Genomic DNA, 124,451 nt, shown 5'->3' with positions numbered 1-124,451 from the left:
GATTCTCAAAGAGAGGACGATGACACCATTCTCTCTCAACCACAATTCTCCCAACCTTATTTCAACCATTTCTCTCATTTACCATTTCCTATGCCCTCTCATGGTTTTACGGCCATGTTGAATTCTCCATCTCCAACCTCTCCTTTCATGATGCGCCCTTCCAACCAACCACCATATCCCTCACCTCCTCTAAGTGGCTCAAGCCCTAATTCTCCTATGCTACCACAAGCTAGTCCGAGCACTCCTCCCATTCTAATTCCGAACCATATACCTCCCCCCCCCTCCCCCCTCTCAACCTTCCAAAGGCCGTTCAAAAGCATCCAAGAAGAGATCAACCAATAATGAGGAGGTAGCCCAAGGGAGCCAAGTGCCATCGAAGAAGCCAAAGACAACCAAAAAGAAGGTTGTTGTTGACTTGGGGGACGATGATGACAACGACAACAAAGGGAAGGGCAAGTGGAGGGACTTTTGGGTTGACCAATTGGTTCACATTCGGGGAGGGATGAATGAGGAATTCAACAATCCTCAAAAGCAAGGAGTCAACTTGTGGGCCAAGGTGGCCACTCAATTGGCCGGCACTTATCCTGAGTTTGATAAAGATAGAGAAAGCTTTTGTAAAAAATTTCAAGCTGTGGTAGCTCAATACAGGATAGATAAAGTCCATAATAACATTTCTGGCAATGACAGGAAGAGGACTTGCAAATGGTATGATGTGGTAGATGAATACTACCATGATAGAGCTTCGGTCACACCTCTTAGTCATTCTTCCTCAACCACCCAAGATCCTACTGCTCTTGGAGGTGACAATAGCGCTTTTTCAGAGGCAAAGATGTCGGAGCCCGAGAAGGCTCAAGCCTCCACCACTTCAACACGTCGCCTAACTCCAAAGTACGAGGAGTCATTGGCCCAAATGGCCAACACAGGGAACCTACTTTTGGAGCATCTTAAAGACTCCTCTAAAGAACAACATGCCTTGGAGAGAGAGCGAATCTCCATTTTGGCTGGAATGCATGCCACCTTGAATGGATATCTTGACCTAGCTAGGAGTGCTGACAAGTAGAGAAACTCGAAGTCTTCGGCACTTATGCTCTATTTTTGGCTATGCTCTATTTTTGGCTATGCACACATAGAAATGTTTTTTTGCAAGGATATCTAGGCTTTATGCTGTTGTAACCCATTTTATCATGATGATTAGTGTACTTTGTTTCCATGAAATGTCTATTTGAACACAAATACACACATGACAAATACAAATAATAATAGTACTAAGAATTCTCTATTTCTCACAATGTATTGCAGGAAGAAGATGGTTCTCTCCAACGACTTAGCACTCCATTGTGCTTGGTTGTGTTGCTTGGCAATTAATGAGTTGCTTAAGGAATCACACATGCGCAACGAGGAGGCTTTAGTTCAATCCTGGCTCCATGTGACACAATGCATGGCACGTTCTGTTGATTATAAGAAGACTGCAAATCGAAGGAGAGGGCATGAGCTTAGAAAAGCTTGGGCCTACCCTAGGCCACAACATTTTCTAAACGGCTATTTGTTGGGTGCATATTCGGCACGCATGTTTAAGCGGCGTCTACGGGTGAGCAAAGAAACTTTCCATTACCTCTGTGGTAAGCTTGCTCCTTTCTTGAAGAAGCAAACCACAAACATGAGGGAGGCCATAAGTGTTGAAAGTAGAGTGGCCACGGCTCTCAATAGGCTTGCTACAGGAACAAACCTTGATCCCTTAGGTGATCTCCATGGGTGTGCTAAAAGCACAGTGTGTAAAATTGTCCATGAATTTTCTAGGGCAATTGTGACATCAGGCCTTAGGGATCTCTATATTAGATGGCCTTCAAACTCACGTTTTGCCACACTGGCAAGTGAGTTTGAGGCAATACGACACATTCCCTTTGTAGTTGGTGCCATAGATGGTTCTCACATTCCCATAATTGCTCCAAGGGACAACCATGTAGATTACTTCAATCGCAAAGGGTTTCATTCAATCCTGCTACAGTTAACCGTGGCCCCAAATTGTTCAATATGGAATTATGATGTGGGGTGGGCTGGGTCAGTCCATGACTCCTTAAACTTCACTAGAAGCGAGCTAGGGCAACGATGTACAAAAGGTGACTTGGGCAATTATTGTTTGGTGGGCGATTGCGCTTACCCAGCACAACCTTATATGCTAGTGCCCTTCAAAGGATGCAAAGAAGGATTGTCACATGCAAAGTACTATTGGAATTTCATCCAATCAAGCACTAGGATGCCAGTTGAGAGAGCCTTTGGCATGTTGAAGGCAAGGTTTCGTATATTGCTGAAAAGATGTGACATGAATCTAAAATATGTGCCAGATGTTGTTGCTGCTTGCCTTGTGCTCCACAACATTTGCATTTGCCACGGAGAAAGTTTTGACATGGAATGGGTACGAGAAGCTGAAGCAGACTTGGCACTTATGGAGGATCGGAGAACAGCTGCCTGCTCCTTGAGGGAGCTATGTGCTACTAGGCCAATACAAACAGAGGACGCAATGGAACGTGCTCAAGGAGGCGATGAAGGTTATGACTTTGGTTCAGGTTCAGAGCGGCGAGACAATCTCGCTAGGACAATGTATAGAGAGCATGCAAGGGCCAATGTACAAGAATTCTTTGGCAATGATGCCTTGGCAGAGATGGATTCATCATCAATGGAAGCATCATCATCATTAGCTTCTTCCTCTTCTACGTAGAGCTTTGCAACGAAACCTTTCATTGTAGAACTGGCATGCTTATTATGTTTATGTCCTCTTTCAGCTTGTATCTCATGAGATTCCTTTAATACATCTTCAATGTAGCTTCTCTATATGTGTTTTTTCTAAAGGTTTTTATGTTAATCAAATTTCTCTTCCGCCACCCTGTGTGAATGCATGGTGCGGCGGAAGATATGTTGGTTCTCTATTTCCACCTCCCGTGTGAACTGATGGATGGCGGAAGAGTTGGAAATGAAGCTCTTCCACCTGGAAAAGGGTCTTTTTCTTTGCTATTTCCGCCGCCCTCTTGTGAACCCAGCCTTATTCGACGCCCACTAGTTTAGCTGCTGCTAAGACCTGAGCTTTCCGCAGACAGGTAGCAGGTACCTGGAGATGATGGAGCCTGATCGATCGAAGTGGGTGATCATTTATCCTGTTTACTTAGACTCCAAGAAGACGCTGGCGGAGGGACGTCGAATTGCTGTCAGCCATTCTTGCGAGAACCCAACCGCCTCTGAAATTGGAGAAAGCTGCAGTTTTCTCAGCCTTGCTTATGTGCTGGAGGTAGGCAACACTATCTTCTGTGATTTTACCTTTCTCTCTCGTTTTTAGGGACATTCTCATCGTGCAAGTCCAGTGGAAAGGTATCTAACACTTTCTAATCGACAATCTTTCCAAGTATGAGACGAGGAGAGGAACGGAGTGGCTTATGACATTTTGTATACTAGTACGGCCGGCGGCCTCTCTCTCTCTCTTTCTCTCTCTCAGTTTTGGAGTTTAGCCTTCATGTCGCAGATTTCGACACATGTAAAGGGCTCCCCCTTCCGCCGTATTATGTTAGTTTAGATGATTAACGTTAGGAAACAATCCACAATCATGGGATGAGGAGGTCGAGAAAGAAGATCATGGGATGAGGAGGTCGAGAAAGAAGAGCTTGAGAGAATTGCGATCGCGACAAGTTGCTGTTTTTCTTTGTTTCCAACTTTTAGATTTCGTAGACGGGGCTGATCTAGGAGAAGGATCCTTAGAACACACCTTTACAGTGTGTAGGATTGGAGGAGAAGGTTCCCTCTACAGAGTTGTCTGCTGGGAATACGCTCTGCGAGTTCCAAGTCTTGACAGGTGATGCTTTCATGTTTAGATTGTTTGGCCTATGATTGTTTTGGTTGCAGGTGTTCTCTCTCGTGAGGAGTAGGGGAAGGGGAGAGCCTCTGCTCAAGAAAAGTGCTATAAGGAACAAAGCGAGATCAGCCCAAAGGGTTCCATACCCCGAGATTGGGAGGAGGTTCGTACATATGAGAGTTGTAGACTCTCGAGTTCATATCTAGAAACAGAGATTTCCAAGGAGTAACTTCATGTCCAAGACAAAAGCGTAGAGGCTATGGTTCTTTGCAATAGAGGACTCTAATTAGGCATGGAGTCGCAATAGAATTATAGGGTTGCCATGCCGTGAGATTGAGAGCATTGGTTTTTAAGGATTTAAAGAAAGGAATAAAGGTTCCCGAGATTAGGGCATTGTTTTCTAGAGTTTGAGAGCATTGGTTTTTAAGGATTTAAAGAAAGGAATAAAGGTTCCCGAGATTAGGTTTTTGCCTTGATAATTAAGAAGCAAAGCCTTCCAAGACCATTGAGATGAGATATTAGAACGGAGTGTGCAAATCGTGCCCATTTTGTTCATGTGCTTGTATAGACTTTTCTCCCTAATAATTAAACTTACTTTGTGGGGCATCGTGCTCATCAATTGTAATGTGCAGCGGAATGATTGTTTGCGCTTTGCTCAAGATGAGTGCTCCGAACTGTGCTCAAGGTTCCTTTTAGTTCTTATGGAAGGGAGAGTCTTCCGTTCTTAATGGAAAGTGCTATGATCACAAATAAAGTGAATGAACACTTGTCACTGTGCGTGCAAGTGTATGAGACTGAGAGATAGAGAGAGAAGAGAGATACGACACTAGAGACGTTGTCAAACCCTCCTCTGAAGGCCCCACTCGTCGGGGAGAGTAGTCTACTTATGATTGCACAAAGTGGTACAATGCGGATGCAATGGACTGATGCAACTTGGGACTATGCCGATGACGACGACGGGGATGACCATGACGACTTTAGGGCTGAAATCTGCTGTCTTCTAACTGCTGTCCAAAAACGCTAGGGCTGAAATCTGGGACTGTTTTCGGTGGCTGAAAATGATTGTCTTGGTTGCATTTTTGAAGGCTGGAAATGGGTTACTTCTGCAAACATCTAGGACGGAATCGGCGGCTGTGTTGAATGCTGAAAACGCTAAACCATCTGCAACAGATGAGGCTGAAAATGGAAACGTTGGCAGATCTGGTATGTTGAATGCTGAAAATCAAAAACGTTGGGACTGATCTGTAGCGTTAGTAAAACGCTAGGGGTCTGTGAAAGGCTGGCGATGATGGCAACTGGAAACGCCAGGTTTAGGGCTTGCGGTAGGAATCTGCTAGGGCAATGAGAAAACGCCAAGGAGAGGGAAATTGCCATAGCTTAAAGGTCTTTATGGTTCCTACTGAGAAGGTGCCTGTTGAGCGGGGAGCTCCTTCGGCCTCTTCTGCCATTTAGTGCTAACTTGGGTTTGCTTATATATTTTCTTAGCAAAATTGTCCTACCTACTTTTGTTGGAAAGTCACTTAAATTAATAAGTGAAAATTGTCAAAAATAGGGAATATAGGATAAATGCACTGGAAAATTCCCCTAACTGATTCTAATGGATTCTGATGGGAATTCTGATGATCATGCTGTGTGCAACTAGAGGATATGCATCTGTACTAAGTGACTGGGCATGCACGGTCTACGAATAGACTCAGAAAAGTGTCATATCACTTCTAATCTAGACTTGACTGGACTAACTGAACCCTGATCATGCTGTAGCTTGTCCACGGACACATAGGGTTGGGATGTGTCACGTGACATCCCCTCCTTTTCAAAGTGAGGTATTGGTACCGAACTGTATGGCGTCGAGGGAGATCGCCAATAGCATCCGGAATCCTGGAAGGGACTCTTCGTCGGCCCACTCTGATGTGTGGGTCGTACTATACTTGAACTTCATAAAGGTCTGCAACGCTTGCTTCTTTGGGCCGCGCCGAAAGCGACACAAAGTCCTTTGTGGCTCCTTCGATGCTTCAACTTCGTATAGAGTCGTGCTTCTTTCTTCTTCAAGAATCTCCATGGCTGAAAATTCTTGAAACCACTTCCAACACAAAAACATGAACATACCCATTTTATGTAAAGTGAATGGAAAAAATCTCTTCTTCCTCAAAGACTGTGCATGCAATGTAGATGAAAATAGATATGGAGTGACAACCCGTTCATCAAACACATGCAAACAATGAGATTGAATCTTTCTTTGATGATCTAGAGCAATCAACTGTGGCAAAACACAATGGAAATGCCCACGCTTGGTGCTCATACTTTCATGTGCTCTTTCTACGAATGTGTCATGCCAAGGAAGAGACATGGAATGTGACTTCCTTACATACATACTTTTCAGCTTTTCATGAAAAATCCGCATACATTCGTGCTCATCCATGAGAGAAACGTGCTCAACATACAATATGTCATGCCTAGGAAAAGGGATCACATAACGATGCTGACTAAAATACAGGAAACGATCACGAATGAAGCATTCGAACAATGCGTGCGTATCAATCATGCGAACACATAATACTTCCTGTGAGGGTTCTTTGGACCTAAGCTCGAGAGCCAAGATGGGTTCTTCCTGAATGATCGAATCGTCCTGTGCGGGTTCTTTGGACCTCGACTCGAAAGCCAAGATCGGTTCTTCGTGAGGGATTGAATCTACGACGAGGTTAGCTTCGCGAGAAAAAGCATCCACTAACACATCATCCTTGTGAACAATCACATCATCTTCATGCAACTCATCATGCTTGTGAGAAATCACATCTTGATCATGCAAATCATCATGCTTGTCTTTATCAATCAAATCATCATGCTGATCACAATCATGCAAATCCTGTGTGGCATGCTTGGGAGAAGAAGAGACTGAGAGAGTCTCCTTTTCCTGAATCCTTTCAATCTTGTCTTGCATATTAGCAATGAGAGATGGAGAATGAACTTATCACGAAACCATTGAATGCCCAAAATCATATCACATCCTGAGAGAGGAGAAACCACAAATCTTCTAGTGAAGGCAGCTTGTTGAATTCCGAAAAACACATCAAGGAACTCTTCCGTGATGAGAGCGTCCATATCGGGAAGAAAGCCAGAGACCTCCATAGGAGATCTTGGACTAACTTCGAGGTGGGCTCTCTCAACAAGAGAGGGCTGATCACATCATGCATACTACCTGGGTCAAACAATATGACAAAACACTGCTCCGACATACGACCATAACATTTAATGAGAGAATCATCAATGGGAGGGTCATGAGAAACTTGGGGCACACTCGCGTTATCATTAATTGCATTGATAGAGGAAGTGGGTTTTGTGGAGTCTTTATATTCATTCGATTCAAGCTTAGGACATGTTCTTTTTATGTGACCCTTAATGTGACAATGAAAACAACGACCTTCCTTAGAATAAGTTCTTTGCTCTTCCGACGTGATGTATCCTCTTACAATTCCTTGTGCTACCTTTTCATCTGGAGTAAGCTTAGGTTTAGCAATTGTGTTAGCCTTACCCTTAGATTCATTGGAAGAATTCTATTCTGAGAGACTGTTGGAAGATTGGTTAGAAGAGTTACCATTCTTACCATTCATACCGTTTTGAGGGTTCTGAGAAGTCTGCGAGTTGCAGGTGGAAGTCTTGTTCTCCTTAAGCTTTCCCTTGTTGTGCTTCATCTCCTGTGCGAGAGCAATCGCTACCGCCTTGTTGAGATCGATTGGATCTAAGACTTCCACATCAAACTTGATATAGTCGTCTAACCCAAAAAGGAATGCCTCTTTGCGTCCATCATCCGATTTGCGTAATTGGGTACCTAGCTGCAAAACACGATAAGAAAAAGACATAACCGGCATACCATTTTGCTTGAGAGCACGCCAATCGTTCTTCAATCGTGCAACGTATTGAGGTGGCATAAACCGCGCCTTGAGATTGTCTTGGAAATCAGCCCAATAAGGGGGGTGAATTCGTCGGCTTCCTCTAGGTGCGCGGCTAGCTGTGTCTCTTGCCATGCGTGGTACCAATTGATGGCATCACCGGCAAGGTACATAGCTGCCGTCAAAACCTTGCTATTTCTTGTCTTCTTAGTTGTCGCAAAATAAGCATTAAATTGATGCAACCAAGAATGAATAACCGTAGCATCCATCTTACCGTTATACTTCCTGAAAGTCAACTTCTTTGGGATTGGATGGTTGGAATCCGCGTCGTGGCTTCCGCCACTTGATGAACTCCCACGATCTTTGGGTGGTTCGGTCTTCGAGGCAAGTACATGTCGAACCAATTCTTGAGTTCGTAGTTCTCTTTGAGCCTCTTGCTCGATCTCCAAGGCCGCGCTTCGTACTGCCTCTTCCGCCTTTCTTTGTTATTTTCTTTCTTTGCGTGCGTCGCGCTCGCGTTCTAAACCAAGGCGATTGTCTTCTTGTTGTGCGGCAAGTCTTGCGTTTCTTTCGTCGCGCTCACGGTCCTTAGCTGCTTGCTCACGGTTCTTAGCTTCTTGTTGTTCTGCTTTGCTTGCGAGTTGTGCCAACGCAACTCGATTCGTTTCTTGTTGTTGTGCCATCATGTCCAACATCGACTTGACCATCATCTCCGTAGGAGCTAGTACAACTCGTGGCGTAGATGGCGAAGGGGGAGGGTCGAAAAAATCTCTTGGTGGGGAAAAATCTTCGCCGCCTATGTCACCAGCGTGTGACTACTATCTATCCTTTTTGTTGATTTCTTTCTTATTATCTATTTACTTTCACTTTTTGGAAACACCCCTCGCGAAATCTAACTGCCCTGCATTGCATAGCTAGTGTGGAACTGTCCAGAGGGAGTCCAGGCCTGAGGGCAAGAGAGCACTAAGGTTGGACAAGGACTATGGTTAGCCAAGTGGGGTCATTGACTAGCCAAAGTGGAATCCTTTGCTACAGAAGCTACATTTCAGTTTTGGATGTGGCCGCAGTGTACAAAGAGGGTCGGATGACCTAGAAAGATACAATGGCAGCATCTCCTAAAATTTAGGGAACTGCTATTTTGGGACCTGAAAATGTGTTGACGTCATTACCTCCGGAATGACAAGGGGAACATTTTTTTACTCTGCCGTGAAGTCAACTGGGCAACCGGTTGGGATATTTTTAGACGGCAACCCCGAAACGGGAAAATGCTTATAAATGTGCCAAGTGGCACATTCTGGTGCAGTTTCTAATGCAAGAGAGAGTTGGCGCTGAATTTGAAGAGAGGAGAGCCTCATTTTCAAAATTGTCACAGGTTAAGAGCTATGGAGTGCTTGCTTTCCCTCCTATGTACAGTGCGGTGCCAGGAGTGATGCCCTGCACGCTACGCACTGCCCTCTCTCTCCCCTTTGGCAGTATGTTATGTCCCACTAGTGGGCTGTTCATTTGACCAATGTACAGTTGTGTGGGTTCATGCGCGATTGCCGAGGCAAGAGCCTCTTGCACAGGTACTGGATTAGCTAGCGGCTAATCCCCTCGCACGTACAGGTGAATTCGGAGAGGTTTCACGCCAGAAATCTCGTCCGATTCAAAGGGCAAGTAGCCCTACAGATGCGGGAGCTCGAGGACTTGCTACGGATGCGACCGGCACGCGAAACGGAGCCCAAAACAGTAAATTACAGCCTGCTGTGTATTTTTGCAGGTTTAGGGTTTTGGCCCTAAACGGACCCTAATACCCCCAGGAGGTTCGGGGACGCATGGGGACCGCTGTACTGGCGATCTGGCGCATTTTCAGGGCTGAAAACAGAGCATTCAGCGTGCTGCAGATTCTCGCTTGGTTTTGCAAAGTGCCTGTATGCGTTGGGAAAGTCAGTCAATGCGTGGGAATACTGACTGTGAAGGGTTCTAGTACAGTTATGTTGCCGAAATCGGGTTGGAACAGTGGAAATTCAGCCGAGTTTGTGCGGGGCAGCTTGTAGGGAACCACAACGTTTATTCCCTCTTTTGAACAATAAAGAAATACCGAAAGGGGCGCCTAAGTTAGGGGCCAATCTGGTGTCCGTCTACTCATACAGGTGCAATCTAGCAGCCTGTATCCCTCTCCCCTTTGTTGTGTCTTGAAAGTACAGGTAAAATAGACGACTAATAATGGGTGAAAGCTAAATCAAGGTTTAAAGTAAAGTCTACCGCCCTTTTTGGATTGTACAGGCCGGATACATGGTTCCATCGACGGGATTAAATCACTTTTTCCCATAGAAGTGAGCCTTGGTCAGTTTTGGGCTTGGACACAGGGGATCATAGACCAGACACAGGGAATTGCAATTATGGCTGACAGACCATATGATGTGACCGAAGAGGTTTCCTCTTCACAGGGTCAACAGACACATGAAGTGGGTGAGTCCTCAAGACCACCACAGACAGATGACGATATATTCAGGACCCAGTTGGCTACTGCTGTGGCTAGTTCACACAAGTAATGCAGAACCCGAGGTTTTTAGCCTTTCTGCAACCTCTTGTTCCGTCCCGGTAAGTTGGGTCACTGGATCATATTCAAAAGCCTGTTAAGGCTCGAGCACAGGTGATTCATACCGCACAGTCAATGGAAACACCTGTACACTTGACGGAGAACATGCAGTCTCCACAACTTATGCCTAAGGTGCAAGAACAGGTGGCTGAGATGCCAGTCTTTCAAGCTGTACCAGTTCAGCCCGCCACCTTTCAATAGCCTATAGGTGGTTCTAATGGGCAAGGAAGCAACCTACAGGCTATGCAACAGGTCTTCCCACCACCTTCAGTACACCCTGGCTATTTTGGAGGTGGATGGGTATTCCAGAGCATGGCTGGTCATGCACCTGGAAATCAGTTTTACACGCCAGGAACAGTGTTCGGGGGTGCTCAAACGATGATGCCTAACCCCATGTATGGTGTCACGGGCATGCTACCAGGTTTTCAGAGCACTCAGGGCCAATTTGGGATGCCACAAGCAAATTTTGGTATGGCTGGAATTACAAATCAGCAGCCAAATATGGCGTTTCCAGGTCAACTTAATTGCGGTCAGGGAACACAAATGAACCCTAACAGTGTTCCCATGTTTCAGTCACTTCCATATGACAATTTGACGCCGCTGGAGAGGCCAACTCCGTACAAAGAAGGTGGCAAAGGTGTGTCATTCACGACCTTTACAGGGTTTGATGACAGGAAGAAGGCTCTCTCATTCCTCCAGCAGTTTGACAAGGCCTATGCAGGGGGAAACTTTACAGAGGCTTCAAAGGTCCGCAAGGCAGCCACTTTCTTGACAGGGAATGCGGGACAATGGTGGACAACTTTATTGCTTCAAGGGCAAGCTCCGTCCACATGGATTTACTTCAAGCAGATTTTTGCAGCAGCATGGTTATCTGATGACTTTGAAGCAGATGTCATGACAGAATGGCACCAGCTAAATGCTGCCACTTGCAGAAATCTGGATGATTACAATCGAAAGTTTTGGAAAGCTCTACTTCCAGTAACTTCCTATAGGTTTGTGCCATTGACAGAACAGATTGAAAAATACTGTTGTGGCCTACCCAAAGGATTGAGAAAATACTGCACGAAGACAAAAGTCACTACTTTGACGCAGCTCATCGAGGTAGCAAACACTGGCAATGGTTTGCTCAAGGGAGAAGATTGTGAATGTAACATTGGCGTCAAGGCAGGATCAGGCAAGAAAAATTCAGCCAAGAAGCACGTTCCCAATGAGGCTCCTAAAGGGACTCAGGAGTAAGCCAAACGCAGGGAAAGACAAAGCTACGGTTGAATCAGAAAAAGGACCAGCAAAGAAATGGAAAAGACGTTTTCCTCGCAAGTCAGAAGAGCAAAAGAAGGTCCTGAGGACAGAGAACAAATGCTTTATATGTGAGCAACCTGGCCACATTGCTTACAATTGTCCTACAAAGAAAAGGCCAGTTGATTCTGATGACAAGGAAGACAAGAAAGGAAAGAAGCCCATGGCTGGTCTAGTGCCAGATATGGTGGGCGACAAGCCAAATTCAGATGCAAGTGAGCTTTGCAGAGTATGGGGAAAGGTCAGGGATCAAACAATGCTTATCTTCTTTGATCCAGGTGCCAAAGCCAACTTCATTTCCCCAGAATTGGCTTCAAAGTTGGGAATCAGACCTGAAGAGATGGGGTATACAGCAGAGGCAGGTTTGGCATGTCCTGGCCATACAGAGGCTGTGACACCCATCATTGGAAAGTTGCGTCTACATATCCAGTCCTATGTAGATGCTGAAGAATTTTACATCATGCCACTGGACGGATGTGATGTGTTGTTAGGTATTCCTTGGTTGTTTCGTGTACAGGGAATCATGGATGCCTACAACAAAAAGATCATTGTACAGAGCAGGGGAAAGACTCACATTCTGGATGTAAAGCTTAAAGGGGAGTCTATTCCCACTGTATCAGCTTCTGCTATTACTTCTGTAATGAAAAAGCATATTTCTGCGTACTTGGTTTTTGCACGTGAAGTGTCAGATTGTGATGAATCAAATTTATCTGTGCTAGATAAAGAAAGGTCAATGTTTTTATAACAGTATAGTGACTGTTTTTCCGATTCATTACCGTCTCAATTACCGCCAGAGAGACCTGAGGACCATGCGATAGATTTGGTGCCAGGCAGTAGCCTACCAAATAAGCCTCCGTACAGGGTTAGTGCGGCTCAACAGAAAGAGATAATGGGCCAAGTACAGGAGTTGTTAGAAAAGGGGCTGATTCAGCCGAGTTCATCTCCATTCTGTTCTCCAGTGTTGTTGGTGTAGAAAAAGGATGGCTCATGGCGTATGTGCATCGACTACCATGCACTGAACAAGAATACCATCAAGAATACCGTGCACTGAACAAGAATACCATCAAGAATAGGTTCCCTATACCTAGAATTGATGATATTATGGACAAATTAGAAGGATCAACTATGTTTAGCAGGATAGATCTAAAGAGTGGGTACCATCAGATCCGCATTAGATCAGAGGATGTGCACAAGACTGCTTTTAGAACGACGTTTGGTCTTTACGAATTTTTAGTGATGCCCTTTGGTCTCACAAATGCTCCTGCTACGTTCAATAGGATGATGGACAGAATTTTCCGTCCACTCCAGCAGTTTGTTGGTACATTCTTTGATGACATGATAGTCTACTCAAAGAATGAAGAGGAGCATAGGCATCACTTGGCCATTGTGTTCAAAGAGCTACGCGGTCATAGGTTGCTCATCAATGCAAAGAAAAGTGAGTTTTTTCAAGAAGAGATTCACTTTCTGGGACACATTGTCTCAAAGGATGGTGTCAGAATGGATCATGGCCAAATTTGAAGACGGTGCATGATGTCCGAAGCTTTTTGGGACTATGCTCCTATTACAGAAGGTTTGTCCGAAATTTCGCTGAGATTGCTTCACCTTTACATGCTCTTCAAAAGAAGGCAGTCACCTTTAGATGGACACAAAAAGAGATTTCAGCTTTTAATCTCTTAAAGGAAAAGATGACTTCAGATCTAGTCATTGTGTTGCCAGATCTTAGGAAGTCATTTGTGGTCCAGTGTGATGCCTACGGCAGTAGCATTGGTGCAGTGCTAATGCAAGATGGCAGGGTAGTAGCCTATGAGAGCAGAATTTTGCAAGGGCCAGAGATGACCATGCAAGTCTATGAGAAAGAGTTACTGGCTGTGATTCATGCGCTCTTAAGTTGGAAACACTACCTGCTAGGTGCAGATTTCGTTGTCCAAACGGATCATCAGACCTTGCGATACTTCTTGACACAAACAAAGTTATCTGAGAAGCATATGCGATGGGCAAATATCTTGTCCATGTTCCATTTTCAGATTGTGCATGTGGAAGGCAAGAACGTTGTGGCTGATGCCTTGTCTAGGAAGCCACAAATTTCAGCTGTGTCAATTCCTTATCATCATGAACTTGATGATATGAGAGAACAGTATGAAAATGATGAAGATTTTGCAAGGGTCTTCGAGCAGCTAATGCAAGGACAACGTCATGAACACTATCTTCTCAAAGATGGGTTCATGATGATGCATGGTAGATTGTGTGTCACAAAGCCACTGCGACGCAAAGTGATGGAAGAGAGTCATGTCCCACCGTATGCAGGGCATCGTGGTATCGATGCTACAGTTAAAGCGGTTGAGACATTCTTCTATTGGCCTACATTGAGAAGGGATGTGGATGCCTTTGTGCGAGAATGCCTAATATGCCAAAAGGTCAAGTTTGACTGGCAAAAGGCACCAGGGTTATTGCAACCACTACCTATTCCAGATAAACCATGGGAAAGTATTGCTATGGAGAATATGGGCACCGCGCTCAAATTCTCTTCGTCATTTCATCCTCAAACAGATGGGCAGTCAGAAGAGGCAAATTCTACTGTCCTAGATCTGCTGAAGTGCTATGTGTCAGAGCATAAAGGAAAGTGGGAGCAGTATTTGCCATTGGTGGAGTATGCATACAATAATACCGTGCATTCATCAACTGGCAAGGCACCCTTTGAGATAGTTGAAGGTGGCAAGAAAGTTCCTTCCATACTGCATACAAAGGACAAGATATTTGAAGCAGATAAGTATGTTCAGGACATGGATGAAATGTACAAGAAGGTCAAAGTGGCCTTAGAAAGGACTCAGGCAAAGCAAAAGAAAGCAGTTGATCATCATCGTCGGGAAGTGGTATATTCACTTGGTGATTGGGTGCTTTTACGCTTTGAAAAGGCAAGGTTAAAGAAGATGAAGGGCAAGGAAAGACTGTTTCCAAAGCTAAGCATGCGTTACTATGGGCCTTTTCAAGTGTGCGACATAATCAGTGATGTTGCATATAGGCTGAAATTGCCTAACAGTTGGAAGATTCACAATGCGTTTCATGTGAGTCTTCTCAGACCCTATGTGGGTGATGTGCCAGAAGATATGCTAGCTGAAGATCAGCCGGAAGTCGAGGAACTTGACGAGATCTTGGTCCCTGAACAGATTTTGGCACACAAAGAAAGGAAAGTGAAAGGCAAGGTTGCTAGGCGTTACTTGGTAAAGTTCAGAAACTATCCACCAATGGATGCTAAGTGGATGGAAGAAGGTGAACTTGCAGAGTCACCAACTGTGTTATCACTTTACCTGGAAGCCTTCGATTTGCAACCTACCTTGACCCCTTGAGTTTCAAAGCTAAATGGATTGTCAGTGTGACAATGGCTTCTGAAACAAATGATGTACATGGTATTTAAAGTGAGCTCAAATCAAATACCTGTTACATGAATGTTAGAGCTCTACAGATTGTCAGTTTGGCAATTGCTCTTATGGAATGTCCAAAAGTTTGGTTAGTGCTATAGAAGTGAGTATTTCTTGTCAGTTTGTCAAGGATACAGTGATTGCTTCTATTGAAGAGTACATGTGTAACTGCATTCTTAAACTGTTGGTTTGGGTATGCTCGAAAGTGTTACGGGATCCAACATGTACTATAAGACAGTGGCAAAATGTGCAGCTACCATTTTGTCATTGGAAAGTTAATGACTCAAAGCAATGGCAGAGTGCGAAGCTACCACTATGTCATTGGGACAGGGTTCACACGCAAGCAATACATGAGTCGACGAGGTGTTGAATACACCAGGGTTGACAATGAGCATGTATGTGTCGTATATGTGTCGACAGGTGTTGAATACATCAGTGTTGACTAGGAGCATGAACGACATAGATGCAAACGAGGACGTCTGAGATTTCAAGAGGGGGGTATGTCACCAGCGTGTGACTACTATCTATCCTTTTTGTTGATTTCTTTCTTATTATCTATTTACTTTCACTTTTTGGAAACACCCCTCGGGAAATCTAGCTGCCCTGCATTGCATAGCTAGTGTGGAACTGTCCAGAGGGAGTCCAGGCTTGAGGGCAAGAGAGCACTAAGGTTGGACAAGGACTATGGTTAGCCAAGTGGGGTCATTGACTAGCCAAAGTGGAATCCTTTGCTACGGAGGCTACATTTCAGTTTTGGATGTGGCCGCAGTGTACAAAGAGGGTCGGATGACCTAGAAAGATACAATGGCAGCATCTCCTAAAATTTAGGGAACTGCTATTTTGGGACCTGAAAATGTGTTGACGTCATTACCTCCGGAATGACAAGGGGAACATTTTTTTACTCTGCCGTGAAGTCAACTGGGCAACCGGTTGGGATATTTTTAGACGGCAACCCCGAAACGGGAAAATGCTTATAAATGTGCCAAGTGGCACATTCTGGTGTAGTTTCTAATGCAAGAGAGAGTTGGCGCTGAATTTGAAGAGAGGAGAGTCTCATTTTCAAAATTGTCACAGGTTAAGAGCTATGGAGTGCTTGCTTTCCCTCCTATGTACAGTGCGGTGCCAGGAGTGATGCCCTGCACGCTACGCAGTGCCCTCTCTCTCCCCTTTGGCAGTATGTTATGCCCCACTAGTGGGCTGTTCATTTGACCAATGTACAGTTGTGTGGGTTCATGCGCGATTGCCGAGGCAAGAGCCTCTTGCACAGGTACTGAATTAGCTAGCGGCTCATCCCCCCCGCAGGTACAGGTGAATTCGGAGAGGTTTCACGCCAGAAATCTCGTCCGATTCAAAGGGCAAGTAGCCCTACAGGTGCGGGAGCTCGAGGACTTGCTACGGATGCGACCGACACGCGAAACGGAGCCCAAAACAGTAAATTACAGCCTGCTGTGTATTTTTGCAGGTTTAGGGTTTTGGCCCTAAACGGACCCTAATACCCCCAGGAGGTTCGGGGATGCAAGGGGACCGTTGTACAGGCGATCTGGCGCATTTTCAGGGTTGAAAACAGAGAATTCAGCGTGCTGCAGATTCTCGCCAGGTTTTGCAAAGTGCCCGTATGCGTCGGGAAAGTCAATCAATGCGTGGGAATATTGACTGTGAAGGGTTCTAGTACAGTTTTGTTGCCGAAATTGGGCTGGAACAGTGGAAATTCAGCCAAGTTTGTGCGGGGCAGCTTGTAGGGAACCACAACGTTTATTCCCTCTTTTGAACAATAAAGAAATACCGAAAGGGGCGCCTAAGTTAGGGGCCAATCTGGTGTCCGTCTACTCATACAGGTGCAATCTAGCAGCCTGTATCCCTCTCCCCTTTGTTGTGTCTTGAAAGTACAGGTAAAATAGACGACTAATAATGGGTGAAAGCTAAATCAAGGTTTAAAGTAAAGTCTACCGCCCTTTTTGGATTGTACAAGCCGGATACAGCCTCTCTCATGCTCGTCACCTGTATGCGAAGTATCCATTCCGCTTCGGGTGACGACCATGCACTATGATCTCTGGTTCTTAAGTTCACGAGGAACTTGGGTTCTTGAGGATCTTGAAAGTCTTGAGGTTTTCTTTCGCTTGCAAATCGCGTTTGAGAAGGATCTTCTCTTCACTCGAGTTCTACTCTTTTCCGTGGGTGCACCCCTTGGCGGCCTTGCGCTCACACCAAGGTTGCTTTTTTCCACCTCACATTGATTGGCCGGCCGCTAAGTGCACGGTCCGCTCTCAATGAGTGAAAAGAGACACAAGGGGAGGCTGGACAAGCCCTTCTTTGTTGGGATTCTTGTCACTCTTCAAAAAACACGACTAGGAATCGGCACACCCAAGCGAACTTGGGTTCGTGCGACCTCAACTGTCACGAGGACGTGGCAGTTATTAACCATGTCACGAAGATGTGGCAACTGCTTACCTTGGTTGTTGGTTTTTTTCCAATGGGGTTTATTTTATTTGTTTTGAGACACTCTTTTTGAAGTAGCAAACGGTCGGACATTGTATGGCCAATGTGAACGGTAGTTTCACCCGCAGACGGGAAGTGGTGGGCACTGGAATTCGTATGGTAAGAGGATGTCTAGGCTCATAGCAAGATCATATAGGTCCCCCCGTCGCACTTAGTAAGTTGGTGGATACTAGGAAGTGAACTCAATTAAGGCGTAAAGTCAAGGTGGGATCACCAACAAAAAGTATCCGACAGTTGGGCCACATTGCACTTTTGGATGAGGATAGATGGTCAGAAGACCAGTGGGAGCCCAACGGAAGCATCTCCTAAAATTTAGGGAACTGCTATTTTGGGCCGTGAAATGTGTTCGCGTCATTACCTCCGGTATGACTAGGGGAACATTTTATAACTCTACCGCGAAGTCAACTGACGCGTCGGTTGGGATATTTTAAGCGGCGAACTCGAAACGGGCAAATGCTTGAAAATGCGTCAAGTGTCATTTTCTCATGCACTTACCTCTTCAGGAAGAAGTGGCGCTGAATTTTTAAGCTGGGAAGGCCTTCATTTGCAATTTGTCACAGGTTAAGAGCTATGGAGTGCTTCCTTTCCCTCTTATGTACAGTGTGGTGCTAGGAGTGATGCCCTGCACACTACACACTGCTCTCTCTCCCCCCTACGTGCAGTTATGTGATGCCCCACAAGAGGGCTCCTCATTTGACTGATGTACAACTGTGTGGGTTCATGCTTTTGTGCTGAGGCAAGAGCCTCCTCGAGCAGGAACAGGGGTAGCTAGCTGCTACTCCAAAGCAGGCACTGGTGAGGGTCATAACCTCACCATACAGGTGCAAATGAGTGCTGTGTATGCGCTGTAATTTACTGTTTTTCAGCCATACGGACGCCAGAACCTTTGGGAATCGTGTCCCATTGGCAGAGGATAGTTAGGGGACTGTTTGGGGCTGAAAACAGGGCAAAAACCAGTAAATACAGTGTGCTGAATTTACTGTTTTTGGGCAGGAATCAGAGGGTATACGCCAGTAGAAGCGAGTTGCAGCAGGGGAATTGGTTTCGCGCAAGTTTAGGGGTTGTTATGCTGCTGAAATTTGGCCAAACAGGCGGTATCTAGTGGGATACAGTCAAAGGATTCCCAGGACTCTTCTTTGTACTTTACCCTCCTAAAGAATAAAGAAATACCGAAAGGGGCGCCAATTTTGGGGCCTATAGGTTGTCGGTGTCTCGTCGGAGCATTCTAGCTTCTGAGCCGTGTGTGTGATTAAGTGTTAATTCCCGTTACAGGTTTCCTTTGCAAAGTACTCTGTGTGTGCGTTTAAAGTAAAGAATTTCGGGTGAAAGCCAACGCCTACCGCCCTACGGGCCGGTTTCATGGTTCCGTTGCCGGGACATCAATCACTTTTTCCTGAAAGAGTGAGCCTGGATTGTTTTGGGTAAAGACAGAGTGTGCAGGAACGCGGGGATTACACTATGGCCGACAAGGGGAAGGGAATTATGGAAGAGGGTTCCTCTTCAAAGGACAGGAAGGAGATTCCTATGGTTTTTGAGATTGGCGAGAGCTCACGGCCACGTCAGTCTGTACCTCCTGTCAACGTGAATGTCCCTCCTACGTGCAGTTATGTGATGCCCCACAAGAGGGCTCCTCATTTGACTGATGTACAACTGTGTGGGTTCATGCTTTTGTGCTGAGGCAAGAGCCTCCTCGAGCAGGAACAGGGGTAGCTAGCTGCTACTCCAAAGCAGGCACTGGTGAGGGTCATAACCTCACCATACAGGTGCAAATGAGTGCTGTGTATGCGCTGTAATTTACTGTTTTTCAGCCATACGGACGCCAGAACCTTTGGAATCGTGTCCCATTGGCAGAGGATAGTTAGGGGACTGTTTGGGGCTGAAAACAGGGCAAAAACCAGTAAATACAGTGTGCTGAATTTACTGTTTTTGGGCAGGAATCAGAGGGTATACGCCAGTAGAAGCGAGTTGCAGCAGGGGAATTGGTTTCGCGCAAGTTTAGGGGTTGTTATGGCTGCTGAAATTTGGCCAAACAGGCGGTATCTAGTGGGATACAGTCAAAGGATTCCCAGGACTCTTCTTTGTACTTTACCCTCCTAAAGAATAAAGAAATACCGAAAGGGGCGCCAATTTTGGGGCCTATAGGTTGTCGGTGTCTCGTCGGAGCATTCTAGCTTCTGAGCCGTGTGTGTGATTAAGTGTTAATTCCCGTTACAGGTTTCCTTTGCAAAGTACTCTGTGTGTGCGTTTAAAGTAAAGAATTTCGGGTGAAAGCCAACGCCTACCGCCCTACGGGCCGGTTTCATGGTTCCGTTGCCGGGACATCAATCACTTTTTCCTGAAAGAGTGAGCCTGGATTGTTTTGGGTAAAGACAGAGTGTGCAGGAACGCGGGGATTACACTATGGCCGACAAGGGGAAGGGAATTATGGAAGAGGGTTCCTCTTCAAAGGACAGGAAGGAGATTCCTATGGTTTTTGAGATTGGCGAGAGCTCACGGCCACGTCAGTCTGTACCTCCTGTCAACGTGAATGTCCCTCCAGTAGTACAGGGCTTTATGACTGGGCAACTTGAGGATGATGCGTTCAAGACTCAGTTAGTTGCCGCGGTGAATGTCTTTTCGCAGCTGGTGCAGAATCCGAGGTTTATGGAATTCTTGCAAGCACCACCAATGCAACAACAAATAGGCAACCTACGCCGCGTACGGAGCTTGTTGATGCTCAAGCCCAGATACTTCATGTGGCGCAGGAGGAAAGGGAACACTCGCATGTTGCGGAGTCGGGGGCTCCAAAGCAGGTTCCTCCCGTGCTTGAACAGGTGGCTAGAACGCCTATTCCACAGATTATGCCAGTTCAGCCCGCCACCTTTCAGAGCCAGCATGCTGTCTTGAATGGACAGGGAGCTGGATACTAGGCTATGCACTGAATTTTTCGACCACCCACGATACATCCCGGGTATTTCGGGGGTGGATCAGTGTTCCAAAGTATGGCTGGTTATGCGCCTGGAAGTCAATCGTACATGCTAGGAACAGTGTTCGGGGGTATGCAAGGCATCATGCCAAACCCCATGTATGGTAGTATCGGCATGCAGCAAGGTTTTCACTGCAACCAGGGCTTGTTTGGGGTGCCACAGGGTCATTTTGGCATGGCTGGTTTTTCTGGACAGCAGCCAGATATCGCACCTCTGACTCACAATGTGAATGGCCAACACGTGCCGATCATGCCTACTACAGTGCCCATGTTGCAGACCATTCCGTATGACAACTTGGGGGCACTAGAGAAGCCGAAGGCTTATAAAGAAGGTGGTGGAGCAGTAAAGTTCAGTACCTTCAGTGGTTTCGAGGATGAGACAAAGGCACTCAGTTTCCTCGAGCAGTTTGATATAGCTTATGCAAGAGGGACTTTTACAGAGGCCTCGAAGGTCAGGAAAGCTGCCACTTTCTTAAAGGACAATGCGCTTACATGGTGGACGACATTGTTAATGCAAGGACAGGCACCCGCCACTTGGGTTTACTTCAAGCAAATGTTTGCATGTGCTTGGCTATCAAATGAATTTGAAGTCGACGTCCTGACAGATTGGCACCAGCTTACTTCAGCTTCGTGCAAGAGCTTGCTGGAGTACAATAGGAGGTTTTGTAAAGCATTACTCTCAGTGACCTCCTACAGATTTGTGCCACTGACAGAGCAGATAGAGAAGTACTGTTGTGGGCTGCCTAAAGGGCTTCGCGATTACTGTACAAAGAATAGAGTGGCTACCCTTACTTAGCTTATGGAAGTTGCTAACACTGGACTTGCCTTGTTGAAAGGAGAGGACAGTGGATTTCCGAGCAGTGACAAAGGAGGGCAGCAAAAGAAAAATTCAGCGAAGAAGCCCTTTGTGAAAACGGCTCCTGATGCGTCACAAGGGTCAGAAAAGGCCACCAAAGACAAGGATTCAGCCGGGACTTCTGGAGCGCAGGCAAAGAAACAGAAAAGGAAGCCTTTTGTGCGCAAGTCGCTCGAGGAAAAGAAGGTCCTAATGGCTGAGAACAAATGCTTTATATGCGAGCAGCCTGGTCACTTTTCTATCAATTGTCCACAAAGGAAAAGGCCAGCTGACTCAGAGGATAAAGAAGACCAGAAAGGCAAGAAGCCAAAACCCACGGCAGGTTTAGTGCCAGACATGGTGGGTGACAGGCCCCGCACAGATGCTAGTGAATTATGCAGGGCATGGGGTAAAGTTAGGGATCAGACGGCACTCATCTTCTTTGATCCAGGTGCCAAAGCCAACTTTATCTCACCAGAGTTAGCTATGAAGCTGGGCATCAGAGCTGAAGAGATGGGGTACACAGCAGAGGCAGGGTTGGCATGTGTTGGGTACTCAAAGTGTGTTACTCCCATCATTGGAAAGATGCGTCTGCATATTCAGTCGTATGTGGACACAGAAGAGTTTTACATCATGCCGCTGGAAGGTTGTGACGCCTTGTTGGGGATTCCGTGGATGTTCGGAGTGCATGGAGTCTTGGATGCCTACAACAAAAAGATCACTGTACAACATAGGGGCAAAACTCACATCTTGGATGTAAAGCTTAAAGGAGAGTCAGTCCCTATTGTATCTGCTTCTGCTATCACTTCTGTAATAAAGAATCATCTTTCTGTGTACTTGATTTTTTCACGTGATGTCTCAGATAGTGATCAGTCAAATTTATCTGTGTTAGATAAAGAAAGGTCAGCATTTTTGCAAAAGTTTAGTGATTGTTTTTCTGATTCATTACCGTTGCAATTGCCGCCAGAGAGACCTGAGGACCATCGGATAGATTTGGTTCCAGGGTGTAGCCCACCAAATAGACCTCCCTACAGGGTTAGTGCGGCGCAGCAGAAAGAGATTATGGGCCTGGTTGAGGAGTTATTAGAGAAAGGGCTGATGCAGCCTAGTTCTTCACCCTTTTGCTCCCCAGTGCTCCTAGTGCAGAAGAAGGATGGCTCATGGCGCATGTGTATTGATTACTGTGCGTTGAATAAGAATACCATCAAGAATAGGTTCCCTATTCCTAGAATTGATGATATTCTCGATCGTTTAGAGGGTGCTGCAATTTTCAGCAGGATAGACCTTAAGAGTGGGTATCATCAGATTCGTATAAGGCCAGAGGATGTGCATAAGACTGCGTTTAGAACGACATTTGGTCTTTATGAGTTTCTAGTGATGCCGTTTGGGCTAACAAATGCTCTTGCCACGTTCAACAGAATGATGGACCGGATTTTCCGCTCGCATCAACAATTTGTTGGAACGTTCTTCGATGACATGATAGTGTATTCGAAGAATGAAGAGGAGCGTAGGCGTCACTCGATCATTGTGTTCGAAGAGCTGCGCAGTCACAGGTTACTTGTCAATCCTAAGAAAAGTGAATTCTTCCTTGAAGAGATCCACTTTCTGGGCCACATAGTCTCAAAGGATGGTGTTAGAATGGATCCCGCAAAGGTCGAAGCTATCAAGACATGGCCAGACTTGAAGACTGTGCACGATGTCAGAAGCTTCTTGGGATTGTGTTCCTACTATAGAAGGTTTATGAGAAATTTTGCAGAGATAGCATCGCCTCTTCACGCATTGCAAAAGAAAGAGGTCACTTTCAGATGGACCCAAAAAGAGATTTCAGCTTTTAGTCTCTTAAAGGAAAAGTTGACTTCAGATCCAGTTATTGTTTTACCAGATCTCAGGAAGTCATTTGTGGTCTAGTGTGACGCGTGTGGTTGTAGCATTGGAGCAGTGCTAATGCAAGATGGACGGGTAGTAGCTTATGAAAGCCGAATTTTGCAAGGGCCAGAGAGGACTATGCAAGTCTATGAGAAAGAGCTCTTGGCCGTGATTCATGCGCTTTCTAGCTGGAAGCACTACCTCTTAGGTGCTGATTTTGTTGTCCAAACAGATCACCAGACCTTGCGATACTTCTTGACACAGTCAAAGTTATCCGAAAAGCATATGCGATGGGCAAACATTCTTTCCATGTTCCACTTCCAGATTATGCATGTGGAAGGCAAGAAGAATGTTGTAGCTGATGCGTTATCAAGAAAGCCGCAAATTTCGGCTGTGTCAATTCCTTATCATCATGAGTTAGATGACATGAAGGAACAGTATACTGTTGATGAAGATTTTGCAAGGATCTTTGAACAGTTACAAGAGGGGCAACATCACGAGCACTACCTCCTCAGAGATGGTTTTATGATGATGCATGGCAGACTTTGTGTCACTAGGCCACTGCGACATAAGGTCATGGAAGAGAGTTATGTCCCACCGTATGCAAGACATCGTGGCATTGATGCAACAGTTAAAGCGGTAGAGACATTCTTCTATTGGCCTACCTTGAGGAGAGATGTGGATGCCTTTGTGCGAGCATGCATAGTTTGCCAAAAGGTCAAGTTTGACAGGCAAAAGGCACCAGGGTTGTTACAACCACTGCCGATTCCGGATAAGCCATGGGAAAGCATTGCTATGGACTTTATCTTTGATCTTCCAAGGACGCCAACATGGAGTGATGGTATATGGACCATTATCTGCAGGTTCAGCAAGCAGGCCCATTTTATCCTTGTCAGGAAGAAGATAAAATCTGATCAGATGGCACGCTTGTTCATGTACAATGTGTTTAAGTACCATGGTATGCCACAATCGATTATCAGTGATCGTTATCCTTGCATGACCAGTTTGTTCTGGAGAGGATTGTTTGAGAACACGGGTACTATGCTCAAGTTCTCTTCTTCGTTTCATCCACAAACTGACGGACAGTCAGAAGAGGCTAATTCTACTGTCTTAGATCTGCTGAAATGCTATGTGTCAGATAATAAGAGCAAGTGGGAACAGTATTTGCCTATGCTTGAGTATGCGTACAATAATACGGTGCATTCGTCTACTGGCAAAGCACCTTTTGAGATTGTTGAAGGCGGCAAAAAGGTTCCTCCCATTTTGCATACAAAGGACAAGATCTTTGAGGCAGATCGATATGTTGAGAACATGGATGAGATGTATAAGAAGATTAAAGTTGCCTTGGAGAAGACTCAAGCAAAGCAGAAAAAGGCTGCTGATCGTCACCGTCGTGAATTGCTACTATCACTTGGTGATTGGGTTCTATTAAGGTTCGAAAAGGCAAGGTTAAAGAAGATGAAGGCCAAGGAACGGCTGTTTCCTAAGCTCAGCATGCGTTACTATGGGCCTTTTCAAGTGCTTGACAAGATCAGCGATGTGGCTTACATGCTGAAATTGCCTGATGCGTGGAAGATTCATAATGCGTTTCACGTGAGTCTTCTAAGACCCTTCGTGGGTGATGTGCCAGAAGATATGCTAGATGAGGATCAACCAGAAGTTGAGGAACTTGATGAGATCCTGGTACCTGAGCAAGTTTTGGTACATAAGGACAGAAAAGTTAAAGGACAAGTTGCAAGACGCTATTTGGTGAAGTTCAAGAACTATCTGCCTATGGATGCAAAGTGGATGGAAGAGCATGAACTGTCAGAGTCACCAAATGTATTGCAGCTTTATCTTGAAGCCTTTGGGTTACAGCCTACTTATGCCCCAACCCAACGTGTGCAAAGGAGGGGTAATGATAGAGCTAGTACATCAAATGTACATATGAATTTTGTGCCATAGATGAAAATGGCAAAAGTATGAAGGTCTCATTAAGTCATTTGTATCTATGTATGTTACGACCTTTCTTGCGGATACATGCGATGATAAAAGAGTGTTAATAGCACAAGATCATCAGTGGCGTGTATTTATGGTATGCAATCGAGGACGCTTGCGATTTCAAGAGGGGGGTATGTCACGAGGACGTGGCAGTTATTAACCATGTCACAAAGATGTGGCAACTGCTTACCTTGGTTGTTGGTTTCTTTCCAATGGGGTTTATTTTATTTGTTTTGAGACCCTCTTTTTGAAGTAGCAAACGGTCGGACATTGTATGGCCAATGTGAACGGTAGTTTCACCCGCAGACGGGAAGTGGTGGGCACTAGAATTCGTATGGTAAGAGGATGTCTAGGCTCAGAGCAAGATCATATAGGTCCCCCCGTCGCACTTAGTAAGTTGGTGGATACTAGGAAGTGAACTCAATTAAGGCGTAAAGTCAAGGTGGGATCACCAACAAAAAGTATCCGACAGTTGGGCCACATTGCACTTTTGGATGAGGATAGATGGTCAGAAGACCAGTGGGAGCCCAACGGAAGCATCTCCTAAAATTTAGGGAACTGCTATTTTGGGCCGTGAAATGTGTTCGCGTCATTACCTCCGGTATGACTAGAACATTTTATAACTCTACTCGCGAAGTCAACTGACGCGTCGGTTGGGATATTTTAAGCGGCGAACCCGAAACGGGCAAATGCTTGAAAATGCGTCAAGTGTCATTTTCTCATGCACTTACCTCTTCAGGAAGAAGTGGCGCTGAATTTTTAAGCTGGGAAGGACTTCATTTGCAATTTGTCACAGGTTAAGAGCTATGGAGTGCTTTCTTTCCCTCTTATGTACAGTGTGGTGCTAGGAGTGATGCCCTGCACACTACACACTGCTCTCTCTCCCCCCTACGTGCAGTTATGTGATGCCCCACAAGAGGGCTCCTCATTTGACTGATGTACAGCTGTGTGGGTTCATGCTTTTGTGCTGAGGCAAGAGCCTCCTCGAGCAGGAACAGGGGTAGCTAGCTGCTACTCCAAAGCAGGCATTGGTGAGGGTCATAACCTCACCATACAGGTGCAAAATCAGCGCTGTGTATGTGCTGTAATTTTACTGTTTTTCAGCCATACGGACACCAGAACCTTTGGGAATCGTGTCCCACTGGCAGAGGACAATTAGGGGATTGTTTGGGGCTGAAAACAGGGCAAAAACTAGTAAATACAGTGTGCTGAATTTACTGTTTTTGGGCAGGAATCAGAGGGTATACGCCAGTAGAAGCGAGTTCCAGCAGGGGAATTGGTTTCGCGCAAGTTTATGGGCTGTTATGCTGCTGAAATTTGGCCAAATAAGCGGTATCTAGTGGGATACAGTCAAAGGATTCCCAGGACTTTTCTTTGTACTTTACCCTCCTAAAGAATAAAGAAATACCGAAAGGGGCGCCAATTTTGGGGTCTACAGGTTGTCGGCGTTTGCTCGGAGCATTCTAGCTTCCGAGCCATGTGTGTGCTTAAGTGTTAATTCCCGTTACGAGTCTCCTTTGCAATGTGCTTTGTGTGTGCGTTTAAAGTAAAGAATTTCGGGTGAAAGCCAACGCCTACCGTGCTACGGGCCGGTTTCATCAACAAGCCAAATTTTTTTTTCTGTGGTTCTTGTGGTTCTTTCCTTGAGTGATACAGAACACTGCCAAAGCTCTGATAGCAATGTAATGTGCAGCAGAATGATTGTTTGCGCTTTGCTCAAGATGAGTGCTCCGAACTGTGCTCAAGGTTCCTTTTAGTTCTTATGGAAGGGAGAGCCTTCCTTTCTTAATGGAAAGTGCTATGATCACAAACAAAGTGAATGGACACTGTGTGTGCAAGTGTATGAGACTGAGAGAGAGAGAGAGAGAAGAGAGATATGGCACCTGACGTTGTCAAACCCTCCTCCGAAGGCCCCACTCTCGTCGGCGAGAGTGGTCTACTTATGATTGCACAAAGTGGTACAATGCGGATGCAATGGACTGATGCAACTTGGGACTATGCCGACGACGACGACAACGACTTTAGGGCTGAAATCTGCGGTCTTCTAACTGCTGTCCAAAAACGCTAGGGCTGAAATCTGGGACTGTTTTCGGTGGTGGAAATGACTGTTTTGGCTGCGTTTTACTTCTACAAACATCTAGGGCGGAATCGGCGGCTCTGTTGAATGCTGAAAACGCTGAACAAACTGCAGCAGATGAGGCTGAAAATGGAAACACTGGCAGATATGGTATGCTGAATGCCGAAAATAAAAAACGCTGGGACTGTTCTGTAGCGTTAGTAAAACGCTAGGGGTCTGTGAAAGGCTGGCGATGATGGCAACTGGAAACGCCAGGGCTAGGGCTTGCGGTAGGAATCTGCTAGAACAGAAAACGCTAGGGCAACGAGAAAACGCCAAGGAGAGGGAAATCGCCAAGGCTTGAGGTCTTTATGGTTCCTGCTGAGAAGGTGCCTGTTGAGCGGGGAGCTTCTGCTGCCTCTTCTGCCATTAGTGCTAACTTGGGTTTGCTTATATATTTTCTTAGCAAAATTGCCCTACCTACTTTTGTTGGAAAGTCACTTAAATTAATAAGTGAAAAATGTCAAAAATAGGGAAAATAGTATAAATGCACTGGAAAATTCCCCTAACTCATTTTAATGGATTTTGATGGGAATTTTGATGATCATGCTGTGTGCAACCAGAGGATATGCATCTATACTAAGTGACTGGGCATGCACGGTCTACGAATAGACTCACAAAAGTGCCAGATCACTTGACTGGACTGACTGAACCCTGATCATGCTGTAGCTTGTCCACGGACACATAGGGTCGGGATGTGTCACGTGACATCAATCACCATAGTTTTGTTAAACTTATGGCATCTCAAGTGAATTTCCCAATGTGATCCATTATTTATTTTGGCTTAGGTATTTATCTTACTTATTTGTCAAAGTCTGGGTAGGGCATGTAACAGACTTGGACACTCCAAGTCAAGAATCAACCGTGACAACACCAAATAACCACTTCAAAACAATTCACAGATCACAATAGATTTGCACTGACCCGGCGGAGTTCCGTGCCTAGAGATATTGGCCCCAAAGACTGGCGCCCCTTTCAGTATTTCTTGTTGGATTAATCAATCATCAAAGTACAAGAGAGCGGTTAGGGTTTCACTCTTAGACTCTGCGTCCAGATGCTCTGAGAAGTGAAGCCCTCACCACTAATTTAAAGGTTACAAGGGATGCCCAAGAGCAGAGCCCCAAAAGCTTTTAAAATAAAAAGCATGAGTTCTCTCTCTCTCTCTCTCTCTCTCTCTCTCTCTCTCTCTCTCTTAGAGAGTCTTTTCTCTTTTTTTATAAAAAAAAAAGCAAAATTCGCGTCGCTCATCATTTTTCAAAAAAATTTTTTTTACAGCATTCGCGATTTTCGAAAATTAGGGTTTTTGGCAGAAATTAGGGTTTGCAGGAATTTTAGGGTTTTTGGCAGAAATTAGGGTTTCTGCTGTCCGCCACGTCATCACTTTGTGACATACCCCCCGCTTGAAAGCATTGTAATCGACCCAAGAAGCTTCTAACTTCATGGACATTCCTCAAATCGGGCCAATCACGGATAGTCTCTGTCTTGGCCGGGTCCATTTGCACTCCTGCTGCTGACACAATGTGTCCCAAAAAGTGTATCTCTGGTAGGAAAAATTCACTTTTCTTTGCATTAATCACTAACGTGTGATCTCGTAATGCCTGAAAGACTTGAAGCAGATGATCTCTGTGTTCTGCCTCATTCTTGGAGAAAACAATGATGTCGTCAAAGAAAGTGCCAACAAATAGCCTGTACTCTCGAAAAATCCTGTCCATCATCCGGTTAAATGTCGCAGGAGCATTGGTTTAAGCCAAAAGGCATCACCAAAAACTCAAATAACCCAAAAGTCGTCCGAAAAGTTGTCTTGTAGACGTCGCCCGACGCGATCCTGATCTGATGATATCCACTCTTTAGATCAATCCTGCTAAAGCACGAGGATCCCTGTAACCTGTCGAGTATATCATCTATCCTAGGAATCGGAAATCTGTTCTTGATGGTGATTTCGTTGAGAGTTGTATAATCCATGCACATTCTCCAAGACCTGTCTTTCTTCAAAACCAACAACACTGGAGAGCAATACGGTGAAGTACTAGGCTGGACAAGACCCTTTTCGAAGAGGTCTTTCACTGGGTTCATAATCTTTTCATTCTGTACTCGGCTCACACGGTAAGGTGGCCGATTCGGTGGCGTGCTTCCAGGTATCAGATCAATGGTTTGATCTTCGGGCCCTCTGAAAAGCAATCGGCATGAGTGTGGAGAAAAATCTTGGTGTTCTTTTGATCAGGTCAAAACATATTCAACCTTTATCCAGCGTTCAGTTCTCTCCCAAAAGAATGAGTAAGAAACTGAAGTTCATCAAGTACAATCTCTAAGCCCTTCATTTATCAAAGTTTCTTTCTCGGCCCGGTAGTCAACCACGGCGTAGTTCTTGTGGTACCAAGGGATACTTAGTAGAACGTCACTCGTGTGCCCTGAACACCCCTATCATTGCAAACAAAGTTTGCCAATGCTCGGTGTAATGGCAACATCCCATCCGGGTGCCAGTCGAACTACCTCTGCCTGTGGCGTCAGTCTGTCGGGCGTAATTCCAAATCGAGCCGCCAATTCCAAGTGAAAAGAAGTTGGCCTTGGCTCCTTCAAAAGAGCTTCCCGATCCTTCACTTTGCCCCAAAAGCGGCAAAGTTTGTACTTTCATTCATTAGATTCGGTACAGGTCCCACGCCATGTGGTACCAGTTCTGCTTTTCTATTTGCCTTTTCTGCCACATTCCTCAGCTGCTCTCGAACTCTCAGACCTGTCGTCGTCTTTATCATTCTGTTCTTTCTGTGCCTTTTTAGAACACTTCGCGGAGATATGTCCATGTTCCCCGCATCCAAAGCACTTCCCCTCTCTGATGAAGCGAGCTCTCTCCTCAGGAGTAAGCTTGGGTCGTGCATCCTTTTTCTCTGGGTTGCTCTTTTTCTTTCTACTTTCATTCCCAAAAGTCTGTTCGGCTCGTTGTGTCCTGGCCTCATCTGTGGGGTAGGTCAGATGCCAGAGTGAATGGCAAAGCCCCGCTTCGCATGACTCATCAACTCTTGAATAGAAGCTGACTTCTGTTCCAAGCAGTGATCTCGGATCTCTGTAGGTAGACCCAAGGTAAACCGCTCAATCTGTTCTTTGAACGAGATCTTCTTGAATGAAGAGGCGGGTAGAAAAGAGCTCCAGAATCTTTCACAATAAGAATTCACTGTATCGCTCTTGGTCATCCGGAGATGGTTCCAAGCAGCTCGTATATCTCGCTCAAACTCTTGAGTCAACCAAGAAGAAATAAAAAGCCTCTTGAATTTCAGCCATGTAACTGACACAGTCTTGCTTAATAGAAACGTGGACCACCAAGTACGAGTTTCCCTTATAGGAAGAGGCAGCTCTCCGAATCTTGGAGTGCTCTGAATAGCGTCCTCCCGCGAAAGCGATGTCAAACTGCTGTATAAAAGACAAAGCCTTCGAAGCATCTGAGTATCCTGAAAAGTATCAAACTTGATCGAGTGGCCACCTTCCTTAAACTCTCGGACTTTCTCGCTTTTATCTTCGAGAAAGTCATACTGGTTGGCTTTGTAAAAATTCTTCTTGTTCGCATAAAACTTTCCGTCATCGGAACCTGAGCTGTCTGTAGACGAGTCCTCATTAGAACTGTCAGTCTTTGGGCAAGATGTAGCCTTCTTTGGCTTTTTCTTGCCCTTTCCGGTATCAGATCAATGGTTTGATCTTCGGGCCCTCTGAAAAGCAATCGGCATGAGTGTGGAGAAAAATCTTGGTGTTCTTTTGATCAGGTCAAAACATATTCAACCTTTATCCAGCGTTCAGGTTCTCTCCCAAAAGAATGAGTAAGAAACTGAAGTTCATCAAGTACATCTCTAAGCCCTTCATTTATCAAAGTTTCTTTCTCGGCCCGGTAGTCAACCACGGCGTAGTTCTTGTGGTACCAAGGGATACTTAGTAGAACGTCACTCGTGTGCCCTGAACACCCCTATCATTGCAAACAAAGTTTGCCAATGCTCGGGTGTAATGGCAACATCCCATCCGGGTGCCAGTCGAACTACCTCTGCCTGTGGCGTCAGTCTGTCGGGCGTAATTCCAAATCGAGCCGCCAATTCCAAGTGAAAAGAAGTTGGCCTTGGCTCCTTCAAAAGAGCTTCCCGATCCTTCACTTTGCCCAAAAGCGGCAAAGTTTGTACTTTCATTCATTAGATTCGGTACAGGTCCCACGCCATGTGGTACCAGTTCTGCTTTTCTATTTGCCTTTTCTGCCACATTCCTCAGCTGCTCTCGAACTCTCAGACCTGTCGTCGTCTTTATCATTCTGTTCTTTCTGTGCCTTTTTTAGAACACTTCGCGGAGATATGTCCATGTTCCCCGCATCCAAAGCACTTCCCTCTCTGATGAAGCGAGCTCTCTCCTCAGGAGTAAGCTTGGGTCGTGCATCCTTTTTCTCTGGGTTGCTCTTTTTCTTTCTACTTTCATTCCCAAAAGTCTGTTCGGCTCGTTGTGTCCTGGCCTCATCTGTGGGGTAGGTCAGATGCCAGAGTGAATGGCAAAGCCCCGCTTCGCATGACTCATCAACTCTTGAATAGAAGCTGACTTCTGTTCCAAGCAGTGATCTCGGATCTCTGTAGGTAGACCCAAGGTAAACCGCTCAATCTGTTCTTTGAACGAGATCTTCTTGAATGAAGAGGCGGGTAGAAAAGAGCTCCAGAATCTTTCACAATAAGAATTCACTGTATCGCTCTTGGTCATCCGGAGATGGTTCCAAGCAGCTCGTATATCTCGCTCAAACTCTTGAGTCAACCAAGAAGAAATAAAAAGCCTCTTGAATTTCAGCCATGTAACTGACACAGTCTTGCTTAATAGAAACGTGGACCACCAAGTACGAGTTTCCCTTATAGGAAGAGGCAGCTCTCCGAATCTTGGAGTGCTCTGAATAGCGTCCTCCCGCGAAAGCGATGTCAAACTGCTGTATAAAAGACAAAGCCTTCGAAGCATCTGAGTATCCTGAAAAGTATCAAACTTGATCGAGTGGCCACCTTCCTTAAACTCTCGGACTTTCTCGCTTTTATCTTCGAGAAAGTCATACTGGTTGGCTTTGTAAAAATTCTTCTTGTTCGCATAAAACTTTCCGTCATCGGAACCTGAGCTGTCTGTAGACGAGTCCTCATTAGAACTGTCAGTCTTTGGGCAAGATGTAGCCTTCTTTGGCTTTTTCTTGCCCTTTCCGAAGCTTTGTTTCTTGCTTCACTTTTTGCTTTTTCTGTCTTCTTCGCTCGAATCCGAGGAGCCAGAAGAACTGTCAGAAGAAGAAGAAGAAGAACTGGGTACTCCTTCAAATCGAACACGCTTCTCCTGTTTCTTTGCCTTGTCAAAAGTCTACTGACGACCCAAATAAACTGGAAAGTCGATGCTTTTCTTCTGCTTTTTTGCCGTGCTTTTTGGCTTTCTTTTGCGCGTCAAAAAGCCGAGCAATCCGTGCATCAACCACGTTCTCCAGTTCCTTCTCCGTATGTTTCTTGGAGGCAGAAGGTTTCTTGAGAGTGGGTTTCGGGAGTGTTGTGGTTCTCTGCCACTCCGTCTGTACCTCTTCCAAAGAGGTCTGGTTCATATATTTTGCCATCTTTGGGTCCTTGGCAAAATTGAGCATCATCTTTGTTGCATCGCCGATCAACTGGCGACGCTCTATCTCTCGTCGCTCAGCCTAAGTAGGCCAAGGCGGGCCATACACTCTGCCGGAATCTTCGTTGTGATCCCTACCCGCATCTCCAGATGCAGAGGGAGTCGACTGATCAATCAGGCTCCCCATCATGGGGCACATCGCCTTTAAAAGGCTTCAAGAGACTCACATGAAAAGCATTGTGAATCCTCCAAGTATTGGGCGGCGAGGTCTTCCTGCTTCATCCACTTCACATTCAATGCAGGATAGTTCTTGAATTTAACCAAGAACCGCCTTATCACTTTACTTTTTACCTTTCTTTCCTTATGTGCCAAAATCTGTTCTGGAACGAGTATCTCCTTGTTTTCCTCCACTTTGGGTTGCTCATTAGGCTCCCCATCATGGGGCACATCGCCTTTAAAAGGCTTCAAGAGACTCACATGAAAAGCATTGTGAATCCTCCAAGTATCGGGCAGCTTCAGTCGAAAGGAGACATCATGTATCTTTTCGGAAATCTGGAAAGGTCCATAGTATCTCATGCTAAGCTTTGGAAAAAGCCGCTCTTTTCCTTTTTTCTTTCTTAGGCGTGCCTTCTCAAAATGTAAGAGCACCCAATAATTCTCCTTTAATTTCAAATCGCGATGATGTCGATCGGCTGCCTTTTTGTGTCTTTCTTGAGATTTCTGCAAAGCCTCCGGGACCTTGGCAAAAGCCGTGTCCAAGTCCCGCGTGTACTCGTCGGCTTCAAAAATCTTATCTTTCGTGCTTAGGAAGGGTGGAACCTTCGTAGCACCTTCAATAATCTCAAATGGCGCCTTCCCCGTCGAAGAGTGTATCGTGTTATTGTAGGCAAATTCAACCAAAGGTAAATACTTTTTCCATTGAGTCTTCTGATCCGAGATGTAAGACTTCAATAAATCTAGTACCATTGAATTTGTAAGGTGTAGCGGAATGAATGTTGTATTTTCTCAAGATTAGTGATCTATATTTGCTCAAGGTTCCTTTTAGTTCCTATGGAAGGAGAGAGCCTTCCGTCTTTATGGAGAGTGCTATGATCACGAACAAAGTGAGTGGATATTGTGCGTGCAAGTGTATGAGACTGAGAGAAAGAGAGAAGAGAGATACGACACCGAGAGGTTGTAAAACCCTCCTCCGAAGGCCCCACTCTCGTCGGCGAGAGTGGTCTACTTGTTGATTGCACAAAGTGGTACAATGACGATGCAATGGACTGATGCAAATTGGGACTATGCCGATGACGACGACGGCGATGACTTAGGTGCTGAAATCTGTGAGAACTGGGGGCTGAAATTTGCAAACTTTGGGGCTGTTTTCATATGGCTGAAAAACGCAGACGTTGCTGTGTTTTTAGGGCTGAATTCCGTACTGAAAACGCTGTGGACTGCAGGGGTTTTAGGCTGCGCTGCTGTACCTGCTGTAAAATGTTGTCTGGCTGCGTTTTTGAATGCTGAAAAGGCTGAGGTAAAAGTGCTGAATTCTGCAGCTTGGCTGGCGATCCAAAACGCTAATGGTTGGGGCTGCTGAAGGGGTGTAAAAAACGGCAAGGTGCTGGCCTCTTAGGGGATGGTTGCTTGTGGAAACGCCAAGTGGGGAGAAGTATGGCAAGAGCAAAACGCTAGGGGCTGATGGGGGTGGACTCACCAAGGATGGCTTGGAGAGGATCTTGTTGAGAGAGGGAGGGAGTACGTGTTGCTTGAAAGCCTGTTGTGCTCCTTGCTCATCTGCCCAATTGTGCTAACTTGGGTTTGCTTATATATTAACTTACCCAATTTGCCCTACTTAGTTCCCAACAAAAGTCACTTAATAAATAAGTGAAAAATGTCAAAAATAGGGAAAAATAAGATAGTCACTGGAAAAATCCCCAAGCTGACTCTGATGGAATCTGATGGAAATGCTTATGCTTATGCTTATGCGGTGTGCAACCAGAGCATATGCATCTACACTAAGTGACTGGGCATGCATGGTCTACGAATAGACTCACAAAAGTGCCAGATCACTTCTAATCTAGACTGACTGGACTGACGGGAACCCTGTTATGGTGTAGCTTGTCCACGGACACACAGGGTTGGATGTGTCATGTGACATCCCCTCCTTTTTAAAGTGAGGTACTAGTACCGAGTTGCATGGCTTCCTTGTAGTCTGCCAACAACTCTGGGTAATCTTTGAAGAACTCTTCGTCTACCCACACCGCTTCATGGGTTCCTCTATCTTTGAACTTCAAAAAATATTGGCGTACTTGTTTCTTCGAACCATGGCGAAACTGATGCAACAACACTTGCTCCGGCTCCATGACTTCAGCTTCATCAATGATTTCTGGTTCCTCTTCTTCCGAAACGTCCTTTGGAGGTGTTCCCTGAAACACTTTCAACCAAGAAACATGGAAAACGTTGTGCATTGACCATGAGTTAGGCAACTGCAGTTTCATTGAAACCTCATTAATCTTTTTGATGACTGGAAATACATACAAAAAGACAACTTAGGACATTTCTTTCGAACTTGCTTAAGACATTGTTTCATGATTCTTAGATGTACCCAATCTCCTTCTTTGATCGAGACCTCCTGGCGATGCTTGTTAGCCTGTCGAGAATAAGATTCCCGAGCCTTGCTTAGCCGAAGCTTCACACTCTCAGAAATCTCATCCAATGATTGACTCTCAGCATTGGCATAAGGCATTTGATTGATCGATCTAGTCAAAAGTGACTGGAACGGACGGCCAAAAAGATTGCCTCATACGGAGTTCGACCAATAGCAGAAGAAAAGGAGTCATTTAGAATAGCTTGAACCAATGGGAGATAGAGCTCCCATTGAGACTGCTGATCATGAACATAAGATTTTAACACATCAAAAGCCAACTCATTATAAATTTCTGTTTGACCATCTGACTGTGGATGAAAAGCCGATCAAAAATTCAACTTTGTGCCAAAATTTTCAAAGAGTGCGCGTCAAAAGTTGGACGTGAACTTAACATTCCTATCTGAAACAATAGACTTTGGCAAACCACAAAGGGGGTACCAATGCTTGATGAACAATCGTGCTACATCTTGTGCAGTAATTGTGGCTTTACAAGGAATCAACATGCAAAATTTGCTGAAACGATCAACAATTGTTAAACATTGAGTGTTCCTTGAATGCAAACTTGGTGGTAAGTTAGTCACAAAATCCATAGAAATATTTTGAAAAGGTCCCTCGGGAATAGGCAGTGGAAGCAAGAGGCCTTGCTGCTTACCACGAGGAGCTTTTACTTTTTGACATATAGTGCAATGTGTGACATAACGAAACACATCTTTTCGCATCTTAGGCCAATAAAAAAATCGTTCAATCTTTTCCAATGTGGTGTTCATTCCCCTGTGCCCACCCGTGAGAGAATCATGTGCACCATGCAATATGGTTGGCCTGAGAGAGGGCAACACACATAAACACTGACGAAAAAATAACAATCCATGACGAATGAGATAGTTGCTGGGCCCTTGGGAAGCAAGAGCCTGCAACCAATACTTACCAAACTCCAAATTTGCATACTGATTCTTCATGCTGTCAAAAGACTCACCCTGTATAGAAAATGTGGTTCTTGACTCGAGTCAAAATCTGTCCTTTGCGACTCAACGCATCTGCAACAGGGTTAGCTTTTCCAGGCACATACTCAATCAAACCTCCAAATTGCTCAAAAAATTGTGACCACCGCGCTTGGCGATCACTTCAATGTGCACTAGGCATAGACTGGAGCCACTTGAGGGCTTGATGATCTGTGCGCACTGTAAACTCTCTACCATACAGAAAATGCTTCCAATGCTTAAGAGAGTGAATGACAGACAAAAGTTCTTTATCATAAACTAAATTTTCTTTTCCGCACTATTGAGCTTCCGGCTAAGGAAAGCTACTGGGCGACCATGCTGCTGGCGCACAGCGCCTATGGCGACATTGCTCGCATCTGTCCATACCTCAAAGGGATCATCCCAAGAGGCAAGGATAAGACACGGTGCTTCTGTCACTGCAACCTTGAGAGCTGCGAAAGCCTCAATGGCTGCCTCGGGCAAGTCTACGCGCTGACGGCGAGCCTTTACCCCTTTCAAAACATCAGTCATAGGTGCAGCAATGTGTGCAAAATTGTCTACGTGCGAACTATATGCTTGACATAGACCAAGAAAAGAACGCACATCATATGCAGTTTTAGGCAAATCCCAATTACGAACCTGTTCCACCTTCGTGGGGTCTAGCTTGACGCCTTCTGGAGAAATGGTATAACCCAGATAAGTGACTTCAGTAAGAAAAAATTCAGACTTCTTAGCTGCAATGTACAACTGACACTCATCCAAACGAGTTAGTACCCTTTCAACATCTCTTTCATGTTGCTCCCACGATGCAGAAAAAATGAGAATATCATCTAAAAAGATGAACACACATACACCAACCATATCGCCGAAACGACCTACCATGAGACGATTGAACATACCCACGGCACCTGTCAATCCAAAAGGTATAACAATATACTCCCATTGCCCTCGCTCGGTGCGAAAAGCGGTCTTGAAATGTCGCCTTTGAATACCCGTGCCTGATGGTACGCACTTTTGAGATCGACCTTGCTGAAAACCTTTACCCCATTGAGCCTATCGAGGATATACTCAATGCGAGGCATCGGAAACTTGTTCTTGACGGTCATCTTGTTTAATGCTCTGTAATCAACACACAAACGAGACGAACCATCCTTCTTGCGAACAAACAAAATAGGGGCAACGAAAGGACTTACACTAGGACGTATGAATCCTCTAGCCACCAACTCTGTGAGTTGTCGCTCTAACTCTTCCTCCTGTGACTTGTTCAAACGGTAGGGAGCCTGAATGCTTTGGGAAACTGGAGCAACATAGATGAATGCCGCTTGTGCTCCACGTCGTAATTCACGCTTTACCTGCACATGAGAGATGAGAGGCAAAGAATGCAAGCCCTCCTCAGTACGAGATGTTTAAACTTGGTAAACAACTCTGAATACTTAGCTGGAGCCTGAATGCTTTGGGAAACTGGAGCAACATAGATGAATGCCGCTTGTGCTCCATATCGTAATTCACGCTTTACCTGCACATGAGAGATGAGAGGCAAAGAATGCAAGCCCTCCTCAGTACGAATGATGAGGGGGAAATCAGTGTCGGAATGTAAAGTGATCGTGTTAGCACCAAATTTAATGTGAGCGTCAAGTTCACGAAACAATTTAATGCCCAAAATCATATCACACCTTGAGAGAGGAGATACAAGAAATTTCCTACGAAAAGAAGCTTGTTGAACGGTAAACATCACATCAAGGCACTCCTTCGTGATGAGAGAGTCCATAGCAGGAGCGAAGCCAGAAACCTCGAGAGGAGCTTTCTGACTAACCTCTAGGCAGGCTCTCTCAACAAGAAGGGGACTAATCACATCATGCATACTGCCTGGATCAAACAATATGATAAAACGTCGCCCCTTTACATGACCATAACACTTCAAGAGAGACTCATTAATGTGTGTCAGAGTCAGGAGAAGATACAGGTTGTGTTGTGATAGTGCTTGTGGTAGCTGTGGGTGCCTTTGGTTCCTTAGGTGGGACTGTCTTAGGACATGCCTTCTTAATGTGACCCTTGATGTGACATTGAAAACATCTACCTTCTTTAGCATAAATCACTTGTTCTTCAGCCGTGATGTATCCTCTTATAATTCCTTGAAGCTTTTTCATCAGGGGTTAGCTTAGGTTTTGCAGGTGCTTTAGCTTTACCCTTAGATTCATTGTTAGAGTTCTTTTCCGAGGAATTAGAGGAAGAAGGGCTAGTAGAATTACCATTCTTACCATTCTGTGTGTTCTGAGAATTCTGCGGGGTTCCTTGAGAAGTCTTGTTTTCCTTAGGCTTTCCTTTGTTGTGCTTCATTTCGTGTGCGAGAGCAATCGCTACCGCTTTGTTGTGATCGATTGGATCAAGTACCTCGACATTATACTTGATATACTCGTCCAATCCGTAAAGACATGCCTCCTTGCGCTCCGAATCCGATTTGCGTAGTTGAGTACCTAGCTGCAAAACACGATTAGAAAAAGACATAACCGGCATACCATTTTGCTTGAGAGCGCGCCAATCGTCCTTCAATGGTGCAAGGTACTGAGGTGGCATAAACCGCGCCTTGAGCTTGTCTTGGAAATCAGCCCAATTGAAGGAAAGGGGTGTGAAGTTGTCGGCTTCCTCTAGGTGCGTGGCTAGCTGTGCCTCTTGCCATGCGTGGTACCAATTGATGGCATCACCGGCAAGGTACATAGCTGCCGTAAAAACTTTGCTATTGCCTGTCTTCTTAGTTGTCGCAAAATAAGCATTAAATTGATGCAACCAAGAATGAATAACTGTAGCATCCATCTTACTGTCATACTTATTGAAAGTCAACTTCTTTGTGACCGGATTGTTGGAATCCGTATCGTGGCTTGCGCCACTTGATGAACTCCCACGATCTTTGGGTGGTTCGGTTTTCGAGGCTAGCGCTTGTCGAAGCAATTCTTGAGTGCGTAGCTCTCTTTGAGCTTCACGCTCGGTCTCCAAAGCCAATCTTTGAGCCGCCTCCTCCACCTTTCTTTGTTGTTTTCGTTCCTTGCGTGCGTCGCGCTCGTGTTCTAAAGCAAGGTGATTGTCTTCTTGTTGTTGGGCAAGTCTTGCGTTTCTTTCCTCGCGCTCACGGTCCTGAGCAAGGCGATTTGCTTCTTGTCTATCCATCATGGCCATCATCTGCTTGACCATTGCCTCCATAGGGTTTGGTACACTTGGTGGCGTAGATGGCGAAGGGGGAGGGTTGAAAAAATCTCTTGGTGGGGGAAAGTCTTCGTCGCCTCTCTCATGCTCATCACCTGTATGCGAAGTATCCATTCCGGTTTGGGTGACGACCATGCACTCTGATCTTTGGTCCTTAAGTTCACGAGGAACTTGGGTTCTTGAGGGTCTTGGGTTCTTGGGTTCTTGGTTCTTGAGGATCTTGGGGTTCTTGAGGTTTTCTTTCGCTTGCAAATCGCGTTTGAGAAGGATCTTCTCTTCACCCGAGTTCTACTCCTTTTTGCGGGCGCACCCCTTGGTGGCCTTGCGCTCACACCAAGGTTGCTTTTTCCCACCTCACGTCGATTGGCCGGCCACTAAGTGCACGGTCCGCTCTCAATGAGTGCAAAGAGACACAAGGGGAGCTTGGACAAGCCCTTCTTTCTTGGGATTCCTGTCACTCTTCAACAAAACACGATTAGGAATTGACACGCCCAAGCGAACTTGGGTTCGTGTGACCGCAACAAGCAAAAAAATTCTTGTGGTTCTTGTGGTTCTTTCCTTGAGTAATACAGAACACTTCCAAAGCTTTGATACCAATGTAAGGTGCAACGGAATGAATGTTGTATTTTCTCAAGATTAGTGATCTATATTTGCTCAAGGTTCCTTTTAGTTCCTATGGAAGGAGAGAGCCTTCCGTCTTTATGGAGAGTGCTAGGATCACGAACAAAGTGAGTGGATATTGTGCGTGCAAGTGTATGAGACTGAGAGAAAGAGAGAAGAGAGATACGACACCGAGAGGTTGTAAAACCCTCCTCCGAAGGCTCTCGTCGGCAAGAGTGGTCTACTTGTTGATTGCACAAAGTGGTACAATGATGATGCAATGGACTGATGCAAATTGGGACTATGCCGATGACGACGACGGCGATGACTTAGGTGCTGAAATCTGTGAGAACTGGGGGCTGAAATTTGCAAACTTTGGGGCTGTTTTCATATGGCTGAAAAACGGAGATGTTGCTGTGTTTTTAGGGCTGAATTCCGTACCGAAAACGCTGTGGATTGCAGGGGTTTTAGGCTGCGCTGCTGTACCTGCTGTAAAATGCTGTCTGGCTGCGTTTTTGAATGCTGAAAAGGCTGAGGTAAAAGTGCTGAATTCTGCAGCTTGGCTGGCGATCCAAAACGCTAATGGTTGGGGCTGCTGAAGGGGTGTAAAAAACGGCAAGGTGCTGGCCTCTTAGGCGATGGTTGCTTGTGGAAACGCCAAGTGGGGAGAAGTATGGCAAGAGCAAAACGCTAGGGGCTGATGGGGGTGGACTCACCAAGGATGGCTTGGAGAGGATCTTGTTGAGAGAGGGAGGGAGTACGTGTTGCTTGAAAGCCTGTTGTGCTCCTTGCTCATCTGCCCAATTGTGCTAACTTGGGTTTGCTTATATATTAACTTACCCAATTTGCCTTACTTAGTTCCCAACAAAAGTCACTTAATAAATAAGTGAAAAATGTCAAAAATAGGGAAAAATAAGATAGTCACTGGAAAAATCCCCAAGCTGACTCTGATGGAATCTGATGGAAATGCTTATGCTTATGCTTGTGCGGTGTGCAACCAGAGCATATGCATCTACACTAAGTGACTGGGCATGCACGGTCTACAAATAGACTCACAAAAGTGCCAGATCACTTCTAATCTAGACTGACTGGACTGACGGGAACCCTGTTATGGTGTAGCTTGTCCACGGACACACAAGGTTGGATGTGTCACGTGACAAAATTAGCAATCTCTGATTGCCCGTCAGTCTACGGGTGGAACGATGACGAGAACTGCAACCGCGTGCCAATGTTCTCCCAAATAGCCTTCCAAAACAAACTCGTGAATTTGGGGTCTTTGTCAAAGACAATTGTCTCAGGCATGCCAAGTAATCTGAAGATCATCGTGACCACTCTTTGTGTTCTCGGGAGATTAGAAATGAAATCCATTGCAATACTTTCCCAGGGGCAGGTGGGTATAGGTAAAGGGTGTAACAATCCCTGTGCTTTAGACCTGTCAAACTTGACCTTCTGGCATACCAAGCAATTGCGTACAAAATCATCCACATCCTTCTTGAGTGCCGGCCAAAAGAAGTATCTCTCCACACCTTTCAAAGTGGTAGCTATGTTGCGGTGACCTGTAAAAGGTGGACAATGGCATTCGGTTAAAACCTTTTTCCTCAACGGCTGTGTAACGCACAACATAGTTTTCTTCATCAAGTAGCCATCCCGAATGGAATATCTTCCCATTCCGTATCCGAGTGAAAATATCTCCAAAATTTGTATTTGTGGCATATGGATCGACCATAGCCTCAAAGCTCCTATGACGAATCGTGGAAATAGCCAGAACCAACGGCTTCCGAGACATAGCATCTACCACCAAGTTCTTCTGTCCCTGCATCTGGGAATGAAACTGTGACAAGATGTTCGCCCACCGCATTTGCTTTTCCGATAGTTGCTTCTGTGACAAGAAGAAGCGTAAACTTTGATGATCTGTGAAGACCGTAAAATCTGCTCCGAATAGGTAATGTCGCCACTGAGTAAGAGCATGGATAACTGTCAAAAGCTTTTTCTCATAAATCTGTGCTGTCAATTCTGGCCTTAAAAGCAATCGGCTTTTGTAGGCAATGACATGGCCTTCTTGCATTAAGAACGCACCCCGACTACGACCACAACCATCACAATATACTTCAAATGACTTCTCCAAGTCCGGCAAAGTCAAAACGGGTCCTGTAGTCAATTTCTCTTTCAATGTCTGAAAGGCAGCCACCTCTGTGGATCCCCACGAGAAAGGGACTCCTTTTTGCGTCAACATATGCAAAGGGGAAGCTACGTCTGCAAACTTTCTAATGAACCGCTTGTAGTACGAACACAAGCCCAAGAAGCTTCTAACTTCATGGACATTCTTCAAATCGGGCCAATCACGGATAGTCTCTTATCTTGGCCAGGTCCATCTGCACTCTTGCTGCTGCTGAGACAATGTGTCCAAAAAGTGTATCTCAAGGCTCGGCTCACACGGTATGGTGGCCGATTGCTTTTCAGAGGGCCTGCCAGGCGAGTTACCATAGCCTCAAAGCTCCTATGACGAATCGTGGAAATAGCCAGAACCAACGGCTTCCGAGACATAGCATCTACCACCAAGTTCTTCTGTCCTTGCATCTGGAAATGAATCTGTGACAAGATGTTCGCCCACCGCATTTGCTTTTCCGATAGCTGCTTCTGTGACAAGAAGAAGCGTAAACTTTGATGATCTGTGAAGACCGTAAAATCTGCTCCGAATAGGTAATGTCGCCACTGAGTAAGAGCATGGATAACCGTCAAAAGCTTTTTCTCATAAATCTGTGCTGTCAATTCTGGCCTTGAAAGCAATCGGCTTTTGTAGGCAATGACATGGCCTTCTTGCATTAAGAACGCACCCCGACTACGACCACAACCATCACAATATACTTCAAATGACTTCTGCAAGTCCGGCAAAGTCAAAACTGGTCCTGTAGTCAATTTCTCTTTCAATGTCTGAAAGGCAGCCACCTCTGTGGATCCCCACGAGAAAGGGACTCCTTTTTGCGTCAACATATGCAAAGGGGAAGCTACATCTGCAAACTTTCTAATGAACTGCTTGTAGTACGAACACAAGCCCAAGAAGCTTCTAACTTCATGGACATTCTTCAAATTGGGCCAATCACGGATAGTCTCTATCTTGGCCAGGTCCATCTGCACTCCTGCTGCTGCTGGGACAATGTGTCCAAAAAGTGTATCTCAAGGCTCGGCTCACACGGTATGGTGGCCGATTCGGTGGTGTGCTTCTAGGTATCAAATCAATGGTATGATCCTCAGGATGAGCTGATGGCAACTCGCCTCGCAGGCCCTCTGAAAAGCAATCGGCACGAGTGTGGAGAAGATCTTGGCGTTCTTTTTCGAGGTCAAAACATATTCGACCTTCAATCATCATTCAGTTCTCTCCAGAACATGAAGTAAAGAAGTGAATTTCATCTAGTACAATGGCTGTGCCCTTCATTTGTCAAAGTCGCTTTCTCGGCCCAATAGTCAACCACGGCGTTGTTCTTGTGGTACCAAGGGATTTTGAAGAGGACGTCACAACCTCCCAAGGGATTTACGTCATAGTTACAGGGAATGGCCATTTTTAGGTCTCCGTTCCCCGTCCCGATTCCAACTTCCCGTTCCGAATCCCCGTTTCGTGTCTCAAATGTGAGTATTCGTAACAAGGAATGGCGTTTCATGTCTGTTGCTGTTCCTCGTTCCCTGTTCCGGGTAACTATAATCTACGTAGGAGTCCTCGTGCCCTAAACACCCTTGACATTGCAAACGAAGTTTGCCAATGATCGGTGTAATGGCAACATCCCGTCCGGGTGCCCCTAGAACTACCTTCACTTGTGGCCTCAGCCTGTCGAGCGTAATTCCAGATAGAGCCACCCATTCAAGTGAAAAGAAGTGGGTCTTGGCTCCTCCAACAAAGAAAAATGAGGGCTTCCTGATCTTCCACTTTCCCCTAAATGCGGCAAAGTTTTGTACTATCATTCATCTGATTCGATTCGGGCCCCACGCAATGTGGTACTAGTTGTGCTTTCATCTGCCTTTTTTGCCACATTCCTCAGCTGCTTCCGAACTGTCTGGCCTTTCTTCGTTCTATCGGTGCCATTTTAGGGCACTTCGCAGAGATGTGTCATGTTTTCCCGCATCCAAAACACTTCCCCTCTTTGATGTAGCTGGCTCTTTCCCGAGGAGTGAGCCAGGGTCGTGCATACTTATCTTTCTAATCTTGGGGGATCTTCTTCTTTCTACTTTCTTTTTTAGAAGTCTGCTCTGTTTTCTGTGTCAGTATCTCATCTGTGGGGTAAGTCAAACTGCTTGAGTGTATGGCAAAGCCCCGTTTCTCATGACTCATCAGTTCTTGAATAGAATCTGACTTTTGCCCTAAGCAGTGATCTGGATCTCCGTAGGAAGTCCCAAGGTAAACCGCTCAATCTGTTCTTTAAACGAGATCTTCTTAAATGAAGAACCGGGTAGAAAAGAGCTCCAAAATCTCTTACAATATGCGTCCAAGGTATCTTTCTTGTTCATTCGAAGATGGTTCCAAGCAGTTCGTATGTCGCATTCGTACTCCCGAGTCAACCAAGAAGAAATAAAAAGCCTTTTAAATTTCAGCCATTTAACTGGCGCTTTCTTGTTCAATAGAAGAGTGGACCTCCATGTTCGAGCATTGCCCTTGAAGTAAGAGGTAGCCCTCCGAATCTTGGAGTGCTTTGAGTAATGCCCTCGAGAGAAAGCTATGTCAAGCTGTATGAAGGCCAAAGCCCTCGAAGCGTCTTGGAATCCAGAAAAAGTGTCAAATTTAATTGACTGTCCTGTCCACCTTCTTTAAATTCTCGAACTTTCTTGCTTTTATCCTCCAGAAAGTCATACTGGTTGGCTTTATAGAAATTCTTCTTCTTTGCATAAAATCTGTGATCATCAGAGTCGGAACTATCTGAAGACGAGTCCTCTGTAGAACTGTCAAAAACTGGGCGAAATCTAGGCTTCTTTGCCTTTTTCTTGCCCTTTCTGAAGCTTTGCTTTTTGCTTCGCTTTTTCTCTTTTCTGTCTTCTTCGCTCGAGTCAAAAGAGCTAGAAGAACTGTCAGAAGAAGAAGAAGAAGAACTGGATACTCCTTCAAATCTGACATGCTTTTTCTGCTTTCTTGCCAAGGCCAAAAAAGCAGATTGACGACCCTAATAACGCGGGAAGTCAATTCCTTTCTTTTGCTTTTTGTCGTGCTTTTTGGCTTTGTTGGTTGCGTCAAAAAGCTGAGTAATCCGTGTATCAACCACCTCTCCTAATTCTTGCTCTGTAAACATCCTTGGAGTAGGAGGTTTCTTGAGTGCTCGTTTGAGGGGTGGCTCCGTGGTTTGCCGCCACTATGAGTGCAAGTTTAGGGTCCTTCGCAAAATTTATCATCAACTTTGTCGCATCATCGACCAATTTCCGATGTTCCATCTCTTCAAGCTTCGCTTGAGTAGGCGGAGGCGGGCCGTATTCGCGTGAATCTTCTTTGTGATCTCTTCCTGCATCTCCGGATGCAGAGAAAGTCGAGTGTCCTTTGCTTGAATCCATAAGTGCCTCGTAAAAAGGATCGGATTTCTCGGTAGAAGAGAAATCGGCCGCGCTCTGATACCACTGTAACAGACTTGGACACTCCAAGTCAAGAATCTAACGCGACACGACAGGAATTCACTTCAAAACAGTTCACAATTTGATTCGACATTGGCCCGATAGAGTTCTGTGCCAAGAGATATTGGCCCCAAAGACTGGCGCTCCTTTCAGTATTTCTTTTTGTATTAATTCTGTGCTCAAAGTACAAGCGAGTGGGAGGGTCTCACTCTCAGACTCTGCGTCCAGATGCTCTGCAGAGTGGGAGCCTTGCCCACACTCATAAAGGTTTACAAGGGATGCCAAAAGAAGAGCCCCAAAAGCTGCCCATTAAAATAGGCTTACAAATAAAGCAAGGCTTTCAAAGGCTTCTAAAATAAAGCAATTTTACAAAAGCTTTTTAGGCCTTGAGTAGCATTTGCGTAGAGCCAAATCTGCAATTCCGTACACTGCCTGCCACCGCTTTTTGCACCGCAATTTGCGGAGGGGTCTGTACGGCAGTGCCACGTCAGCTTGCAGCGCGAAATCCGGGGCTGCTACCACGTCACTGTCACGTCAGCATTTCACGGGCCCGTTCTCGGGGTGTGTTTGGATGTGTCCTCTGCTACCCCACAATGTCCATGCATGACACGCCACCAATGTGACATTTGCTACCCTCAACTTTGTACCTGAGAATGCCATCTTGAGCATGCATTGGTTGCCTTTTTAGAAACTTTGAACGGTAGACCACACTACGTCGAAGAATCCCCATTCGTGAATTGTGAACACATCACCTCCAAAATATAATACTCCTAGATGATGAACTGTGGAACACACTCTGTCCATGATCTGACCAACAGCAATGGATCGGTGCACTCATCCATAGTGTTTTAGACACGTTTGATTGGTTTTCTGCCAGATGCATGTGCCTTGAAATCCGACCTACGGGTTCAAACACCGATAACTTGAACTCCAACACAAGGGTCCAAATTAATTATAGGGAGCATTGCTTGCCCCTCTTTGCTACTCACAAGCCTCTCTCTGGCTAAAGCTAGTGGCGGCAACTGCCCTTTGATTAGAAATCTGACGTCGAGGCCACTGTGGTCGTCGCCATGTGTGCCATGCCAATCTCCTCTGTCAAATCTTTATCATCGTAATCACTGTTCAGCTTGCCTTTGTCTTTGTCTATGTGTGAGTTCTGCCTTTGTCTTTGGCTTCAAACTCTCGAGCCAAACAAAGCGTCAAGTCACATTCATAACAAGTGTGGTCATACCTCGTGGGTATCGAGGCAGCTAACTGAGTACCGGTACCGCCATCCTTGTCAAGCTTTGCCTTTGCATGTGTCCTCTAGCGAACTCATCCATTTGCTTTTGGCTTCACAATCTTGAGCCAAACAATTTGCCGGTTTCCTTGAGAACTTTGTCAATGCATAGGCCGCTAACTGGATGGTGGATCTGCTATCCATAGCCACTTGTTGGTTTTGGTCGATGTCGTCGGTGCTCGAGCAAGGGGGAGGGCCATAATGAAGCTGCAAGATCTCGAACCAAGCCTCAAAATCTCCAAACCGCTTTTCCACTCCTCTGCAATTGCCAAGCCGCTCCACAAAATCCGCTATCCCTTTCTAGAGTTCGAAACTCCAAACTGGTCGCCTCTCCCAAGTCGCAAGATTGGCACGAAGTCGCTCCCACGTACAATGCTTGCTGCACAATTCCACTCCAAAAAGCCGCCTCGTTGTGGGAGTCCTCGAACAAATCAAGGCTCCGCAATAAAAGACTGCCTCTTCGTTACCCAAGCCTCACCAAGTGTATCTGCTCCGATGTCCCTCTCTCGGGCTTTGGGTCACCAAAGAAAGGGGCCGTCGACTCCAACGACCTGACGTCTTCTAACTCTCTTGGCAGACAAGTGCCTACCAACACCGGCTGGCCCACATTGTTTCAAAACGCTTGACGTTTCAAAACGCTGGCTACAGCACCTTGAGAACCGACCGCCACACAACGTTTTGAGATGCTCGGCTTCGGAGAGCAAGACGGCATGGCCACTAGCTGCTGGGAGTTGAAACGCTAGTGGGCCTCTTGGTGTTGCCTGCAGCGTCGTTTTGAAACGCGCGCAGGGTAGAGGGGGGCGACACCAAAGGGCTTCGTGTTAGGTGCAACGGAATGAATGTTTGCGCTGTGCTCAAGATGAGTGCTCCGAACTGTGCTCAAGGTTCTTTTTGTTCTTATGGAAGGGAGAGCCTTCCGTTCTTAATGAGAGACTGCAATGATCACAAACAAAGTGAATGGACACTGTGCGTGCAAGTGTATGAGTCTGAGATAAAGAGAGAGGAGAGATATGACACCAGAGACGTAAAACTCTCCTCCGAAGGCCCCACTCTCTATGGCGAGAGCAGTCTACTTATAATTGCACAAATCTCTACAATGCTTGGACTTTCCGACGATGAGGAAGACGACGAGACGGGCTGAAATCTGAAAATGCTAAGGGCTGAAATCTGCAAATCTTGTATTTGCTGAATTCTGAATCTATGTCGATGACGACGATGCGACGACGACGCGCTGAAAACACAGATGCTGATATCTTCGTTTTTTGGGCTGAAACTGTAAACCTTGCGGAAACTGACCGTGCGGCGAGGAACTGCTGCGGGAAGGTGAGATCTGGGAGGTTCGGGACTTTATCTGCGGGTGCTAACTGCTGAAAACTGAAAACGCTGATATTCCTTGATGTTCCGTTGCGGTAAAGCTGCAAAACGCCGGGGCTGATTTGCAAACTAGAAACGCTAGGGCTGAAATTCTACTGCTGTCGCTGCTTGCTCTGCAAAATGTAAAACGCTAGGCTGATCTGAGGTTCTGTTGTCCTACCTACTTTCCAACAAAAGTCACTTAAAAATAATAAGTGAAAAATGTCAAAAAATAGGGAAAATAGGCTAAATGCAGTGGAAAATTCCCCTGAAGGATTCTGATGGAAATGCTTATGATCATGCTGTGTACAACCAGAGGATATGTATCTACACTAAGTGAGTGGGCATGCACGGTCTACGAATAGACTCACAAAAGTTCCAGATCACTTCTAATTTACACTGACTGAACTGACTGAACCCTGATCATGCTGTAGCTTGTCCACGGACACATAGGGTTGGGTGTGTCACGTGACATCCCCTCCTTTTCAAAGTGAGGTACTGGTACCGAACTGTATGGCGTCGAGGGAGTGTAACAGACTTGGACACTCCAAGTCAAGAATCAACCGCGACAGCACCAAATAACCACTTCAAAACAATTCACAGATCACAATAGATTTGCACTGGCCCGGCGGAGTTCCGTGCCTAGAGATATTGGCCCCAAAGACTGGCACCCCTTTCGGTATTTCTTTTTATATTAATCAATCATCAAAGTACAAGAGAGCGGTTAGGGTTTCACTCTCAGACTCTGCGTCCAGATGCTCTGAGAAGTGAGGCCCTCACCACTAATTTAAAGGTTACAAGGGATGCCCAAAAGCAGAGCCCCAAAAGCTTTTAAAATCAAAAGCATCAGTTCTCTCTCTCTCTTAGAGAGTCTTTTCTCTTTTTTTTATAAAAAAAAAACAAAAGCAAAATTCGCGTCGCTCATCATTTTCCAAATTTAAAAAAAAAAAAAAAAAAAAAAAAAAAAAATCCGCCTCCGCGATTTCCGGAATTTAGGGTTTTTGGCAAAAATTAGGGTTTGCAGGAATTTTAGGGTTTCTGGCAGAAATTAGGGTTTCTGTTGTCCGCCACGTCATCACTTTGTGACATATCCCCCTCTTGAAAGCATTGTAATCGACCGCGATTACGCCTGCAAAACCGACAAAAGCCATAAACCGTCTTAGCAGACACTGACTGTTAGTACCTACGTACTAGGAACGCACATCTAGCACATGTACAAAATCGACAGTCACATCACACGACATCACAGGACATCACCAGACATCACAGGACATCACATGACATTCAACATTCATTCGGATCTTAGACCATGATTTATCGGCAATGTAGCTAGCAATCACATCTAGGTCCAATCGGGACCTCATCGATGTCCGATTGACTAACCCCTAGTGCAACCATGTCTATTTGAGATCAAGTAGACCAAAATGCTGTAGTCATTTCGTCTACCAGTTCCTGCACTCACAAGAAGTCAAGAACAAATCAGTATCATAATCAGGAATTCCATTTCATAAAGTCATCCAGCAGAATACTGTCAGCTCTCAGTATCCCTGAAGCTCAAAGAGACATCAGTGACTTTACTATCAAAATCGAGGCATTTGTTGACAAGGGAGCGGAGTAACTCCCCTCTTGTGCATCCCACTGCACCAGATCTTCGGCCAAGCTGAGTTTTGGGTTCCGTTTGGAGTAGACTATGCTAAACCAAAACATCGAGGTAAAGTTTCACAATCCGAGGAGTATCTGCTAGGTCCTCCTCCTCCATCCACTTCGCATCAAATGCAGGAAAGTTCTTGAACTTAACCAAGAACCGCCTTCGGACTTTACCTTTCTTCGTATCATTATGTGCCAAAATCTGTTCAGGAACAAGGATCTCCTCGTTTTCTTCCACTTCGGGTTGCTCATCAGGCTCCCCATCATCAGGCACATCACCCTTAACAGGATTCAAGAGACTCACATGCAATGCATTATGAATCCTCCAAGTATCTGGCAGTTCCAATCGGAAGGAGACATCATTTATCTTGTCAGTAATCTGGAAAGGTCCGTAGTATCACATACTAAGCTTTGGAAAAAGCCTCTCCTTTCCCTGTTTCTTTCTTAGGCGTGCCTTCTCAAAAGTAAGAGCACCCAATCATCCTCCTTCAGTTTCCAGTCGCGACGATGGCGATCCGCTGCCTTTTTCTGTTGTTCTTGAGACTCTTCCAAAGTCTCGCGAACCTTGGCAAAAGCCGTATCCAAATCTCGCGAATATTCAACCGCTTCAAATTTCTAATCTTTCGTGCTCAGGAAGGATGGAACCTTCGCAGCAGTTTCAACAATCTCACATGGCATCTTCCCCTTCGAAGAGTGTATCGTGTTATTGTAGGCAAATTCCACCAAAGGTAAGTTCTTTTCCCATTGAGTCTTCTGATGCGAGATACAAGACTTCAATAAATCTAAAATCACTGAATTGGCAATCTCAGATTGCCTGTCAGTCTGCAAGTGGAACGATGACGAGAACTGCAACCGCGTGCCAATGTTCTCCCAAATTGCCTTCCAAAACAAACTCATAAATCTGGGGTCTCTGTCGGAGACAATCGTCTCAGGCGTGCCATGTAATCGGAAAATCATCGTGATCATTCTGTATTCTCGGGAGATAAAAAAAAAATGAAATCCATTTCAATATTTTCCCAGGGGCGGGTGGGTATGGGTAAAGGCTGTAACAATCCCTGTGCCTTATGCCTGTCAAACTTGACCTTCTGGCATACCAAGCAACTGCGCACAAACTCTTCCACATCCTTCTTCAGTCTCCGCCAAAAGAAATCTTTCTCTACCCCTTTCATGGTGGTAGCAATGCCGCGGTGACCCGTAAAAGGTGGACAGTGGCAATCAATCATAACCTTTTCCCTCAACGGCTGTGTAACGCACAACATAGTCTTTTTCATCAAGTACCCTTCCCGAAGGGAGTATCCAGCTACTGTCTCCCCATCCCGTATCCGTGTGAAAATATCTGCAAAATCTGTATCTGTGGCACACTGATCGACCATATCCTCGAAGCTCCTATGATGTATCGCGGAAATAGCCAGAACCAACGGTTTCCGAGACAAAGCATCTGCCACCACATTCTTCTGTCCCTGCACATGGACAATCTGGAAGTGGAACTGCGACAAGATGTTCACCCACCGCATCTGCTTTTCCGAAAGCTGCTTCTGTGACAAGAAGTAGCGCAAACTCTGATGGTCTGTAAAGATAGTAAAATCCGCTCCGAGTAGGTAATGCCACCACTGAGTAAGAGCGTGGATAACCGCCAAAAGCTCTTTCCCATAGATGTGTGCTGTCATCTGCGGCCTAGAGAACAAACGGCTCTCGTAAGCTATGACATGGCCTTCTTGCATCAAGACCGCACCCAGACTATGACCACAAGCATCACAAAATACTTCAAATGACTTCTGCAAGTCCGGCAAAGTCAAATCTGGTCCTGTAGTGAATTTCTCTTTCAATGTCTGAAAGGCAGTCACCTCTGTGGGTCCCCACGAAAAAGGTACTCCTTTCTGTGTCAAGATATGCAAACGGGAAGCAACCTCTACAAACTTTCGTATGAACCGCCTGTAGTACGAACACAGTCCCAAGAAGCTTCTAACTTCATGGACATTCCTCAAATCGGGCCAATCACGGATAGTCTCTATCTTGGCCGGGTCCATTCGCACTCCTGCTGCTGACACAATGTGTCCCAAAAAGTGTATCTCTAGTAGGAAAAATTCACTTTTCTTTGCATTAATCACTAACGTGTGATCTCGTAATGCCTGAAAGACTTGAAGTAGATGATCTCTGTGTTCTGCCTCATTCTTGGAGAAAACAATGATGTCGTCAAAGAAAGTGCTAACAAATAGCCTGTACTCTCGAAAAATCCTGTCCATCATCCGGTTAAATGTCGCAGGAGCATTGGTTAAGCCAAAAGGCATCACCAAAAACTCAAATAACCCAAAAGTCGTCCGAAAAGCTGTCTTGTAGACATCTCCTGGCGCTATCCTGATCTGATGATATCCACTCTTCAAGTCAATCCTGCTAAAGCACGAGGATCCCTGTAACCTGTCGAGTATATCATCGATCCTAGGAATCGGAAATCTGTTCTTGATGGTGATTTCGTTGAGAGTGCTATAATCGATGCACATTCTCCAAGATCCGTCTTTCTTCAAAACCAACAACACTGGAGAGCAATACAGTGAAGTACTAGGCTGGACAAGACCCTTTTCCAAGAGGTCTTTCACTGAGTTCATAATCTTTTCATTCTGTACTCGGCTCACACGATAAGGTGGCCGATTCGGTGGCGTGCTTCCAGATATCAGATCAATGGTATGATCTTCAGGCCCTCTCAAAAGCAATCGGCATGAGCGTGGAGAAAAAAAATCTTGGCGTTCTTTTCTTCAGGTCAAAACATATTCAACCTTTATCCATCGTTCAGTTCTCCCAAAAGAATGAGTAAGAAAACTGAAGTTCATCAAGTACAATCTCTAAGCCCTTCATTTATCAAAGTCGCTTTCTCGGCCCGGTAGTCAACCACGGCGTAGTTCTTGTGGTACCAAGGGATCCCGAGTAGAACGTCACTCACGTGCCCTAAACACGCCTGTCATTGCAAACGAAGTTTGCCAATGCTCGGTGTAATGGCAACATCCCATCCGGGTACCAGTCGAACTACCTCCGCCTGTGGCGTTAGTCTGTCGGGCGTAGTTCCAAATCGAGCCGCCAATTCCAAGTGAAAAGAAGTTGGCCTTGGCTCCTTCAAAAGAGCTTCCTGATCCTTCACTTTGCCCCAAAAAAAGCGGGAAAGTTTGTACTTTCATTCATTTGATTCGGTGCAAGTCCCACGCCATGTGGTACCAGTTCTACTTTTCTATCTGCCTTTTCTGCCACATTCCTCAGCTGCTCTCGAACTCTCAGACCTGTCGTCGTCTTTATCATTCTGTTCTTTCTGTGCCTTATCAGGGCACTTTGCGGAAATATGTCCATGTTCCCCGCATCCAAAGCACTTCCCCTCTCTGATGAAGCGAGCTCTCTCCTCAGGAGTAAGCTTGGGTCGTGCATCCTTTTTTTTCTCTGGGTTGCTCTTTTTCATTCTACTTTCATTCCCAGAAGTCTGTTCGGCTCGTTGTGTCATGGCCTCATCTGTGGGGTAGGTCAGACTGCCAGAGTGAATGGCAAAGCCCCGCTTCGCATGACTCATCAACTCCTGAATAGAAGCTGACTTTTGTTCCAAGCAGTGATCTCGGATCTCTGTAGGTAGACCGAAGGTAAACCGCTCAATCTGTTCTCTGAACGAGATCTTCTTGAATGAAGAGCTCCAGAATCTTTCACAATAAGAATTCACTGTATCGCTCTTGGTCATCCAGAGATGGTTTCAAGCAGGTCGTATATCTCGCTCAAACTCTTGAGTCAACCAAGAAGAAATAAAAAGCCTCTTGAATTTCAGCCATGTAACTGGCACAGTCATGCTTAATAGAAGCGTGGACCACCAAGTACGAGCATTCCCCTTAAAGTAAGAGGCAGCTCTCCGAATCTTGGAGTGCTCTGAATAGCGTCCTCCCGCAAAAGCGATGTCAAACTGCTGTATAAAAGACAAAGCCTTCGAAGCATCTGAGTATCCTGAAAAGTATCAAACTTGATCGAGTGGCCACCTTCCTTAAACTCTCGGACTTTCTTGCTTTTATCTTCGAGAAAGTCATACTGGTTGGCTTTGTAAAAATTCTTCTTGTTCGCATAATTCTTCTGGTGGGATTCTTCGCCGTCCCACCCTGATGTGTGGGTTGTGCGGTACTTGAACTTCATAAAGGTCTGCAACGCTTGCTTCTTTGGGCTGCGCCGAAAGCGACACAAAGTCTTCTGTGGCTCCTTCAATGCTTCAACTTCGTCTAGAGTCTTGCTTCTTTCTTCTTCAAGAATCTCCATGGCTGAAAATTCCTGGAACCACTTTTAACACAAAAACATGAACATACTTATTCCATGTAAAATGACTTGAAAAAATCTTGTCTTCCTCAAGGACTGTGCATGCAATGTAGACGAACAGAGAGACGGAGTGCCAAACGGTTCACCACACACACGCAAACAATGAGATCGAATCTTTCTCTTTTGATCTAAAGCAATCGACTGTGGAAATTCACAAGGGAAATGCCCATGCTTGGTGCTCATACTGTCATGTGCTCTTTCTATCACTGTGTCGTGCCAAGGAAGAGACAGGGAATGTGACTTCGTTGAATGCATACTTTTCAGCTTTTCATGAACGATCTGCATACATCCGTGCTCATTCATGAGTGAAACGTGCTCAACGTACAATATGTCATGCCTAGGAAAAGGGATCACATATAGACGTTGACTAAAATACAGAAAACGATCACGAATGAAACACTCGAACAATGCGTGCGTATCAAATATGCGAACAGATAATACTTCCTGTGAGGGTTCTTTGGACCTAAGCTCGAGAGCCAAGATCGGTTCTTCGGGATCTATCGAATCTTCTTGATACCAATGTTAGGTGCAGCGGAATGAATGTTTGCGCTTTGCTCAAGATGAGTGCTCTGAACTGTGCTCAAGGTTCCTTTTGTTTCTTATGGAAGGTAGAGCCTTCCGTTCTTAGTGAGAGAATGCTATGGTCACAAACAAAGTGAATGGACATTGGCGTGCAAGTGTATGAGACGGAGAGATAGAGAGAGAAGAGAGATACGACACTAGAGACGTTGTAAAACCCTCCTCCGAAGGCCCCACTCTCGTCGGCGAGAGTGGTCTACTTATGATTGCACAATTTGGTACAAATGGAATGCATGAGACTGATGCAAGTCTAGGCTATGTCGACGATGACGACGGTGATGACGAAGTCGACCTAAGGGCTGAAATCTGCAATCTTTCTACTACTGTCCAAAAACGCCATGGGCTGAAATCTGCAACTGAGCCAAAAATGCTGATTTTGGGGCTGTTAGCGAACTTGGGTTCGTGCGACCTCAACAAGCAAAAAAAATTCTTGTGATTCTTGTGGTTCTTTCCTTGAGTGATACAGAACTCTGCCAAAGCTCTGATACCAATGTTAGGTGCAGCGGAATGAATGTTTGCGCTTTGCTCAAGATGAGTGCGCTCAAGGTTCCTTTTGTTCTTATGGAGGGGAGAGCCTTCCGTTCTTAATGAGAGAGTGCAATGATCACAAACAAAGTGAATGGACACTGTGCGTGCAAGTGTATGAGACTCAGAGATAGAGAGAGAAGAGAGACACGACACCAGAGACGTTGTAAAACCCTCCTCCGAAGCCCCACTCTCTATGGCGATAGCGGTCTACTTATGATTGCACAAATCTCTACAATGCTTGGACTTTCCAAAGATGTCGACGACGATGAGGACGACGACGAGATGGGCTGAAATCTGAAAATGCTAAGGGCTGAAATCTGCAAATCTTGTATCTGCTGAATTCTGACTCTATGTCGATGACGATGCGACGATGAGGCTCTGAAAAGGCAGATGCTGAAATCTGCGTTTTCCAGGCTGAAACTGTAAACCTTGCAGAACTGACCGTGCGGCGAGGAATTGCTGCGGGAAGGTGAGATCTGCGAGGTTCGGGACTTTATCTGCGGGTGCTAACTGCTGAAAACTGAAAACGCTGATGTTCCTTGATGTTCCGTCGCGGTAAAGGTGCAAAACGCTGGGGCTGATTTGCAAACCAAAAATGCTAGGGCTGAAATTCTGCTGTTGTCGCCGGTTGCTCTGCAAAATGGAAAACGCTAGGCTGATCTGAGGTTCTGCTGTCGCTCGCTGGAATCTGCCTGAGCAAATCGCTGGCTGATCTAGTGATGAAAACCCTAGGTCTTGGTTCTGCTGAGAAGTTGCCTGTTGAGCGTGGAGCTCCTGCTGCCTCTTCTGCCAGATAGGGCTAGCTCTAGTTTGCTTATATACAAACTTACTCAATTTGCCCTACCTAATTTCCAACAAAAGTCACTTAAAAATAATAAGTGAAAAATGTCAAAAATAGGGAAAATAGGCTAAATGCAGTGGAAAATTCCCTTGAAGGATTCTGATGGAAATGCTTATGATCATGCTGTGTGCAACCAGAGGATATGCATCTACACTAAGTGAGTGGGCATGCACGGTCTACGAATAGACTCACAAAAGTGCGAGATCACTTCTAATCTACACTGACTGGACTGACTGAACCCTGATCATGTTGTAGCTTGTCCATGGACACATAGGGTTGGATGTGTCACGTGACATCCCCTCCTTTTCAAAGTGAGGTACTGGTACCGAACTGTATGGCTTCGAGGGAGATCGCCAATAGCATCCGGAATCTTGGGAAGGGATTCTTCGCCGTCCCACCCTGATGTGTGGGTTGTGCGGTACTTGAACTTCATAAAGGTCTGCAACGCTTGCTTCTTTGGGCTGCGCCGAAAGCGACACAAAGTCTTCCGTGGCTCCTTCAATGCTTCAACTTCATCTAGAGTCTTGCTTCTTTCTTCTTCAAGAATCTCCATGGCTGAAAATTCCTGGAACCACTTTTAACACAAAAACATGAACATACCTATTCCATGTAAAATGACTTGAAAAAATCTTGTCTTCCTCAAGGACTGTGCATGCAATGTAGACGAACAGAGAGACGGAGTGCCAAACGGATCACCACACACACGCAAACAATGAGATCGAATCTTTCTCTTTTGATCTAAAGCAATCGACTGTGGCAATTCACAAGGGAAATGCCCATGCTTGGTGGTCATACTGTCATGTGCTCTTTCTATCACTGTGTCGTGCCAAGGAAGAGACAGGGAATGTGGCTTCCTTGAATGCATACTTTTCAGCTTTTCATGAACGATCTGCATACATCCGTGCTCATTCATGAGTGAAACGTGCTCAACGTACAATATGTCATGCCTAGGAAAAGGGATCACATATAGACGTTGACTAAAATACAGAAAATGATCACGAATGAAACACTCGAACAATGCGTGCGTATCAAATATGCGAACAGATAATACTTCCTGTGAGGGTTCTTTGGACCTAAGCTCGAGAGCCAAGATCGGTTCTTCGGGATCTATCGAATCTTCTTGATACCAATGTTAGGTGCAGCGGAATGAATGTTTGCGCCTTGCTCAAGATGAGTGCTCCGAACTGTGCTCAAGGTTCCTTTTGTTTCTTATGGAAGGTAGAGCCTTCCGTTCTTAGTGAGAGAATGCTATGGTCACAAACAAAGTGAATAGACATTGGCGTGCAAGTGTATGAGACGGAGAGATAGAGAGAGAAGAGAGATACGACACTAGAGACGTTGTAAAACCCTCCTCCGAAGGCCCCACTCTCGTCGGCGAGAGTGGTCTACTTATGATTGCACAATCTGGTACAAATGGAATGCATGAGACTGATGCAAGTCTAGGCTATGTCGACGATGACGACGGTGATGACGAAGTCGACCTAAGGGCTGAAATCTGCAATCTTTCTACTACTGTCCAAAAACGCCATGGGCTGAAATCTGCAACTGAGCCAAAAATGCTGATTTTGGGGCTGTTAGCGAACTTGGGTTCGTGCGACCTCAACAAGCAAAAAAGATTCTTGTGATTCTTGTGGTTCTTTCCTTGAGTGATACAGAACTCTGCCAAAGCTCTGATACCAATGTTAGGTGCAGCGGAATGAATGTTTGCGCTTTGCTCAAGATGAGTGCGCTCAAGGTTCCTTTTGTTCTTATGGAGGGGAGAGCCTTCCGTTCTTAATGAGAGAGTGCAATGATCACAAACAAAGTGAATGGACACTGTGCGTGCAAGTGTATGAGACTCAGAGATAGAGAGAGAAGAGAGACACGACACCAGAGACGTTGTAAAACCCTCCTCCGAAGCCCCACTCTCTATGGCGATAGCGGTCTACTTATGATTGCACAAATCTCTACAATGCTTGGACTTTCCAAAGATGTCGACGACGATGAGGACGACGACGAGATGGGCTGAAATCTGAAAATGCTAAGGGCTGAAATCTGCAAATCTTGTATCTGCTGAATTCTGACTCTATGTCGATGACGATGCGACGATGAGGCTCTGAAAAGGCAGATGCTGAAATCTGCGTTTTCCAGGCTGAAACTGTAAACCTTGCAGAAACTGACCGTGCGGCGAGGAATTGCTGCGGGAAGGTGAGATCTGCGAGGTTCGGGACTTTATCTGCGGGTGCTAACTGCTGAAAACTGAAAACGCTGATGTTCCTTGATGTTCCGTCGCGGTAAAGGTGCAAAACGCTGGGGCTGATTTGCAAACCAAAAATGCTAGGGCTGAAATTCTGCTGTTGTCGCCGGTTGCTCTGCAAAATGGAAAACGCTAGGCTGATCTGAGGTTCTGCTGTCGCTCGCTGGAATCTGCCTGAGCAAATCGCTGGCTGATCTAGTGATGAAAACCCTAGGTCTTGGTTCTGCTGAGAAGTTGCCTGTTGAGCGTGGAGCTCCTGCTGCCTCTTCTGCCAGATAGGGCTAGCTCTAGTTTGCTTATATACAAACTTACTCAATTTGCCCTACCTACTTTCCAACAAAAGTCACTTAAAAATATTAAGTGAAAAATGTCAAAAATAGGGAAAATAGGCTAAATGCAGTGGAAAATTCCCTTGAAGGATTCTGATGGAAATGCTTATGATCATGCTGTGTGCAACCAGAGGATATGCATCTACACTAAGTGAGTGGGCATGCACGGTCTACGAATAGACTCACAAAAGTGCGAGATCACTTCTAATCTACACTGACTGGACTGACTGAACCCTGATCATGTTGTAGCTTGTCCATGGACACATAGGGCTGGATGTGTCACGTGACATCCCCTCCTTTTCAAAGTGAGGTACTGGTACCGAACTGTATGGCGTCGAGGGAGATCGCCAATAGCATCCGGAATCTTGGGAAGGGATTCTTCGCCGTCCCACCCTGATGTGTGGGTTGTGCGGTACTTGAACTTCATAAAGGTCTGCAACGCTTGCTTCTTTGGGCTGCGCCGAAAGCGACACAAAGTCTTCCGTGGCTCCTTCAATGCTTCAACTTCGTCTAGAGTCTTGCTTCTTTCTTCTTCAAGAATCTCCATGGCTGAAAATTCCTGGAACCACTTTTAACACAAAAACATGAACATACCTATTCCATGTAAAATGACTTGAAAAAATCTTGTCTTCCTCAAGGACTGTGCATGCAATGTAGACGAACAGAGAGACGGAGTGCCAAACGGATCACCACACACACGCAAACAATGAGATCGAATCTTTCTCTTTTGATCTAAAGCAATCGACTGTGGCAATTCACAAGGGAAATGCCCATGCTTGGTGCTCATACTGTCATGTGCTCTTTCTATCACTGTGTCGTGCCAAGGAAGAGACAGGGAATGTGACTTCCTTGAATGCATACTTTTCAGCTTTTCATGAACGATCTGCATACATCCGTGCTCATTCATGAGTGAAACGTGCTCAACGTACAATATGTCATGCCTAGGAAAAGGGATCACATATAGACGTTGACTAAAATACAGAAAACGATCACGAATGAAACACTCGAACAATGCGTGCGTATCAAATATGCGAACAGATAATACTTCCTGTGAGGGTTCTTTGGACCTAAGCTCGAGAGCCAAGATCGGTTCTTCGGGATCTATCGAATCTTCTTGATACCAATGTTAGGTGCAGCGGAATGAATGTTTGCGCCTTGCTCAAGATGAGTGCTCCGAACTGTGCTCAAGGTTCCTTTTGTTTCTTATGGAAGGTAGAGCCTTCCGTTCTTAGTGAGAGAATGCTATGGTCACAAACAAAGTGAATGGACATTGGCGTGCAAGTGTATGAGACGGAGAGATAGAGAGAGAAGAGAGATACGACACTAGAGACGTTGTAAAACCCTCCTCCGAAGGCCCCACTCTCGTCGGCGAGAGTGGTCTACTTATGATTGCACAATCTGGTACAAATGGAATGCATGAGACTGATGCAAGTCTAGGCTATGTCGACGATGACGACGGTGATGACGAAGTCGACCTAAGGGCTGAAATCTGCAATCTTTCTACTACTGTCCAAAAACGCCATGGGCTGAAATCTGCAACTGAGCCAAAAATGCTGATTTTGGGGCTGTTAGCGAACTTGGGTTCGTGCGACCTCAACAAGCAAAAAAAATTCTTGTGATTCTTGTGGTTCTTTCCTTGAGTGATACAGAACTCTGCCAAAGCTCTGATACCAATGTTAGGTGCAGCGGAATGAATGTTTGCGCTTTGCTCAAGATGAGTGCGCTCAAGGTTCCTTTTGTTCTTATGGAGGGGAGAGCCTTCCGTTCTTAATGAGAGAGTGCAATGATCACAAACAAAGTGAATGGACACTGTGCGTGCAAGTGTATGAGACTCAGAGATAGAGAGAGAAGAGAGACACGACACCAGAGACGTTGTAAAACCCTCCTCCGAAGCCCCACTCTCTATGGCGATAGCGGTCTACTTATGATTGCACAAATCTCTACAATGCTTGGACTTTCCAAAGATGTCGACGACGATGAGGACGACGACGAGATGGGCTGAAATCTGAAAATGCTAAGGGCTGAAATCTGCAAATCTTGTATCTGCTGAATTCTGACTCTATGTCGATGACGATGCGACGATGAGGCTCTGAAAAGGCAGATGCTGAAATCTGCGTTTTCCAGGCTGAAACTGTAAACCTTGCAGAAACTGACCGTGCGGCGAGGAATTGCTGCGGGAAGGTGAGATCTGCGAGGTTCGGGACTTTATCTGCGGGTGCTAACTGCTGAAAACTGAAAACGCTGATGTTCCTTGATGTTCCGTCGCGGTAAAGGTGCAAAACGCTGGGGCTGATTTGCAAACCAAAAATGCTAGGGCTGAAATTCTGCTGTTGTCGCCGGTTGCTCTGCAAAATGGAAAACGCTAGGCTGATCTGAGGTTCTGCTGTCGCTCGCTGGAATCTGCCTGAGCAAATCGCTGGCTGATCTAGTGATGAAAACCCTAGGTCTTGGTTCTGCTGAGAAGTTGCCTGTTGAGCGTGGAGCTCCTGCTGCCTCTTCTGCCAGATAGGGCTAGCTCTAGTTTGCTTATATACAAACTTACTCAATTTGCCCTACCTACTTTCCAACAAAAGTCACTTAAAAATATTAAGTGAAAAATGTCAAAAATAGGGAAAATAGGCTAAATGCAGTGGAAAATTCCCTTGAAGGATTCTGATGGAAATGCTTATGATCATGCTGTGTGCAACCAGAGGATATGCATCTACACTAAGTGAGTGGGTATGCACGGTCTACGAATAGACTCACAAAAGTGCGAGATCACTTCTAATCTACACTGACTGGACTGACTGAACCCTGATCATGTTGTAGCTTGTCCATGGACACATAGGGCTGGATGTGTCACGTGACATCCCCTCCTTTTCAAAGTGAGGTACTGGTACCGAACTGTATGGTGTCGAGGGAGATCGCCAATAGCATCCGGAATCTTGGGAAGGGATTCTTCGCCGTCCCACCCTGATGTGTGGGTTGTGCGGTACTTGAACTTCATAAAGGTCTGCAACGCTTGCTTCTTTGGGCTGCGCCGAAAGCGACACAAAGTCTTCCGTGGCTCCTTCAATGCTTCAACTTCGTCTAGAGTCTTGCTTCTTTCTTCTTCAAGAATCTCCATGGCTGAAAATTCCTGGAACCACTTTTAACACAAAAACATGAACATACCTATTCCATGTAAAATGACTTGAAAAAATCTTGTCTTCCTCAAGGACTGTGCATGCAATGTAGACGAACAGAGAGACGGAGTGCCAAACGGATCACCACACACACGCAAACAATGAGATCGAATCTTTCTCTTTTGATCTAAAGCAATCGACTGTGGCAATTCACAAGGGAAATGCCCATGCTTGGTGCTCATACTGTCATGTGCTCTTTCTATCACTGTGTCGTGCCAAGGAAGAGACAGGGAATGTGACTTCCTTGAATGCATACTTTTCAGCTTTTCATGAACGATCTGCATACATCCGTGCTCATTCATGAGTGAAACGTGCTCAACGTACAATATGTCATGCCTAGGAAAAGGGATCACATATAGACGTTGACTAAAATACAGAAAACGATCACGAATGAAACACTCGAACAATGCGTGCGTATCAAATATGCGAACAGATAATACTTCCTGTGAGGGTTCTTTGGACCTAAGCTCGAGAGCCAAGATCGGTTCTTCGGGATCTATCGAATCTTCTTGATACCAATGTTAGGTGCAGCGGAATGAATGTTTGCGCTTTGCTCAAGATGAGTGCTCCGAACTGTGCTCAAGGTTCCTTTTGTTTCTTATGGAAGGTAGAGCCTTCCGTTCTTAGTGAGAGAATGCTATGGTCACAAACAAAGTGAATGGACATTGGCGTGCAAGTGTATGAGACGGAGAGATAGAGAGAGAAGAGAGATACGACACTAGAGACGTTGTAAAACCCTCCTCCGAAGGCCCCACTCTCGTCGGCGAGAGTGGTCTACTTATGATTGCACAATCTGGTACAAATGGAATGCATGAGACTGATGCAAGTCTAGGCTATGTCGACGATGACGACGGTGATGACGAAGTCGACCTAAGGGCTGAAATCTGCAATCTTTCTACTACTGTCCAAAAACGCCATGGGCTGAAATCTGCAACTGAGCCAAAAATGCTGATTTTGGGGCTGTCAGCGAACTTGGGTTCGTGCGACCTCAACAAGCAAAAAAAATTCTTGTGATTCTTGTGGTTCTTTCCTTGAGTGATACAGAACTCTGCCAAAGCTCTGATACCAATGTTAGGTGCAGCGGAATGAATGTTTGCGCTTTGCTCAAGATGAGTGCGCTCAAGGTTCCTTTTGTTCTTATGGAGGGGAGAGCCTTCCGTTCTTAATGAGAGAGTGCAATGATCACAAACAAAGTGAATGGACACTGTGCGTGCAAGTGTATGAGACTCAGAGATAGAGAGAGAAGAGAGACACGACACCAGAGACGTTGTAAAACCCTCCTCCGAAGCCCCACTCTCTATGGCGATAGCGGTCTACTTATGATTGCACAAATCTCTACAATGCTTGGACTTTCCAAAGATGTCGACGACGATGAGGACGACGACGAGATGGGCTGAAATCTGAAAATGCTAAGGGCTGAAATCTGCAAATCTTGTATCTGCTGAATTCTGACTCTATGTCGATGACGATGCGACGATGAGGCTCTGAAAAGGCAGATGCTGAAATCTGCGTTTTCCAGGCTGAAACTGTAAACCTTGCAGAAACTGACCGTGCGGCGAGGAATTGCTGCGGGAAGGTGAGATCTGCGAGGTTCGGGACTTTATCTGCGGGTGCTAACTGCTGAAAACTGAAAACGCTGATGTTCCTTGATGTTCCGTCGCGGTAAAGGTGCAAAACGCTGGGGCTGATTTGCAAACCAAAAATGCTAGGGCTGAAATTCTGCTGTTGTCGCCGGTTGCTCTGCAAAATGGAAAACGCTAGGCTGATCTGAGGTTCTGCTGTCGCTCGCTGGAATCTGCCTGAGCAAATCGCTGGCTGATCTAGTGATGAAAACCCTAGGTCTTGGTTCTGCTGAGAAGTTGCCTGTTGAGCGTGGAGCTCCTGCTGCCTCTTCTGCCAGATAGGGCTAGCTCTAGTTTGCTTATATACAAACTTACTCAATTTGCCCTACCTACTTTCCAACAAAAGTCACTCAAAAATATTAAGTGAAAAATGTCAAAAATAGGGAAAATAGGCTAAATGCAGTGGAAAATTCCCTTGAAGGATTCTGATGGAAATGCTTATGATCATGCTGTGTGCAACCAGAGGATATGCATCTACACTAAGTGAGTGGGCATGCACGGTCTACGAATAGACTCACAAAAGTGCGAGATCACTTCTAATCTACACTGACTGGACTGACTGAACCCTGATCATGTTGTAGCTTGTCCATGGACACATAGGGCTGGATGTGTCACGTGACATCCCCTCCTTTTCAAAGTGAGGTACTGGTACCGAACTGTATGGCGTCGAGGGAGATCGCCAATAGCATCCGGAATCTTGGGAAGGGATTCTTCGCCGTCCCACCCTGATGTGTGGGTTGTGCGGTACTTGAACTTCATAAAGGTCTGCAACGCTTGCTTCTTTGGGCTGCGCCGAAAGCGACACAAAGTCTTCGGTGGCTCCTTCAATGCTTCAACTTCGTCTAGAGTCTTGCTTCTTTCTTCTTCAAGAATCTCCATGGCTGAAAATTCCTGGAACCACTTTTAACACAAAAACATGAACATACCTATTCCATGTAAAATGACTTGAAAAAATCTTGTCTTCCTCAAGGACTGTGCATGCAATGTAGACGAACACAGAGACGGAGTGCCAAACGGTTCACCACACACACGCAAACAATGAGATCGAATCTTTCTCTTTTGATCTAAAGCAATCGACTGTGGCAATTCACAACAGAAATGCCCATGCTTGGTGCTCATACTGTCATGTGCTCTTTCTATCACTGTGTCGTGCCAAGGAAGAGACAGGGAATGTGACTTCCTTGAATGCATACTTTTCAGCTTTTCATGAACGATCTGCATACATCCGTGCTCATTCATGAGTGAAACGTGCTCAACGTACAATATGTCATGCCTAGGAAAAGGGATCACATATAGACGTTGACTAAAATACAGAAAACGATCACGAATGAAACACTCGAACAATGCGTGCGTATCAAATATGCGAACAGATAATACTTCCTGTGAGGGTTCTTTGGACCTAAGCTCGAGAGCCAAGATCGGTTCTTCGGGATCTATCGAATCTTCTTGATACCAATGTTAGGTGCAGCGGAATGAATGTTTGCGCCTTGCTCAAGATGAGTGCTCCGAACTGTGCTCAAGGTTCCTTTTGTTTCTTATGGAAGGTAGAGCCTTCCGTTCTTAGTGAGAGAATGCTATGGTCACAAACAAAGTGAATGGACATTGGCGTGCAAGTGTATGAGACGGAGAGATAGAGAGAGAAGAGAGATACGACACTAGAGACGTTGTAAAACCCTCCTCCGAAGGCCCCACTCTCGTCGGCGAGAGTGGTCTACTTATGATTGCACAATCTGGTACAAATGGAATGCATGAGACTGATGCAAGTCTAGGCTATGTCGACGATGACGACGGTGATGACGAAGTCGACCTAAGGGCTGAAATCTGCAATCTTTCTACTACTGTCCAAAAACGCCATGGGCTGAAATCTGCAACTGAGCCAAAAATGCTGATTTTGGGGCTGTTAGCGAACTTGGGTTCGTGCGACCTCAACAAGCAAAAAAAATTCTTGTGATTCTTGTGGTTCTTTCCTTGAGTGATACAGAACTCTGCCAAAGCTCTGATACCAATGTTAGGTGCAGCGGAATGAATGTTTGCGCTTTGCTCAAGATGAGTGCGCTCAAGGTTCCTTTTGTTCTTATGGAGGGGAGAGCCTTCCGTTCTTAATGAGAGAGTGCAATGATCACAAACAAAGTGAATGGACACTGTGCGTGCAAGTGTATGAGACTCAGAGATAGAGAGAGAAGAGAGACACGACACCAGAGACGTTGTAAAACCCTCCTCCGAAGCCCCACTCTCTATGGCGATAGCGGTCTACTTATGATTGCACAAATCTCTACAATGCTTGGACTTTCCAAAGATGTCGACGACGATGAGGACGACGACGAGATGGGCTGAAATCTGAAAATGCTAAGGGCTGAAATCTGCAAATCTTGTATCTGCTGAATTCTGACTCTATGTCGATGACGATGCGACGATGAGGCTCTGAAAAGGCAGATGCTGAAATCTGCGTTTTCCAGGCTGAAACTGTAAACCTTGCAGAAACTGACCGTGCGGCGAGGAATTGCTGCGGGAAGGTGAGATCTGCGAGGTTCGGGATTTGATCTGCGGGTGCTAACTGCTGAAAACTGAAAACGCTGATGTTCTTTGATGTTCCGTCGCGGTAAAGGTGCAAAACGCTGGGGCTGATTTGCAAACCAAAAATGCTAGGGCTGAAATTCTGCTGTTGTCGCCGGTTGCTCTGCAAAATGGAAAACGCTAGGCTGATCTGAGGTTCTGCTGTCGCTCGCTGGAATCTGCCTAAGCAAATCGCTGGCTGATCTAGTGATGAAAACGCTAGGTCTTGGTTCTGCTGAGAAGTTGCCTGTTGAGCGTGGAGCTCCTGCTGCCTCTTCTGCCAGATAGGGCTAGCTCTAGTTTGCTTATATACAAACTTACTCAATTTGCCCTACCTAATTTCCAACAAAAGTCACTTAAAAATAATAAGTGAAAAATGTCAAAAATAGGGAAAATAGGCTAAATGCAGTGGAAAATTCCCTTGAAGGATTCTGATGGAAATGCTTATGATCATGCTGTGTGCAACCAGAGGATATGCATCTACACTAAGTGAGTGGGCATGCACGGTCTACGAATAGACTCACAAAAGTGCGAGATCACTTCTAATCTACACTGACTGGACTGACTGAACCCTGATCATGTTGTAGCTTGTCCATGGACACATAGGGCTGGATGTGTCACGTGACATCCCCTCCTTTTCAAAGTGAGGTACTGGTACCGAACTGTATGGCGTCGAGGGAGATCGCCAATAGCATCCGGAATCTTGGGAAGGGATTCTTCGCCGTCCCACCCTGATGTGTGGGTTGTGCGGTACTTGAACTTCATAAAGGTCTGCAACGCTTGCTTCTTTGGGCTGCGCGGAAAGCGACACAAAGTCTTCTGTGGCTCCTTCAATGCTTCAACTTCGTCTAGAGTCTTGCTTCTTTCTTCTTCAAGAATCTCCATGGCTGAAAATTCTTGGAACCACTTTTAACACAAAAACATGAACATACCTATTCCATGTAAAATGACTTGAAAAAATCTTGTCTTCCTCAAGGATTGTGCATGCAATGTAGACGAACACAGAGACGGAGTGCCAAACGGTTCACCACACACACGCAAACAATGAGATCGAATCTTTCTCTTTTGATCTAAAGCAATCGACTGTGGCAATTCACAACAGAAATGCCCATGCTTGGTGCTCATACTGTCATGTGCTCTTTCTATCACTGTGTCGTGCCAAGGAAGAGACAGGGAATGTGACTTCCTTGAATGCATACTTTTCAGCTTTTCATGAACGATCTGCATACATCCGTGCTCATTCATGAGTGAAACGTGCTCAACGTACAATATGTCATGCCTAGGAAAAGGGATCACATATAGACGTTGACTAAAATACAGAAAACGATCACGAATGAAACACTCGAACAATGCGTGCGTATCAATCATGCGAACACATAATACTTGCAGTGAGGGTTCTTTGGACCTAAGCTCGAGAGCCAAGATCGGTTCTTCGGGATCTATCGAATCTTCTTGATACCAATGTTAGGTACAGCGGAATGAATGTTTGCGCTTTGCTCAAGATGAGTGCTCCGAACTGTGCTCAAGGTTCCTTTTGTTTCTTATGGAAGGTAGAGCCTTCCGTTCTTAGTGAGAGAATGCTATGGTCACAAACAAAGTGAATGGACATTGGCGTGCAAGTGTATGAGACGGAGAGATAGAGAGAGAAGAGAGATACGACACTAGAGACGTTGTAAAACCCTCCTCCGAAGGCCCCACTCTCGTCGGCGAGAGTGGTCTACTTATGATTGCACAATCTGGTACAAATGGAATGCATGAGACTGATGCAAGTCTAGGCTATGTCGACGATGACGACGGTGATGACGAAGTCGACCTAAGGGCTGAAATCTGCAATCTTTCTACTACTGTCCAAAAACGCCATGGGCTGAAATCTGCAACTGAGCCAAAAATGCTGATTTTGGGGCTGTTAGCGAACTTGGGTTCGTGCGACCTCAACAAGCAAAAAAAATTCTTGTGATTCTTGTGGTTCTTTCCTTGAGTGATACAGAACTCTGCCAAAGCTCTGATACCAATGTTAGGTGCAGCGGAATGAATGTTTGCGCTTTGCTCAAGATGAGTGCGCTCAAGGTTCCTTTTGTTCTTATGGAGGGGAGAGCCTTCCGTTCTTAATGAGAGAGTGCAATGATCACAAACAAAGTGAATGGACACTGTGCGTGCAAGTGTATGAGACTCAGAGATAGAGAGAGAAGAGAGACACGACACCAGAGACGTTGTAAAACCCTCCTCCGAAGCCCCACTCTCTATGGCGATAGCGGTCTACTTATGATTGCACAAATCTCTACAATGCTTGGACTTTCCAAAGATGTCGACGACGATGAGGACGACGACGAGATGGGCTGAAATCTGAAAATGCTAAGGGCTGAAATCTGCAAATCTTGTATCTGCTGAATTCTGACTCTATGTCGATGACGATGCGACGATGAGGCTCTGAAAAGGCAGATGCTGAAATCTGCGTTTTCCAGGCTGAAACTGTAAACCTTGCAGAAACTGACCGTGCGGCGAGGAATTGCTGCGGGAAGGTGAGATCTGCGAGGTTCGGGACTTTATCTGCGGGTGCTAACTGCTGAAAACTGAAAACGCTGATGTTCCTTGATGTTCCGTCGCGGTAAAGGTGCAAAACGCTGGGGCTGATTTGCAAACCAAAAATGCTAGGGCTGAAATTCTGCTGTTGTCGCCGGTTGCTCTGCAAAATGGAAAACGCTAGGCTGATCTGAGGTTCTGCTGTCGCTCGCTGGAATCTGCCTGAGCAAATCGCTGGCTGATCTAGTGATGAAAACCCTAGGTCTTGGTTCTGCTGAGAAGTTGCCTGTTGAGCGTGGAGCTCCTGCTGCCTCTTCTGCCAGATAGGGCTAGCTCTAGTTTGCTTATATACAAACTTACTCAATTTGCCCTACCTACTTTCCAACAAAAGTCACTTAAAAATAATAAGTGAAAAATGTCAAAAATAGGGAAAATAGGCTAAATGCAGTGGAAAATTCCCTTGAAGGATTCTGATGGAAATGCTTATGATCATGCTGTGTGCAACCAGAGGATATGCATCTACACTAAGTGAGTGGGCATGCACGGTCTACGAATAGACTCACAAAAGTGCGAGATCACTTCTAATCTACACTGACTGGACTGACTGAACCCTGATCATGTTGTAGCTTGTCCATGGACACATAGGGCTGGATGTGTCACGTGACATCCCCTCCTTTTCAAAGTGAGGTACTGGTACCGAACTGTATGGCGTCGAGGGAGATCGCCAATAGCATCCGGAATCTTGGGAAGGGATTCTTCGCCGTCCCACCCTGATGTGTGGGTTGTGCGGTACTTGAACTTCATAAAGGTCTGCAACGCTTGCTTCTTTGGGCTGCGCCGAAAGCGACACAAAGTCTTCTGTGGCTCCTTCAATGCTTCAACTTCGTCTAGAGTCTTGCTTCTTTCTTCTTCAAGAATCTCCATGGCTGAAAATTCTTGGAACCACTTTTAACACAAAAACATGAACATACCTATTCCATGTAAAATGACTTGAAAAAATCTTGTCTTCCTCAAGGATTGTGCATGCAATGTAGACGAACACAGAGACGGAGTGCCAAACGGTTCACCACACACGCAAACAATGAGATCGAATCTTTCTCTTTTGATCTAAAGCAATCAACCGTGGCAATTCACAACAGAAATGCCCATGCTTGGTGCTCATACTGTCATGTGCTCTTTCTACCACTGTGACTTCCTTGAATGCATACTTTTCAGCTTTTCATGAACGATCTGCATACATGCGTGCCCATTCATGAGTGAAACGTGCTCAACGTACAATATGTCATGCCTAGGAAAAGGGATCACATATAGACGTTGACTAAAATATAGAAAACGATCACGAATGAAACACTCGAACAATGCGTGCGCATCAATCATGCGAACACATAATACTTCCAGTGAGGGCTCTTTGGACCTAAGCTCAAGAGCCAAGATCGGTTCTTCGGGATCTATCGAATCTTCTTGATACCAATGTTAGGTGCAACGGAATGAATGTTTGCGCCTTGCTCAAGATAAGTGCTCCGAAGTGTGCTCAAGGTTCCTTTTGTTTCTTATGGAAGGTAGAGCCTTCCGTTCTTAGTGAGAGAATGCTATGATCACAAACAAAGTGAATGGACACTGTGCGTGCAAGTGTATGAGACGGAGAGATAGAGAGAGAAGAGAGATACGACACTGGAGACGTAAAACCCTCCTCCGAAGGCCCCACTCTCATCGGCGAGAGTGGTCTACTTATGATTGCACAATCTGGTACAAATGGAATGCATGAGACTGATGCAAGTCTAGGCTATGTCGACGATGACGACGGTGATGACGAAGTCGACCTAAGGGCTGAAATCTGCAATCTTTCTACTACTGTCCAAAAACGCCATGGGCTGAAATCTGTAAGTGAGCCAAAAATGATGATTTTGGGGTTGTTAGCGAACTTGGGTTCGTGCGACCTCAATAAGCAAAAACAATTCTTGTGGTTCTTGTGGTTCCTTCCTTGAGTGATACAGAACACTACCAAAGCTCTGATACCAATGTTAGGTGCAGCGGAATGAATGTTTGCGCTTTGCTGAAGATGAGTGCGCTCAAGGTTACTTTTGTTCTTATGGAAGGGAGAGCCTTCCGTTCAAGCCAACTGACTCACAAGTCGCGCAACCAGCATCTGTAGAAGGTACTGCTGCTGATTGCTCCAAGAGAATGCATCAAAACTGAGGTTAAAGGCATAAATTGCGGGTATTTGGATCATTTCTAAAATCTAAGGTGCTCCACCCTCGAGGAAAGAGTCGGAAATTTGCACCCCCAATCATATACCACATGCGAGAATCTCCAAGCTTCTACGGGAAGTCCAAGGAATGGGACAAGCGAGGCTACTAAGGAATTATATGTCCGATGACGAAGAACCAAAGAATTGCACCAACCACCATATAGAATGATGAACTGTAAACTGTATTTGAAGGAATTTCATCGGAATTGAGAGTGAATCTGTAACTGATCTTTAACTGTCTGTAACATATCCCGAGCGAGTATCACCCCACTCTCAAAGTGAATCGTGAAGAAACATGAAGCAGAAAGGAACACGCATCAATACTGAGACTGTAGCTAACATGGCGAGATCAAGAGACCCTGCACCCAAGCTCTGTAAGAGAAGAACAAGGTGCTGTAGAAAGCCACCGAATAGATTGTCAATCCTGTTTGCTGCACATGGAACCACAAGAATTGTATGGAAGTACTGTGCACAAACTGACTCCCAAGCTGGCTCCACATCCCCCTCTCAAGGGAGAACACTCGAACCATGGATAATTGTCATAACTCTCCAACAGTCTCTCCGTGTGTTTCTGGATCGCCCGGGATAGGTGATATTAAAAGAAAATATACCTATGGAACCTGGAAGCAAATTTGGAGAACCAAGAAGATTGTCTCCCCACTTTGAAGAATGCCATTTCTAACTGTAACTGGTTCCTAGTTCGAGAAGGACCACTATCCACCTGTACAAAATAACATGCCAGTCTAAGGATAAGGGAAGTAGGTGTGTCGTGAATGGTACAATCTCTAGGGATCAATATGGAAGACAAGGCATAGGAATTATTGCGCGGATGCACTGGGAAGAGCAACCGTCACATCACAAATTCGGAAGACGAGGCAACCTCTGAAATGGATAAAGAAGAACATCCGCCAAGATACTAACTCCACTGTGGGCTCAAGCACACCATCCAAAACCGCAAGAAATGGGTATGGGAAACCAAGGACTGGAAGACATCGTGCATGGTACTCTGTTGAATGAAGCACTGGAAGTCAACCGAAGATAATAACTTGGAAGCCCCCTCTGAAAGAGAAGTATCCTCAAAAGTACGCTCTGAGGTAACAATTGTCTCAACCCCACGTTGGAACAAAGCAAACATTGTCACTGAAAGCTTAAGCATAGTTACCGGGGAACGCCACCCTGTGGGTTGGGAACGCCGGAACGGCGTTCCAGAGGGGTTTCATGGCCGGGAACCGTCCGGAACGGCCAAACGTTCCGGACAGGCATTTGGTACCAGAACGGCCAGCCCGAAACGGCTGGGGATGGGCAGATTTTCAGATTTCTGTGCTTTATCTGTAAGGCTCCCCCTTATTAAATGCCCTTCCCCTCACCCCTTACCTTCACAATGCACACAAGCTTTCAAGGGCCAAAGCTCAAGCTCTACCCTCTTGTCTTGAGTCTTGACTCTCAAGCTCTAGCCTGGCTAGTCTAGACTCTAGACTCTAGAGTCTACAAGCCTCTGTCCCTCTCCCCCTCTCTCTCGAGTCTCAAGCTCTCTCTCTCTCTCTCTCTCCCCGCGTCCCTCCCCCCCTCTCAAGCTCTCAAGTCTATACGACATGTTTTCCACAGTAAGGTTGAATGGTCTTCAAATCAAGGTTTTTGTGAGTATTAGAGTCAAAGGACTCTATTATTCAATCACATAGAGCTTAAAATTGCATTATTTGGGTGTTTTTATGCCTCCCATTCTGCGTTGCGTTGTTCCCGTTCCGGACCCTTCGCCGTTCCCCTATTTCACGAGGATCCTGTCGCTGTTCCCGTTCCGCGTTCCGGGTAACTATAAGCTCAAGAGCTGAAGCTGAGAACTCCCCCCAAGATAAGAAGAGGATGAGTGCCACCAGAAAGAAATATAAGACAACCTGAAGTAAAACTGCTTCCTCTATAATTGAATAGCAAAATATGAATCTCATTGAACAAGAGACTTGAAGAGAATCACACCATTGGTAAACTCGGACTGCTAAGGATAGGAAGATTTGAAAGGTCGTCGCCTGAGGATCATGTTTGCCAGAGAAGCCGTCGGGGTCCAAGAAGAACCTAGCTACTAAGAAAACTCCTTGAGATCAAACCAAATGTCTGCCACTCCTCTATACCTGCCAAGATCAAACTTGTAGGTACAATCCAATACAAAATACCAAACTGCATACAGACTCGGAAGAGCACATGTACTCCCAATTGTTGTAACTTGCTTCCCGAAAACCTTCATCAAAACTGTCCTTTGTACTTGTGCTGAAGATAACATACCCACAACTGAACTGTACAATCAATATCCAATACACAACACGACACCAAAACTCAAAGGGAGAGTAAAGGAACCGGCTTGGAGAAAAAGCCTGTGAGGAATGCTGGGGCTGATTTGTAACATGCCAAAAAGTTGTGCAAAAGACTCAAAGGGAGAGTAAAGGAACCGGCTTGGAGAAAAAGCATGTGAGGAATGCTGGGGCTGATTTGTAACATGCCAAAAAGCTGTGCAAAAGACTGCAAGGGAAGAACTTGCTATACTAGCCAGCCGTGGCCAAATTTGCACTCGGAAAAGGGCTACCCCCAAGGTTGGAGCTCTCCAAAGGGATGTATGGTAGAAGCATCTAATATTTGCCGACTGCGGGAGTAGGAACTATGTCACAGGACGGGCACCATATGCCAATAGAAAAGAACAAACTGAACAACTTTAAGCACTTCAAATAACAACTGAACTGAAAGAGAGAGATGACACGCGACACGGAGTGGCGGAATTCCACCCCAGAGAGTATTGGCCCCAAACCTTGGCGCCCCTTTCGGTATTTCTTTATATTGCATCAACATAGTACAAGCCGGTACTCTAGACTCTGCACCTTCTCCAGGAAGCATGCCAGAGAATGGGCCCTAGCCTCATATTTAAAGGCCCTTGGCCTGAAAAGCAGTTACAGTAAAAAGCCTTCAAAACTCAAAAGCTTCTGGTTCAAAAAGCAATGCCAAAAGCTGCCAACGTAATTTACGAAAATCTGTACAGCCTGCCACGTCATCAGTCAGCGCAAAACGCGAAAATCCGAACAGCCGGTCACGTCATCATGCCAACGCAATTTTCGGAAATCTGCCACGCCATCAGTGTTTCGCATGTGTCCGGATCTTGCTTTATTTTCTTCCTTTATGTCACTTGGGGCCCCATCGAACGGGGTCCCCATAAGTTGGTAGGACTTCTTCTGTTACTTGTTCTTCTTAGGGTTTAGGCCCCTCGGCCACATGTGTAAGCTGGCTCCATTCTTTCGGCTTTGACACGTCAGCAGTTTGTTACAAACTAGATGTCCACACCAACTGTCGTCAATAAGTGCAAACCTGTTATCCAAAGGATCTCTACAAATCTGCTGTCGATCATCAAGAAAACCGCCCACAAAAGGTTGGAAACCTGTCCCAAAATTGGTGTTGACAAGCTCACAAGAAGTCGTAAATTGTCCCACAAGTGGCACTGACAAGCTCACAAGGGGGCAAAGAAGTGATCAAACCTGTAGGGCCACACTACCATCGGGGAAGGAGAGAACATGGAGAAAGGAGAAGTCCACACTCCAACAAAAGAAACTCCTTCAACTGCTGGCATTGTTGGCTAAGAGTTTGGCACCACATGCTCCACCTCTAAACCTCACCCAAGGAAGTCGGATGATCAAACAAGAAGTGGTTTTGGAGATAGAAGTATCCCCCTTTGCCTGTCAAAGCCAACTTCAACACGTGCATGGGAACATGCATCTGAATTGGTGCATACCGAATAAACAAGAGTCACCTGAAGTCGAAACTGGAACTTCCATCCTTAGATGGACAAGGGAAAATCAAGGAACATCCTCTGCTTCAAGAAGGGAAGAGATCCCCCTCTGTCACCCTGTCACGTGCACATCTAACCCTATGTGCATGTGGACAAGCTACTTCAGGTTCAGGGTTCAGGTCAGCTTAGGAAGTGTTCTGGCACCTTTGTGCAACCAATCATGCGTAGGAGCACTGCCAGCCCAAAAAGCCACTGTCTTCCTCCAGTTGATCAGTGTTCCTGATGCACAACAAAACACCCCTAGAGCCTGCTCACACCTATGCAGATTGGCCTCTTGGCCCTCCAAGTACAAGGCTGAGTCGTCGGCAAACTCAGTGTCCAGTAGCTCATCTCCCCTAATAGGGAGCTCTAAACCTTGCAAGCCAACCTGCTGTGAGGTCAAAATCTGATCATCGCCTCAACATAGAAGAGAAAGAGGAAGGGGGCTAGAGGCCAGCCCTGTCTGACCGAATGTATGAGCATGAAGCGCTCCCCTCCTCCTCCTCCCAAGAGCACCTGACTGTGTGTACGCTTGTAAAGAGCTGACACATCTGATCCAAACATCTGAGAAACCCATCCTACGTAGAGTGCCCTCCAAGAGGTCCCAGTCAACTCTGTCGTAAGCCTTCTCAAAATCGAGGAGTATCACCAGATCCTCTCCTCGGAGATGTGCGAGGGTAGATGCCTCTCAAAAAGTGAAGAAGTTGTCGAGGATACTGTGCTCCTTGACAAAACCTCTCTAGTAGTGGCTGAATCCTAAAACGCAGAGCCTTTGCTAGAATTTTTAGGCTGAGTTGAGGATAGTGATGGGTCGCCACTGCCGAATCTCATCCAAGGAGCCACCCTCCTTTGAAATAAGGTAAATCAAGCCCTCACTCATGCTATCAGACATCTCTCCAGTGTGCAAGAGCTGCAAAGATATGAACCAAGCAAGTCCCAGTACTCCAAGAAGAAATTGGGAGTCAAACCATCCTCCCCTGAACAGCTACCATGAGGGAGTGCTATGAGGGCCTCATGGAGCTCCTCTACCTCGAGGGGAAGCTCTAGTCTCTGACGCATCTCCTCAGTAACAAGGCAGGGCATCTGTGGCCATTACTCTGAATGACGATGTAGAAATGTTTGTACTCGGATGTCTCCAGTGAGAAAAACCCTCTCACTTATAATTCTAGTAGTTCATTTAGAATTATTTTTATGTCAGATAAAGCCAATTTAGCAACACCAACGCTAGCTTTTGAGAGCAGATGGTCTTGGCGGAAGGTGCTTTTGAACTTAGAAGTGCTGGATTGCTTTGGTTTCTTCCAAGATGGAGTCATGTTACCGTGCCTTCCCGCCAACGGGAGCAAGCATGCAGTTGTTGGATCGAGAGGGGGAGCTATTCATTTCAGCTGCTTCTTCAGAGAGAAGTGTTTGGACAGCAGTAGAATCTTCTTCCTCACTTTTGGGGGAGGTTTCTATGGTTGTGTTTTCTACAAGGAGATGGGTTGGCAGATTCGCAGTGCCTTTTGCAAATGCACATTTTTCTTGGAATTGTCGACGGAGCTACCTATCCGATGGGTAGCAGGTCGATGATTCAGTCACACTTTTGTGCCAGATTGTGGATTATGGGTGTGTAAGGTGCAGCGGAAGTGAATGTTGAACTTTGCTCAACATGAGTGCTCCGAACTGTGCTCAAGGGTTCCTTTGACTTACGGAAGGGAGAGCCTTCCGTTCCTTTAGTAAGAGAGTGCAAATGATCACAAACAAAGTGAATGACACTGTGAATGAAGGTACTGAGACTGAGAGATAGAGAGAGAAGAGAGTACGACACCAGAATGTTGTCAAACCCTCTTCCGAGGGCCCCACTCTCTATGGTGAGAGAGGTCTATGCTATTGATTGCACAAATCTGGTACAATGGTCTAGATGCAATGAACTTGCCGACGATGTTGATGACAATGATGACGACGACGAGACGGGCTGAAATCTGAAAATGCTAGGGGCTGAAATCTGCAAATCTGATATCTGCTGAATTCTGACACTATGTCGGTGAGGACGGCGATGACGACTACGTGACGACGATGCGCTGAAAACGCAGATGCTGAAATCTGCTAACAGCGGGCTGAAACTGAAAACGCTAGCTGATCTGACCACGCGGCGAGGATCTACTGCGGGAAGGTGAGATCTGCAAGGTTTGGGACTTGATCTGTGGTGTCTAGATGCTGAAAACTGAAAACGCTGATGCTAGGGGCTGATCTGTCGCCGGGAATCTGCAAAAGGCTGATGTTGGTCTGCAATGCAAAAACGCCAGGCAGTTTTGGAAGTTAGGCAGTTTTGGAAGTTGTAAAAACGCTAGTGCTGATCTGATGCTGTTGAAAACGCTAGGGTTGATCTGCAGGAGAAAAACGCTGGGTGGTCTTGGTCGTTGAAAAGTTGAAAACGCTAGGGATTCCTGCCGGTCTTGCTGAGAAGGTGCACTGCCAGATATTGGGTATCTGCTGCCTCTTCTGCCAGAAAGTGCTAGCGCTAGCTTTCTTATATGCTAACTTATAAAAAATGCCCTACCCAGTTTCCCAACAAAGTCACTTATTAATAATAAGTGAAAATTGGCTAAAATAGGGAAAATGGGTTGTGTGCACTGTAAAATGCTCATGATGGCTACTGACTGTAATGTTGATGATCATGCTGTGTGCGACCAGAGGATATGCAACTACTCTAAGTGCCTGGACATGCACCGCTTGCGCACAGGAGCTTGAAGACGGTGAAGCAACAATTCTCTCTAGGGCTCCTCCCCTGGAAGCAGTCCTCTGACCACAAACTTCCTAAGAAGGGCTCTGCTCAGTTTTCAAGTTTGTCCGAGGAGGCTTAGAGCATCCAGCTACGAGGCATGAGAGGTGTGCAGAGCATGTACTAGGACATTACAGAGGCTCTATCAGGCTCCAGCTGATTGGCTCACCCCTCTAGAGACAGCAGCCATAGAATTAGGGGACCCGGGGACGTGGCCCGTTTTGGTAGGGACGGAATGGGGGACGCGGGGCAGAGGGGTCCCTCACATGGGACGCAGAGGGGACGTGTCCTGGGACACGGGTCCCCGGTGACACATGCAAGTGGGACGCGAACAGGGGACCCCACACCTTTTCTCTAGGCTTTTTAGAGTCTTGTTGCCCACTAGACTCTACTAGTCCACTCTTCACTTGTTCATCATTACTTTTTTCCCTTTGAGTATGATGATTGATCATCGTGTCAACGTATGTGGCGGGTGCTCGCCACGTTCTTACCGCTTGTCATATTTTGGTATGTATGAGTGCAAAACACACTTTCTCTTTGCAATCTTGTGCTCTTAGTGTTGTCTAGTATAGAACAAGTTTCTTTTAACACGCGTCCCCTTACGCGTCCCCCGTCCCTTGTTTTACCACGTCCTCGTCCCGAGACCTGTCACATCCCCGAGACCCGTCCCCGTCTCCGTCCCCATCCCCATGTGACTATGACAGCAACTCCCAGATGGATGGGAGTCTTCACGCGACTGGAGGTCCTCATTGCAGTTCGAGCTTGCTCGTAGTCTATACCCCACATGTTCTTTGAGATTGAGGGAGAGGGTCACCTTCACAGAGTCTCAGTATAGGCTCCACAGGTTGCAGAGTGTTGCTTTTAGAGGATACGAGTTTTGGGCATCTATGGGAGGACCTGTGTCACAGATCCTGACCTTGCCGATCTTGAGACAGGCCATTGGTTTGGGCTTGAGAGAGCTGCCCTCTGGCATGAGTGCAGTGGGACCTTGGAGAGTGGTTTTGGGGGGACCCCTTCTTTGTACCGATCACCCTGGGATCCCATTCTTTCAGTACACAATTCGATTGGGATGCCACATATTGGCAGCACGGAGGGAGGCTCGCCGTGCTGCAACACTTCATTGGCCGGAGGAGGGTCTCACACTTAAGTTCTTGTCAGGTTTTTGGGAGTGATTGTGGGACTCCAAACAGCCGAGGAGAGTCACTTTGTTCCAGTGGCTTGTTGCCCACAGAGCTACAGCAGTTGGGAGCTGGCTAGTACACAGTGGCTTGTTGGCAGCCTGTGGCCATCCTTTGGAGAGTCAGCGTCATTGTATGTGGGACTGCCCTGCCCCATGGCACAGTAGGTTTGGCTTTGGGTTCTTCGGCTGATGCCAGCTCTTTCCACAGCTCGACAGTACACTTGGGGTGCTGCAACCTGGTCCACTCTCACGGGCCCTGCACTCCATTTTGAGCTGGCTTCCACCAGCAGGATAATAGTGATCCGGGGGGGTCGACCTACACTTCAGCTCACCACAGAGCTTACCCCCCAAGAGTGGTGAAGTGAGAGAGAGGTGTGTTGGGAGCTTGTTTGTGGCTTGACACTTTGGTTCATTTGACGGGCCTGCTGCTTCCACATCTTCGAGGCTCGCCCTGTCCCACTGGCAGAGACTGTTAGTGATTTTTGGTTGGAGCTGGTTTACACTCTCGGGGGCCAGTTCGAGAGACTCCAGGGCAGCTCCAACCGCATGCGGGAGCGCAGAGAGGCTTTCTTGCAACTCTCGCGCTTAGGGCCTTTCTTCACCATGGTCCAGGGTGCACCCAGATGGCACTACCGTTCACTTGTGTGGCTCTTTCCTCATCCCACCTCGTAATTTAGCCTCCATTGTACATCTTTTGTTTTCTTACTGGGAGAGTCTCTCCTTGTTGTTGATGTAGCCCTCTCTAGTAGAGGTGGTTGTAGTCCAATGGGCAGTTCTTATTAACTAATGGAAGGATCTTTTTCTCGGGATCTTCTCGGGAAGTGGTGCATGAATGTTCAATATAGCTGTTGTGGTAGCCTCCTTAATGGTTTTGACAAGCCTTTCGTAATCCAGCTTGGGCGGTGCATCGGATTGATAAGCTAGAGAAGAATCGAGACGTCGCATAGTCTTTCGCTCTTGCTTGCGTTCCTCTACCTTGGCCATAGTCACATGACACGGGAAACGGAACGAGACCAGCAATGACATCTAAGATGGATGGAAACGGCTTGCTCTTTTCAATGGAACTGGTTAGAAACGGCTCCCTCTAAACTTAATGAAAAAACGGCATGAAGGAAATGAGAAAGGGGTGAATTTGGAAATGGAGTTTCCAATTTGATAGGCTCCAAAAAGAAGTTTCCTTATGACTATGGCCTTGGCCCCCTATCACCGCTCCCATTGAACTAGTCCAATACCATAGGTACAACCTCGTTCCATTTGATAGTGCTAAGGCAATGTGGGAGCTTTTTCCTTCCTTTTTAAATATGACACCATAGAATAATAGGTATGCATGTGAATCACCCACTATGGTAGAACACAAATGTGTATTGTCGAGACTGTGAATAAGATGGTTTCGTATTCTTTCTTCATAAAGACTCTTTTCCGACTATGTGAAAGATATGTGAAGTCTTTTCAATTGTTCAACGATATAGAGAGCAATTTATGAAGTTCTTTATGGAATGCTTTCATGTCCCCATTTTATCAAGCTCATTGTTTTTGTTTTGAAAAGTACTCCATTCCCCCAATGTTCCGGTCCCTTTGTGACTACGACACATAGTCGGGGACGGATGATGTGAGTAGGGATGTAGAAGCTATTGTCCAAACTACGCATGATAAATGTGATGTTTTTCACTATTCGCTTTGAATAACAACTAAGTTGAAGGTCAGGTTTTGAAGATCTAGGCCTTTATTTTGTAGATATGTTTTTATGTTACAGCTTGTTTTAGGAATGAGGAAGTAAGCCCTTTGAACTTTTGTTTGATGTCCTTTGTGTATTGCCATGCTTTTGTGAAGAAAGATGAATTTGGTTTAAGTAAATCTATATATCTGTTTAAGTAGATAATGATGTTTTTTTTTCGTTAGCTCAATTGAGACCAATTTTATTTGCTGAGTAGTAATTTTTTTTGGAGGTGTATTTAGTGTAAAAAGCATCTATATATACATACAGTTTTCACGAATGCAAGACCGTCAAATTAGCTTACTGAGTCTCTATACACTAAACCACCTCATCTGAGATATAATCCATGCATGATGGGGGGCAACCTGTTCTCAATTTTCTGGTTTCTATTGATGCACTATTAGATATCACTGTTTAGTTTGATTGGTTTTTTTTTAACAGCCTGAAAAGGCCTATTCAAGGGATGCTACGCTAAGAGGACGCATCAAAATACAGCTAAAACAGGATGATGGCAGTCCTGTTAATGCAAACATACCATCCCGTATGCTCTTCTCATGGTTTGATATGATGATTATTTGAATCCCCCACAGGAGCCAAAACTAAAGTGTTTTTTTCTACAGGAAAGGCTTTAATGCTTAAGGTGGCCGAGCTGGTGCCAAAGGTCCGCAGCCGAAATAAGAAGGGAGAGCCAAGTTCTGGGAGCGCAAGTACAAGCAGTGGGAAATCTGGAAAGGGTGGTAGGAAGAAGAAATAGGTGGTCAATTTTTTCCGTGCTCGGTGCCATTTTTTAGGATGAGGATGTATATACCAATGAGAAAGCAAGAGTATGAGCTTTTGTGAGAGAAAAGCTGTTCAGGAAGTTTGCATTTAGAGACTACAAAGCATCACCTGTCTTCCATTGTATGATTATCATGGCTGGTACTCAGGAAGGTTTGGGCTTTAAGCTACTGCAAAGCATTTTATCGGTGACATTATAATTTGTACCAGAATTGTGGTGCAAATCTTTCGGTAAGGTTTTTGATGCCTTTGATTCCTATACTTGACCATGTGAGAAGGTGTTGTGTTTCTAACATCTCAAGATACTTAATAATAAAAAGTGGTTCAGCCGTCAGCCTAAATTACTTAGTATTGGTTTTGCAATTCTAAGCGTGGGTGTGCACACACATGCACACATATGCATGCACCGGTACACTGTGTGTTACCGTGCCCAAACATCTTTTGGCATGGTCAAGCTGGAAGGACATGATGACAACCTCATCTATGTAATGCGCTAGGAGTATATAAAATTGTCTCAACACATTAAAAAAGTTATGCATTGATAATGATTAAGTGTGTTTTTGAGTTGAAAGGGTTTGGATGGATTAAGCATGTTTCAATTTGCCGATTAGCCAAACACCTGCAAGAGTTCTGCCCATAGTTGAGATAACTCTCAAGGAATAGTCGTGTGTTCTGGAATAGTTGTCAGAAACTTGCATTACTGTCGGTGTTTGTTGGAGGTTTTTAGTAATATTGGTGAAAGATGCAAGAGGGGTCTTATTATGGTAATTTATGTAGCATTCATGCTGGCAGGCATTTTGTTTACTGACCGAGGTTGCAATCTGTGTCATCGGCAAAAATAATAACGGGCCTTTTTGTGGAAGACAAGGTGGTCGAGGATGCCACTTAGCATGTTTACTTGGAATTTTAATCACCTGCCACTTCTGCATGTTAAAACTGTTTAGATCAGAATGTCACTAGCATAAGGGTTTGTTTATGCATATTTTTACAGGTGCATTTTTTTGCAAGTGAGAGCTAACTCCAATTTTCGTCATATGGAGACTTAATGCGAGGAAAATGCGGCGGCCTATTGGTATATGATCAACCTAATGTTGTTTTTGACTGACACAGCAATCGAATGTTTTTCCGTCATCATCACCATTGTTTGTGGCCACATGATTGTGGGACAAGGGCACGAGATATTATATTGTGGATGCTATTTGGCATATTTCGCAGTGGCTTCAATAAACATATGATGCAATTGCTACAGTAATATTCTGGTCGGATATCACGTAAACAGTTGCTGAAACTCAAACAATGACACTCCAAACCCCTCGCATTTGCAATTTTGTGTGGTTAGTAGCTTCCTCTCTTGCACTAGTATCTCATGCTAAAGGCAAGTGGAGACCACTAGAAGAATTTCTAGTGAGAACTAATTGGAAGTGCATGATTGTGGACAAGACTTTGCTGGTGTGTCATGTTTAAAGGATTTTACTCTCGCTGTGCAATTCTGTTTTCCATACTTGGTTAGCCTTCCACATTAAAGGCATTGGTTCTCTGTTGATAGTCCTGAGTGGCAAAGACTACGGCACCAAAAGGCTCGGGAAGTCCACACATACACACACACACACACAAACACATCTGAGTGCCACTAGTACACATTTATCTATTTATTTGGTCCAATTTTTTTAAAAAACTAATTCACACAAAACACACTTGTCATTGAACACATAAATATCTCACAGGTAATAGTACACTGCCTGTTGTTGTTCCTAGTGTAGCTATTGTTGTATAGGGCGGTCTTATGGTTTGAGAGGGATTCGGCCAGGGTGAGAACCGGCGTGTTCAATCAAAGTTGGGACTGAACCTTTTTGTTGTAAAGTCAATGATCATTACATTCATTACCTCTACTATTTCGCCATCACACTAATAGATAAATTTAGTTTATTTTGCAGTTTTAAATAGTTTTTAGAATTTTATTGCCTTTTTCAAGTTTTTTATTAGGTTCGTGTAATTTATTTTGTTTTAGTTTATATATCCTAAAATTTACCTTTAAAACAAAAATTAGTTTCAATTATTATCTTTATTCTTTTTTGCCTTTTTTAGTACATTTAATTAATTTATTATAATTTTCAACTTATTGTATGAGATTTTTTTGGTATTTTTAGCTGTATTTTAAATTAGGGTATGTTTGTAAATAATCTTAATCAATTTTTGTTCTATCATAATGTGGATTGGTTTTCTTTATAAAAAAAAGGGAAAGAAAATCCTTCTAATAGTCATTTTAATTAAAAAACACAAAAAAATCATAAACAAGAAAAAATTTTCAAATTCAAATAAAAACACACAAACACACTTTCACTCCAGAGTCCCCCCTAGGGACTAAGTGACGCGGACATGGGAGGGTGCGATCTACGGTGACGCGATTGTGGAACGTAGATCTTGGCGGCGGTGTCAAAAGTAATCTAGGGTACCTTAGATTACTTTCGGTGTAGACGCCTAACACGCGTGTTTTAAGTAAATTAGGGCCCGCATCCTTCAGAAGCGCACGCAAGGCGAAGTTAAGACATGTACCTCACATGGATGAGGCCATGTATTTAAGCCTCATGGCCACAAAATAGGGTACCGTAGATTACTTTCGAAATGCGGTACCCTAGATTACTTTTTGTAGTCCAGAGTACCTGCCCACAATCCTCCCACCCTCCCATGCCCATGTCACTTGGTCTTGGTCCTGAGGGTGGCCCGCCTCCCCCAAAACAACACCCACACACACACACACACACACACCCGCTTGCATTCAAATTTCACTCCAACTCACAAATCCCGCCCATCGTTGGAGATTCACACACTCATCATGCACACAACATCCCCACACGAAATCACCGCTTCCCTTTGTAGGTTGCACATTCTCTCTCTACTTTTGTTGTGAGCCCTTGAGGTTTTTCGAATTCCACTTAATGCGGACGAAGCCGTTGGAGCTGTTTTGCACACATGAAGAAAACAGGAAACAAAACCAGCGACTTTGTGTGCACCAATCAATCTCTGGCGACTCTGCTCGCTTAGTAATGGAGCCAAAAAAAAAAAGTAGTGCTCTCTACTTTTTTATTTTATTAGGGAGATCCCTTTCCTAGCCACTCGATGTGAACCAAAATCCTCAACAAAATCGCCATGCAGTGGCACACACTCGAACCAGGCAACTTTCAAAACCAATTAAAGGATACACCTAAGCCATGCAGACGTATACAAGATTGCTACCGCTCTGCAATGCGCATCCAACCTTTAAAAAAAAAGATAGAAGCTACTCCCTCTCTGCCGCGCACTCGTTTCCCAGCCTGCTGCTCATGCCAACCTCTCCTGGGGGACCGTTTGTGACTCCGCCTCGGTTGCCAAAAGCTGAGCATGCACCAACAGGCCCTGCCCGATTCCTCCTCGTGCCTCGTGTGCCTGAGTTCTCTATTTCTATTTGACTTTTGGTTTGAGAGCATCTCCGCTAGATACCACTAATAAAACAATTTCCAAAATCGTGACGACATACTACTACTACCATGGCTCATTTTTGAAAGGTGACCTTAATCATTCATTTGAAGGGTAGATTTTTATCTATCTTTCGTTTAAGCTATATTTAGGCAAAAATTAGAAGGGCTACTCAAAGATTTTTCAATATTCTATCCTTCTTTCGAAGAGAAAATATTTTTGCCCTTCACTGAAGGTTAAAAGTGCCTCCGAAGGGCGTCGAAGCCTTGAAGGATAGAAGTGCCTCCGAAGGGTGTCGAAGCCTTCAAAAATTAGGCTTGACTACTACTACTTCTTTTGAGGGGATAGCCACATGTACAGTAGCCTGCCTTTTCGCTCCTCCAACGAATCAAGGCTGTCACACATTGCGCTCTCTCCTTAACGTTGAGGCATCAAGCCGTACCCATGTGTCTTGACGCCCAAAATTGACATCTAGCAGTAAATTGACACCTACCAGTCCGGGGATTGTTTTTTTGGCCTGCCCAAAGGGCTAAGGCCATAGTGATGTGATACCTTTTTTCTTAGGGAAAAATCTCATGTAATTTAAAATTAAAATAAAAGGTGAAAATGTTTGATTGGTGAGTGCACTGCAACATTAAAAAAATGTAATGAGTGAATTGTATGCTAGTGGTGGGTTGTGTGAAGGATCCAAATACCGTATGAATGGATACTGCACTGCTAGTGGGATCCAAATTCCAATGTGTATGAATGGACACTGGACTGCTAGTGGCCATTTATTGGGCTGCCCTAAGGACTAAGGCCGTAGGGTGCGACGTGGAGCTCTCTCTCTCTCTCTCTCTCTCTCTCTCTCTCTCTCTCTCTCAGCTTGCCGATGCATGGAGGTGATGGGTGGTTTTTTCCACTGTTCTGCTTGCAAGGAAGCCTATCTCCCCGTCTCTGTGACGCCCCAGTTTCTGGGCGCGTTGGGGAGGGGGCCCGGCGGGGATTCTTACCCGCACGCAGCCGAGGGAACTTCTGTCTTCAAGGGGCCCGTCGGGGATTCATACCCGCACGCGGCCAAGGGACTTCTACTTTCAAGGGCCCGGCGGGGATTTATACCCGCGCGCAGCCAAGGGACCAAGGTGTTGCTTCAAGGGGTCCTGGCACGGACGGTACCGGCTCAGGAGGGCCCGGCTCGGACGGCACCGGCTCGGGTCAAGTTGCCTTCTCGGGGGCCCGGCTAGGACGGGGCCGGCTCGGGCGTGGTTGCGTTCCATGGGTCGACGGCCGTTTGTGTTTCGCGGGTCTTCGCGGGTCTCGCGTCTCGGGTCCCTAGCCGCACCGCCGACGGGTCATAGCGTGCCCCGGGGAACCTTGCGTGGAGTCCCCACGGTGCGCGAGTGCGTGGAGTGAGGCTAACGTGCCTAGGTGGGGGGGTCCCCTCCCGTGGCCGGTCTTCGGGAGGCTCATACCCCTTATATACACCCCCGTTTGAAGAGAGTTCGACGACCGTCTGATACCAAGTGTGACGCCCCACGTAGCCTCAGGCTCCGCCGCACCGCCGACGGGTCATAGCGTGCCCCGGGGAACCTTGCGTGGAGTCCCCACGGTGCGCGAGTGCGTGGAGTGAGGCTAACGTGCCTAGGTGGGGGGGTCCCCTCCCGTGGCCGGTCTTCGGGAGGCTCATACCCCTTATATACACCCCCGTTTGAAGAGAGTTCGACGACCGCGTCGAACGTGGGAAAAGAGTGCTCGGCTATGCATGAGGCCGTGGGGACAAAGGGGTGCATATAAGTGCAAGTGAGCAAAAACTGTTCCCAAAATGCAAGTAAGTCGGCATGCTTTGTTTTTGTCATTTTTGAAAGTGAGTGAGTGAGTATTTTTGGGGTTTTGGCAGAAGGCTGAAAAGATATGTTTTGAACACCCAAGTAGAATTCCCCGTACTTGAGCGTTCCCCGAATAGGTAACCCGATGTGCGCGGAGCCACCTGCTGCGTTGGTCCGCGCGAAGGCTTCTTGAAAGCCGAATCTGAAAGAGCGTTCCGTCGCAATGCAGCACTTGCGAGTTGGTCCCTGTTTGGACGTCGTTTGGATCTTTAGCTCAGCATGGGCCACAAAACGTGGCCGGGGCGCGACGAACACCGTTGGCTTGGTTCGTCGCGTTTTTGGAGTTTCTCTGTTTTTGTCATAAAGAGCCCTGTCTGGCTCGCATCTGCCTTTTCTTCATGTGAAGAGCCCTGTCTGGCTCGCATCTTTGCTTTTTGTCATGTGGAGGTGCCCGGCTCGGATCGGGGCCGGCGCGGGTCACGGGTGACGGCCCGTTGTTTGGACGCGTCACGAAGAGCCCTGTGTGGCTCGCATCGTTCCTTTTCTTCATGGAGGTGCCCGGCTCGGATCGGGGCCGGCGCGGGTCACAAGTGACGGCCCGGTGTTCAGGGAACGCGTCACGGTGCGGAGGGCGTGTGGTTGCTTTCTGGAGCTCTCTTCACCAGGATTTTGACGACCCAGGCCATTGCGGTTGGAGTCGTCGTGAGTATCGTGCGCGTCGGGCACGTTAGTCTTCGGCTCGTTTCCAGGAGCTCGTTCTGGAGCTCTGATACCAAGTGTGACGCCCCAGTTTCTGGGCGCGTCGGGGAGGGGGTCCGGCGGGGATTCTTACCCGCACGCAGCCGAGGGAACTTCTGTCTTCAAGGGGCCCGTCGGGGATTCATACCCGCACGCGGCCAAGGGACTTCTACTTTCAAGGGCCCGGCGGGGATTTATACCCGCGCGCAGCCAAGGGACCAAGGTGTTGCTTCAAGGGGTCCTGGCACGGACGGTACCGGCTCAGGAGGGCCCGGCTCGGACGGCACCGGCTCGGGTCAAGTTGCCTTCTCGGGGGCCCGGCTCGGGCGTGGTTGCGTTCCATGGGTCGACGGCCGTTTGTGTTTCGCGGGTCTTCGCGGGTCTCGCGTCTCGGGTCCCTAGCCCCACGTAGCCTCAGGCTCCGCCGCACCGCCGACGGGTCATAGCGTGCCCCGGGGAACCTTGCGTGGAGTCCCCACGGTGCGCGAGTGCGTGGAGTGAGGCTAACGTGCCTAGGTGGGGGGGTCCCCTCCCGTGGCCGGTCTTCGGGAGGCTCATACCCCTTATAGTCTCTCTCTCTCTGGCATGGCGAGCAGCCCATGCCAAGCTCTGTGTGTGTGTGTGTGTGTTGCGTGACCCGCTGTACGATGCAAGCGAGCTTGGGTGTGGGGCGGCTGTCTCCACAAGGGAGGGAAGGGGGCCAGGAGCCTAAGAGGGAGATCAGTAGAGAGAGGGTGAAAGAGAGAAAAGGGGATGGGGGGATACCTCAAAGAAATCTCTGAGCTTTCTCTCTCTCGGGCAGTTTGCAGGAGCAAGGAAGCAGGCAGAGCTCGCATCATAGCTCTCTCTCTCTCTCTCTCTCTCTCTCTCTCTCTCTCTCTCTCATCATCGGCTAGATCTTGTCGGCGGCTAGATCTTGAAGGTCTCTTGGGATAGTTTCCTACGACGTTAAAAGTCTCTCTCTCTCTCTCTCTCTCTCATCATGCCATCTCTCTCTCTCTTTACCATGCTTTCGTTTAGGGTTTGCTGCTGTATTTTAGGGTTCGCGATCTGTTTTTAGGGCTCGCGACCTGTATTTTAGGGTTCGCGACTGTTTTTTTTTTTTTTTTTTTTTTTTTTTTTTTTTTTTTTGGGGTTGTTGGACAGATCTGCGTTTTAGGGTTTGCTGCATTTTCTGCACTTTAGAAACATCAATCCTCTCTTCTCTCTCTCTCTCTCTCTCTCTCTCATGTCATCCCCAACCTCACCTATGGCAACAAGCAAACTCAAATATATGCTTCACTCCAAACGAATTTCCATCATTGAATTGGAAATGAAAGCATGGAGAAAAGAGATGGAAGATTGGAGGAACGCGAAGACCGTTTTCCTCCGAGAAAATGAAGAAAAGGAGAAGAGGTGGAAGGACGAGAAGGATCATCTTCTCAACAAGATCGCCACGTTGGAGAATAGCATTTTGGACCTCCACAAAGAAGTGTTGGAAACACGGTCAAAAAATGGGCTTGAAGAGGGGGAATTTCAGCCCTCTTTGAGGGAAGAAATTGACAACATCAATGAGGAGAAGAAGTCATGGGCCGCGGTCATATCCGAAACGCAAAAGAAAGTAGAGGAGGCCGAAAAATGGATTGAGGTTGCCAAGAAAGGGAAAGGTAAGGAAGCTCCTTGTACACCCACTCTTATCAACATGACCCTCGAAGAGGAACAAAGAAGGAGGATGCGGGCTCTACATGTGAGGGTAACCGGCCTCAAGGACATAAACAATGTGGAAAAAGAGGTCACAAGCCTCACATCAATGATGGGGGTGGAGAAGCCTTCACACACAAAGGCATGGAGAGTGGGCAAGAAGAGTGAGGGCCCCGGAGAATCTTCAAAGGAAAGAGCTCTCATACTACGCTTCCCTTCATTGGAAGAGAAGAAGGAATTCTTGAGGAAGAGACCTACTCTCAAGAAGACAGGTATTTTCTTAGGCGATGACCTCACTCTCTCACAACTTGCGCATATGAGAGAAGTAATGCCCGAGATTCAAGCGGCAAGGGAGAAGGGGAAGATGGCCTTTTACAGAGATGGTCGGGTGGTGATTGTAGAGCGGCGCTCTACATGACGGTGCGAGACCTATGGGACCACATTGAGGATGGCGACTTGGAATTGTAATGGGTCTATGAGGTTGGATGTTGGTGCCTTTGAGGACAGTTTCAGAGACAAGGACATTGTTTTCTTTTCAGAGACTCACCAGGCCCCTGGCCAACTGATGCCACATGTGGTGGGATACAAATGGGAGACAGCCCACAGAACAGTCACGAGATCTGAGCATGGGAGTAGAGGTTCAGGAGGAGTAGCGGTGTTGTTTAGGGAGGAGCTACAGCCACTACTACATATTGTACGGAGAGATGATCAGGCTAGATACATGTGGGTGAGGCTGAGAGCTGACACAGGTCGATTTCTATATATTGCTATATGTTACTTCCCCCCCAGTACGTCAGTATATGCTGTATCCAGAGGGCAGTCGCCTTTCTCAATTCTAGATGATGATATATGGGAGTTTTCTAGGGATGGTGATATCATCCTCCTAGGAGACTTCAATGCTCGAACGGGCAACTGTCAGACAGTCTTCTACGACACCTCAGATGAGATGCTTAGAGAGTTGGATGTGGGTGAGCTGGGGTTTGACAGATGCTCACATGACAGAGAGCAGACTGAGTATGGGAGATACCTCACGGAGATGACGACTACACATGGGCTAGCCATACTTAATGGCTTACAGCGGTTTCCTGGAGCAGCAGGCTTCACATGCTTTCCACACAGACATGGGGCCAGTACAGTGGACTATGTTATGACACAGCCGAGCTTTATTCCTTGTATTCAGGATTTCATGGTGGGAGCCAGACCAGTGGGCGTAGCAGTGGATCATGCTCTCTTGACACTGTCCGTATCTTTTCAGTTTAGTACAGCCCAAAAATCAGGAGGCAGGTCACACACCCGTTATACATTTACACCAGAGACTGACTCGGTTTATACAGAGGCGATCTGGGATCGTCTATGCACAGTTGCTCCAGGCCTCTCAGTAGAGGAGTGCACTACTTTATTGACTGAGACACTACATGATGCAGCATCAGAGGCATACCCACACACTCAACCGGATCGGAGGCGACATTCTGGGAGCATGCCCCAGAATAGTTGGTATGATGAGGAGTGCAGAGAGATGAGAGCCCAGCTTCAGAGGGATCTTCATTTAGGAGTCATCACCTACAGACAGTCGCGGATTGCTTTCCGGCGCCTTGTGCGAAAGAAGAAACGAGCTTACCTGGCCCAGATGGAGCGAGACTTGTATCAGTTGTTCTTGAGTAGAGACTCAGGCGAGGCATGGCGACTCTTCCATGAGCACTCCCCTCCCCCAGTGATTACTTCTCCTGATGTGTGGGGCCAGTATGCGGCATCGTTATATACGGTTCCTGGGCAGGATCCCCTTCCAGATCCTACAGAGCCATGTCCACCTACGAGCACCTTCTTTACCACTGAGATGGTAAAGAGAGCCATTGACAGGATGAGGACCCGGAGGGCTTACGATCATGACGGTCTAGTAGCGGAGCACTTTATACATGCTAGGGATATGCTGATGGAGGTTCTTGCAGTGTTGTTCAATCGTGCCATGTGTGAGGGATTACCTGAGACTTGGAGGTTGTCTACTATTGTGCCTATATTCAAGGCAGGTGATCCTACAGAGCCTGGAAATTACCGCACTATTATGGTTGGACACACACTGGCACGATTGTATGCATCCATTATTGAGCAGCAGTTGAGTAACTGGGCAGAGGGTGAGGGTGTACGGGCAAAGGGACAGGCAGGTTTCAGGAGGGGTTTCTCCACTCTTGACCATATTCTGACACTCAGAGCTATCATTGAGGAGGGCAGGTCACATGGGAGACGGATTTATTGTAGCTTTGTGGATTTCCGCAAAGCATTTGACATGGTACCGAGAGCTCGACTGATGCGCAGACTGCAGGAGATGGGGGTGCCCACAGTGTTGATTTGGGGGATTATGGCTTTATACAGATCAGTGATGGGACATGTACGCACCCCAGAGGGGATATCTGACTTAGTTCACTCCACTATCGGGGTGAAACAGGGTTGCCCATTGTCTCCTACTCTATTTGGTATGTATGTTGATGAGGTGTCTGATTACATTGACAGAGAGGGTGATAGAGGTGCCCAGCTGGCAGGGACGTGGATCCCATTGTTGTTATATGCTGATGATATTGTCTTGATCTCTGACTCACCAGAGGGTATGCAGCGACAGTTGGATGCATTACACAGTTTTGCAGAGGATAGTGGATTGTCTGTAAACCTTGGTAAAACCAAGGTCATGGTGTTTAACACCACACCGCAGTGGATCAGGAGATCGGCACCGACCTTCACGTATGGTCAAGAGATTGTGGAGTATACAGATGCATACACTTACCTTGGGATAGTCTTCACTGGGCCGAGGTTTTCTTTGGGGAGAGCAGCAAAGACTAGACTGACCAGAGCTTATGCGGCCTTGGGAGGCTTGGAGAGGATGTGTTCGCAGGTTCAGTTCCAGGAACCTCGGACAAAGTTATGGCTCTTTGATACTTTAGTAGCCTCAGCTATGATGTATGGGGTACAGGTATGGGGACCTTCTGTAGGCCAGGATGGTTGGAGAAGTATGGAGAGGCCCTTGGTATCTATGATCTCCCGATTGATTAGAGCCAAGGCCTCCGTACCTCACGCGATCATTCGAGCAGAGCTAGCTGCCCCCCCCATGGAGATTGAGGCGCTTACCAGATCAGTGTCCTTTGTGCACAGCCTATGGGATACTACTAGAGACAGATATGCTAGATTGGCCCTTGAGTCTTCCAGACAGTTAGCTCTACAGGGGGACACTTCATGCTGGTATGCACAGATGACTTCATGGTTTCAGACGCATGGCTTCACCATGGACAGGTTGCCCCCTTTCCAGTATTCTCTTCAGGCACCCTCGCTGTCTCTTACACGGGTGGAGATCACTAGACTCATTCGTCAGGACCTGATCCAGCTCGACACCAGGAGGACATGGATAGAGCCGCATCAGGAGTTGAGCACGAAGATGGCTTTCTATAGAGAGCATCTTCTCCACCTCACAGGAGATGGGTTTGTGATTCGACCCAGCTACATGGACACACATATGTCTCATGGTTTGCGTTGTGCCATTGGTCAGATACGCACATCCTCACATCAGCTCGAGATTGAGACCGGTAGATTCAGAGGGATACCAGCAGACAGCAGGATATGCCGATTATGCCAAAGAGAGCCAGAGACAGAGTTGCACTACATATGTCATTGCACAGTGTTCTATGAGATACGGGGGCGTTTCCACTGCTTATTCAGAGAGGGTTTTGGTCCTCTATCTAGGGTCATGAGTTATGAGGATCAGAGATGTCTTGGACTATATCTACTTGAGTTACACAGGTATAGAGACACTTTACTGGGGAGAGCTAGAGAGAGGCAGTCCCAGAGACACATTACAGATTTCTTTTCACTAGATATGGGACAGCCAGAGGAGCAGCCACCACTGCAGAGCTCGTCCCACACTCATTCGACCACTACTGGCACTCTCATCGACCGAGCATTGGAGCTACAGAGATACAGACGACCGCGACTGAGGAGAGGAGCTACACAGCATCGACGGAGACTACAACAGAAGATTCGAGCCATACTCTCTCGACATCCAGAGTGCAGATGAGGATGGATCCTCACCATTTCTTCCATCTTTGTTTCACACACTGTTACATCCAGTTTACCGGGTACCTATTGTATCAGCTGCTACACCCACGTAGTTTTAGATTGTAGTAGTAGTAGTAGTATTTTGTTCCACTTCTAGTTCTTTTCTAGTTCTTTTGTACCCAGACATGGTATTAGATTCACTATTTTGTAACTGATTGGTCTCATAGGTCATTTTGGCCTTTTGAAGACGTTAATATAACATTTCATTTCATTTCATTTCTCTCTCTCTCTCTCTCCGCCCCACGTGGGCATTCTTGCAGAGCGCGCAGGTCCGACGAGACAAGAGGAAGCAGGGCGATGATGTGGATTTTTAGGGGGAGGGAGAGCAGGGGAGAGATATCCTAGTTGGAAGTTTTAATTTAGAATGAACTAGTAAGCTACATTTTATGATCGTTTGAGCATATTTCCTCTTCTCTCTCTCTCTCTCTCTCTCTCTCTCTCTCCCCCCTTATCAGCTCGGCTTCAGCCTCCGAGAGCTCCCCCTACTTCTCCCTCTCCCACACTTTCCTGCGGCCTCCTCCCATCTCCAACCTTGCCTCTTATGCAAGCAACATCGCACCTCAACATGCAGCCTTAAGGCAGTGTGTGCATACCCATAGCGAGGAACTTCACCAGATTTTCATATGAGAGGTACTTTGCCAAGTCTAAATTCGTGGTGTGTTTTTTCTGCTCTTTCAAATGCTTCATTTGTCCTCTCTTTGTGTGTTCAATGTAGCTATCGTGGCAATACAGCATTGTGTGGAAAGAAGATTGGGATCTTGTGTGGTCCATACACTGCACCTTCCAATGGTAAGTCCACTGGTAAGACATCAATTCCATCATGAGATTTTATTGAGAATTGGCTTTTATTGATTTTATTGGACGGGAAAATGCAGGCATGAAGTCCAAATCTGTATTCATTGGCCTGGGTTGGAGTGTTGCCATTTGTATGCTTGCCGTCCTCGCATACTTATGGAAAGCTAACCATCAGTCAAAAAAACTGGCTCGAAAAGGAGCTGGAAAACCAGGGTCTGGCAAAGTTCAAGACTCGTCATGTAGATTTTGAAGGAATCTCAAAATTATTTGTTCCAACTTTAAAATTCTTTTTTTCTTTAGCATACTAAGACACAACTACTTCCATGTTTGTGCCTATCATTTCATGCCTTTGCTAGCATACTCCTCCCTGCATGTCCTCCCAGAACATGGACTTCGCCTCTTACTCGTATGATGACATCATGAGATTGGCCAATAACGTTGGCCAGAGATATGTCATTTGCTTTGGAGCATTGAGCACAGTTTACAAGTCCGTCTTGACAAGCGAAAAGTCTGTCGCCGACAAGAAACTTTACAGCCATTACCATCAAAATACCCGTGAATTTGAGGTTGAGCTTGATACTGTGGGAAGGATAAAACACAAAAATCTTGTCAACTTGCATTGCTACTCGCTTTCTTCTCGTGGAAATTTATTGTTTTACTACTACATGGAGATGGGAGCCTTTGGGATACATTACATGGTTTGTATGGTGTGAATGCCCCACTGTAATTATAAGAGCAGAGTTCTCTATTGTTTTTCTTTTCTATAAACTATGTGCTCGTGCCTTTCTTTGTTACATACATAGAATGAACTCACGAGGGCATGAATATCATTGCTTGACATTTTTGTGTGAAGGATCTTGATTGGGACCTTAGGATTAGCATAGCTCTTGGTTCTGCTAAGGGCCTTTCTTATTTGCATCACGATTGTGACCCCCGAATAGTGCATAGAGATGTAAAGACATCAAATGTATTAGTAGATGAGAGCTTGAAGCACATCTTACAGATTTTGGAATTGCAAAGAGCATTTTGCTAGCAAAGGTTCACACATCTATGTTGGTCATGGGTACAATTGGCTACATGATCCAGATTATGCAAGGACCTCAAGGCTTAATGAGAAATCCCATGTGTAGAGCTTTGGAATAGTTTTATTAGAGCTCTTGACAGGAAGAAAGGCAGTGGATGATGAAACCAATCTACATAAGTGGGTGTGTACCAAAACTCTATTCGTCTCATGCTGCAAATTGCTATTTTGCTTTGATTTCATCATGAAACTGCATTACTAGAAAGATTTGGGAGTGCCAATGAGGATTTCACCTCAACATCGCACTGATTGCGGAGCCCTGAAAACAAGAGGTCTTTGTGACCTCGTCCGTTCTCTCGCCCTTGCGTGGTTGCACGCTCGGGCTTGCAATTGCCTTCTCGACATAAATATCATATTTAATTACCATGCAAGGAGAGGGGAATGAGACGGGCTGTCTGTGAGAGCCCATGGTGATGAGAGAGAGATCAAGGCATGATCGCCTCAGGTGGCGATGGCCAGTAGGGTGAGCGCTCCTCAAAAAATCCACCATTAGCCAACCATCTTTGTACCTCCTTGTTACCTTCTTGAAGAAGGTGTTGCCGTAGGGCAAGTAGCGGAAGGCAAATATGGGGTGGAAGGCCTTACATTCATGACCTGCTGCGCATGCAGACGAAGATCCATGAGCGTTGCCGATTGACTTGCCCGACCATTCAGATTGGGTTAGCTGCCTTAGGACCAGAGAGCTTGGCTACGCAACACTTTTCAGCTTGGCTAGTTATTCCATTGGCTTGATTGAGTAATGTAGAGCGAGATTTCAGTTCAGGTCCCACTGGGGAGTCTTACCATACACTGAGCGAGCTTTATTGAGCAAATGGTAAAACCGAGCAAGACTCACCACAAAGACTAGACACTCAAAGCAATTGAACACTAGTTTTACACAAGATATTCTCTAGTCTGTCCATGTTGAGCGTGTGGACCCACGAAGTAACACATTACATGCACTACGAGTGCCTAATAGGTGCATTGTTTCAATTGGATGATTTTTGTTCAAACTCTACCATATGCATTGACAATAGGTCACTCTAAATGGAGCATGAAATCCTACTAGCCCAAGTGTAGGCACACCACTGACCACCACTCCCTCTTCTTGATTTTTTGTGGAGCCGTGATGATCAAAATAGTAGCAAACATCACACACATTCCCTATGACTCTCCTCCAAGGCTCAAGAGTCAACTGCCTAACGCTACCATCTCATGTAGACTCAAAAGGCACTCTGCACCACATGAAGACTATTTGTAACTTGTTTAGGTGTATCTACCACTATTGTGTACTAGAGCATTTTTAAAAAAGAATCTTCAAGATATTATCACTAGCTTAAATCTCAAAAGCCAAACTAGATTTCAAGAAAAAAATCCACTTAAAAAATGGATGAGATTAAAATTACACTCGTTTTCTCGATAACTACAAAGTAGTCGCACTACATGGTTATGTACCAACCCAATGAGGCTTCTCTCTCTCTCTTTCTCACTCTCTATTCAAGGCATCACAAAAATGCTTACCTTTGGTGTATTTTTGAGAAATCTATGTCAGATTTCAAGATTGTCTTGACAAAAGAACTTGATAGAATTTTATGCATCAAAGTATAAAATTTGATGCATCCTTCAAAATTTTGATACATAGACATATAAAATATTGTCTGGAGCATTGTCTACCAAAATTGTATATTTTTTGCGGATACGAATTGCCCTAGTTGGTGTCTCCAATTTTGTTTTATTCCCCATTAGAAGGAATAAACATGTATTCCACCGCTCACAAAATTTGTTAAAAGTCTTTATCTTTTACTATGTTGGAGGCTAACAATTAGGAGATTTGTTACCATACTCTATCTAAGCATGCCAGACATCCTTCATGCCAGACTTCAAGGAAGCAACCAAGAGGTTCCATCTCTCTCTCTCTCTCTCTCTCTCTCTCTCTCTCTCTCTCTCTCTCTCTCTTGCGCGTGCGCGTTCTCTCTCGTTCTCTCGTGAGCCTTCACGAGTTGTTGGGCATAGGGGTATGTGGAAGACGATAACTAAAATCCCATGCAACACAAGTCTATGAAATCCAATAAGATTTCTTTTTAAGAATCTTGTGAAATTCCAAAGTTTTGTTGTTAACTTAGCAGTTTTTGTAAAAAGAAATCCTTTCCACTTAAGGTTAGGCTTAAAGCATTGCTCTTATGTAGGTCATTGTGTTCTCCTAGAGAATCGAATATTTGTTCAAACACTTCGATATGATTTCTCACATCTCCGTCTCCACTAAATTTTTGTGTGAGCTTGGCTATTTGTACTGCCTTACTTCTAAGCTCTCTATCAGACGCATAACACATATTCTCAGCAATAGATCGACCAATAGCTTGAGCAAATGTTGCCAAGTTACCTAAGTGAGCAGGCATCTTGGGTGAAGGCGCTCCAGAGACTACATGTGGAGTAGGTATTGGCATTGGGCTTGTCGCATAGGAAGCCCTTGGGTTCCACGTTGGGTACGATGTTGTGCCATGTGGTGGTCCATAGTTCATATGGGTGGCCCTAGGCATAGCAGACGTTGGATGTGACATGCTAATGCTAGCTGGTATAGTCCCATGGAAATAAGAACTTGTGTATTGTGGTTGTGGAGCATAGGTAGTTGAAACAATGGGAGGGGTAGGGACTACATGAGTGTGATGACCCATAGGTGTATACGATTGGTACACACTTGTAGGTACTATTGTTGCAGGCATTGAGCTACCATGTAGTGGTGCTTTACTAACAAATGAGGTCCATGGCGTGTTTCTTAGCATGCCCATCATTGGGGTAGGCATGGTAGCCGTGGTGTCATCAAGGGAAAGATGAGCTAGACTTGGAAAGGTGAAGCTATCACTTGTGGGCTCAGATTTCACTGAGACCCCTGGAGAAACAACATATGGGGGATCCATTGGACGTACCGAGGGAGTCTCCATTTGCGATAAGTTCGGTTGTTTAGCCTTCCCTGCATCCAAGAATCTCATGAGACCCGTTGAAGGCATGTTGATCCCCTTCTTCGGTCTCTCTAACTCAATGACCCTATGGATGACCTCACAAACTCTTTGTTGTTGATCCTCTACACTAGTAGCACCCATTGTGGATTGTAGGACATCTAACCAACCCACATGATAGGTGTGACATGTGTATAGGTTGGTCAGAGTCTTTGTTTGTAATTTGTACTCCCAGTTCTCATTTAAGAACACTTCATCTAGGATTGAGGTTCTAGGGGTGTCCTTTGAGCTAGATGCAATGTTGCTTTCTAGGGGTTGGCCCTTAGCGGTTACCAAATCAGGAGCACTTGATTGCTCTCTTAGCAAGGATATTGACATAGCTTTCGCTTTTAACTCTCTTCGTTGCTCCGCCTTGCGTAAGCTCTCGACTTCCTTTTCCCTCGCTGCAAGGATATATCGCTCAACCTCTTGCACTTCGACAAGGCTTCTACCATCGGGTAATATGACCTTGGAGGGAAATAACTCTGAAGAGTCAGGAGGTGCAGTGAATAAAGTATTCACGTGCACATTCTCTAACGGTATAGGGTCTACGTTTGTCACGAATGGAGAATTTACTTCCCCATCCCCCTCATTTACATCATTAGCTCCATGTTCGGAGCGAGTGGTTCTACTAAAGGTTTCCTTTAGGCGGCTAAGCACGCTCGGCCCGGACCGCGGGTCCATGGCATGCATGTCTTGGCTTGAGCTATCAGGATTAGGCATCGAGAAACCCTCCATGATGTCGTAGTCAGAGGAAGAATCACTAGCCGCTATGTTCGGGTCTTGGTTTGTACTGCCTTGGGTCCCCGCCGAGGGCCCGGAACCTAAAGTAGGTGGATATTGAGAACTCGTGTAAGTCAAAATTCTCTCTAGCTGCTCCGTCTCTAGCACACAACCAGAGCGCAGATGCATGTGCCTTTGGCACCCTACAAGCGTCGGCGAATAACCTCGAAGGTTAACCGCTTACCTTTTTTAAGCGTCCGTTTTCACTCGTGTTTTTTACGTTTTTAATGTTTTTTAATGTTTGATTTTTTTTATTAAAGTGTGTGACAGCTCGAAATGAGCGTATCACTTAGAGGGTCGCTGTGTGCTTTACAACACAATTTTCGGGCATTTGAAGTTCTGTCGGTCCTCAAAAAATTGACTTTTAGCTACGTGTGAAGCTAAAATTCGTAATTTTAAATGGCGATTGAGGCCTAGGTCTGAGCGTGAGCTTGGGCTTGGGTATGGGAGATATTCCCGATCCCGATCCTACCTTTAAATTTTTTTATTTATTTTTATTTTTTAATAAAAGGATAAGTTCGCCGCGGCCTGCGCAAGAGGACACACACACACTCTATCTACCTACTTCTAACTAATACACCTACTGCTACACACTAACACACTCTATTAACTCTCACAGATCTACTTCCTACTTACTGTACACAAAAAACTAACAACCTTAGTACACAGAGAATAAACAGAGTACCTTTGAAAACTCCATTAACAAAGAAAACTAACAACCTTAATACACAGAGAATAAACATAGTACCTTTGAAAACTCCATTAACAAAAAAAACACACAATATAATACCAAATCCCTCTTCTCAACACACACACACACTCCTTCCTACCTTTCCTACAATTGAAATTGCACCACAGAGAAGCACAGAGTGCTACTCGAGCTTAATGTATGGCATTCCCCGATAGCGGCGCCAAAAATGTGCGCGTATGTCGCACGTGTCAATGCAAGGAACTTGCCGATACACCGTGTGCGAGCCACAAATGGCTCACAAAAAGCCTAAAATAGTAAGCTCAAAGAAGGCGATGGTGTGTCACTCACCGCTCTGCGCTTGCTTCGTGGAGGATTCCTCGCCGCGAAGAAGAAGGAGCCGCCGCTTCTCCACGCTCAACCGCTTCGCCATCGCTGTGCCGTCGTCGCAATGCTCGATCGTACACTCTCTCTCTCTCTCTCTCACGCATACACACACACACACACACACACACACACACACACACACACACACAAGGAGATGAAGAAGAAGAAGATGGAGATGGAGCAAGAGCACTCTTCTATTGCACAAGTGAAAGAATGAGTGAATTTTAGGTTTAGTTGACTTTTATATGAGCTCGCCTCATTCACACTTGGGCACCCATGCTTAGCCAACTAATCCCTTGAATGTTCCAGTTAGAGTGCGCCTCTCATCGGCGATCACTCTTACCCTTTTCCTATTGGACCGACAAGCCCGGTACCTGACTCTACCAAATAAATAATACAATGTCCGCCGTAGGTTACAACGTCCGTCGTAGGTGATAGGGTGTCCGTGAGCCCGCAAGAAGATGGAGATGGAGCAAGAGCACTCTTCTATTGCACAAGTGAAAGAATGAGTGAATTTTAGGTTTAGTTGACTTTTATATGAGCTCGCCTCATTCACACTTGGGCACCCATGCTTAGCCAACTAATCCCTTGAATGTTCCAGTTAGAGTGCGCCTCTCATCGGCGATCACTCTTACCCTTTTCCTATTGGACCGACAAGCCCGGTACCTGACTCTACCAAATAAATAATACAATGTCCGCCGTAGGTTACAACGTCCGTCGTAGGTGATAGGGTGTCCGTGAGCCGTGCGGGTTAACAGCATGTAGCTCTATGTAAGAAGAGAAATCGTGCTTCGTACTAGCTTAGTTGATATGTATGCCAAATGTGGTGCACTTCAGAAAGCACCAAAAGTGCTTAAGGAGCTTACTGTCAAAACGGCGTGCATCAATTTAGCCTACTTTAATACCAAAAACATTAGATGTAGTGCAAGTAATGGTAGGCATGATCTAGCAAAAGTGAATGTAACAGTCGGCATGTTGGCACAAGTTACAAAAGGGATGGCGATGGTAGAACACATACAAGTGGCAAGGTGGTGGAACAATATAAGGAAGGTCTAGCAATCGATCCATCCAAGATTGTGCTTTGATGCAGAGGACCAATAGCAAAGGTACACTTTTATTTTGTATTTTTATTTCCTTTGTGTGATCTCAAAAGTACTTAGATTACATCATGTACATATTAAAGGAATGAATTTACATCATTTTTATTGAAAAGATTGTAGATGAAGGTGACGAGGACTCAATAATTTTTGTTATGCCCAACAAAGGAGCACATGGATTATACACCATGATATGGCAACGTAGAATGATACATGTCTTTATAAAACATTAACAGTGAGTTCCTCCTTCTACAACTCTAGTATTTTTACAGTAAAAAAGTCCCTCCAATACTGGAGGAGAAGCATAAGTCCCCCTTCAACATTGAAGGGGATAAAAGTGGCAGGGGAAGGGCATGTTCCCTACGGTATTATTATAAATGTGGAGAATGGTGCCAACTCCACACCATACATACGTATGGTTTTTTCTTTGTTTTTTGGGCACAAGCATCGAAATAAATGCATCTCTCTCCATCGTTGAATATTAGAATGTGCAAAATTTTCACCTCCATATATCTTTTAATGCAAAATCTCATTTGGGATGCGAGGTCATATAGTTTTTGGCAAAAGCTTCAAGGAGAGACACTAAGGAGCCATCATCACAAGCTCTACCATGAGGTAAAATCCACGCCACTATGAATTTTTTCCTTCTTACCATCTGTATAGTAAAGCAATCAAGGCAAACTAGTTTTTTTTTTCTTCCCCAACAAAGCGGTAAAGTTATATTAACAGAAAAAGGGAGACGAAATTACAACCATGGGAAACCTGGAGACCATGACCCGGGACCATATCCATTCCCGGGAGACTCTCCCTTTACAAAATTGACTCATCACTTTTAGTTAGACTTTGACTAGATACAAAACACCTATTGCCAACCATATACATCCTTTCATCATCAGTCTTTCAGAGAATCGATCATTCCTTGAAGCTTTTCCATGAAGCTACCAGCTTTGGAAATAACCTCGAACGCCGCCCGAGAGGATTCCAGATTGGCAGCCATCATGTTCTTGATTTCAACTAACTTTCTCTTATTAATGGGGAGTTCCAGATCTTCAGCCTCCATGCCAGATGTGATTTTTTTTTTGCGTCTTTAATGATCCAGTTCATCAGATAGTATAGGTTGGCTTCGTTGATTTTTGTTTTGAACACCTGTAGATTGAAATCCACAAACAACGCTTTCAAGCTAGGAGCTTGGTAAGCCACATTAAACACATGATTGTTTCTGAATTTTCAAATAATCCATAAAAATTCAACCCTAGTTCGGTTCCAGTAGGCAGGACAGGATCCCTATAGAGTCGCCTAGGAGCAGTTGCCTCCAAGAGACTGATTTTTTAAGAACAGAATTTAAAGGGGACAAAATAACAGCAGATTGTGGATAGGTTAAAAATAAATGAAAAATAGACTCCACTTTTGCATTGCATCTAAGACAGATCCTCGTGGAAACCCCTGCATTGAGGCTTCTCTCTCCAGTCCACATGACTTTGTGAAGCATTAGCCATAAGAGGACCGATTTCTTGGGTTGAATTGACGTGTTCTAGAGCTTCTTAAATTTGAACATCCACTGCTTCCTGCCCATGCTGACGTTTTATCGTTTGTTCAATGTGCTGTGCAGTGAGGGAGTGATGTCTTCGACGTTCAATTGCAGGTGTTGGAGTTTGAATCCTCCTTTCCATCCAAAGGCACTGAGAGGGACACTTTCTTTAAGTGAAAGCTTCCATAACTCTGAACTAGGGAAGATCTCAAGTCTGGATAAGATAAGCGATAGTTCCCATGGTTGAAGGGGAAACTGGAGAAGAAGTTCCTCAACTGATTTCCACCTATGTAATTGCCCATTCCAAAGAACTCCCCAAGTGGTGATTCCTTTGTTGTGAAATCTAAGCACCGTCCTTATCTGATGATTGGCAATAGGGTTAGAGGGGAGAGAGGTCACCAAATGGAGTCAAATTGTCGGACAACATTAGACCTATTGTTAGAACATAAGACTAAGAGATTAACCCTTGCCCTATTCGACGCCCCCCAAAGTGACGCAAGCAAGTCTGACCCTTTAGCCTTGATGGGGAATGGCCTAAAAAAAATAGTGATCCAGCTCAGTTTTTGCCAAGGTTTCTAGTTGGCCAGAGTGAAGCTATTTATTTTCCTGAACAGGAGGAGAGCCCATTCTTGGCTAGTATCCTCAAGTTCACGGATGAGGACTTTAATTGTTATTTTATCTGCCCACTTATTATTGTTTTTTTCTCCTAAATCCCCTTTTTCTATTGGAAGACAACAAATATCCCACCAAAATTTGGTTGCAGCTTTCTTAAATGGATCACCCCCCCATAAGAAGCTCCTGCAGTATTTGCTTATGATACTAAGGTGAGAGTCTGGAGGGAGTCAGCCACTGAGAAAGAACAAAATATAAGCAGATAGAAAGTGATTAATTACCATAACTCTCCCAACTAAAGAGCCCTGGAAGCCCTTCCATCTATACAAGTTGGTCCTGAACCTTTCTAACACCCAATCCCACCTTTGTTTAAGGGAGACCTTGAACCTGATAGGGATACCTAGCCTAAAGACTTCACCCTCCTTGATGGGAGTGCATCCTTGACTAATAACCCAACCCGACAGAGGGGTCTGCGAGGATTCTGTCTTGTTGTGATTTACTCTCGAGCCAGAGGTAGAGCAAAATAATTCCATTGCAGCCCAGAATTCTTGTAGAGAGTTACCTTCATTGCTCAGCAAGGCATTAGTGTTGTCGGCAAACTGGGAGAGACATTCTTGGTTGTTAATATTTGGTAGAGGAATGCCTTTGATACTTCCCTCCGCCATCCTCCCTTTGACCAAGCAGTTGTTGAGACCATCTGCACTGATAGCAAATAGAAGAGGGGCCAAGGGGTAACCCTTTCTAATGGACCTATTGAGCTCAAAGTATTCCGATAGAGCTCCATTAAGAGAGACTCTAGCTCTAGTATGCCCAAACAAAGTGGTTACAAATTGGATCAGCCCCTTACCAAAGCCCATCTTCTCCAGGCTAAGTAGGATAAAGGACCATTTGAGGGGGTCATAAGCTTCTTCAAAATCAATTTTTATGAACACACAATCCGTTCCCAAGTCTTCTCTCATATGAGCAAAGCTGCAGGGTTTGATTTGTCAGTTTCCCTAACTCTTTTGTACAAGAAGAGCGAGCAAGCGTGTTAATATATACTTTAAAACTATCATTAGCATGGTGAGACATGCCCTAAAGGAGAAGGGAGAAATGCATACATTTTTGTGCCATGTTATTTTTATTCATTTATTTACTAGATTATTTCAAATCCCATCTTGTTATTGTTCCTCTATAAAAGGAGGAGAGTCGAATTCGACCACAAAACTGGAGCGTGTATCACCTTCAGAGAGCTTACATAACCACATATGCTAACCATTGAAGCTGTCAACAATTGTGATTTATTAAACTAAGAAAAAAAACCCCATGGCTCTAGAGCCTCTGCGTCTACTGACTCCACAACAACCTCACGAACCCTGGTAGACAGTGCGCGGCACTCAACATCTTGAATCTACACATCACCTGCTATTTTTTGCTTCATCGACATCACCAAAGATTCTATGTTCTTTTTTTTTTTGAAATGTGTTCGACATACTTAGTGAATGCCTCCCTTCATCACATTTTACATTTTGTTTTAAGATGTCTACATGAGGCTTAAGCCTGTTTTCATAGAGCGTACCTCTAGCTCAACAAAAATTTTAGCCATCTGATTTCCTCTATGTGCACAAATTTCTTTGCGTCGCTCAACTCACTTACCTGCTTAGTCATGAGTTCAAAAGTACCAAACAAAATACTGAGGTTGGAGAAGCACAAGCAACTTTCTTAGTCCATATATTCTTGCACGATCTACTTTTCTTTGCAAGTTAGGTTTAATTTCACATGAAGGTGCCTGCCTACTCGTGTCATTATAGTCCAAACCAAAAGTTTTCTTGAGAAATTGAGTTTCATTTTCTATCTATCTAATGACTATTAAAAAATAAATATGGCAAAAAATAAGTTTCAAAGAAAGTTATGAGTAAAATGAATCTTCTTCCCTAAAGAGGTCATCCAACCTTGAGTTAGTAGTCCAGAGTTGTGCATGTGATTTCGACAAAGAACACTCCCACAAGGACATTAGCATAGGGTAAGGAAAGAGACAAGGAATATTGCACACTATTGGCCTCAACCTTAGCCCCCAAAAATTGCACAACACATTGGTGCACTTGGGCATTTCTATTAAAAGCAATTGTGCCAGAATATATGCCATCGTTCTCTCGAGAGTATGGTGGGTGTGCTATGAGAGTTGTATGCACAAGAAGTCTCAGACTCAAAAGACAAGGAACACTAGCTAAACATTGACATAGAGAGACACTACACAAAGAGAGACAATAACCACTAGTATTGTTCACAGTGTTCACGCTACATTGTGTGCCTTGGCAACACTCTCGACCTCAAGTCAATGGTCTCAGGTTACAATCAAAGACTAAAGGGAGTGCTATGCTCTCCCTTACAAGTGGATTTGTTCTCAAGGCGATAGTAGGGCGCTCAAGAATGTGGAGCTCAGGCGATGGTGGTATGTGGCTCTCACTCAGGCTCAAGCCTACACATAGGCATAGGGTGTCTATCGTGGTGTTTGTCCAAAGAGAAGCCTAGGGGAGGAGATATATACAAATACAATGGAATATATCATAGGGAATTCTAGCATGCTATTATGAAAGCCACAAATTGAGTGCCACAATGCAGCTCTTCAATATCCCCGGGGAGTGTGAATAGGGATGCTATGGAATGCAATGAGAGGGGTTCGCTCAAGTGAGTGATAAGAGGAGAGGGTGGCACCATTTCGAAGCTTCTCTACTGGAGGGTGCCTTGTAGATAACCACTGCGGAAGAATAAATCCAATTAGAAATAGATAGGGTGACTATCCGACCAACCGAGGGTCGCATGAGTCACAACTTAGTACCACTTGGTATAGTGATCTAGGGATGATCATGTCAAACACTCAAAAGTTAGGGCATACCATACAAGAAGAGCTAGACCTGCTAATTTTCAAAAATGGGTAAAGAAATACAATGGGAGAGGGGATCCTTATACCACCTAGCTAGTTTTAGTCAAATATTGAGAGCCAAAGAGTTTACTACTTTCAAACGTAGAACAAGGGTTTTGAAATGATGTTGGAAGGTTATGCCTTAAGTTGGTACAAACTCTAAGATTTGGAAGTGTCACGCCACCCTCAGACTCTCATTATTTGTAGCAAAAAAAGGGGTATTTAAAAAAACCATAGTGGTGCAAACTTGTAGCTTCAAACAAAAACAAGGTGAAATGGTGAGGGACTATGCAAGTAGGATAAGATCGTATGCAGCAAGATGTCTTGAACCAAAGATTTGAGAAGAAAAGAGTGACAAAGTCTTACTAATTTAAGATTGATGGGTAGATAATTGATTTTGCGGCAATAACTAAATGCTACAAGTTCCCAATCCCTACATTCTATTGTAATTCCCCAATAATAACCATAATTTTTTTATTGAAGCGGGGTCATTAGACTTCTAGCTTGTATTTAATCGAGTCTTCAATAAGTTTAACAACTTATGACTTTTAATATTGATGATCCCTATGTATAGAAGTCAAATGTAATCCATTTTTTAAGATGATGATTTGAGCTTAGCAACGTTGTAACAGAGAGCTACTATCATTAATTCAAACCATACTTTCTGGCATCCAATTTATCTTTTTTTAAACTCTGCTTTCTTGCATATGGCTATGGCAAGAAATTCAGCCTACTACTCTTTTTCAAGGACCCTCAAACCCCACTATCCTCTCCTTTCATGACACCTATCCCATATGGAAAACCACCTTTAGAAAACCCCTTTTTCAAACAAAGTTTTCACAATAACCATCATAACCTTAGCGTTCGCTTAGGCATCAATTTCTTCTCACCCTCAAAATGCCCCTATTTTTTCATTGAAGCCTTGTCTAGCCTTAGATTAGACCCTTCAATTATAAAAAACCTTGTAGACAAGAACTTAGGCATGGCCCTTTTACCTTTGGATTGGTATCAAAGTAATGCCCTCTCACACCTCAATGATATCTCCATGTATGAGCTTTGCCCTTCCATCCCCTTCCCCTTTATTGCCTCCCTTCTCTCCTCCATCCAATTTTTGGCACTACCTACTTTGGACCATAACTTCATCCTCTCACCCCTCAACAAGCCATGTAAGCCTTGCCCCATTTACTTCATCATGATTCATGAAGCTTCACAAGCCCTCCCTTTTTTCATGACCCATTTACTCCTACAAATGCTAAAAACACCTCCATTTGGCTTCACTTACTATCTCCCATCTTCCTTACCTGTCAAAAAAATCTAAAAACCTCCTTCACCCTCATCCAAGACCTTAAAAACCTCCCCCTTCTCCCTAATACCCTCCTCTTCACCTATGATGTCGAGGCCCTTTATCCTAGTATCCCAATCAAGCAAGGACTTCTATCCATCAAAGCCTCCATAGCTACCCACTTTGACCCTCATAAAAGGCACTTTATTCTCTCCCTTGCGGCTCTTACCCTATCACACCATTGCATCACCTTCAAAGGAAAATTCTAAAAACAAGTCAAAGGCACTGCTTTGGGCTCCAATTTTGACGAAGTATATACCTACCTCTTTTTGTGTCATCTAGAAGCCTCTTCTCCCCTTTTGCACAAAGCCCAACCTTCTTTCTATGTAGAGGATGCCTTTGGACTATGGATGGGCTTTATGGTTTTCCTCACCTCCCTTTTGAATGATTATAGAAAACCACTTCAGGAACACATTAAAGTTTCTAGCCACATCTCCCCAAGTATGCCACTAACCTTGATAGAATTTTATGCATGTGCCAAATTTGCTTCCTCAAGCCTTTTGGACTCCCATTGCCATAAAAAACCCTTCAACAATTATAACTACATCCCTTGGATCTCTTGGCACCCTATACATCTAAAAGTGGCAAACTCAAAAGATATATCATTAGGAAAAGTTCCTTGGAAGGCTTTCTCCTTATTAGAAACCTCTTCTACAACACCTTGGGGCAAAAGGCTATCCACAAGGTTTTCTCCATAACATGTTCAACAAAATCACATATCTTAATCGTACCTCCCTCTTAGAACCCACACCCCTGAATGTTCAAAACACCCCCCATAATCTTCAGTTACACCCTCCACAAGAAAGCTAGCACCCTCCCTTTGTATTAGGAGCCCTATCTCTTTGACCCCACACTTCTATCAGGCCAAGGGCTTAGAGGCTAGGGGCCAAGTTTGAACTCAGCTTGGGGGTTGCCTATATGTTGGCAAGAGGTTGGGAGAAGAGTATGGAGTTCAGTACCCTTGTTTCACATTGGTATTAGAGCTTAGGATATTTTAGAAAATTAGGCGTGGTCTCTCAGCTTGCATGCTCATGCAAGCCGTGGAGAAGAAGGTGTGGTCGATCGTGTGTAAGCTCTCTTAGCAGAGGAAGTCGAAGGCAAAAACCACCATGTGCAAGCTTGCTTAGTCAAAGGGGAGGGCGACATCGACCTGCACCAAATTGCCTGCAATTGCTTTTGTTCAGTGCACTCTGGCCTGAGGAGGAGTTCTCGACTCTATAGCGAGTGGAGCCAAGCTATGCAGCTTCACTTATCTCCTAACATGCCATCGGTGTTGTTTGCAAAACACCATGGCTCATTGCTTTTCACATGAGGCCGTCCATACTCACAAGGGGTGGCCACTATCAATGTTACCAATTTGATTAGGGGTCCATGCACACCCTAAATCTTGACTACATACACTTTGAGATCTGTGGCCTACACACTAGCTTTGTACGAGCATCTTGGAATCGGATCACACAAGCGGATAGACCCTTGGAAATTCTATAGAATTTTTGGCAAGGCATGAAAATTATCGCCGCCTTGATTTCAAAAGGTTATTTTTTGGGAATACGTATTGACACTAAAGTGACTACCAACATTTCTCTGACAAGGCTTAGTTTTTGGCAGTTTTGGACGCTGTAATTGGTCCCAAAGTAATTAGACGGATACATGGAGAGGTAACTGACCAACTAGCGGCAAGTACAGATTGAAGCACTAAGGCAAAGAAATCCTAGTTTGTCTCTCTTGGATTAGACATGGTCTTTTCCAATGATCAATTACAAAGCGGCAAAGCGCAAGTTGGGACGACGCTTTAAGAAGCTCAACATTGACATCGGTGATTCTACGTGACTTCATGGTTATTCTCTAAATCTCAAGGAGAGTGAAGGCCCTCAAGGTTACTTTCCAATACATACATTGTATTGGTGCATCTGACAAGCTGCTAGATAATCATTTTCTAGTTTCAGTTGAATTGGTTCTACAATGATTACCATCCAAGGGGTATGCATATGCCTCTAAAGTCTACTTTGCCTCTCATTACATCAAGGGTGTGACTAGATTTAGCAATTTTCAATTATCTGCATGGAGTTGCAAGTTGGAATGATTGCTACTTCTTTAATTGCACATGCAATATTTGCAATATGCTTGAAGTTTGAATAGATTTTGTTGGTCAATATCTCTTTTGATAAGTCCTCTTTGTGCTATCAAGCGGAGGGGGAAAAGCAAGGCGTCTAGGAACACGGTTCCATATCTATGTATATGCATTGGGTGCATGCTCACTCCAAAGCATTTACAACATGCAAGAGTGTAGGAAAAATAAGCACATTGATAGCCGTAGCTATGAGTTGATTTCAACGTCAACAATCATGCCACAAGATGCTATGACTTTCGATGCCAAGGGTGGTGGTTACAGGAAATCGGTAAGTACCTTGAATTTAAATTTCCATTTTGAACTTACTCCATCTTGCTGGAGTTTCTACAATGCCAACTTGACAAGAAGATGTTGCTTTGGTCAAGTAACATTTGGAAGTTAGAAGACATTTGATAGCTAAGGGCAATCTCATGAGTCTCAATCAGTTGCACGATTTGGAAAAACCGATTATTTACGAAAGCTCCACAAAGTCAATTCTTGTTTGCTTTGGCATTTATGTGTCAATAGGAGCAAATTGTTAGCTATGAGCACTCATCATGCGTTTTGTCTCATATTTTTATAAGCTTATGTGAAGTAATGCTTCACTTTAGGACATATTGCATGTGAGCTTCCAAAGTTTGGAATATGCTTTCAGCATGTGAGTTTCCATGTTTGTATGCTTTTAGCATACAAACATGGGGAAACTTGGCAACATGTCTGCCTGATGTTTTCTTGGAGGTTGATATCAACCAAGCCATGAGGGCATGTAGGATACATGTGACAGTTCTACATTTCTCAACATACATGGCTACGAGCTATAACATTTTTCAACATACATGACTACGAGCTATATTCAAATGAAGGTAACTGCTCTCAAAGGGCAACAAGGTAAGACCATTTCAAGTTCTACTTGTTTTTCTTTGTTCCTTAACTTCTCGTCCGAAAAATATTTCTCTATTATGCAAAGCAAAATGCTTTGATAGACTTACTACAAAGCCAGGCTTCTATTCCATGCCAAATTACTATCCATTAACTTAGGATCATGGATAATGGCACACATGTTCGATAATAAGAGGATATAAGCTCATAGTTTACGGTTGGCAACGATGAATTGTGATCTATCCATGCCATTACAAATTGTGCAAGGCACATATGGCATCGGGTCAAACTATTGAGACTGATATTATAGCCAAGGGCTTAGTATCATTATTCTGTTGATATATATATGCATGGCATGCCAATACGGTGGGATTTATTACACTAAATCATTGTTTATGTTTCCACTATACCATCAACTACTCTGTTTAGGAAGAATCGAGGCTAGTAGATTGCCTTATGACCGTTGTATCTGTCTGCAATGGTGGGCACTTTACATCATTGGCTCTATGCACAAGGTGCAGCCCATGTAGATGACACTTTTTGTGGGTAGCAAGTAGGCATGGCCTGCTATCCAACACATAATTCATGGGACGACATGAATAGACTAAGTGAGCTTCAAAGTAGAGGATCTCTTCTTTGGTGTGTTAGCCATCTTTCTCTTCTATTCATGGAGAGATGATATTCTTTCACAATCTAGTTGTGAATAAGATTCCAACTTGAGAATATTTGTTTCTTCTTGCAGTAGAGTGATTATGTATCTAGGGGTGTTATTATAGGGGTATGACCCTAGCTAATATACAATCACTCCATAGGTGTTGAGGATCACCGTTTGATCTCATCACCGTTATATTTTCAATGAAAGAAATCTACAATCTACCAAAGGGCAGTGGACAAAATCAACTTTCCAAGTTGATTCCAATCATTATTAAATACGGTAGAGTGTGTTGGTCATCGTTGGCGGCTAGTTTTGGCAGTTTTTCATACAGAGTCTAACCAAAGGATTTGACATTACAAGATTTTAACCCAAGCATTTGGATTGCAAAGGCAACACCCAGGGTTATTAGCACAATACTACTTGGTTTTCACTAATCTTTCAATTACTATTACTAGGCATTGAGTTAGGTCTTCGAGCGAGCTCAACAGAGAGAGCTTTGGAGTCCCGTGGCAGTCACTTATCAAAAGACCCCTATATCACGTGCGTTCAAGAGGTAATTAATAATACCCCAATATACATACTACACTTACATTGTGAGCCTATTTAAAAAAACCCCACCCCCCTCTGTATGTTTACATTTTTATACATTGTGGTCTTTTAATAATCCTCTCCAGTTAACTCACGTGATATCATACACATTCTAAAAAGTGACCGCCCCGGGTTTGGAGTGAGTTTTTTTTTTTGGAGTGCGGTCCTCCCTACCTCCCCTTCCTCCTCTTTCTGCCCATGTGCTTCCTCCTCTTCCCCTCCTCCTCCTCCTCAGCCTCCTCCTCCAAATTCCTTCCTCTCCTCCACCTCCTCTCTCCATCTACTCCTCTAACCACCTTCCCTTCCTCCAGCTCCTCCTCTAGAAACCACCATCCCTTCCTCCAGCTCCTCCTCTAGAAACCACCATCCCTTCCCTAAAGTCACTCTATAACCCCTCTCCCTATCCCTCCCTCCCTCCCTCCCTCTGTGTGTGTGTGTGTGTGTGTGTGTGTGTGTGTGTGTGTGTGTGTGTGTGTGTGTGTGTGTGACCACCACTCTCTTGTGTTGTCTTCCCTCTGTGCGTGTGTCTCTCTCTCGCCCACCACCCCTCTCTCTCGTTGTCTCCCCCTCCCCGCCCCCCCACCCCCCCCCCCCCCCTCTCTCTCTCTCTCTCTCTCTCTCTCTCCTCCCCCCCCCCCCCCCCCCCCCCCCCCCCCCCACACACACACACACACACTAGGAAGAGAGGGAAGCGTGGCAAGGGTAGACTCTCTCTCTCTCTCTCTCTCTCTCTCTCTCTCTCTCACACACACACACACACACACACACACACACACACTAGGACAAGAGGGAAGGGTGGCAAGGGTAGAGAGAGAGAGAGAGAAAGAGAGAGAGGGATAGGGAGAACAGGATAGAAGGACATATATATATATATATATATATATATATATATATATATATATATATATATATATATATATATATATATATATATATATATATATATATATATATATATATAGAAAGAGAGAGAGAGAGAGAGAGAAAAGGGGGCAAGAGAGGGAATGGGTCGGAGGGATCATGAGAGGGAGAGAAGGGGAGGGCAGTGAGAGGGTCTGATTTTTAACAAAAAACCAAAGGCACTAGAAAAATGGCTAATGTTTCTGGTTTTTTTAGAGAGACAGAGGGAAAGAGAGAAAGAGAGGAGAATTCTAACGTTATAGAAAAGTAGAGAGAGAGAGAGAGAGAGAGAGAGAGAGAGAGAGGAGGTCCTTGGCTACTACACTGGAGGGAGGGGCGGCAATGGGCAGTGGTGGTAGGAGTAGGGGCAGCACATGGTGGTAGTAAGTTAGCAACAGTAACCACCACTGGGCGGGCTAGGGTGGTGGGTGGTGATGGTTGCTAAGGGGCGGCAATGGGAGGTAGTGGTGGTGGGATGAAAAAAAAAGCTCGCTCCAAAGCTCGCTTCGTTGAGCTCGCTCCTTAACCGTTCCCCTAGGCCTTTTCAAGTAGGATATTTGGTCATATGCATTTGACTGTGGGTAAGTGAACACTATTTTTGTCAATCTCTAGGTATGCGTACGATTTGGTTTTATTTCATTTTTGAATATTCTTTGATTGATTTTCTAAGAAAGGTGTAACAAGCTTGAATGCTTTCATCCATTTTGCTCTTCAGAGATGTGACAAGGTCATGTAGAAGCAAAGAATTTTGGGCCGTAGTTTCCCATATGCATTTCTGCATTATGCAATTATGGACCTATATAGAACAGTTTTGCTTGGAACATGTTGTCACAAGAGGAGAAACATGGTCTAGGAACTCATGGAGTTTGGTTTAGCCAATGTGGAGCAAAGTTTTTGAGGGTCCCTCTCACCCATGTCACTGAGTGTTTACAGTTATCTCCACACACAAGTACACCTCGTACTTGATGGATGTCATTTTGACCAACATCCCTATATGAGACATATTCCACATGTGGAGAATATAGGTCTCTGGGACTGACACTGGTGCTTGTTACTTCAATTATGTGTCAAGATCGAGTCCCTAGGTGCTAGTCAAATCCATTTATTAGACCATTCTAAGCACAATGTATCAGGAACAATTTCATTGTGGCCAGAAACTGTCGAATACTTAGTATTGTTAAATAACTTTAACGGATGGTTGTTTACACATGTAGAAAATTTATGTTCTGCTCATGAACCTTTGTATTATAGGCACCTAGATGTGATTAATTTCCACATTCTATTATGGTCCGACTAAGTTAGCACAGCTTTCACGTCATTGCAAGGGACAATATTTAGTTCTTTCCCAGTGATTTGTGAGTACAATGTTAGCCATAGGTATTGGCAACTATGGTCATGGATATGAAGGTTTGAATTTGTTTTTGCTAAATGCATGCACACTAGGTGTTATGGGTCCTAGCGTTTAGCAAAGACTGATTTGGAGCGGCATGCGCATTCATGACATTAGTAGCTTCTAAAGAATTTCGCACCATATGTGCAATATCTCTATGAGATTAATTGTGGATCTACCAATCACCAATAGATGTCATGGCTTGGTTTGGTGGCTATGTATCAGTCATTTTGGAAGAACGAGGGAAGAACTATTTGTAAATAGTGGGGAAACACGCCTCGGTGCTACCAATCATCCATAGAGGATAGGCAAACTATAAGTGTTAATCTTGTGCTAAAGGATATGCTAAGTGGTACATTAGCACCAAGTAATCCAATTGGAACAATTATCTCTCTCGTTGGAGTTTGCTTACCATGAGGCAAAGCATGTTGCAAGACTAGGTTTAGTCTCTTCATGTTTGCATCAGGTTCTCGACCTTGAAGACTGGCTATGGTGGCGTTGTTTACTGATGAAGAATGATATTAGGTCAAGGATCTATACTTTATTGATAAGTTATGTCAGCCAATTACTTTCATGCAAAGTGAAAAGATGCACTCTTTTAGATACATCTCACTTGTGATAACTAGTCTAGCATATTCAACTGAGTTCTAAATGGAGTCTATATGCTATGTTGGCAAATATGAGACAACTACACAAGACGGTTGCAAAGGGACAAAAATGTGGAAAAGAGACGCTCTTCTTGATTTCATTGAGCCTCCTATTGAACCGTGCTCCGGTCAAATGGTCAGATGGATCCATGAAGGATGCCACTACGGAAAAAATTAGTGTTCTTACAAAGATATCACCACTTTTGTTTTTCAGGACAAAAAGGCTTCTCCAAGGGGGGAGTAATACCAGGCCAAGGGCCATAACTCACATCCAGTACGGGGGTCTATATGAAGCTAAGAGCTAGAGGCCCAGGGCCTAACTTTTGTTACCTACGCACTCTTGTATTCGTGCGGTATTTCATGTAAGTCATTTACGTAAACGCTTACATGGGGATGACAATGTTATCGATTAGCAGATTTTGGTTGATTTCATTGAACCTCCAAATCAGCCGCATGAACATGAGCGTATACTCGACTCCCATGATCTACGTACGTGCCATCATGTATATCAATAAGCATTAGTCAAGCGGAAAGGCATACATGAGGAAGGTTCCAAGTGGAAAAACATTAGTGTTCTTAAGAAAAAAATTTCCACTTTTGTTTTCAAGGCCTTGGGTTTCCTATATATTAGCAAGAGGTTGGGAGAAGAGTATGGAGTTCACTACCCTTGTCTCACAAACCCACTATTTGTTGGACCTCTGGGTCCAACGTCCATAGCCTTCTGGTACATACCTTACACTCCCCTAGTTGACTCACATAAAATTTTGGATGTGGTGCAAGTATATTGACATGCCACACACCTTGACAAATAAAAACTTGGAAAGCTCATTCTTTTGTACCCCTTCCCTATGAAGCAGGGCCATCCAATTATTTCCTTTGTCAAAAATGATCTCGAAGCGCCATGAAACGTGAGGAGATATTGGGCAAGGACTAATAGAGCCTATCTAGACCTTGTAAATTGCAGGTGTGCAAAACATGAATAGAAGTGGTCTAAAAGCTTCACTTATACCCTAGGACTCATCTCCCTTTAAAAAATCAGCATTTACATTTGATTATGGCATCAAAACAACAAGTTTATGATCACACAACATAGCCGTAAACTTAAACAAAACCAACAATGTATGCAATCAAATGAAAGAACAAGAGGAAAGGAACAAGGGACAATAGTCAAAACTTGATTTTGATTACACCTTAATGAGTTATCTTGATCACAAGTTTGCACAAAATTCTTGCTCTCATACACAACGCTTTCTTCTAAAAACGATCCCCCCTTTCTTTTACAAATGACCTTTATACTTAATTTACTAAAAAATGGATTTGGGTTCCATTCCCATGGGGTAAATCCTCTTAAAATAAAAATGGATTTACATATTACATCTTCAAAGAGTGGGCTTGGGATGGTTTCCATATTACAATGTGGTTTCACAAGGAATATTACTCTAGGGGCAACAACATATTCCATATTACTCTAGAAGGAGTATCCACGGTAGCAACATCTCCAAACACTCCCCCCTCCTAGACAATGCTTGCCTTTGATATTGTTTTAAGAGAATTTGTGGTGTTTGATGGAGTCAAGTGCATTTAGAGCTTGGTGGTACCTTTGTGGGCCTTGCTTGTGTGTCAACACCATGTGTGATGTGGACAAAGGGGTTTGAAACCACTTGATTCTTGCATGCTATGTGCCTTGCTTGTAGATATTTGTCAGCAGGTTAAAAATAGACAATTTTATCTTGAAAAATCTGGCAACAAAACTCCCTTCCAGTGTTTGTGGCATACAATCCCATGATTAAATTCTTTGATGGTGTGTTGGCAAGGTCCTAACACAAGCCTTGGCTACCTTCGAGGAAGATTGTCCATGTATGACCAATTGCTTCCACATCTTTGAATACATTATTTTTGTGATCTTGGTGATTTTGCTTAGTATTTGGCATGCTAAATCAGGGATTTCCCTTAGCACGTCCAAAGTGTCCGTAGCATGTAGCGTTCTGAGGAGACAATATTCTTTGGGGGGCTAGCTAGAATTGGGTAGTTGAGCAACAATTTTCTTTTACTCTTCCATGTGGCAAAGGCTCCCTATGTTCTTCTTCTTAGTACAAGAAATTAGGTTGGATCCAACCTAAAGTGTTGAGGTGAAGCTTTGTAGATTGTCTCATCCCCATGTCTTTTTTGTAGCCACCTTTGTCTCCAAAGATGCTAGTTGTCTAAAATAGTTTGGGCTTCCTCTTGGGTGATTGCTACACCTTCATATGTACATTTAGGATTTGGCTCCAGGTATGGTAGCATCTTTTTTTTGCAAAAGGTAAACCACATGCTTTAGTAATGGGGGAGATAACACGTCGTGTTGAATGTTATTTACATGATCTTTTGGTTTGATGAACTGTAAGGCTGCCGACAAAAGCACTTTGTACTCCCACCTCATGTACTCCTTTGCAGACCCTTCACACATGGCTTCTATCCATTTGGCCAGCTCTTGCTTTGAGTCTACTACGATGTTTCCAAAGTTGAATTTGAGGGGCGTATCCACCCCGATTTCTCTAGCACATTCTTAACTATCTCTTGATATGTTGTGAATAGCTCAAGTGGTTCAAGTGGCATGAAGTCCACCGCTACAAATGTGCTTGGCATATCTTCTTCGCTTGTTTGGAGATATCTGATTTGGAGATCAGTAGGTATGCATGAAGGACGACAGTAGTACCAGTAACCATAGCGCTATTTTTCAACTTTTTTGACCAAGTCAGCATACCACTAGTTTCACCACGTTGTAATAAGCCCACAAACCAAATTTGGTAATATTTGGATCTCTGGATTGAAATTTGTGACTAAAATTGCAAAGTTAGTCTGCGGACAGATAATTGATGACCATTTGACCAAAAATTATCCAAACTTGATGAAAATTGGCTAGTTACCTTAACTTAAGGTGCTTAACAGATCTATGTCAAAGTTGGGGCAAAAACTTACAAAAATCTAGCTGGAGTAAATAATCGCGATTATTTACATCTGCTTCAAAACTTGATGATTTTGCAAATTTGAGTATACCACATTAGGAAGAGGATGGGGTGGAGGAGGGCCTCTTTATTTGCCATGAGCTTATGGAGGTGATTAACGTTTTGACAAATAGGTGTATGCCATGTGTGCAAGAATGGTGGGTGTGTAAGAGATGTGTAAGAGTGGTCAAAGGATATACTTTCTCCCCCAAAAAGGAGGTGAAACATTTTATGATTTTCGGCCTTCCATAACTCTCACATAGGATCTTCGAGTTGAGTAGAGATCATAGATCTACAAACTACGCATCAAGATCTTTTCATAGATATGCTACATGATATGGTTTTTAAACTCCATTTTGGGGGATAACTTTGAATTTAAATAAACTAGCCGTTTTGTCAGTTTGAATTCAAAAGATGTCCTTTGATTACTTTCTTAATACTAAAGGTTTGACTTTCTTAAACTGCCAAATAAAGAGGCCCTCCTAGACCCCATTCTCTTCCAAACACATCAAGTAGACCTCACAAATCAATTTTGGTGAAATTTGGATCCCAAAAGTGAGACTTAAGCCACATTCTCAAAATCAGAGTCTCCGGACACCAAACATTTGATAAACTTGATCAGATTTTGTCCAAACTTGTTGGAACTTGTCCAGGAACTCTAACAAGTTGTATACTTGCCAAACCAATAAAAAAGGTGCAAAAAACTGACAAAAGTAAATAATCGTGATTATTTACTTTTGCTATTCAGAGACATCATTTTTTACTTTTGAATTTATACAGTGATAGACCAACATAATATAAATCCATGAGGCAATTTTGGGTTTAATCAGATCAAAGTTGATACATGTACACTTAGTTTTTCAGGTTTCATATCAAGCCTTTGATTTTTGCTAAAGTCGAACTTGAAAGTCAAATTTTGGATCTCATAGCTCAAATTGAAGTGATATATAGAGACCAATCACGAGAATAGCAAAAAAAACTCTACTGTCTTTATAGAAGAATAGCTAGCTTGATCAAATTTGTATAGGAATCAGGTTGCGAACGAGGAATCAGTGGCTTGACAAAAGTTGCAATTGAATCAAGTGAAAATTGACGACAAGTCAATCCAAAGGTGAGTACCCTATCCAGGGCTTCATAAGTCTATATGAACCTTAGATATGGTTGTGTACTAGCAAATCAGGGCATACTCGGAGAAACCTCCAGTAGAGTATCTACCGAAGAAAGTGTGAATCAAGGCAATTCCTTGCACACAATTTCTGAAGAAGTGTACATGGATCAAAATGGAACTCAATATTTACAAGTCGAAAACCCTGACGTGATAAACAAATGGGGGTTAGAAGTAAACACCATAATTCCAGATATGTCAGCAAAAGAAGGACCACCAACTTTAGAATTTGAGGGATACGATCAAGTAGACTTGAAGCCTCTGAAACGGCTTAGTACGGATAATCCTAGGATCGCAGTCTATTGTTGGGAAGATAGAAACATAAAAGATCTTCTATGGACTTCTCATGCCAAACCAAGACAATTAACAGCCATGAAGATCATCTATATCTTCAAGATCAAACATAAGGGATCAGCAGACCTACCAACCTACCTCTTTAGAGATTGTTATAACAACAACTTTGTTATGATGACTTCCGAGGAGGTAGAACAAAGCAAATACCAAGGGTATTCCATACGGGATTGGATATTGGGGCAAGGACCAGAAACAATTCCAAGGGATGAAAACCGTGAGAGATCATTTGAGAGTAATGTGAAGAAACCAGAAACCACCTCATCACGTAGAAAACCAGGTGACACTAAGGCCAGTCCAGGGCTACATGAGTCACTATTTCCAATAGAATGGTTTGAAGGACTCGGAACATGACCAACTCCCAGAAGACCGGGAGTTGAACCAAACAGACGTGTCAGACCAATTGATTTTCAAAAATGGGTCAGAAAATATAGTGGATCAGGGGATCGATATGACCACTTAGTAAGCTTTAAGCAAGAGGTAAGAGCAGAGCGTATATTCGATTTTCATACTCAATTCGAGGGGTTTGGAATGACATTAGAAGGAAAAGCATTGACATGGTTCCAAAACATTCCACAAAGGTCAATCATGGACTTGAATACATTAGCTCAAGGATTTGTAGCTGCTTGTTCCAAAACGGGGATCAAACATAATATGGTAGCTCAAATCTACAGCTTTAACAGAAACATGGTGAGTCTGTTAGGGATTGTACAACTTGAATGAAACAATACATTGCCAGATGCCCAGAGATGGAGATACCTACAGAAGAATAACTTGTATCTTTACTTTTGGAGGGACTGCTAAACAAAGAACTTCATGCTATACTCTATAGTAAAAAGCATACAACCCTAGAAGCATGTGTGCCTGATGCTATTGACCTAGGAGACAATTATGAAATTTTCAATGAAGAAGATGTCCCTAAGGATAACCAAAGCGAGAAGACAGCATCCACAAAACCAGCACAAGTGGAAATGGCTGCTGCGGCATCACTCTCAATCATAGAAGATATGCTAAAGAGGATGAACAACATAATGAACAATATGTAAAAAGCACCTATGAGAGGACCAGGACAAGGGATACCTTCACATGGACAACCAATTAGGCCACGAAAATGGTGTACAATCGAGGGTAAATGGACCAACCATGAGACCCATGAGTGCTACTTCAGACCAAAGTATGATGGAAATGTTCAGTATGTGCCCATGAGGCCACAAGGACAACCCATGTACAGGTATCAGCCTAATATAGCCCAAGCTCAAAGACCACCAATGGGTATGGGAAGACCTCAACCTGTGTTGGGACAACAACCTCCGTATCCAGGAAATAATGCAGTGCCTGTAAAGTACATGCACTGTGAAGGAGTCATAGATGAACAAGAATTAGTGCCTATTACACCCTATGCAGAGCCTAGTCCATCTACAGTAATGGTAGAAGGAGATTGGTATAATCCACATCCACCACCAATGGAAGAAACCGTGACTTATGCTCCACCAAAGCTCGCACCAATGTATTATGTAGCTAATCAAGGTGTCAGACCTCCCATGGGAAGACCCATGATGAAGCTTAGAACATGAAACTGTCATAATTGTGGTGTTGATGACCATTGGAAAAACAAATGTCCAGAGCCTGACAAAAACCTCAAACCAATTAAAGCCTATTGTATACAATGTTGCAAAAAGGGAGGACACTTTTCAGAATATTGTCCTAAAAATCTTTTGAACAAGGAAAAAACCGTAGTAAACGTAGTCCAAGTGATGCCTAGTAACTCATCAAAGAGTGAACCAATTGTTCCAATCAAGGTAATCACTAAAGCCATGGCAAAGAAAAAGAAACACAACTCCTCTGATGATTCGGAGAACACGAAAGTTTCTTCTCAAAGAATCAAAAGGAGAAGAAGCAAAAGATATGAGATGAAAAAACAAAAACAACGGGATGAAATCGAAGAGAAAGCAAAGAAGATGGCCCAGGACAAGTTGAAAGAAACTGGCAGTGAAATCAAGGAAACAACCGTGAAATCTGGAGGATCCATTCTGCTTGATAAAATTTTTGAGCCTATTAATGCCGCCTTGGAAGCCTACCAAGCAGGACTTAAAGCAGGCCAAAACATGGAAAATAAATGGAAAAGTTATCCATCTCCAGACATGGAAGCAGCTAAGCTGGAAGCTTATCAAAATTTGGTAAGAATCATGCAAGAAATGCTGGAAAAACGAAAACCCAAGCTTGAAAGTATTGCAAAACCTGAAGAGCTTGCGGTAGAAGAAACGAAAGCAAAATCCGATGTGGTGGCAGAGCCCCACCTTGAAACAAACGAACCAAAGCTTATAGCGTCTGACAACAAAGATGCCTTAGACTGAACTCCATTCGTAGAGGAAGACTGGCCAGGACACTATGGGAAAAAGTAAGAGCGATCAATGATGGGAGCCTAACTCTAAAGCCAGCTCCTATAGAGGAAGTCTGGTTGAATAACCTACCTTTTGATATGAACATGGATTTACAATCCTTGTACGGGGATTGCAGATCGGAAGCTTCAGGAATGTCAAAACCATTGACATTAAAAACATTACCTTCTTACTTGGGAGGTAACGAAGATGAATCCATCGTGTGCAAGACCACTCAAGTAAAAAGAGCTGAGCAGACCCTAGAAGTAGACAACATTCATTCAATCATGTCTACACCCATCCATTGCACTATTACTTTGGGAAAACTGTTAAAACTCAGATTATACTTGTGGAATGATTTACAGAAAACCCTAGAGAAGGTGGGGATAACGGGATTAATCTCGTAAATTTTGGGAAAATTGAAAAATGAAATGGAAAACAAAGAAATTCGATCAGTTCCTATGAACAAAGTCGGAGAATATTATGAAGGGGAATAAGGAAACACCACCCTCCCAGTGAAATATAATGACATTGAAACCATGGCGATAATGGATAGTGGGACTGGCATAGCCATAGTCACTAAAGCAGTATGGGAATCCTGGGGACAGCCAGCCATTAGACAAACTCAAATGAAATTGCAGTTGGCTGACGAACACATTGAGAAACCATTAGGGCTGCTTGAAAAAGTGATAGTCAATTCCTGTGGAATTGAATATCAACACACTTTTGCCATAGTAGACTTTGGGAAAAAACTCAACTATGAAATCATATTGGGAAGACCTTTCATGGGATAGATACAGCTTATCCAAGATTGGAGAAACAACTATCTGTACTTAAAGCAAGTGGGATCTATAACAAGAGACAATCTAAAAGATCACACTTATAGAGATGTCTTGAAAACACCATCCAAGAGTTTGATTCAGTCTCTTCGACTGAAACTAAACTCCCATCCTGGTTAAACAAAGACACTCCTATTTGGATGTGTGGGGCTTTAGAAAACGTAAGCCTAAGACGAGAAGAATGTATCCTAGAAAGGGATTACACAGACGAAGCCTACGTACCTAAACCCTTTCCAGAACATTTATTTGAGCCATTCGAGTGGACTCAAATTTAGCAACAATGGATGTATGTGTGAATACGTCTATGCCTACTCAATTTTGCAATGAGGATGGCTACGATATAATTCCCATCCAAATGATGTCAATCCTCAACATTGAAAACGAAGATGAGGAACCCACAGACTTAATGAAAGCTCAAAAAGTCTTTTCAAACCTCTATTATGATGCAACTGATGAGTTATATGAACACTCAGCTACCTCAAAAGATTCGGGGTCAGAAAAAGAGCATATGAGAGCTAAGTTACTCTTAAAGGAAGGGGAGGAAAAGTTTTTAGACTTTCCAAACCAGAAATCAAGAAGACAAAAATGGTATAGACGAAAGAGAGACACCAAAATTGTGAAAACACGATCGATGCCATCAGTCTCCAGTAAAACACAATTCCTGATGCAGATAGATGCTAATGATTGTGTTAAGGACAAAATAACTGGCAGATATCCTTCAAACAAAAACTCAGAAATGTCTCAAACATTGAGAAAAACAAGGAAGGGTACTCAAGCAAATCACAGGATAAGAAACCACTCACGACCAACGTCGAGCAGAAAAAGAAATATCAAGAGTTGGAAAAAGCTCTAAAGGAGATATACACAACCAAAATGGAAACCATGGAAGAGGATGGTAAGGATGTAATGCATGTTCCATCCCATTACAAAAAGTATACTCTCCAAGATCGGAAAATCATAGTTGAGCAACCTGTTAGGAAACTACAAAAACAAGGCAAATCTTACGAAGGGCGTGAAAACGCTAAAAGGGTAGACTTGGTTGAACCAAGAGAAGAGCCTAGATCTGCTTACATTGTGAATGACATACAAAAGAAGAAGAAAAGATTTTGGTGAGCTTGTTAAAGGAATATCGACATATCTTCGCTTGGTCTTACAAGGATCTCAAGGGTGTTGATCCAAAAATCTGTCAACATACTATACCCATGAGAGATGACGCGAAACCAAGTAGACAGAGACCATACACGTATAACGAAACATTTGCCAAGAAGATAAAAGAAGAGATTGAAAAACTAAAGGAAGCCGCATTCATTTACGAAATTGAACACACAGATTGGGTGTCTCCAATTGTGGTAGTACCCAAGAAGAATGGAAAATTACAAGTGTGTGTTAATCTCAAAAAGGTGAATGCCGCTACCATTAGAAACAACTTTTCTCTTCTATAATTGAGTATGTTTTAGAACGAGTTGCAGGAAAAGAAGCTTACAGCTTCTTATACGGCTTTTCGGGATACAATCAACTTTTGGTTGACCCAAAAGATCAGCATAAAACTGCTCTTGCAACAGAATGGGGTATATTTGCCTATTGGGTTATGCCGTTTGGGTTAACTAATGCTCCAGCCACGTTTCAAAGGTTGATGAGCCATGCTTTCAAACAATATCTTAAGAAATTCTTAGAGTATATATGGATGATCTATGCGTACATTCATCAATCCGGGCTGATCATTTTGAACACCTCAAAAAGGTATTTAAAAAACATAGACTTTATAGGATTTTCTTAAATCCTGAAAATTGCACATTCATGGGAAGACAAGGAAAAATTCTTGGACATATAGTGTTTAAAAATGGCATAGCTATTGATATTGAGAAGATCCATGTCATTGCTGATTTTCCTAGACCAACAACAGTCAAGGGGGTATAAGCCTTCATGGGACATTGTGGATATTACCGACGGTTCATCTACATGTACGCTATAATTGCAAAACCCATGTATAGCTTGATTATGCACTTTGAATGGACCGAGGCCTGTGAAGAATCCTTTATGAAGCTTTAGCAAGCTCTCACCTCAGCTCCAATATTGAAAGCACCAGATTGGGATAAGGTATTCCACGTACATGTAGATGCTTCTAATTTTGCTATCGATTGTATACTAGCTCAACCAAGAGACAGGAAAATTGACTTTCCTATATCTTATGCTAGCCGACAATTGAACATGGCAGAAAAGAATTACACCACCACCGAAAGAGAAGGATTAGGAATGATCTATGCCGTTAAAAAGTATAGGCATTACCTATTAGCCAACAAGTTTG

General features: G+C 44.8%; 1 protein-coding gene and 2 pseudogenes across 1 annotated transcript; 2 read left to right on the top strand and 1 right to left on the bottom strand.

Annotated features, from left to right (window-relative positions):
• Window positions 1–3,003: 3,003 nt before the first annotated feature.
• Window positions 3,004–81,643, top strand: LOC147464121 (signal recognition particle 19 kDa protein, putative / SRP19). The gene is made up of 3 exons (XM_086492960.1): window positions 3,004–3,280; window positions 80,967–81,066; window positions 81,146–81,643. Exons 1-3 carry the CDS (start codon window positions 3,110–3,112, stop codon window positions 81,277–81,279), a joined length of 405 nt encoding a protein of 134 aa, XP_086349086.1. The 5' UTR covers window positions 3,004–3,109; the 3' UTR covers window positions 81,280–81,643.
• An 11,794-nt stretch (window positions 81,644–93,437) lies between these two features.
• On the top strand, window positions 93,438–95,011 carry LOC147464120 (LRR receptor-like serine/threonine-protein kinase ERL1; annotated as a pseudogene).
• Window positions 95,012–101,768: 6,757 nt separating this feature from the next.
• LOC147464119 (uncharacterized) lies at window positions 101,769–102,350 on the bottom strand (annotated as a pseudogene).
• Window positions 102,351–124,451: the final 22,101 nt, after the last annotated feature.

The sequence above is a fragment of the Adiantum capillus-veneris genome, chromosome 2 (assembly GCF_014529385.1).
Source record: "Adiantum capillus-veneris isolate H3 chromosome 2, ASM1452938v2, whole genome shotgun sequence".
Lineage (NCBI taxonomy): Eukaryota > Viridiplantae > Streptophyta > Polypodiopsida > Polypodiales > Pteridaceae > Adiantum > Adiantum capillus-veneris.
Note: the sequence above shows the minus strand (reverse complement) of the source record. Positions and strands in the feature narration are given on the sequence as shown.

Bases quoted from the DNA above. Each gene is read 5' to 3' on its own strand.
- LOC147464121 (XM_086492960.1), top strand. From the start codon at position 3,110: ATGATGGAGCCTGATCGATCGAAGTGGGTGATCATTTATCCTGTTTAC. The intron at 3,281-80,966 runs GTAGGCAACACT...TTTTTTTAACAG, and splicing joins GCCTTGCTTATGTGCTGGAG to CCTGAAAAGGCCTATTCAAG. The intron at 81,067-81,145 runs GTATGCTCTTCT...TTTTTTCTACAG, and splicing joins TAATGCAAACATACCATCCC to GAAAGGCTTTAATGCTTAAG.